Below are 144,179 nucleotides of genomic sequence, written 5' to 3'. Positions count from 1 at the left end.
TCCCTCACTCCCTGAAGAGTCTGGCATTCTCCCTGATGCTGAGCAAGTACAAGACGTGGTTGGCTTCGCCATCTGTGGCATGATGACACAGTTCAGAAATTGTGTCCTATGTCCATGTATTGATGCCTATGGAGGTGGCCATTTTCATGGAGACCAAGATTTAATCAAAGACTGACAGGTAAGACAACATGACTTCAGTAATGGAGACAGAAATGTAAAAGACACTTCAGTCTCTAGAGATTCATTAGCTGCCTTTCTTTAACGCATAGTTGCCTACTCTCCCGGAATGTCTGGAAGATTCCCGCATTTCTGGGAGACCGCCCAGGCTCCTGGTAGAGTAGGGTAACCTCCCGGTTCTCACCCCGCTATATATAAGGGGGGGGGGGATAGGGCTTACTTACGCAAATATTGTGACGTCTTAGCCCCGCCCCCTCCTAGTTAAGTTGACTAGCCGGCATTTTTGTAAATATTGTTTTATCCCACCAAAACAGTCACTGTGTACCCTTTAACAATATATAACTTGCACAATAAATTACTGGAACAATAATCCACAGCCCACATTACAACCACTAAAACTCAGAATATTTCCAGTAAAGCAGCATCTGTGTTTGGTCCACGAACCTCACTTCTGCCAACCCCGTCTGGGCGCCTCCCTGTTCTGCTCCATCGGTCTCCTCCTGACAAACGTGTCTGTGTGCAGCACACATCCTCCTGACACGTATTCTGCAGGGAGAGATTCAGCCCTTTATGGAACGTCTGCGCTAACAGAAAATTGATTCTTTTTGTCTTTATTAAATCTCGGTGCTTCTCACTCATGAGTTCACGGCTTGATGGGTTTTACATCTCCCGCTGTGGCCCCTGAAGTATATATAACATGTCTGTTTATTTAGCTGGAACGGCGGATTATTCTCCAGCGCTGAACCTAAAGCACACAACATAACTTAGCTTTATCTTCTATAAGTAGACTAATGACTCTTGTACCTGCCACCTACACACAATGATGGCGGCCATTTTATTTTCGGTAGGGACTGATAATATCACTGCGGTAGCTACAAAATGGCCGCTGCCGGTGTGTTGATATGAAATTACAAAAAAAAATAATTCAATAATCAGCAGCTAAAATGTCATCCAAATCCATCCAGTGGAAGGACCAGAAGAGGCTCCCCGGGTCAAAGTTGTGCCCAGCGTACACCAAGGGGACGTCCGACAGGAACCTCAGCCCACTGGTATGTCATCGGGGATCCAGTATTACCACCCTGTCCAAATCCATCCAGCGCGCTACTCAGACCAGGCTCCCCGGGTCAAAGTTCTGCCCAACGTAAGGCAACGGGAAGTCCGACCGGGACCGTAACCCCTCTAAAACCTGTCCAGGATCCAACTGGACCACCGCGTTGGTTTCATCCCAATCGGTGCAGGGGTGTCCAAATACTTAACCGGACAAACAAACAAACAGACCAATGATTTTGATATATATACCAGCAGGGTCACTCAGCGCTGCGCGGGTCTGATTTGTAATGTGTAGTAGTTTTTATATATTAGCAAACTATTTGGTAAATAAACCAAAAATGCTATTTCGGAAAAACGTTGCGTTGCCGTTATGTCGTGTTGTGGTGAGGTTTCCTTCCAGTAGTCAAATGATTGTTTACAACCCAAAAATGATGTTTTCAATATTTGATGCTCTGTGGCATTGTCACGTTATCTCTATGTGGCCTAAGAGCTTACTTGTTTGATACTAAAGAGCTATGTAAGATTTGGCAGCTCTACCTTGAGAGCTGTTGAAGATATTCGCCAACAAAGAAACAAACTTCTTTTATATGTATAGAGATAGACCGGCACATGATATATATATAGTTGTCCAATCATGTCAAGTTCTATATGTCAGTCATAGGTATATGTGTGGCGATATTAGGCCGTATGGGGGCATATCAAACTAGAAGCTGGCATGTGGAGGCATATTGGCTACATGAGGGTGTGTGATGTCATTTTGGTGGCATATGTAGATATATGATCGGACAGTTTAGTGTGAGGTACGTAGTGTTTATGATTTTTCCATACCACCCACATTAAAAATTTATTTTGACATCTTTTTTCCATACCCTATGGCACACCACTCCACACAGGATGTATATCATGTTCATATAATTGTGTGCTAATTCCAGATTTCCATCTAGGGCACCGCACTAATGTATACATTCATTTTACGTCACGCCTTGAGCGCCACCCTTGTTTGTTTATGGGAATGACACTGTGAAAAAAAAATATTAAAGTGGACATTTCTGACATAATGTTATAATAAATATATAACAATGGCTTAAAATAACTCGGCTTTTAGCCTTTAACAGTTAGACGCGACACTAAGATCACGAGTCTCACAGGCTCAGAAGCAGCACATGTACATAAATGTGATAAACCATCATCTAAGTGACTGAACAGCCTGATACTAGCACAGAATAGAAGATGTAATTTATCCGTCCATTGGTGAAGCGTGCGTTCGGCTGCTTCCCATCACCATCCTGCCCAGTGCACGGACCAGGAGCTCGCAGTGTCCCGTTGTTCATCCACATGTATGAGATGGTTTCTAGAGTCGCTCATACTCAGGGACAGAGCGGTGATGGATGAAGTGCTCACACCACATTCAGACACATGATGGCCGTGGTCACAGGCCGTTAGGGAGGCAGCGGCTCTTACACCAGTCAGATACGTACGCTCTGCAGGCCGTCAGCACCTAGCTGGATCTGGAAAGAATAATTGTTGTTAAAGTTACATTAGACTGAAAACACTATCTCATTTTTGGGAACCGTATGTCTGCTTAGAATTCAAGAATGTTCAGCTTCATTAGGCCACATGGAATCCTATTTAGGTGATTCATGGCAGGGATAGAGATCTTTATTCTAATTGATAACTATGGGCCTGATTCATTAAGGATCTTAACTTGAGAAACTTATTATTTCAGTCTCCTGGACAAAACCATGTTACAATGCAAGGGGTGCAAATTAGTATTTTGTTTTGCACATACGTTAAATACTGACTGTTTTTTCATGTAGCACACAAATATCAACTTTAAATTTCAGTGTATAAATAAGCTAATCACCTCACTAGGACAGGGCCTAGTGAGGTGATTAGACTCAAGGCAGGGGTTCCACTGTGCAGGGCGACCCATGCTAGCTAGTCGGCCGGTGACTAGGCAGAAGGACTGTGGCTAGACAGAGTTAGAGTTGTCTGGTGTCATCCTGACGTAAGTGTGCTGTCTTATTGGTGATGTTTACAATAAAAACACTGTTTATTTAGCAACGAGTTGTTTGTGTCTGTCATTGGCCAGGTGTCAGCATCACAGGACTTATACCACGCCCCGAGACGACGTTGGGACAAAGGTGGTATAATCATGAATAGCTGCTAATTGAGCACAAAAAAAAAAAAAAAAAAAAAAAAAATGTCATTACTCCCTCATCTGAGAACAAAAGTCAACTCAGACTGGAGCTTCATGTGAACACCGCCCACTCCCAATGTGGTAACCAGAGGTGAAAAATAAGATATCAGCTACACTCCAAGCCTATACAACAGAGGAAATATACAGGACACAATTTAAAGGCGAGAGATGCAGAAATAACCTTTAAAATTAAGTAGAATAATGGGATCCAGGAAATAAAATAAATAAAAGTTTATTTGGGGGGGGGGGGTGAATTGACTCATTCTAAAAATATGATGAGAGGCCATAAACTGAATGCACAATTATGTGTGTGTCATGTCATGCACTTACCCATTCAGTGTTAAGTCCCCTGCATACCCAGCCGATAAGATCCACCGGGAGGGTCCAAAGCTTCCCTATATATTGTTTTCCTGCCCCGAATACCTCCCTCCCACTCTGTTATAGAGGATGCACAGTAGGCAGGAGAGCATTGCAGTCAGCGACTAGTAAGCATATGGTGCCACCACTGATCGGCCACGGATCACTGCCCCTTTCGAAGCAACCTGACTCTTTTTGTCTTCCTGTCTTATTGTGTGGGGGACCCTTTGACCTGCTTTGTGTGAGCACGTCATTGTGGAGTCCAGAACAGGTGTAGTCAATCTGACGCCAGAGTTTACTACCGACCAATCGTAAAGGATTATATCCTGGATCCAGTGGCTTGTGCCGGATGGCCTTACACTGTTTGGTCTTGCAAATTGTTTCACTGCCTGCTCTGCTTTAGTTGCGTCTCTCTCTCTCTCTCTCTCTCTCTCTCTCTCTCTCTCTCTCTCTCTCTCTCTCTCTCAAATAAACTGTGACATTTTGCCAAATTTAATCTCATGACGTGTGGTTATTTTATGATATTAATACAGTAATATAGGTATGAACATTCGAAGGAGGTTGGGTGCACGAATAGTGGGACATCAACACTGTGCAGTTTATGCTTTTTCACATGTAGGATATTTCTTGCTAAATTGTATCTAATTAAGCAATTAATGTAATGAAATGTCATTTTGTGTGAAATTAGGGAATTAAAATAAATCAAAAACAAGTTATTTGCGGCTCCACACAAGCTAGGAAGAGGAGGGACACAGTACTCAAAAAGGGACATTGCTAAGGGGGGGTATGTGGGGAGGATGCACATAAAGGGGGGGGGGGGGGTTAGACTGTCAGTGAATGAAGCAATAGGTCCACTTTTGCAGAAATTGATAAACCTAGTTGTCTTCAGCAGTAATCATCCTCTCATATCGTGCTTGGAACTCTTGTTCTCAAATGTTTCTTAGAAATTCAAGGCTTTCATTCTTTTCCAACAGTACTTCTTGCTGCAATTAAGATGTGAGTCCCAGATCTCTACAATGACGCAGGATCACCTGTTTCTAGATGCAGTAAAGCAAACAAGGGCTGATACTATTGTCACTTCAGACATAAGATAGAATACCTTTTTTCCAAAGTCTTGTCATACTAAATAAGATACATAGACAGTGCTTTTTTTTGTAAGAATAAAGGTGCCGGAACTCACCTCTTTCTGCCCCCTCATTTTCTGTAGCCCCCTCTTTCTCCCCCCTCTTTTTTCTGTAGCCCCCTCTTTCTCCCCCCTCTTTTTTCTGTAGCCCTCTCTTTCTGCCCCCTCGTTTTTCTGTAGCCCTCTCTTTCTGCCCCCTAGTTTTTGTGTAGTCCTCTCTTTCTGCATCCCTCGTTTTTCTGTAGCCCTCTCTTTCTGTACCCCTCTCTTTCTGGCCCCCTTGTTTTTCTGTACCCCTCTCTTTCTGCATCCCTCGTTTTTCTGTAGCCCTCTCTTTCTGCCCCCTAGTTTTTCTGTAGCCCTCTCTTTCTGCCCCCTAGTTTTTGTGTAGTCCTCTCTTTCTGCATCCCTCGTTTTTCTGTAGCCCTCTCTTTCTGTACCCCTCTCTTTCTGGCCCCCTTGTTTTTCTGTACCCCTCTCTTTCTGGCCCCCTTGTTTTTCTGTACCCCTCTCTTTCTGCATCCCTCATTTTTCTGTAGCCCTCTCTTTCTGCCCCCTCGTTTTTCTGTAGCCCTCTCTTTCTGCCCCCTAGTTTTTCTGTAGCCCTCTCTTTCTGCCCCCTAGTTTTTGTGTAGTCCTCTCTTTCTGGCCCCCTTGTTTTTCTGTACCCCTCTTTCTGCATCCCTCGTTTTTCTGTAGCCCTCTCTTTCTGCCCCCTAGTTTTTGTGTAGTCCTCTCTTTCTGCCCCCCCCCCTCGTTTTTCTGTAGCCCTCTCTTTCTGCCCCCTCGTTTTTGTGTAGTCCTCTCTTTCTGCCCCCCTCGTTTTTCTGTAGCCCTCTCTTTCTGCCCCCTCATTTTTGTGTAGTCCTCTCTTTCTGCCCCCTCGTTTTTGTGTAGTCCTCGCTTTCTGCCCCCCCTCGTTTTTCTGTAGTCCTCTCTTTCTGCCCCCTAGTTTTTGTATAGTCCTCTCTTTCTGCCCCCCATGTTTTTCTGTAGTCCTCTCTTTCTGCCCCCTAGTTTTTGTATAGTCCTCTCTTTCTGCCCCCCTCGTTTTTCTGTAGTCCTCTCTTTCTGCCCCCTAGTTTTTGTGTAGCCCTCTCTTTCTGCCCCCTCGTTTTTCTGTAGCCCTCTCTTTCTGCCCCCTAGTTTTTGTGTAGCCCTCTCTTTCTGCCCCCTCGTTTTTCTGTAGCCCTCTCTTTCTGCTCCCTAGTTTTTGTGTAGTCCTCTCTTTCTGCCCCCCTCCTTTTTCTGTACCCCTCTCTTTCTTCGCCCCTCCCCCGCTTTCTGTAGTCTGTATTTACCTTCTATGCTTCATTTCTCGCTTCTCTGCTTGTTCGCGGCTCCTCTCACTGACAGCGTCGTGACGTCACGACACTGCCGGAGACGGAAGCAGGACACACAATAAGACGCGGTGCTGCACTGTAGCAGCACCGCAGAGATAACAAATGAAATGTTAAAAAGTTAATTAAACTTTGAAAACCCGTGGAAAATAGGTGCCGGATGGCGTTCTGTGCATTCTATGACAAAAAAGCCCTGTATATACATATAGATATTATGTCCCCAAATTCCCTCCGAGACCTAAATGCTGGTTCCAGCACAACAAAAGGTTTCCAGCTGCTTATGATGAGCTATAGATGTTCCTGGGCCAGTACACTGCTTTTTCCCATTGTTTACCATGATATGCCGTTTTATAGGGTAAAATCATTATGCTGCACATGACAACTTACTGAAATAACTCCTGATGCCTGAAATAGGATTTCGCCTGAAATCTCCTATTGATAACTCAGAAACATACTGTTGCAGTCACTGGACAGTTTTCACAGGTTATGGATAACTGACCTTCCTTAGCAACATCTGTAACTGTGTAAACAATCACTGCAGTCCACAGTCCTCGTCTAGAAATGCATTACTAACACCAGTGTTGCAACATGGGCCACAGGGTTGGTGACTGGGACTCGATTTCTATGGGCAACCCCCATATGCATTGAGTCTCATTGGTAGTAACGGATTAGCATTGTTTTACTTCCAAAAGACACAATGATCAGGAAAGGGAGACATAAAAGACCATGGGGAGCTAAGAATCAGGGCACAGAAGGGCCAACATGGGACAAATAATTAAGGCAAACAGGAGGCAATGTGGTTCCAAAAAGGGCGATCAACACAAGTTACAGGAAGGATGGGGGGGATTAAAAATTATTAGAGCCAAGCTGGACACACATGAGATAAGGCAGATATTACATGCACGAAAGAGCCCTGAACTCCTTGGAAAACTCAGTGGGAGGAAAACGCGTTAGTGTGATGCCATTATGTTTTATATGTGTATGTATTCTTGTGGTGTTAGACATTAGATAGGGGACTGGGAGTAACGTCCAGGGTGTTGACGTGGGCAACAATTTCAGATTCTGCATCAGGACTATATTAATGTCACTCATTACTACAAAGGTTTACAGAGAAACTATTGTTTACAACACTGTAACATAAAATTCTTTCAGGGCCCTCCTGTCAATCTTACTTATGTGAGATAACAACAGCCTGGAGCTTTGGCCTCTGGACAAAGAATTGTCTCCCATTATTGGCAGCATGGCGTGATGTCATTAGCAGTGTGACTGGTTCTGGAGGTCTGGTAACATGTTAAGCAGTCACAACTCTCTATATTCCCTCATGGCAATGTAGCTCATATACATAGGTATAGCATAAAGTGATGCCTTCCTCTGTATTAGGCATAATTATACAAAAAAACCTTTTTGAGGATAGCGTGGCTTTAATATATTAAGAGAAAGCCTCAGTTTTATCTGCAGTTTATCTCTTCCTATGGATAGCTGTCTCCAGGGACACAAACAGGCTTTTAGTCTTTGGACGCGAGCATGTTATCTTTGATCGGCTGCCTATACAAGTGTGGGAATGGGAAGTGACCTTGCTAGACATGTCTGTCTTCTGCTCTACAGAACGGCCAACATGTGTTCCCCAGAGGCTGCTGGGATGCAAATGAATTATGGGAAAGAATGCTCACTGTGCCTTTTAACCCTATGACTGTAGTAACCTAGAATTGCTCTGGCTGTTTTCAGTTAATCTCCTGTGCCAGCCACAGGATTTATATTAATAGGGGCACTAGACAACTTTTCTGTGCTGCCCCTTGTGGCGAGATCTGGGATCTGTAACTATAGGTAATAACTCACCTTTTCTCCCACTTGTAGGGGGAAAGTGGGGCATTGCATGTGTCATTTGACTTTGTTATTGTTATTTGGCATTTATTCTTAAATGTGGTCAGGTGGATTCTGGGAAATGCTGGAAGAGTCCCTGTCACATGTTACTCAGAGAGGCAGCAGTACCGTGTCCCACCAGGAGACAGGAAGTCCTGATCAGCTGGCAGACGGATTCTGGGGAATAGTAATGGAAGGGTGAAACTAGTTAACATAAATGGGGTGCCGTTGTTCCGGGCTGTTGCCAGCTAGACAGTGTGGAGACATACTTGCAGGAAGTCCTGTGGGTGTGAGGATTTGGGAAAGGACAGCCTGCTAAAAGCCTCATTATGACAGCTGCCAACCCCCATTGGATCCCCTACTTAAGCCCCCCTGTGAACGTCCTGTCATCACTGTTAGAGATCACTGAAACCCCATTAGTCCTGGTACTTAGTGCGTCTGCTGGAGCAGGAAGACCTTGGGCTTGATCTCTAGTATGCTGGTAAAGGGAAGCATATTGAGCCAAATGTTCGGGACTAAGGGATTGAGAACTAAGGTGACTGCAGTCCTTGGGCTATGGGGTAAGGAACAGTGAGTGTGGAAAACCTGCCTGGCAATGTTGTTGCCTGAGAGTGACTTATAACCCCTAAAAGGTACCGGGTACTATCACGTGGCACATAAGGTAACTCCAGGGGAGGTCATCCAACATTAAGTCGATGCAAATGGACCAAAACTAAACCCAGAATCCTCACATCCCTCCCCACCAATCTCCGCCATCCCAGTTACATGGTACAACCACCAAATAAATACGTGGAAATAATTCAGGATTCGTGTGGTCAAATAAAATTCCAAAGATCATTTTCATTCTCCTTATATAAAGTGAAGTGACTGCTCGTAAGTAATCACCTTCTATTACCATGATAGCTAAACTAACTACTTCATCAGTGCCTCACTCTGGAGCCAGCAGTTGCCCACCTATAGTGCTCCAATCCAATTAGCTAACGTGGCATCAAAACCAGAGCTTAATTACATACTGCAAGCTGGTTTCAGCCTCCAGAGCTGCACGAGTCTCATCCATTTCTTAACGCTACCCCTGACCAGTGACGGATGTGAGACAGCACCTTACATAGTCACCAAGCACACAATGCTGACACCACCCGGCTGTACGTGCAGCCAGGACGTAGCACTGATTGGCTGCAAGATGTAGGAAAATCAGAGGCAGAGGGAAAAGCTGGTGTGACAATGATGTTAATGTACATAGTTGTCCAAAGTCGCAAATGTGCATTAAACTTATAACAGCCAATCAGCAATTAGCCTTATCTAGATTTTGATTTCTCTTACTATAGAACTGTCAATGTGCCATTATTAGTTTTATATATAGATCAAGGTTAGTGAGTTATGGGGCTTACAGTAGAGATGCTCAGGCTCGGTTTTCTGAAAACTGTTCTGTTCAAAACCAATTCCTTAATTATAGCCATGGAGCCAGACACGTGATATAAACTTTTAAACTGTTTATTGCAGAGATAGTATAGTCCAGAGTAGGCAAAATAAACAGTAAACAGTTCAGGCTGAATGAAACAAAAGGACTTCCAGATCTTGGCAAACAACAGGTAAATAATAATGAAATGCAGCAAATAACTTAACTGAAACCAGTTTGCAGTAGTAGCCAGAAACATGCAGGTAATCCAGGAACAGAGACACATGAGCAGGCTAGGAACTTCAATGACCAGCAAAGGATTCTGGAAAAGGCAGGCATATATAGGCCAAGACAGGTGTGGATAATTAACTAGCAGTGCTAGTTAACCCCTGATAGTAGGAAAGGCCGAACAGCAGCACCTCTGGAGAATCACAGGTACTGCAGGGTAATATGCACACAGGGAAACAAGGCAAATAATAACACAGGGTAAAATGCACACAAAGATACAAGGCAGATCATAACACATTCATGTAAAACACGATACTGTATATGCTGTTTAGATTGTTTCAACGCGTTCCCCATTGAAGTTACATATACAAGGAGACGGGCTCCTTCTAGATCTTGCGATGTAGGTAAAAAGTTCTCCCTATCATCAAACATGGAGCGTGTGGAACTCATGAATAACACAGCGACTGCTCGGGGCCGGGCTACAAACTTAGTTTCACCACATGATTTTATAGAGATTTCAAATTCCCTTTGCAGCGTATAATCCCCTCTACTCATGTGTTATCATTAGATCACACGTTTACAGTAAATGCTAATGTGCATGTCAGATGTACCTACAAGCTTGGCCTTTGAATAATTTAAAAGGATGCAACCCACGAAACCAGCATGGATTAACTTATTCTTCTCCAAAACCACAGACTTGGTTCAACCGGTGCATGTGCAATTAGAGGAAAGCTTTGCCCTTCAAGAGTTAAAACTCAGACACATTAGATTGTTGATTATAACTCACTGCTACTTACAGCAATGGCGGCCACAATGCTCAATTTTCTCATCGGTTGTCAAATTGGATGAGATCTGGCAGTATAGTGCAAGATCGAAACATCCGGATATCGTCTGACAACACCAGGGGGTAAATGTATCAAGGTGCGATTTGGCAAATCCAGCGATTTTCTCGGGAGAGTTGAAACTCGCTGATGTATGACGCTGAGATTTCATGGAAAATCGCCCGAGTTGTGTTTCTGTCAAAATCGATAATTCCAAAATCGATAGAGATCAAACTCCCGACTGTTTGCCACTCTAGCTATACAAGTCTCAAATGTATGAGGCTGCGATTAAGCAAACTCTCCTGAGTTTGCTTTGAAAATCGCCAGATACAACACGCTGCATCCTAGCAGCGTGATTAGCAAACACATCACTGTTACACTGCCCTGTCTATACAGCCGGAGGTCCCGGCAGCTGTAAAAAGTTTAAAAATAGTTAAAGATTAAAAAAACAAAGCGTGGGGTCCCCCTGTTCGAGCACTATTAACCCTAGTACTGCCAGCCGACTGCTGGTTATGTGGAAATCGGGGGTAAGAATTGTGTAGGGTCCCCCTGATTTTCACATAACCAGCACTAGGCAAACCAGCCTGGGGTGGGTGGCACTATAGCAGGGGGACACGCGGCAGGGGTCCCCCTGCCATAATGACTAACCAACCCCAGGCTGTTCAGCGCTGGGCTGGATTCCCTAGGGAGTGGGGTCCGCCGAAAAAAACGAGCGGGCCCCCCTCTAGGGACACCCAGCCCAGTGCTGAAAGCACTAGGGCTCTTCCTACACCCCTGGGCGGTGGGTGTAGGGTAATAATGGCGAAAATTCAGTAAAAAAAAACAAACAGACGCCAATTTGTTTTGTGGAACTACAAGTACCAGTCAGCCCGGGCTGCCATAACCAATGTGGGCATGCTGATGCTTGTATAACTACAAGCACCAGCATACCCATGGCAGCCAGGGCATGCTGGCACTTGGAGAACCACAAGTGCCAACATGCCCTGACACCCAGGGCTGGCTGAGACCTGTAGTTCCACAAACAAAAAATTAAATAAACCACCACACCCTGTTTACAACCACACACTTTTGTTAAAAATAAAAAAAACCTCAATAAAAACAATACACACCCTCATCAATACCACATATATTTATTAAAAATAAGAAAACCCCAAAATACACACCAAAGAGATTTCTTCTTCTTTCGTCAGCAGCTTTGAATCAAAAAAATGCTTGAACCATGTCCAAATATTTTGTAATTCCAAAGTGCAGCTTGAAATGTCCCAAATAAATTGAAATTCCAAAGTCCCTGCTTGTAAATATCTTCTGTTCTTCTTGGCCAAAAAGGCCCCCTTGTTGCTTGCAGTTTTCTTTTCTTCAGCCCAGGAGGGGCCCCATATTTGTAATCCAAATCATGCTTGAAAAAATATATACCCAGTATACAGATGACGCAAACTTCTGCTTGTACAGTGTACAATCAGATCGACGTTACTGAATTTAATCCAGTCGCGAGGTCTATTTATAGTCTGTGGGGAATCCCCATGACAGTGTGGGAAATCCCCATAGATTTGCCGCGATTTTTAAAATGCTGAAAAACACTGAAAAAAATCGGACCTTGATACATTTACCTCCAAGACTATTCGTGTTGCCTATACCAATCAGATTCTAGCTGTCATTGTACTGATTGGCTGCCCTTATAGTGATCCTGAATCTGTACCTGAATCCTCATCCCTCTGCAGGTAACGGCATTAAGTAGTAAATGTTATCATGGAAAGGAGAGCAGCTGTACAATGTACCCCCAAAGATTGTGCATGTCTATGGAGGACTGATGACAATCTTCATCTGCAAATTTGCAGATTCAATATAAAAGAGCTAATTCTGTAGTTTGTAATAAAGTGTCTCAGTGTTATAACTCCCACATACCCGGACACCGCGTGTTCCTTGCCAAGTTGTAAAGAATTGCCATTTGCACGGACCATTTAACCGATGTGAGAAGTAGATAAAGCCAAGGATGGGGGCTGATTTACATCCTAATTTTTGTCTTTTTCCATTATTTCATCAGGTAAGGTTTTACAAAATTAAATGAAAGCTTCTACAAAGAATTTGTCAACGGAACTTTTTTTTTTTTTTTTTGTTAATGAGTTTTCCAAACTTGTCTGATGGAGTCCGTGAGGTGAGTCTGCAGGAAATGTAATTCCTATACTGATTCATTTATTTATTACTGTTTCTTCAATGTGGAGGTTGCACAGACTGTACCATGTTCCGATACTGAATGAGGGGGGCTTATATTAAGATCACTGAAAGATCTAACTCAGTTCCTCAGCATACACATTCATTGATCTTGTTATAAATTATAATTAGCAAACCAGTTATTCCATTTCACTCCTAGGAAACTGAAAGGGACATGACACCATTTTAGCACAGCTGAAGGGGTTAAAAACAGAGACAAGGATAGGTGATATTATGTGTACTATCTTCTCCTTAAAACTACTATTGTAGGGAACATCTTTCTTTTTAAACTACTAGAATGCCTGCTGTATCTGCCGCCTCTTTCTTGTCTACATGTGGAGGCCAATGACATCATGCAGAAAATAACAAATAGCAATTATGATAGATATTCCTCCCTTTAAATAACGTGGTCAGAACCTACCCCTCCCATTGCGCTACAGAGCACTGAGCGGCTGGCTGAATCGCATTGAACTACAAGTCCTTCTACTTCTGTTGCACAGAAAATCGCTGTCGCTTCGGTGTCAGTTATGGTCATACATAGCTGTGAAATAACAGTGTGGCCATTTGCTAGACGAGCCACTAGAGGGCTGTATGCTACATGTTTTTTAAATTGTTCGAAGTCCATCTTTATATTTAATGTGATTTTCTAGCTGGCATGCCTTGACAAGGGTTTATTTATACTTTGAATTTTGTAGTAGCACACAGACCATGAACGAAGCAAAAAAATGTACAATGCTTGCCACATCTTGTTCATAATATGGATGGGATGACGCTGTAAATAACACACAACCAAATGGGGCTTGTTTTTTCCTGATTTCGTGATTCTATATTTTGGGAGGTCTGCTTGCTTTTGAGGCAGTCTTGTTTCCTTTCTGACCTCTGCTGGCCTGTGTATATCACCCCTCTGCCGTTATGGTGCCCATGGCTGTGCCAGATCTCACAGGGGGCTAATTATTGAGCCATAGACAATGCGGAAACTGCTTTATCCTCATGGTTTAAGCATTTTTAAGTATCACCTGTATCTAACACAAGTCTCACGCAGGAGATATCATAGATAGCTCCCACATTAGGCTAAATCTCGCCTTAAATCGAAATCCCCGTAATTTTCAACGGGGACTACGGTCTGGGGCAATTTAACAAGCTCCAGAAAGCCTAGCTTCTCAGAGCCTGACCCCGATGTCTGACGTCTTCTGAAGATGGCGTTAGCTGTTCTACCCTATGGGGAGGGAATCGCAGGGGAGGAATCTTCGGATCTCCCCTCCGTAAAGTCACACATGTGCAGTAAAGACTCCGGGTCAGAACCCAGAGATGTTACGTTAGTAAAGTCATCGGTGTGACAGCCTCCTATCGGATGCACTGTTCCAGGATCATTTTGTAATAAATGGCCGCAAAGTATCATTGTGATGATATTTAATGGGGGGCCTATTCATACATAGGCCCCCCAGTCTGGTACGTCAGTGTCTACTGCAGGAACTGGAAGAGGAGGTTCACAAGCCCCTGACCAGTGGCAGAATCCGCCATAAACTAGAAGTTCTCCGATTGGGCCAAACATTTTGTCCTTTTAATCTACATTTTTCCTTAGAGATAAAATATTCTGTTTCCAAGGATATGAAACAGAGGAACTAAATGATCCCTGTAATCCCATATCACAGTGCACCTGTCTCCTACAGTGGGGGTGGCCATTTTGTGGGCTGAACCAATTTTCAGTCAAATACAGCCTCTTGCTAGTGAGCAGTCCCAGTCCCTTATGAATATTGGGCATGAGCTGCCTCAGTGATGTCACTGGTTCTGTCAATTGTAAGCTACACAATAAAAGCGAGTGTCTGATTGGTTGATGTGGTTTAGAGCATATGTGACACCAAACTGCAATGTTAGTAAGTGAGCCGTACTGTGTGTAGGTGACAGGTGCTCATTAATGAGCAATGAAAAGAAAATGTGTATTAAATCAGCATAATCCAATCCAATACATAGCGGGCATATATAAAGAAAATGGAAGGCTTTAGTCTGAAAGCAGATATCTGGTTTACATTTTAACAAGTGCCTAATAAGTTTGCTACGCTGACTGTCCACTTGCAATTACTAAATTACTAAATAAATGACAGCTAGAATCTGATTGGTTGCTATAGACAACATCTCCACTTTTTCAAACCCGCAGTTTAGTAACTATACCCCTATGTATGCAATCCTATTTGATCAGACTTTTGGAACAAATAACACTGGGATGATTATATAAGTTTTTTTCAGAGATATTCATAAACATTATACTTTGACCACTCCTCCTCATAGCTATATGAAAGCACTGCGATGGAGATCAGATATAAAACGTTAATATGGATTAATGCGGAAAGACTACACATCTTATTTTAGCCAAAAGTACACTTGCACCAAATGAAACAAATGATGTCACCTAATATATATATATATATATATATATATATATATATATATATATATATATATATATAATTATATAGGAGCCTTTATAAAAGAAATTCGCACTTCCATACACTGCTATTGGTGAAATTTACCATGCTGAAATGCTTTCAGCATGTGAAGCAATTCTGCTTATAGTCCATATGAAGTATTTTAATGTTCAGGTAAAAAGGACAGTAATCGTACACATGATTGTTTTAGAAATGAAAGGTAACAGGATTTGAAGATTTCAAGGTAGTCACAAATGTGTTCTAAAGCAACGGTGACATCTAGTGGTTAGAAACCATTGTTACATGGCAGAATGGACCGATTTAAATTGATTCGAGGGTACTATGCCTATATGTTTAATCAGTGTTACTAAAATATAATAAATGTAAATATATAAGTGTCCACCTCTATGTATTTAGATATCTGCTAACATTTAATAAAGCACAACTATATATTGTGTTATTTTTCATTAAGGGGTCTCAGATAAATGAAAGATTGATTAGGGACTAAAAATGGATATACACACTATACAGAGCTGGATTAAGGCTCTGAGGGGCCCGGTGCCCTTATGACAAGGGAGCCCCTATGGGGTAACATGGTTATCATTTTAGACAAATGTTATACAAATACACAGGCAATACTGTGAGCACTACTGTTAGGTGCACCCAGTTCTGCCTTCATGAACAGTACACTGTGAAGCGGGACATACCTCAAAACTGTCCTTGTAGTCGGACCAAATCCTGACTAAGTGAGACAGTCACCCAAATCCGGGACTGCCCCACCAGATTCAGGACAGTTGGCAGGCTGTCCTGCTCTCTCCTACCTGTTCTCGTCACTTTCACCACCTGTGGCTTCTGGTGTCTGTAGATCAGTTGCTGCTTGTGTGGATCCTGGAATGTTGGAGGGCCTATTTGGAAACCAAACTGGGTACATGAAAGTTAGAAAACTCCAACCATCCCCGGCCTTAAATCAATCACACCCACGTTTAATAAATAGGCCTCTCTCCAGCCCCGACATTAAAATAATAGTATTCACATTTGATAAATATATATTTTTTTCTTCCTCCAAACAGCCCCAGCGATAAATGAATAGCATTTACGTTTATTAAATATAACCGTTTCCCACAACCATTATTGGTATTAAATAATTATTTTTCACATTTAATAATGTGAAAATCAGCCCCATATTCAATTAATACCCCAAACCAACCCAGAATTAAATTAAAGGTCCCATCACCTCACCTTAAATTAATAGGCCCCACTATTAAATTAACCCCCGCCCCGTCAATAAATGATTAGCATTTACATTTAGTAAATATACTATTAAATTAAATAGCCCCACCAATAAATTAAATTGACTCCTGGGCCATTAATTTAAAATTTCCAGCACTTCTAAGCCCATCACTGTCCTAAGACCTTTAGATTGCACCCTTAAATTAAGTCTGGAGAGTAAGAGGACTTCAGGCCTTTCTTTGTTCCTTGTGTGACATTTAAACAGTTTAGTATTTTCTATACATTGGCTTTTGTACGCAGATATTCTTCCTATATAAGATTGGCTTAGATGGCACTAAAGATGCCCGATATAAAGACATACCTGGCACCTGATCACCACCAAATAAGAGTATCCGTAAAAATCAGTACATTTCGCATGTATGGAATATTAGGCATCATGCTGGCGACTGGACACAGAACCAGAACACTTGTTCCCTACGTTCACAGAAGTTATGGCGGCTGCTGGTTCTACCGAACAGGCCACAGAGATCGCCGAAGGAAGATCAGAGATGTCAAGAGAAGACAGTTGAACTCTCTGAGCCTCTACAGAGACGTTGTTCTGGTAGATCTCCAAAACAACCGTGTCTTCGGTGTGATGACACTCATCCCTACCACGTTGTACTCTCCAACGTCACTGTTTTACCTTCGTGAGAAGATGACTATGTCCGAGGTAGAGTCCAGCTCTGACCCAATGTACAGCCACCACTAACTGACGCCCGCATGCCACTGTATCACAGATGTTTTTTTTCAAATCATTCCAGCACAAGTCTGTCATTGGTTTCAGACAGGGACTTGTATACAGCATCACTTACTGTAACTCCCGGTGTCTGTACTCCATTGTTGTGGGTGCAAGCAGGATGTCTCACAGCAAACCAGGATTACAATCTAAGGTAAGGTTACACCTTTGAACGCGGTTATGATTGGGGTGATGGTTATGATAAGGATTTCATTAAAAAGTAGATTTAAGTTAAAGATTGGGAGGGGGGGGGGGGGTCAGCATATTTATTTATTTATTTTACTCAAAATAGCATTTAGAAATTTAATTTATACAAAATCTAATACTTAAGTCAAGTAGGGTCTTCGTCTTCCTATAAACCCCAGGAATTAAGTTATAGTAATTTTGAGACCACCGCAACGAGATTTAATTTTTGAGGATAACATTTGACAGAAACAAATATACATAATGTTTATTTTAAAAAAAAAAATGTATTTTCAACCAGAGAGCCAATTACAGGTCCCCCCTGTTGCCAACATTTTAGATTCAATGTAACCTGGATCTAAGAGCAGCTGAGATTTAGCCACTCGTTTAATGCAGGTTACACCGGATCTGTCTGTACTGACAGGCAAGGATGACCACGCTTTCCTACATTGAGGTAAATCCCAGATAATGGTACTGTTGAACTGTGAGGGGATTTCTTATCAGACCCCATCGTGAACCTTATTGATTTGATGGTTCAAACCAAATTAATGGATGGAAAAATAACTAGCCAATGGCTTCACTTGATTTGATAAATGATACTCAGGGAATTCAGACATCTCCTGAAGTGACAGTTATAGAATCTAGAGTTTGTTATACTCATTGTCATCACATTTGGGGGTAAATGTATCAAGGTGCGATTTTGCAAATCCAGCTATTTTCTCAGGAGAGCTGAAACTCGTTGATGTATGAAGCTGAGATTTCATGTGAAATCGCCAGAATTGTGTTTCTGTCAAAATCGCTATTTCCAAAATTTATAGAGATTAAACTCCCGACTGTTTGCCACTCTGGCTAAACAAGTCTCAAACGTATGAAGCTGCGATTAAGCAAACTCTCCTGAGTTTGCTTTAAAAATCGCTACGTACAACACGCTGCATCCTAGCAGCGTGATTAATAACACATTACTGTTACAATGCCCTATACAGCTGCCATATGTTTAAAAATAGATAAATGTTCAAAAAAAAAAAAGCGTGGGGTCCCCCGCCCAAGCACTATTAACCCTAGTGCTGCCAGCCTACTGCTGGTTGTGTGAAAATTAGGGGGAAAATCTGAGTGGGGTCCCCCCCGAATGTCACATAACCAGCGCTAGGCAAACCAGCTGGAGTGGGTGGCACTATTGCAGGGGGACACACAGCAGGGATCTCCCTGCCATAATGACAAACCAACCCTAGGGAGTGGGGTCCGCCGGAAAAAAACGAGCGGGCCCCCCCTCTAGGAATAACCAGCATCATGTACATATATGCTATATTACTTTAATGTATACATTAAGGTTTATCGAAAATGGATATGAAATTTTATACCACTGTGTAGCACAAAAATTACGGGGGTTGGGCGTATGTATATAGTCAATATACAGTAAGGGGGCGTGCCAAGCCCAAGCACACACACGCATCAACACCTGATACAAGCTTTGGCCATCTGAAAGGTACGAGTTTTTCTTTCATATCGCTTGGACCAGCTACAGATCTGGCGTAAGTACAGATTACTAGTGATGATCGGTCGCGTATGCATGCTATAACATGTGTTTGCAAACAGCAGCAGCTGTAAAAATGCATTCTATGTACAGACATTAATAACATCCTAATAAACGTAGTTTATTGGAAACAAAAACAGCAAAAAAAATATTTTTTGTTTTGTCAATAATAACTATATTAACAGGTGACGTTAATTGAATTTGTTTTTTCTTTATGTGCATAGTGCATTATGTACTATATATTCCACATTTGTATTGGCCATACCTGCAGTGCTTTGTCCGCCAGAGCAGAGCGGACCTACACCTGTATTCAACAAGAGACGTTTCTTAAGATCGGCTCCTTGTTAAATGTGGACGTGCGTATACCCATAATATAGACATGTAGGGTCTGATTCATTAAGGAAAGTAAGGTAAAGAAATGAGTAAGTGTTCTCTTGGACAAAACCATGTTACAATGCAAGGGGTGCAAATTAGTTTATTATTTTGCACATAAGTTAAATACTGGCTGTTATTTCACGCAGCACACAAATACTTGATAGCTTTATTTGTCCACTTAAATTTAAAGTTCATCTAGGACATGCCCTACCCCCAACTTTAAATCTGCCATCACCTTTTAAATGTACATCCCCCTCCAATGCAACATGGTGTTGCCAGGGTGAAAAGTTACTCATTTTATTTGCTTTACTTTCTTTAATGAATCAGGCCCTACATGTCTATATTCAATATTAAACACCACAGAAGAGTAAACATCTCTATTTAATCCTTTACAGCCATATAAATCCTACCTACACGTGGGTCTTCATTGTTAAGGAAATATCCTAGTCTGTGATTGGTTCATATGAGTAACATTAACACACGCTAAAGCAGGGACAAGCAGTTCCTTATTTTGCATAATATTATTGCATACAGCTCATTGGAGGCAGCATTCTAGGCAAAACTAATGTAAATAAATGTGAGTTCACAACAGTTTGACTTTACAGCTCTTTTGTGTAACGTAATCCTTATCCAGATATAGCTATGTTGTATTTTGCGAGGTCTTCTAAATGGATTTACTTGTGGACATTGATGGTACAGTCCAACACTACCTAATACCCCATTCATACTGCACCAAAATCCCGGGTTTTTGCCGGGGCGAGCTCAAACGACCCGGGTCTTGGTGCAGTATGAATGGTACAAGTCAAAAATCCCGGGTCTAAAAACCCGGGTCTTCAACCCGGGATTTATCAAGGGGTAATTCCCAGGTTGCCTGCACTATGAATGGTGCAACCCGGGTTTTTCAACCCGGGTTGCACAGAAAACAAGCTGATTGGCTGTCTGCCTGTCTCTGGAGGATGATGTCATCGGTGGGAGCCCGTGGAACCAGTCACCTTTCAATGGCATCACCATTTTTCAGCCAATGAAAACTGCTCTGGTGATGACTCCCACAAATTGCCAGGGCACAGACATGTGCAGTATGAATGGGGTCAACCCGGGAAATTCCCGGGTCCGAGGTGCAGTTTGAATGGTGTTTCTGAGCTGGGACGCTCCGAGCCCCGGCAAAAACCCGGCTTGAAAAACCCGGGATATTGCCGGGGCGGCAGTATGAAAGCGGTATAAGAGAAAACTTTCACTGAACTGTTGTTTTACTCATGTGTTTAACTTTTCCAAGGATCCGTCATGCGGACCACCAGGACCAAAGAACACGTCTACAGATGTCCCGGCAGGGTCCAAAGTCGCCCAAACACCTGAGGCCACCCTGACCTGCGACCAAGCTACAGAAGACCGCCGATTCTTCAAAAACACCTTAAGAAAACATGGTCGCAAAAAACAACTTCCCCAGTTTATTACAGAAGATCTTTTGTTTGAGGACATGCTGTCAGAAAAACCTGTCTTGAAGAGTATTTCACAACAGAGGTCCATGGAGTACTGGGAGAAAGCTGCGGCCATATTGCCCCCCTATATGGGTCCTCCCCCAGCAAAAGGCTGAGCATCACATGATCAAGAGTCTAATGTCTGTCAATCGGGCTCTAGTGAAGTAAACAGATTATATGTAGCATCACAGGTGGTCAACTTCATTGAGTTAGTTCAACATCATTTTGGAGTTCAAGCAATCCTACGTGACTTTGGGTAAAGATATAGGTAATTTCAGAACATAGAACAGCCTTTGGCATTCCGCTAGATAACTTATGAGAGTTGTAGAAACAACGAGAGAGTCTGAGGTTGCTCTTGCTCCATTCACTCGATCAGTCTAGTTCAAAATACAATATGTTATAGACAACACAATTAGTTGCTTAATGACAATACAAACGCTAATTGAGACTGAGAGAGGAACGCTACAATGGCTACAACTTCTAACAAGTAGGAGAAAGAGAACAGTAAGGTCTAATGCTCCTAATCATCGTTAATGATCTGCTATAATGGACTAAAAACTGCACCGACCCCAGTTCATATACAACGCAATTTAGCACACCAGGGGGTAAATGTATCAATCTGCGGGTTCTTCAACACCCGCGTGTTCAGCCTCTTCCGCAATTAAATTTCAAGCGGCGCTGCATTGTAAAGGGTTAACTTCCCTTTACAATGCAGCGCCGCTTGAAATTTAATCGCGGAAGAGGCTGAACACGCGGGTGTTGAAGAACCCGCAGATTGATACATTTACCCCCAGATCATAGCCGATCTTTACTGGAGCGCAATTGCACACATGTACATAACGAGCCGGCCTTTAGGCTGTCAGACCGCCAGTCGGCTCGCAGTCTGGGCACACATACCAGTATTGGCACCAGCTGGCACCAAGTATCGCCATGTTACGAAACCCAACACACAAAGGGGTGTTTCTAGCATTTTAAAAGAGTCATGGTAGCAGTAAAGATTGAAAAGGTTTTGGGGAGTCTAAACCACTACTACACTTTAAGTGGAGCTGTTGTTCATTTAATATGCCTCCTACAAACACGACTTTCTCACTTTGGGTGGAGGGCAGGAGTTCCCAGAAAGGGGGATTCGCCTATTTGCTCAAGCGGGCGGGGATATATTTGGATAACTACAATTCTGCTTACTAGCTTTTACAAGATAAAGAACAATCTGTGTGGATGAGCCCTAAGAAAACCCTAAATCAGTTATTGTCCAAATAATTGTGACTTATTTTGGATTTGCACAAAACATATGATTCCTAGATAATATGGATAGTATTATTGATGTGGGACAAGTGTAGGACTATAGAGATATGCTAATGTGATGGGTCTAAACTCAAGTTACTTTGACCCATTTTTCATGCTCTCTACGAATTGGTAAAACCTATCTTGCTAGGGCTTGGCCAAGTCTGATAGGACAATGACTATGAGAACTCATTTACAAAACAAAAAATGGTGCGACTCAGTGAATGATGGGTCATCGCTGCACCTGGTTTTACACACTGCGCAGTTTACATTTACCTATTATATAGCTCGTGGATAGTTCTACCTCTGGTGTGGCGTAAGCATTTTGGCATTTTGTGTCCTTAAACAGCTCTGTGCTGCTCTACAAAACTTACAAGTGTTCTCCAACGACCTACCACAGCCTTCTTGGTAGCTCATTTTAACATTATTTCCGCAAAACAAGGTCTTGTTGTTATGATTCTAACATAGAATCCTAGTCTGGTGAAATAATAAGCCTCTAGCTATAAAGAACATCCAAAGGGGCATATTCAATTGTTGGCGTTACAGCCAAATTTAACGCGCCCCACGCACTATTACCGTCATTACAGTAATAGTGCATGTAAATACCGGTATTACGGTACTTTTCTCGCTGGATTCAGCTTACTATTACCGTAATACCGGTAATAGTTTTTCGCTGCAGAAACCGCAGACAATTGAATATGCCCCAAAGTGTCCGCAATCCTAAAGAAAACCATCCCCTTTACGGTTCATAGTGAAGGTAACACACGCAACTTCATAAACTCATAGACAACAAGTGCAAAAGCATAAACATGACATCAACAATGGTGGCGGACCCTAATTAGCATGTTGTTTGCAGAGGTAGCCTGGAGACTTGTTTGGGCAATTAATAAACTGGTTTTCAGGACTTATTGTACATATCAGAGAACTATTTATTGCTGCCTATTGACAAATATTTGGAATATGAGGCTGGCTGTACTTTGAAACTATAAACTCAAAAGTTGTGCACACACACAGAGCTGGATTAAGGCTCTAGGGGGCCCAGGGGAATTTAGACAGAGGGGCCCCTATGATACAATATGGTTATCATTTTAGACAAGTACACAGGCAAATCTGTGTGCTCTACTGTTAGATGCACACAGCTCTGCCTTCACAAGCAATACAGTGTGAAGCAGGACACACCTCCCAACTGTCCTTGTAGTCGGACCAAACCCTGACTAACTGAGACAGTCACCCAAATCCGGGACAGTCCCACCAGATTCAGGACAGTTGGCAGATTGTCCTGCTTTCTCCTACCTGTTTTTGTCACTTTCTCCACCTGTGGCTGCTGGAGTCTGTAGATCAGTTGCTGCATGTCTGGATCCTGGAATGTTGGATGCCCTATTTTGAAAAAAAATGGGTACATGAGATGTAAAAAACTCCAACCAGACCCGGAATTAAATCAGTAGCACCTATGTTGAATAATGAGGCCTCTCTCCAGCCTCAACATTAAAATAATAGTATTCACAATTGAGAAATAGATCTATTTCCCTCCAACCAGCCCTTACATTAATAGCATACACATTTAATAAATATACCTATTTCCCTCCCTCCAATCAGCCCCAACATACGTATCCAATAATATTCACTTACTCATTTTGTACAGACACACTTTATTGTTGAATACTTAGCTAATACTCATATCTATATCTCTATCTCATATCTATCTATCTTTTACCATCTCACTTCCTCTAAAGGTGGTCACATGATCTACAAGCTGCCATATTGCTTGCAGAGCATGTGACCATAAAATTAACAGATTCTGCTCCCTTATCGTCTACAGTGTAGAAGACCGACGGCCATTTTCTTGTAGCACATCTGTTCATTGATCAGTGTGCTGGATGGTGTCAAAGATTTTCTATTTCCTGCTAGATAAATACATACTATTTACAGACAGATTAGTAGACTATGTGTATTATCTTTATAAGTATTTGTATCTGCTGCAGGAGGTTAGAGTTCTCTATACGGCACAGTAAACTGGCAATAGTGTCCCAGAAATGTGGCAACATACAAAAAATTTAAACAATGGTTAATGACTGGGTCATTCAAAAATGGAGTAGTGTTCTCAGTCTAAAGTAACTTTAACAACATGTCAGACAGGGACAGCAAGTGTTTTGTGGCTGCCCATGCAAGTAATTATTCTTTCCAGATCCAGCTAGGTGCTGATGGCCCGCAGAGCGTACGTATCTGACTGGTGTAAGAGCCGCTGCCTCCCTAACGGCCTGTGACCACGGCCATCATGTGTCTTAATGTGGTGTGAGCACTTCATCCATCACCGCTCTGTCCCTGAGTATGAGCGACTCTAGAAACCATCTCATACATGTGGAATAACAACGGGACACTGCGAGCTCCTGGTCCGTGCACCGGGCAGGATGGTGATGGGAAGCAGCCGAACGCACGCTTCACCAATGGACTGATAAAGCACATCTTCTATTCTGTGCTAGTATCAGGCTGTTCAGTCACTTAGATGATGTTTTATCACATTTATGTACATATGCTGCTTCTGAGCCTGTGAGACTCGTGATTTTAGTGTCCGCGTCAAACTGTTTTAAGGCTAAAAGCCGAGCTATTCTAAGCCATTGTTTCTCCCTCTGGCGTTGCTCATTTCCAGAACATTACCCCATGAAGATCCTACGGTGCTCAGACTAAGACGCAATAAAGGAAACAAGGTAAAAAGTTTACTTAAAGCCAAGAGACACAAATCCGTACACACACCTGAGCAGAAAACAGGGGTTTTACATGTGTATCGTTCACAAAACTAATGTCTGCCAACGTTCCATTTAACTTGTTTGCTTAGACTTATGCAAATGTGTTTTTGTTTCCATTTACTACTAAAAACCCATTACTCTGGCTTGAAATGTGTGTAATATTACTTCTATAACCCTCCCGCGGCCTCTTCCCCTACAGAATTTGGCAGTATTCCTTCCACCAGTAAGAGTTGTTTTTTTTTGTTGTTGACTATGATTATACTTTTATTTTTTTACAATCTATCATATGTATATTTGTGATGACTTAGCTGCTTACATTTTTCGGGCATGTTTTACCTAACATTTTGCTAATGATTTTTTGTATTCTTCTTTAATAATGTCATGTATATTTGTTGTTACTCTTTTGATTATTTATTTGTCCGACATAAAGGACCTTCTGGCAGACATGGCAAATTTGGGGAGCCACCCTACCTTATGTATCAAGTGTTCCCCACTCGCTGCTTTCGCCTGCCATGTTATGTCACCATAGACACCCTGCAGATTGTGCAGAGTGACTTAGTGCTAATGTTTGGTATGCACACAGCACTACCAGCCTTGACGAAATTGTTGACCATGTTACATATCTGCGCATCGGTGACTATCCAGACTACAGTAGATGTGCTGGAATGGGCAAATTTTTTTTGATTCATGTACTCAAATGGGTGCGATAGGCATTCTTGTTGCGCATCACCCATTAATCCTACATAGGAAATAGATGAGAGCAGAGTATCATCAACATTTATTTGTATAGCACCTGCATATTCCGTAGCGCTTTAAAATTGGGAGCAAACATAGTAATAAGACAATACTGGGTAATACATACAGACAGAGAGGTAAGAGGGCCCTGCTCGCAAGCTTACAATCTATGGGACAATGGGAGTTTGATACAAGAGGTTAAGTGCTACATATTGCATATCGGTCCAGCCAGATTACAAAGGTAAAAAGTGCTTAGTGAGCTATATGATCCAGTCACACAGCAATGTGGGTCTGGGGGTCAGAGATTTGCTGTCTTGTGTGAACTGTGTAACGGGAGGTAATAGCCTTGTGAGGTTAAAAGGATAGTTGAGGAATATTATAAGCTTGCCTAAAGAGGTGGGTTTTCAGAGAACGCTTGAAGGTTTGAAAACTAGAGGAACATTTTTGTGTATGAGTAAGGGCATTCCACAAAGTGGGTGCAGCCCGAAAACTGTCATGTAACCGGGAATGGGAGCAGGTAATGAATGTGGAAGAGAGATATCGAATTGGTAGATATTTTGAGACATGTGAGAAAATGTATGTAGGTGCAGTTTATGACCTTGTATGTTAGTAGAAGTATTTAGAGTCGGTAATAAACAAACAACCAATGTAGTGACTGACAGAGCGGCTCAGAACTGGAAGAACGATTTGCACAGAAATCAATCTAGCCGCTGCGTGCAAAATAGATTGTGGGGGTGAGAGTGATTCAGGCAAGACCTGTAAGGAGGGAATTGCAATAGTCAATGCGGGAGATGATGAGTGCATGAATTAAAGTTTTTGCAGTGTCTTGTGTGAGACGTGTGCACAACATGCGCCAACACAGAAGATGAAAGATCCGGAGAAGAAATATAAATTTGGGTATCATCCGGAAAGAGATGAAACTGAAATCCAAAGGAGCTTATTAGTTTACCAAAAGTAGTATATAGAAGAGCAGAGGACCTAGGTGGTACTCCAAAATAGTGCAGGGCACTTATTTATATAATTGCTAATATACTTATTTTTGATATTGTGTGTATTTTGGTAAAGGAGATATTTTTATTTCTGAGACTAGGGGAAGAAATTTGTTTGTTTTAACTTTGCTAGAGGAAATGCATTATTTCTGAGGTATATATCTGATACAATAAGCCTTTGTTGAGGAAGTCTTTTGTGTATCTTGGAGTAGGGAAATGACTTGTTTGGGGTTTTGTAACTTCCTTTGGAAATGGTGGAGTTATTCACAAAGTGCAGCATACATGCCTGTTTGTATGCTGAGGTGTGACCGTTTTGTCCCAGCTTACGTGTTTGCAAGCCTACACTATGCGTCACTTTGATAGATGTTACCTTCTAGGATGGTATTGGTGGCAGGGGCAGAACACAGGGGTTGAGGGGTTAATGGGACGTTCACCTACCCCTCTAGAATGGAGCGGAGCAGCACTTAGCAGCAGCCCGTTTCAAATGCCCCTGACTGAAGGGAGGCCTGGAACGAGAAAGATCACATTGTGAGCATCCTTTCTCCATCGCTATATCAGGATGGCGATAGCAGGATATACTTAATCAAAAAAAATTTTTTTTAAGTAATATTTTATATTTACCTACAGCATAAAAGAAAATAATACCATGCAACACCCTAGGAGCTAGATTTACTAAGCTGTAGGTTTGAAAAAGTGGGGATGTTGCCTATAGCAACCAATCAGATTCTAGCTGTCATTTTGTAGAATGTACTAAATAAATGAAAGCTAGAATCTGATTGGTTACTATAGGCAACATCCCCACTTTTTCAAACCCACAGCTTAGTAAATCTAGCCCTAGGAGTCATCTACCTGTTACAATGCCCGTGTGGTCTACAATACATAGGAAGAACATACTTGCCTACTCCCCTGGAATTTTTGGGAGGCTCCTGGACTGTGTTGTAGGTGGAGCTTAATGACGCAACGCAATTTTGCGTCATTACACTCCGCCCCTGCTAGGAAATGCCATCATTTTTGGTATTTCCTAACAGGGGGTGGGGCTATGGCATCTCCTCCAGGATCTTTCGGAGGAGAAATATGAAAAGTTGGTAAGTATGAGGAAGAACAATCAGGAGCCTGAAGACCAGAGTGGCGGAACAAATCTGGAATCCTTTGTCCTTTGTACAGAATCATATGACGACACAGAGCTCACTGTCACTGGAATAAAGAAAGTTGCTTAAAACCGCTGAAAATTGCAAAGGAAGAAGCAAAGTAGATTACCCTGGGCAAACCCTGGGCTTGTCATCAGACCGCCCCGAATGCCCCTTACATGCCCATCAGACCTCCCCACATGGTATAGTAGTTTTTAATATTGGGAGGACTTTTGATTCTTTGCTCAAAATGCTTCTGACAGTGTATGATGTCAGCAGGCACAGCGGGTATCCAGGAGGTCATCCTACCTTCTTCATCATCATCATCATCACCAGCTATTTATATAGCGCCATTAATTCCCGGGAAGTCTCCCAATACTCCGGGAAAGTGGGCAAATATGGGTAACAAATAAAACACAGACAAGATACGTAAACATGATAACGAATTTGGGACATGCATAATCACACATGTAACATACATTACACTTTAAAAAAAAAAAACTTTTTCAAACGAAACATAAAATAAACATTATTAACATTATTATGGAAAAACCACCTGTGTGCACATATTTTACTACACATCTCCATTCCCTGTGTGTCAGCTATAGACACAACAATTTGTAGTAACCTGCAAATAAAACCAGAGGTACATTCATGTGCTGTCCTCATCACACGCAGTTTAAACACTAGCTGACATCATGCATACTTTTAAAGAAAATACTACACTGGAATTCATTTTTGGCTTCGCGCTCGGGTCTCGCAGGAGGTTTGTCCAGCTCGCTCGCCGTAGCTCCTGGTTGCTATGGTCGGCGCGTCCCTTAGCAACAGGCAGCAGCGATCTGTGTGTCCGTCGCATCCTGATCCCGACCTGATCTTTACACCACGTGACCTCTGGTCTCCGGTACCGGGGTGTCCATGGCCTCCAATGCCAGCGTCTTCCTTCTCAACGTCAACGGGCAGATCGAGAGCGCCGAGGTGAGGCCTGGTTATTATGGCGGGGCCTGGTGGGAGGGATGGGGGTCGTACAGTAAGGGGGGCAGGGGAGAGACATGGGGGGTGGACAGTTTCCTATAGGTGCTTATGGTGATCATGTGGTGGATTCACAGATTAATATCCAGAGTGCATTAGGTATATGGTATTGAATATATATATATATATATCATACTTACCTACTTTCTTCAGCTCTCTTCCGGGAGCCAGCCAGTGGAGGGGGGCGTGAGGGGGCGGGGCGGCCAAAACCGCGTCATTTAGGCCCCGCCCCCTGTGACGTCATGACGCAAATTGCGTCATTTGACAGCGGGGGGCGGGGCTAAACGCCGCGATTCATCGGGAATCGCGGCGTTTGGGATCTAATTCTGCCCACTTCACTAGGAAGTGGGCACTTCCTAGTGAAGTGGGCAGAATTCGGGAGATTGCCACACTCGCCCGGGAGTCCGGGAGACTCTCGCAAAATGCGGGAGTCTCCCGGACATTCCGGGAGAGTTGGCAAGTATGATATATATATATATATATATATATATATATATATATACACACACAGGACTAATGCAACATCACAGATATTCCCCCTAAAGAAAGCCACATTTAAAGTCCATTTACACCACGTAAAAATGCAATTTGGGTTAAAGTTTGTTGCTTTGCGCAAGTGCACGATTTACGCCCAGGTTATGAGTTGAGCGTATCTTGGACTTGCTTGCGCTTGGCGAGTGAGGTCAGAGGCGACCACTGGTCAGCTCAGTACAGTAATGGCGCATTACATATTGTGTGTGTATTTTCTCATCTTCCTTCTGTCTCTTTTCCACAAGTTCCCAGAATTCGATGAGCTTTACTGCAAGTACTGCTTCGTCTACGGACACGACTGGGCACCGACCTCTGTAAGTTCTGCTCAGCGTTTGAATTAATTTTGTTTCTTTTATAAGGTATCTGTGTGGAGTTTGTATGTTCTCCCTGTGTTTGCATGGGTTTCCTCCCACACTCCCAAAAAAAACCCATACTGGTAAGTTATTTGGCTGCTAACAAAATTGACCCTAGTCTGTCTGTCTCTCTGTCTGTGTGTGTGTATGTTAGGGAATTTAGACTGTAAGCTCCAATGGGACAGGGACTGATGTGAGTGAGTTCTCTGTACAGCGCTGCGGAATCAGTGGCACAATATAAATAAATGGTGATGATGAAGGTCTCAGTGTAATTTGTGTTTACAGAAGTGATATGTAATGAAGATGCTTATTTATGAGTAATCATTAGCTTAGGGTGAACTAATCTTCATGTTCCCAGTCGCAAAGAGCGAGGAGCCCTATTGCCAGGGAAATCGATGGTAGGGCATGTATTCATCTTGCTCAATAAAAAGGGGTTTTCAGCGGCGGTAACACCAGTTGGCATGGGAGAGCCTTTTTATAAAGTATAATGGTGGTACATTGTGCGTTACCAGGATGACCCATACTGTGTACTGTGCACTGATGTTTCAGCGCCTCTCTACCTATTGTAGCTTGTATACTGGCCACACTGCAGAGTATAGTCTTTATTATACATATAGTATTCTTATACATTCATTATTGTTTGTATAGCACCTTACATATAATATTTAATCAAACACTCCCTGTTCCGTTTGTGTGTAAATTTTCACAACACAACATCTTGTCAGCAGCCAATGAATGTACCAGTTTGTTTTTGGACTGTGAGAGGAAACTGCAGCACCTGAAAGAAACCAACGTAAACACGAGAACATACAAACTCCACATAGATGGGGCCTTGGTTGGAATCGAACCTATAGCCTTAGCGCTGTGAGGCAGCAATGCTAACTTCAGTGCCACTGTGCTACACAATGTTATAAGTCAATGGATTCAGTAGTACAAATCTTTATACAAAAGTGTAATCGTTTTAAAAAAAAAAAATGCATACATAGAAATAGACTTTTATTGTCCAAGTCTTTGTCAGGCTTTTCGGACTCAAATTACCTTAGTTATGTGGTTATTGGAAAGAATGTTAATTGTGTTTTCTAAAGCCAGGGAATCTGAATATAAAATGTGTTTCTACCTACATGTACTCAAGTTAGTCTCTGGATTGTGCCATATTTCTTAGAATGTCAATACTACGTTTCAAGTCACTGACTCGGATGCATCAATATAGATTTTTTTCTATGCCGTTCACCTTGTTGTATTATGGATTTAAAAGAAACAAACTGTAAAGCCATGCTCTCATATACTGCGGTCAGTCAGTAAAGAGAGATCATAGAACTGATGTAAATGTTGTATTATCAGGCTGTCGCTTTCACTATGATATAAAGACGAAGGTTGTGAAGAGCTGAAATGTTGCAGCGTACAGGTCATGCCATAAAGCTGACGGCAGCCTTTGCACAGCTTAACATGGTTTGACTGAAAATCTTGTAGTATTATTATTATTATTATTATTATTAAAATTTATTTATAGGGCGCCACATGAGGTTGACAGTGCCATACAGACAGCAAACAACAAGACAGTACATGGTATAATAGTACAATACAGTAAACAAATAACACTACAACTCTCAGCACCGCTACTGGGGTACAAGGGGTATATTCAGTGCAGGCTGAAACCTGCGCCCATTAGCGGGGGCGCAACTAACAGGTTTAGAGCCACTGAATGAGCTGCAAAGACAATGGAGGAGAGGAGTCAATGGGCAGAGAGCCCAAGGAGGAGATGAGCAGTGCAGCTGGTGAGAGAAAGTTATAGGTAATGAGAACAGGAGGGAAGAGGGCCATGGTCACAAGAGCTTACAATCTAAAGGGAAAGGGGCAGACAGACGGCTGACACATGGGGGTGATCCAATGTAAGGGGATCTGAGGGCAGAAAGCAAGAGTGGAAGAGATGGTGTATGAAAGAGGGTGAAATGGTTATGTGGGGACTGGTAGGCTTTATAAACAGGTGTGTTCTCAATGACCGTTAGATGCTATACAGACGAGGGGAGAGTTTGATAGAACGAGGGCAGCACAAGAGAGATCTTAGATACGGGAGTGAGATAAGGTTGCCAGAGGGGAGCACAGTAGCTCAGTGGGTAGCACTTCTGCCTCACAGCGTCAATTCACGGCCATGGTCTTATCTGTGAGGAGTTTGTATGGACTCCCCGTGTGGGTTTCCTCCAGGTGCTCTGGTTTCCTCCCACACGCCAAAAACATACTAGTAGGTTAATTGGCTGCTAACAAATTGACCCTAGTCTGTCTGTGTGTATGTTAGGGACTTTAGATTGTAAGCTCCAATGGGGCAGGGACTGATGTGAGTGAGTTCTCTGTACAGCGCTGCGGAATTAGTGGCGCTATATAAATAAATGATAATAATAAAAATGCGCCGGTCGTTGGCTGAGGCATCGTATCTGAGGCATTAAATGAACACAATCATAGGTTACATACAGAGGAGTAATATACAGGTGATATGTTTTACTCCTCTGTGACAAACAACTATGACAAATACCAAAGATGACAATATATTTAACTATGCTGTCCATTTTAGGACATACCATATCCATACGAGAGAATAGCCAAGATTACTATATGTTTTACACTACCTCCTCTCTGCTTCATTCATTTGCCTCCGTTTTACTTACTTCAGTCAGAGATGACATTGCCCACCATGCACCCAGTAAGTATAATGGCAGACACTCCCTATACCAGGCCTGTCCAACCTGCGGCCCTCCAGATGTTGTGAAACTACAAGTCCCAGCATGCCCTTCCAGCTATCAGCAGGTTGTCTACTGGCAAAACATGCTGGGGCTTGTAGTTTCACAACACCTGGAGGGCCGCAGGTTGGACAGGCCTGCCCTATACCCTCCCTCATGCAATATCAGCTTGTCTCGGATAGAATCGTCCAGCAAAAAACACAACTGTGTAACAAAAAGAAAATACATCACTGAGCAAAAGTGATAAGATCACTAAAACATAACATTGAAATGGTAAAATGTTTGTTTGTCATAAAACGTCTACTCATGTATTATAAGGAATAACGCACCTCCTCCTTATACAAGTCGCAGTTCCCACCATCCACCTCTGTCAGTAAGAGCGATGTCTGGCCCCCCAGTGTACATGTGTAATTACTGCCCCAGAGTCTGTAGGGGGTACACTAAGGGATCGTGATAAATAATAGTGCAGAGAGGAAGCTGACAGCAGAAGTTTTATAACTGAGAGGGACATGGCTATTATTAGAGCGATATAGATAGATATACAGTACACTTCATATTTTGCTGCCTGTGGCCGCTGTTATTATGGCGGAGTCGGCAGTAGCATGGACCCAGGTGTGCTTCTTCATGCCTGTGCACCCCATAGCAGCCACATAAGCTGCTATGCTTAATTATATGCATTGTACATTACCTCTTAGTTGTACATAGCTGGTATGAGATGAATATGAATGAAGTATTCCAAAATGTACCACTAGATGTCACCCAACTCTCAGTTTTTTCAGTAGATGTGTAATCCCAAATCATCCATTCATTGGCTGTATCTTATAACAATGTATATTTGCTGTATTTTCAAATGTCATTTATGTGTCTTTTTAGGGGGTGGAAGAAGGAATCTCTCAAATCGCTTCTAGGAACAGAAGTACAAACAAGAGCCTGGTGTGGAACTTTCCTGTTGAGATAACGTTTAAAAGCACCAACCCGTATGGCTGTGAGTATGTATAAGTGTATACAGTGGCACCAGCTGCATAGAATAATATATATATCTGATTCCAGTATGGTGGCTCAGTGGTTAGCACTTCTGCTTCACAGCACTGGGGTCATGAGTTCAATTCCCAACCATGGCCTTATATCTGTGTGGAGTTTGTATGTTCTCCCCGTGTTTGCTTGGGTTTACTCTGGGTGCTCCGGTTTCCTCCCACACTCCAAAAACATACTAGTAGGTTAATTGGCTGCTATCAAATTGACCCTAGTCTCTGTGTGTGTGTGTGTGTCTGTCTGTCTGTCTGTCTGTCTGTGTGTTAGGGAATTTAGACTGTAAGCCCCAATGGGGCAGGGACTGATGTGAGTTCTCTGTACAGCGCTACGGAGTTAGTGGCGCTATATAAATAGCTGCTGATGATGATGATATGCGTGTACAATGATGTATGTATGTAATGTATGAGCACTTGCAAAGGTGCATTTACTAAGCGCAAAAGCGCTGGGCAAATGCTGTTTTATCATTTATTTTTCTGTCTACCTTTGTGTAACAAACCTGTTGTTACTGTTAATCTCATGGATTTGTAGGGGGAGGGGTTTGTACATTCTCATGGGAGGAGCTAAGCGACATTCCTACAGATTCGGTGCATTAATATACAAACGCGATTTCCCTTGGCAGGACAAGGTTATTTAAATAAGTTCAGTGGGTGTTTAATCACATACAGGGCGTTCCCTGATTTAAAGTAGCGCACACAGACTATCTCCGCAAAATTTTCTTACGTCTTCTGAGGATGCGTATATTAGGCTTCGCCCGTTTACTTTCAATGGAACGCTTTTTGTGCAGTTCACGCCCACTTTAACGGAACGCCCCAATTCTAGGTGCACTTCAACCTATGTAATAAAAACACACAAGATGGTCCCAATGTCTCTTCACACACATGTTTCATTTAGGCCATAAATGAGACTAAGCCATGCGGCGAAAGGGGTCTGAAGACCCTTGTTCTCTAAGGGACCTTTTGGTTCTGGCGTTCCGGGACTAGGGCCTTTTTGTTTTTTAAGAAAGGGTCGTGTTCTGCATCCTTTAGTGCACTTTTTTATGGTTTTGCACCTTTTTTTAGCACTTTTGGTACACGAAAGCACGTTCCCAGGCTTGCAATAATAATAAAAAAAATTGATACTGAGCCAAGCAGTATTTTTGCAGAAAAACAGAAAGGAAAAATCAACGACTACCTCCTGGGGGCATGTTTGTGTCGGGGGTAGGAATGTTGGTGGAAGGGAGGTATGTAATGGGTAGCGCTTTACAGCACTAGGCAGCCCTCTGGGACGTGGCCATGCCACCTTCGCTGCGTGGTCACGCCTCCTGTCCCGCGGGCAGGGACAGACACGTTGGGAAGCATGCCTAGTGTGATAGTAGACTGGACACACACGGGGGACATCAGGGAAGTTCACGGGCACCTTGAACTTTGGAATTGGATTTTATTATTGCTGCTCAAAATTTTCTCCAAAATATTTTGTTCTAAGAATCATTTCTATTTTCTTATATATGGGTAAGTGAAAGGAGGTATCTTTTCTTTTTATTTTTGTATCTTAATCTTCTTAGTGTTAAATATATCAGAAAGCCAATACTAGTCTTTATTACATCTCACCCTTGTTTTCATCTATGTGACATTAAATGAACTACGCTGAAAGCATGTTATTAGAGAGCCGACAGGTTAAAATAATGCGTCATTGATTTCACACTTCTGTTTTACAAGTGTCCCTTCAGCGCAAAGTATTATGGGTAAATGGATTTATAGACTATTGATTGCTGTCACAGAAACATGTCCTATAATTACTGAATTATGATACATACAGAGTCCGGTTGTTTGTTTTTATGGTTGAGCAGTATTTACCTTGCTGTCCAGCTATATTTATATTAATATATAAGGATGTGTATGCTGCCAGCCATTTACTGTATACTGTTGTTGTACAAAGACTTTTCATTCATTAGTAATGAAGGAACTGGGGGTCAGAGGTCAGTTAGACCTTATGTCGGAGAGTCAGGTCTCCAATCAGATTTTAGTAGTGGTTCCCACATCCAAACGCCAGCGGCCACATATAGGACCAGTTATAGGAGTATTGTTGTCTTTGTACAGGTGACGAAATACATAAAGGTCCTTTGACGCCTTCCTGGCGTGACTCTCATTTGTAAAGATAAAATATTCAGACCCCGCCCACTGGAGTCACATGACTTTTTTGAAAGGGTTAAATCATTGGGTGTAACAGTGAAAACAGATCACCCCTTTACTTCAGGATCACCTTGGTGCACGTTAATACTCGCACTTGATCCCCTCCGTGTTCAGCTTTATTGACACATTTGCACTGAACGGTGTTTATATTCAAATTTCTCCAGGGTGTCGGCTTAATGTACAAATATTTCACTTTTTGGATTAAGTTGTCAATTTCAGTAACAGACCAAAGATTAATATCCCACCGCTCATAAGTAACTTATTTAATGTTTCACTAGCGGGGTATTGTGCCGCACAGGAGGGGGATGTATCGGAAGGTCCTATGGTGGTGTCAGCGCCAGAGTGACTTGTTTCTATGCTGTAACTTATGTTCAGGATTCTCAGTCTCCTTATACATTTATATAGCACAATATAGTATATACATTTATATAGCACAGTATAGTATATACATTTATATAGCACAGTATAGTATATACATTTATATAGCACAGTATAGTATATACATTTATATAGCACAGTATAGTATATACATTTATATAGCACAGTATAGTATATACATTTATATAGCACAGTATAGTATATACTTTTATATAGCACAGTATAGTATATACTTTTATATAGCACAGTATAGTATATACTTTTATATAGCACAGTATAGTATATACATTTATATAGCACAGTATAGTATATACATTTATATAGCACAGTATAGTATATACATTTATATAGCACAGTATAGTATATACATTTATATAGCACAGTATAGTATATACATTTATATAGCACAGTGTAGTATATACATTTATATAGTCATATTATTCTCCTTATGGGTACCGCTGTAAAGCATCTACATTTCCACTTGTCTCATGTTATGCCAAGGGATCCATCTGTTCCAGCTAGATTACATTATTAACAGTTATATATATTTATATAGCACCTACATATTACGCAACACTCTGCAGGGATTATTTAACCAGTCCCTGCCCCAGCGGGTCCCCTAATCTGTGTTCACGGACACACACACTAGGGTTCATTCTGTCAGGAATCAGCCTGAAACGCACGCAAACACGGGGAGAACATACAAACTAATCCCGGGTTGAGATTGAACCCGTGACCCCAGCGCTGTGAGGCAGCAATGCTAACCACTGTGCCACTCGACTGCCCAAATAAAACTCTTCCGTTGCGTCGTTCGTGACTTTATGCAGAGCTGGGATCAGAGGTAAAACATTCTGCTGTTATGTACGGAAGCGGCAGTGTTTTCCCCACAGTGCTGGATCCGTCGTAGCCTGGAGACTGATGTGCAGTAGAACTTCTTCCTATGTATTATCACCTCCCGCTGAGGCTTCACCGCTGGTCTCACTGTCCACTAAATCATCAAAGACATTTTCATTAGAACATAGGTCCTAGTGGGCATCGATACTACATAACCTGGACACGTGTTGTTCCACCTACTATATATATATATATATATATATAACTCCTTGTTGGAATTAGGGGGACATCTCCTAGGCCTAAAAGACACTGGAGACTATTGATTAATCTAATGAGATTTGTTCAGTTAATTGCCTGAGAACCTCTGAAAGTCACAGGTCAAAGTAGCATTTTGTGCCCTTACTCTCCTAATGACTGATCGATCAGTCCTCTATCTCGTTATAGTCAGTGGTCGCAATCAGTCGCTTGAACTTCATGTGACGCAATCAAATTGCAGCATTGTGTAATCACCCCATAGGAAACAGCAATCGCTGGTAAGCAATTAACTGGCAGCGGTCGAGCGACTCTTAGTGACTTGATTGCTAATTGAAAGATTTGTCATGATGGATTAATCCCACAACGGCTAACACCATGCTGCATGAGTCTATGGTTTATTTTTCGTTTGTTTGGGGTCATGTGACCTCCGGCAGGACCCAGTTTCCTCTTTTTAATTTTTCTTCTCAACTCCCGATTCTTCTCGTGCCGTTTACAATACGGCAGATACGGAGATAACGGTGTCTGAGAAGAGACCTCGGAAGAGGAGATCGAAATAGGAAACAAGTATAAACAATAATATGTACATGACAAAGAGACAGAGCAAAAAATAATGTACATCTCCCCATTTTGTTATTTTCCATATCCCCATTTGAACCAGCACTTATGGCAGCGTCTACCGCTTAGATCCCGGCTGGGAGATGTTAGAATTACGTCCTTCCACGGAATTCTCGTGTTCCGCCTTCACTGCTATAACTGAGCTAATGCACACTGTACTGTGACCTATTGGGTCACCAAGGAGTTCATCGTCATCATCATCATCATCATCATCATCATCACCATTTATTTATACAGCGCCACTAATTCCGCAGCGCTGTACAGAGAACTCACTCACATCAGTTCCTGCCCCACTGGGGCTTACAGTCTAAATTCCCTAATATAGACACACAGACAGACAGACTAGGGTCAATTTTGATAGCAGCCAATTAACCTAATAGTATGTTTTTCGAGTGTGGGAGGAAACCGGAGCACCCGGAGGAAACCCACGCAAACACGGGGAGAACATACAAACTCCACACAGATAAGGCCATGGTCGGGAATCAAACTCATGATTCCCTCAGTGATCCTGTAAAAGAATAAGGCTGTCAGGCTGAGTTCTTTTATACAGATCAATGAACTCCAAGGAGCAGGTGCGTTATACTGTGCCGTACTATGATAATTCAATGTAACATGATATTCTATAGTGTTTAGTGCAAGGAGGGAACCATGACGTAATGCAGGAATTCCATCTAAGGTATAAGATCTAATAAAGTAATTATATAGTTTTAAAATAAGCATTGCCCAATCAATTGTATGTGTTTCCAAAGCACAAAGTTATTTATTTTTAGCAGATGTAAATAGTCAACAATTCAATACATTATTATATTATGATAAAGTACAGTACAGCACAGCCAATACCAAAAGATAAATACATACATACCGCTGCAATCGCTGCGCTTCCATGGGTCCCAATGGAACAGTGTATCTGTTAGATAACTGTGGTCAGAGTAGACTGAGAGCCAAAGGAAGCGCAGCTATATTATATACAGTACAGTGTTACACTTGAACAATAGAGATGACGTAGATTGTTTCTATAGGTCCAGGCACAGGGTGGCTTCAGGGTAAACAGTTCATAGGCTGATTCAGTCTAAGGAATCCAAAGGAGGGGGTTGTCTCTCCAGGGGGTCTGCTCCTTTCATAGCCAGCATCATACAAAGGATTATTCCCTAATATCAATAACTAAAGTATGCAATGTGCGATCTCTTCGCCGACTGCATCGGACAGCTGCTGATGATTAGGGGATCAATATGATATCAGGCATGACACCTTTTCTATAACCTAAACCTTTAATAACACTACAATGTACATATAATCTATATATATATATATATATATATATATATATATATATATAGACTAATAATAAACCAAATACTATCTGCTCCTGAATTACAGTGTAACAGAACCAATATGAAATTATATAAATAACTAAATGTTGTAGTGCGAGTGTGTGCGTGCGTATTTTACCGTGCGAACGCACAACGCCACGTAACACGTGGCATACGGATCGCGTTTGCATGGCTAAACAATATTAAACCAATATACTTTCGTTCATCCAATTATACGACTTCAACAGATCTTACAGCCAGGGCGCAGACTGATGAGCGGTAGGAGCAGACCATGGGGGTAAATGTATCAAGCTGAGAGTTTTCCGGCAGGTTTGAAAAACCAATCAGATTCTAGCTATCATTTATTTGCTACATTCTACAAAATGATAGCTAGAATCTGATTGGTTGCTACAGGCAACATCTCCACTTTTCAAACCCGCCGGAAAACTCTCAGCTTGATACATTTACCCCAGGACAGCCCTTTCAAGGGAAGTATTATTTTGTTGTAGGAAATAAATTTACTATAGGAAGAGGGGAGTAATAAAGAAAATAACAAAGGTGTGTACTCCTTTAATGCAACATAAAAAGTATTGGTGTAAGATTCTAAGGCTCCCACGTCCTGATCACCAATTGGCATATGTCCCCGATCGGTAGGAGCAGGTTCCCTAATGGAAACGTAGGAGCTGGTGCTAGTTCTTGAAAATGATGGTGAGGCGGAGGAATGGCAGAATACCATGTACCCGGCTGGGAAATGCCAGTTGTGTGGGTAGGTACTGGCGCACAGGGTTCTTGATGTATATAATAATGTAGTGCAGATTGTTTATATGTCTATTTAGGTGCTAGAGCGACAGTGCCTGTTGCATTAAATCTGGATTTGGCAATGTCCGATTTGTCCTGAATTTTGACCATACGGTCTCAATGCGCTGAGCAGGGCTCCATTTAATCCAGCGCACTCCTGCTCAGCACATAAAAGACATATAAAGATTTCATCCAAAGCACTTGACCGCGTCTCATCTGCTTTTCATGCATCCAGCAATATTTTATTCAGTTCAAAGGAGTCTTGTTGAGCACCTAAGAAGGGTTTGGACAGCCCATTGCATCTATTGATTGGGATTGATTCCTGTAAGTGCTGGCTTCCAGCAATCTTCCTTTCAACTTCATTGAATGTAGAGGCCGATGTGTATAAAGCCCACACGTCCCTCTAGTGTATTTGTTTTGTTTTGTTTTGTTTTACTAAACTGCTCTGACATCCGGGTTACTTTTTCACTCTTGCCTTTCAGGGCCTCAGATGGTGGTCAGTGTCTATGGACCTGACGTCTTTGGGAATGATGTAGTGAGGGGTTACGGAGCCGTTCACCTGCCCCTCACACCGGGAAGGTACGTTGTCTTATGCATCAGACTCCTGGCGTTGATCACAGTGATGTCGCTGGTTCTTAAAGATACATTCTTATGAATATTTGTTGAGCCCATAAAAATGGCTGCCTTCGTTGTGTTTAGTTGAAGGGTTACGCTTTAAATGGAATAATAAGGGAGCTATAAGTTGTAAACAATTGTATATAGAATGGTGGTATCAATAATTTGTTATAATAATTCTTGTGGCTGTTTTAGAAAGGCAACTGTTATTTGGAGCTTGGGTTGTACTATCCATCAGTAGAAGAAACATCAGCATCATTTATTTATAGAGAGTCACCAATTCCGCAGCGCTGTACAGAGAATATTTGGCACTCACATCAATCCCTGCCCCATTGGAGCTTACAGTCTAAACTCCATCCCCCTCTCTCTCCTCTCCCCCTCCCTCTCCCCCCTCTCCCCTCTCTCTCCCCTCTCCCTCTCCTCTCCCTCTCCTCTCCCTCTCCTCTCCCTCTCCTCTCCCTCTCCTCTCCCTCTCTCTCCCTCTCTCTCCCTCTCTCTCCCTCTCTCTCCCTCTCTCTCCCTCTCTCTCCCTCTCTCTCCCTCTCTCTCCCTCTCTCTCCCTCTCTCTCCCTCTCTCTCCCTCTCTCTCCCTCTCTCTCCCTCTCTCTCCCCTCCCCCCCCCTCTCTCTCCCCTCCCCCCCCCTCTCTCTCCCCTCCCCCCCCCTCTCTCTCCCTCTCTCTCCCTCTCTCTCCTCTCCCCCCCCTCTCTCTCCCTCTCTCTCTCTCTCTCCCCCTCTCTCTCCCTCTCTCTCCTCTCCCCCCCCTCTCTCTCCCTCTCTCTCTCTCTCTCCCCCTCTCTCTCTCCTCTCCCCTCTGTCTCCCACTCTCTCTCCTCTCCCCCTCTCTCTCCCCTCTCTCTCCCCCTCTCTCCTTCCCCCCCCCCCCTCATGTTTACAAACATGAACATAAATTCTTGGATTGCCCTACAAAACTCAGTACAATTTTGCGGCCCTTCTTTAGGGTTAAAACTCCTCTTTGAGGCTACGAGTAGGTGGAGAAGTGAGTCACTGTGTTCTTGAAAGTCTTTCAGATCCTGAACATTGATATATATCATTACTTCCCAGAGCTCCAATACACAGAGCTGTAATACAGCCTATGCATCATACTTCATACAGTTAGACAAACTAAATCCGGCTGCTTCACACCGGAGAGATACAGCGCTATTCCTGATCACTATCGGGAGATGAGAGCCGTATTATGACTGAAGAGCCAAACCTTAAGAGCGAATACAGATGAATAAATAAGTACACATGTCTACCAAGTTCCTGCATCAAAAACATAGTTGATTGCAGTTTTAGAAGTTGTTAGATGATGCCCTGCAGAATGGTCTTCTAGTCCTCAGTCCGACAGTATCGCACAGAGAAATGCCAGTCACCAGTGGTTGTTTTTATATCAGTGGCTGATACTGTTTCTGCCTTATAGCTGCCGCACACTTAACCCATCACCAGCTACAATTGCTATACAGCTACCTTATGTCTAAGTGTAGATTGTCAGCTCATTTGGCCAGGGCCATCTTCTGTTTCATGTTGTTGCATGTAATGTGTTTGTATCCTGGTGCCCACCATGTACAGCACTGTGTAATATGTCAGCACTTTATAGCTAAATGATAATGTTAATGAAAATAATAATTATAATAGTTGGATTTTTATGAAATGGTTAAAAATTCCCTAAGTAGAACGTTTCCTTCCGCACTGTATCGTCTCTTGCGCTGCTCTTCCCAAAACATTTTCCGTTTATGTGGGAGGCCGCCCGGTGTTCAGTTTCACACCCAGTCTCCCGGAATGTCCGGGAGCCTCCAACCATTCCGGGTAGGGCTCACAGACTCCCAGGCCATTCTCCCGCATCTGCCCACTTCCTGGTGAAGTTTCCTTTGTTTTGTTTCCTTTGTACTTGTCTAATTTAAATACTTAATGATGACTGTGTATAGAATATTCTTTTTATAGACTTTTTTTTTTTACCTAATCTCCCTCCATAATGATGGTACCAAGCCTGCTTGCAGAACCATTTAGTACAGTTCCATTATTTGATTTCTCTTACCCATAATCTCTTTATTTCCTCCCAGAGCTCCTCTGTCTATCTCATGTTATAATACTCTCACAATGCAGCAGTTTATGGGAGTTACCTAATGGTGAGAGATAGGTGTAACACCATTGGGGGCACTGGACCTGTTACATCCCAGATACATCTTTCCTGCAGCCCCCTCGGCTGCCTGTACTCGGGGAAATCTCCGATGACATCACTACTATCCGTATGGACACCCAGCGCTATGTCCATGTTCTGTACAGCGATAGGATGGAGGTCACTGCACTGGAACCCAAACTTATCACATTATTTAACGTCCTCTTGGCCCATCCAGCAGCAGTGTCCTCGTACAGACAGCTGGAACAGGTTACTCATTTTTTTATTGAAAGCCTTAAGTGTGCTTTCGTGTCCTAGTGCTCGAAAAAATAAGTGAGAAAACCCAAATAAAAAAACGTGCACAAGGTTGCGAGTTCAGACCCTCCTCAGAAGAGGATGGGTCCCTTGATCCCCGACCCCCGGATCCATAAGGACCCTTAAGGGGCCAAGGGTCTTCAGACCCCCTTCGCCGCAAGGCTAGCGGGGTCCCTTTTGCCAAGGGTTTTACCCCTTGGCACCAATTCTTCTGCCTCCCCCCGAAAGGGGAGACCTCAGAGGGGTTCAGGGAGATGGGAGCCACTGGGGCCACACCACCTCCCCTAGATCATCAGGGGATCGGACCCATAAGGGATGCCGCAAACCCATCCAATCCAAGTGAGCAAAAACATAAAAAAAGGCCAAGTGACAAAACGGTGTAGAAAATAAATAGTGCCGTGCATAACGGCCCCAGCCTTTCGGCTGAGATGTTAAAAATTGTTCCTGCCCAGCCAAAAGGCCGGGGCAAGAAAAGGTGGTGGTAGCTGGAAGTGAGATTGTGCTCTGTGCCTTCGTGTCAAGTGAGGATGATTTAAACCTCAAGTGATATCCGGCACCCCTGGGTCACCACTCCAGGGGCACTTTTTAAACTCAGGCTTCCAAGCTACCGGCCTTCTGACCAGACCAAGTTTTCCCATGGTCTTTTCAGGTTGGGCGAGGCCTTACTCAGACAGGTACTCACTTGATCTTAGCCAAAAGGTTACTCATTGCTATCCTAAATATGTCACTTTTTCCCAGTTCCTCAAGCTTAGGGTTGTGCAGAGCTGATTGAGGCTGTTACTAAGTCTTCATCTCAATTGCTGCTTAAATTATAATGTATTGTATGTCTGTAATTGTCCGCGATGCCCAGGACTGATCTTATACAATGTGTTTGGAAGCTGAGCGCCGTCTCCTTGTCATGTTCTGAGCGCACTGACGGCCGTCTGCCTGTTATTACTGAACTACTTGGTGCCTGTTCTTACTACTACTCTGCATAATGAGAACTGTCCATTAGGGCATCAGACATGATCAAATGCCGCCACAAGATTCAGAATAAATGAGTTTTAGAAAAGGTAATTGCATTATTATTTTCTCTCTATTTACTTAATTAAAGTCTACCGAATGGCCTGCCCGTAACAAACATATGAGTGCAGCTTCTCAACACACAAATCCATTAAAAAACACTTTTAGTCCATTTATTATTAATTATGTAAATATTGGACTAGTGTTTAGGATGTCAGGGTGAGTATTGTCAAATTAACTAGAATTAGAGTCCAGGCAGATTCTATTTAATGATATATTTCCTACCCAGTGATACATTCCAGGGAGCAGCTTACTTGCCTACATTTTTTTTTTAATCCCCTACGGGATTGTGGAGGGGAGCGGGGTGCCGCCAATTGCGTTATTTTGACAACATTATGCTTCACATCAAATTGCGTCATGGGCAGCACAGTGGCTCAGTGGTTAGCACTTCTGCCTCACAGCGCTGGGGTCATGAGTTCAATTCCCGACCATGGCCTTATCTGTGTGGAGTTTGTATGTTCTCCTCGTGTTTGTGTGGGTTTCCTCCGGGTGCTCCGGTTTCCTCCCACATCTCCACCACTTGCGGATTTGGGGAATGTCCTTCTGTCCCGGGAGTCTGGGAGACCTACCGAGAATTTGGGAGTTTCCAGGATTCCGGATACACTTCGGGGGATGTGGCACACCCCAGCGTGACTTAGCCACCACCCCATTGTATCGTGCCCATGACCCCTTTTCTTGGTGGAACACGCACAACATCCCTCTTTGAAAAGTTACAATGTTGTGATGTATTCCAGTTATAGTAGATTCTGTTTCCCATGATGCTCAGCTGTTTCTGGGCAGCGGATGGACTCAGGGGATGTAGTGCAGCACAAGACCAGCATGTTAAGAAAAAGTGTCACGTACAGTGGAGGCAGCCATTTTGTGGGTTGAATCATGAGAATGTTGCCTATCCGTTGGCATCACTGAGGCATGAATTACCTTGTTCCTCATTTCCCACGTGTCATTTATCTTGTAGTACGTACGTTTATATGGGAGAAATAAAAGTATTGTTAGTGCTTGTAAAAACCTGCACTTATAATGGTCTAATCACTACTGTGCATTAAACTCCAAATTTATTGTATTTATTATGCTAGCCAATTCATTCTGAGTCATTTTCATCATATATAACGCCTACAGCTTGTTGACGTTCAGTACCAGGATCATTAATAACCCATGCAGCTACAGAACTTCACAATTACAGAGAGGGAATAATATGTGTTTCATAAAATTATTGACATATTTTGTCTGTCTTTGTGTTGGGTAAACAAGGATATTTCCATGTGTAATAGCTTTATTAAATATGTATTCATTTGATAACGCCATGCAAGTGTTTGGCCATAACTGTGGCATCACAGTTGAACAGGGTTAGGGAGAGTTTTAAGCTACCCCCTTGGAGATGACATGCAAATTAGCAACTGCAGTGACTTCTGGGAAATGTCTTCGCAAAGCAGCCCTTTACCATGTAAATAGCATTCACCTGACGTGGGTATAGTAACAGCCTTTTTGTTGATGAAATTGTTCCACTCTCCATAACTTGTTTTAAATTTATCTTTTCTGTTTGTGTTACTTCTATCATGTGTTTTATATCATCTTTCTTCTTTTCCAGACATAAAAGAACCATTCCCATGTTTGTTCCAGAATCATCGTCTAGACTTCAGAAGTTCACAAGGTAAATGATGACTCTAATCCTCTTCCCTCCCTCCCCCCCCAGTCTTATTTACAGTGGGCCCGAGTCATTAAGGAGAGCAAAGCATAAAAAAGGAGTAACTTTGCAGCTGGGCAATACCATGTTGCATTGGAGGGGAGGGAGGGGGGGGTGGTAAATTTAAAATGTGGGGACAGATTTATAGTTGGGATAGGGGCATGTTCTGGATCAACTTTAAACTTCAGTGTAAAAGTAACGCTGTCAAGTATTTCTGTGCTACATAAAAAAACAGACAGTATTTAACTTATGTGCAAAACAGAATACTAATTTACACCCCTTGCATTGTAACATGGTTTTGTCCAGGAGACTGAAATAAGAAGTTTCTCAAGATAAGATCCTTAATGAATCAGGCCCTGTGTGTTTATCACCGGGAAGAGACACTCGCTAATGGATGTTCTATTAAATCTAGGAAAAGGTCTCTCTACCTCTGTCCGACATCCATTCACTCACCGGTAAACCATTTTAATGCTCTCCTGAGGAAGATCTCCTATTGCTGAATAATTCATCGTCTTTATACGCACATATAATTGCCTTATGCGATCGTTATATACTACGTTCAGTCTTATCTGATAACATCTACAAGTAATGTGCTGTGTCGTTGCTACAACATTTGTACAATTTAAAAGAAAGTTATATAGATATTATAATGATATATTCTGTTGTTGGTGGATCCATATTAGTGTTTAATCCATATCTGGGACTTGTAGTTTCACAACACCTGGGGGGAGTTCAATTCCCCCCAGAATAGCGCCGTGATAAATGTACTACCGGTAATACGTTTTCTGCTCGCAGCTCAGGGATCCGTGAGTAAACAGCTGGCATTGAAATTACTGTATTAACGGTAATTACGCTCACTATTACCATAATATCGGTGATAGTGCGCATGGCTGTGTTACTTTCGTCAGTAATGCGTCCAGTTGAATTCCCCCCCCCTGGATAGCCATAGGTCGACTAGACCTGACCTATAGCAGCTTGTTTTCATTATTCTGCCTTGCATTGAGTCACCAAAGCTATTTTCTGATTGGTTGCTATCAAAGCTAGTTGATGATTGGGTGCATGTATGGTGCTAGTTTGTACTTGGTACATATGAGTAAATAAGCACTGCTACATTTTTTTTATACAATACTTTTTTCCCTTGTTTGGGGTTATCAGTTGCCAGAAAGCGATCATAGATGTTGTTTTTGGGATGGGCACGATTTGGCGACAATAAAAACGTTGACATGGTCATTATGCCGCCATGGCTAAAATGCCGATGGTCACAATGTGGACATAATGCCTAATGCATTCGATATAAAGCTGCAGTGCCACGTTCCCTCTCCCTCCCAGACAGCTTAAGCCGCCAGTGGTACTAAACACGAATGCGAGATTTCCCCCGCTTGAGCTAACAAAATCGGGGGGCCAAAAAGTGTGGAGTCCTCTCGATGTTACTGAATGTCGACGTTTTCATTGTCACTATTTCAACTACATCCCATTAATTTTCACTCATTTTAACGATCTTGTAGTGTCAGGAGTCTGATTTATATTCTGAGCACTTGACAATCTTCTATCCTGGTTATGGTAAAAGCAGCTGTTCCCTTACACTTCTGCCTGCTGTATCAACTCCCTTATTGATTGTCATTTCATTCGTTATATTCCTAGTGTAATTCCAGACTAAGGGAACTCAGAACCTTGGAAGCTTGCAATTATTGTCGCTGTAGGTAACTAATAAGGGATTTTTTCAAGTATTTCACTGTCCTCTATATTCCAACTAATGCAGTATCGCCCTCTATTCCTGAGCTATTTTGTTAAATAATACAACCTAATATATGATTATAATAATCCCTTTAAATATGTTCGGTCTCAGTAAACCCAGTACATATGTCAGATGTGTAGTTTCTATGCTCTTACACTCACATCTTTATTCTGGTTTTAAGTTGCTCTGAACATCTCTTTCCACAATAACCGTCATTACCTGAATCCTGGTGTGAAAATAAAGCCATTTCTTTCTGGAAATACATTTACCGGAGAAGGTCTGTCAGCGCTGTTGATTGGGTCATTGGGAACATAACTGCGCCAAGAGGTCATTAAACTACTGAGACCTGTTTTTACCGAAGTCTTATAACTGGCGGGCTGTAAAAACCAGTGTGATGAACCAGTGGGATCTCGTACTGCACGTCGCCATTTACCGTCACCTGAGCTGTACCGCACAGCTTCACTACGCTGTTACAGGGAAACCGAATGGGCAAAACAACACCCCCCACTACGGTGCAGATTTATTTCCAACCTGCCAGTATAGAGGTTAGACGTGGCATACCCTGTAACTTCCACAGAACACCGCTGTGCGTACCAGTGATATCCCAGGGCCTCGTTAAAACCCGAAAGGGCGCAGTTTATTATTCATGAGCAGTTCTGCTTAAAGAGGCATTTTCTCATTGTAGATGGTAAGAATGTTCTATATTTCTTCTGACAGTTCTAGGTTACAACTATTAGTGAATATTTGATATTTCAACAGTTTCATAAGCAAGAAAAATTCACTCCTTCATTTGGGATGATGTTCCTGGTGAGGTTATAATGTCTCAGTGATGTCACGTTCCTGGTGAGTTTATAGTGTCTCAGTGATGTCACTGGTTCCTGGTGAGGTTATAGTGTCTCAGTGATGTCACGTTCCTGGTGAGTTTATAGTGTCTCAGTGATGTCACTGGTTCCTGGTGAGGTTATAATGTCTCAGTGATGTCACGTTCCTGGTGAGTTTATAGTGTCTCAGTGATGTCACTGGTTCCTGGTGAGGTTATAATGTCTCAGTGATGTCACGTTCCTGGTGAGTTTATAGTGTCTCAGTGATGTCACTGGTTCCTGGTGAGGTTATAGTGTCTCAGTGATGTCACTGGTTCCTGGTGAGGTTATAATGTCTCAGTGATGTCACTGGTTCCTGGTGAGTTTATAGTGTCTCAGTGATGTCACTGGTTCCTGGTGAGGTTATAATGTCTCAGTGATGTCACTGGTTCCTGGTGAGGTTATAGTGTCTCAATGATGTCACTGGTTCCTGGTGAGGTTATAGTGTCTCAGTGATGTCACTGGTTCCTGGTGAGTTTATAGTGTCTCAGTGATGTCACTGGTTCCTGGTGAGTTTATAGTGTCTCAGTGATGTCACTGGTTCCTGGTGAGGTTATAATGTCTCAGTGATGTCACTGGTTCCTGGTGAGTTTATAGTGTCTCAGTGATATCACTGGTTTCTGGTGAGTTTATAGTGTCTCAGTGATGTCACTGGTTCCTGGTGAGTTTATAGTGTCTCAGTGATGTCACTGGTTCCTGGTGAGGTTATAGTGTCTCAGTGATGTCACTGGTTCCTGGTGAGTTTATAATGTCTCAGTGATGTCACTGGTTCCTGGTGAGTTTATAGTGTCTCAGTGATGTCACTGGTTCCTGGTGAGGTTATAATGTCTCAGTGATGTCACTGGTTCCTGGTGAGTTTATAGTGTCTCAGTGATGTCACTGGTTCCTGGTGAGGTTATAATGTCTCAGTGATGTCACTGGTTCCTGGTGAGGTTATAGTGTCTCAGTGATGTCACTGGTTCCTGGTGAGGTTATAATGTCTCAGTGATGTCACTGGTTCCTGGTGAGTTTATAGTGTCTCAGTGATGTCACTGGTTCCTGGTGAGGTTATAGTGTCTCAGTGATGTCACTGGTTTCTGGTGAATTTATAGTGTCTCAGTGATGTCACTGGTTCCTGGTGAATTTATAGTGCCTCAGTGATGTCACTGGTTCCTGGTGAGGTTATAATGTCTCAGTGATGTCACTGGTTCCTGGTGAGGTTATAATGTCTCAGTGATGTCACTGGTTCCTGGTGAATTTATAGTGTCTCAGTGATGTCACTGGTTTCTGGTGAGTTTATAGTGCCTCAGTGATGTCACTGGTTCCTGGTGAGGTTATAATGTATCAGTGATGTCACTGGTTCCTGGTGAGTTTATAGTGTCTCAGTGATATCACTGGTTTCTGGTGAGTTTATAGTGTCTCAGTGATGTCACTGGTTCCTGGTGAGTTTATAGTGTCTCAGTGATGTCACTGGTTCCTGGTGAGGTTATAGTGTCTCAGTGATGTCACTGGTTCCTGGTGAGGTTATAGTGTCTCAGTGATGTCACTGGTTCCTGGTGAGTTTATAATGTCTCAGTGATGTCACTGGTTCCTGGTGAGTTTATAGTGTCTCAGTGATGTCGCTGGTTCCTGGTGAGGTTATAATGTCTCAGTGATGTCACTGGTTCCTGGTGAGTTTATAGTGTCTCAGTGATGTCACTGGTTCCTGGTGAGTTTATAGTTTCTTAGTGATGTCACTGGTTCCTGGTGAGTTTATAGTGTCTCAGTGATGTCACTGGTTCCTGGTGAGTTTATAGTGTCTCAGTGATATCACTGGTTCCTGGTGAGGTTATAGTGTCTCAGTGATGTCACTGGTTCCTGATTGATTGGATTTTTTTTTTTGAAAAACATTCCTCAGTGTACCTGATTTACTAGCACTGCTCTGAAGAGGTAAGTGTATACTCTTTTTATATTATTATTATTATAATTATTATTATTATTTTACTTTGCTGTTAGTTGAAAAATAGGGACATTTCAAGGGATAAAATTTTCCTGGGACAAATGTCTAAAACCTGGTTTTCCCCTTGATTGTAGGGACAATTGTCAACTATACAAATAGTACAGAGAACTAATCTCACCCTACAGTGTCCCCAATTCAGCGGCAGACTACCCCTAAATAAAAGACGGCTTTGAGAAATTAAATATCCAGGCACGGGGGTGTGTATACTGTGGCCTGCAAGTCTTATGTCTCTGTCATCTTCAAATAGTCCACCCATTACTATCACACAGAGAGAAAAGGCTGCAGCCGTATAGTGCATCAGCACTGACTGCCCAACAAAATGAATGTCTGTACTACAGAAAGTCACCTTAGAATACTGACATCAAGAAGAATGAACGGGAGACTTTATTCTATATTTTATGATGAATGATTATTGTGCATGCTGCTGCTGCTGGTGAATCAATCAGACATTGATATTCTCTTTCTTAAGAGTAATTACAGATCATGTGTAGCACCTTATATACAGTGCATTTGTCACAGACAAGCAAGCTGTTTAAAATTTCCACCTTCAGCCAATTTTATTCGCTTCTTGCAATCCTGCAACTTTTACGAATAACTTTGTTTTAATGCAGCAATCCCAGATAGAATATTTGTTTTTTCTTCATTAAAGAGATACCTTTTAAGCATGCATCTGATAGTATTTTTTTTTTCTTAGCTATCCTGCTACAAATCATAGTCTCTGCTACACAGACCCAGGCTGACATTTCAGTCATGTGATGGAAGAGTGTGTGGGGGGGGGGGAGGGGGGGTGTCACAGTGCAGACAGAGCTCGGACTGGTGTTCCAAAGCCTCTCTGCTCTCTACATCATCTGTTATGTGACTGTGGTTGCCATAGTAGTCAGAATCATTTATAGCAGCCTGAAAAAAAGTCAAAGTGAAATTGATATATACCAACAATATTTTCGCATTCCACCTGGATTTATGTTAAAAAAAAAAAATATAGATTTTTTTTTTCATGAGATTGTTGCTTTAACCTTCTGGCCACTATTTTCTTTCATCGTTGCGTTTTGTTCTGGGTAAATTAACTTATATTTCCAAGTGAATAATATCTGGCTGGCATCAGCCTCCATTGTATTCTTCCAGCGCAGTGAGAGTAAGTGAGTACTTCTTCCCTACACTTTTGGGATAACAGTGCCTGAAGCATTTCTCATTGTATTTGTATGAAGCTGTTCTGACCTAATCATTTCATGTTACAATCAGCTGACTCAGCAGCAGTGTCTAACTGAGTCTGTTACTGTGTAGTTCTGTTATTGTTGTTTAACGCTGCATCAGATACAACCCACAGGACATAAGTTATTTCAGAAATTCATTTTGTTTTCTTGCTTCTTCCCCCATTCTTAGCTGCCTTCTCTTTCCTTTCCTGGTAGCTCTGCATACTGTATGTGGCATTCTGTGCAGGGGACAGATTCAGAAAACTTCCTGATAGTCTAAAAAGAAAGAGATCCCAGTTCTTTCCTTAGCAGCTGCCACTCTGGGTATTGCATTTGTTGCTCTTAGGTTTTTATTTATTTATTTATTACAACGTTTGTCAATTTCACCCACAGATTTTATGGGTGTGGGTATGCTCTTATGGGCTCCGTCCCCGAAAGATCTAGGGGGGGGGGGGGGGGCTGTGTGGCCCTGAGATTCCGGCACCCTTCAATCCATCATCTGCTTTTGTTTCTGGGGGTTGGGCCAGTTGTCGAGCCCTGAGTGAAACTTTGGTGGATCCCAGGGGCTAAAGGGAGCTCCCTAGACTTGCGGCGTAAGAGGTCTGAAGACCCTTGCCCCCTACGGGATCTTTTGATTCTGAGGGTCGGGGACTAGGGCACTTCCTCTATAGAGATTCCTGGCCATGGACCCAAAATTTCGATGTTTTGATCTCTGAGCCACTTAGTTATCACTTTTGCCTTATGGCAAGGTGCTCCATCATGCTGGAAAAGGCATTGTTCATCACCAATCTGTTCTTGGGTTGAGAGAAGTTGCTCTTGGAGGATTTTTTGGTACCATTCTTTATTCATGGCGGTGTTCTTTGGCAAAATTGTGAAAACCCACAAATTCTGACAAACTCCAAGCATTGATTAGACAAGAATGGGCGGCCATCAGGCAGTATGTGGCCCAGAAGTTGATTGACATCATGCCAGGGTGAATTGCAGAGGTCTTCAAAAAGAAGGGTCAACACTGCAAATATTGACTCTTTGCATAAACTTAATGTAATTGTCAATAAAAGCCTTTGACACTTATGAAATACTTGTAATATTACTTCAGTATAACATAGCAACATCTGACAAACAGCTCTAAAAACACTGACGCAGCAAACTATGTGAAAACCAATACTTGTGTCATTCTCAAAACTTCTGGCCATGACTGTATAGCAGGGGTTGTCAACTCCACAAGTAACCTCAACTGGTCCTGTTTTCAGGATTTCCCTAATCATTCACAGGCTGATTTGATTTGAGTGCTTCAGTAATTATAGCACCGTGGAAATCCTCAAAACATGATGTTTAGTGCAGGCCTAGACAGCCTGTAGCTGTCCAGGTGTGGTGAAACTACAAGTCCCAGCATACCTTGCCAGCTATTGACTGTCTATTGGTTGGCAGAGCATGCTGGGACAACACCTGGAGAGCCACCGGTCGGCCAGGCCTGTTTTAGAGGTATTTGATGACTAAAGTTTAAAAAAAAACCTGCCGTGTACCACTGTAGCCTACAGTGTTCTGTAACACACACCAACTAGAGGTACTGAGAGCTACTAAAATAAATGGGGGTCATTTACATGTGTCTTCCACAATTCCTAGGTGCAGGACTTTTTTCTGTACATTCAGGATTTGTGTGCTTTGTAGCTTGCTGTGACACGTGTTCATCTTACTGCCTTCTATGTAGTGTTTACTTTATGTCAGAATTTACCCTAGAGAAGAGGTTTGTTTGTGTTGTTAGTTTTTTCTGCGTACCCTTCCATCTAGGGAACACTTGTGTTTAAAAATGTGAAATATCCTCTGGTGTTCGTCATATGTTATATATAAGAGCTCAACGCTGAATAGAGCTGGATTATACAAGTGGCTGCAGTATAGTCAGGTCTGTTCTCCTCACGCTTGTCATGTAAGTGTTTACTGCTTAATGTACAGAGGCTGCCGGCTTGGTGTGGTTCATAGGTTATTATCCCTTCAGTTATACCATTCATTTTAGAACTGTTTAATTTTAGGACATGTTTGTAAAACGGGGTCCTTGGATTAGCTGGAATAAGCCTACGGCCGCTTTTATCGTAATCAAGACTGTATATTTTTTGTGATTAAACATAATGGGGGGAATTCAATTTCCCCCGAATTTGCTCGGCGTTAAAACTATTACCGTTATTTCTGTAGTATTAACCCAGCTTTCTGCGAGCAAAAAGCCTGCATTAAAATTACCGTGATAATGGTAATAATGCGCAGGCCGCGTTACTTTTACACGTAATGCGGCCAATTGAATTTCCCCCAATGGTCCTGATTCATTAAGGAACGTAAATGCCGATATGTGCCGTATTTTGCGTGAAAATTGCTCTGCACATGCCCAGAAACTGACTATACACCAGTGAATGCAAGTGCTGCAATTCATCTTCAAACAGACATCCCACAGCCTACGTTTAGTAGGATGTATCGAGGTAGGGAAGGGCCGTATGCACGTAGGGGATGTACAGTAAGGGCAAGCCAAGGTCAAGCGCGTGCACATTCATCCGATACAAGCTCTGGGCACCTCCGCGGTACGTGATTTTTAGCCGTGTCACTTGCACCAGCTACAGGTCAGGTGTAAGTGCCGAGTGATAGTGATGACTTGTACACTTGGTAGATCATGTAGTCTCTGCACCAGTCTCACAATACATTCCAAAACGTCCTAGCACACAACACTTCATGTTGTTTATAAAAAAAAAAGTCCCAATCGTGTATTAAAAATGGTATTTTATTGTTTATTAAAATATACGTTAATATTGCCGTGTTGTGAGTCCACATATGGTTCATGGGTATCATCTGATAGATGGTAGGTCCCTCTGATACCTCCCACAGGGATCTCCCCTAAGTGCTCTTCTCCAACTAAAATCTGAAAATGACCATATTCAGTATATAACCGTGAAATTAATATTTGATATAAGATTTATACTGCCTGGGTATGTATATTTACCTAATCAATACTGAGAACTGGTTATCTGTAACTGCGGAAAAAATATTTAAGGTTTCCACCTTCTGGGTGCATTTGATCCAATTATTTTGTAGCTCGCTGTCTCTTGTCCTGTCAGCTCGCTTGTACAACCGGCAAATGGGTCAGCTCTCCAACGCTGCCGGATGTTTGTTAACAATTCAGCTGTGGCCACAGCTAATAAACTTTCCATTATAGCGAACTTTCAATTAAGGATAGCACCAAAAGATGTATCCCCACAGAACTATTGATCCAATCCTGTTAGCAGTTCAAATTTGTGTTATAAGGTAAAACAAAATTGCCCAACGCATTTCGTCTTACATTTAGTATGTTCTCAAGTAGGACGAAACGCGTTGGTGTATTTGTTTCACCTTATAACACAGATTTTAAGTACTATCAAATATAAGCGAGTGTAAACGTTTATTGAGATCTGGTTGCACTTGAATATAGGCGTACGTGCGTGCAGGTTGTTGTCTGAGGTTTAAAAGAAATAGAAATTGCGTTCACTTTGCGTTCCTTGATTAATCAGGCCCCATAACACTACTTGTGATTAAGTTTATATAATGAATGTCTTTTTAGAAAAGAATGGCATAATTATGCCTGTGTAAACCACTGCCCTTCACAATTAACACTGGTTGGCAGAGAAAACGTCCTTGCACTGGCGTATACGATATTTGAGTCTCCTTGCTCTCCCATAAGCAATTCACAGGCGATTGCTGTCCAGTGAAATTCATTGTTATTCTACTAGTCTGCCACTAGGGTGCGCCTGCAGACATTGTATGCATAAGCTGCTGATATCCGACTACAGCATAATGAAGTCTCTAGACACCTGTATTAGACTATATTATTTTATGGCCTGTATAAACATTGATTGAGGCACAGTTTTATTGAAAATATAATATATTAAAAGCACTTTTTTTGTTTTAGTTTTATTCTTGCAAAGTAAGTGGTCTCTAAGCTGTCTTTTTTAGATTAACATTCCTGTTGTATGTGACCTGCCTATAGTGTGTCCGAAACCATGTAGTGAAATAAAGCCTTGTGTCATTCATCTGCAGCTCACATTGATTTAAACCTGTTCCAACTCATATTGTCTTCACTGTGCATGATATAATAATAATAATTTTAATTACCTCTAACACACAAAAAACTTAGGGGATGATATTGTAGCTTCAGTCTAGGTTACGAATACCCCAAGGCGGTCCTCAGATAGACTCAACGGGTACTTCAGCCTGTTAAATATGATTGAAGATAATGTTTTAGTAAAATCAGGTTTTATATTTTTGGGGCAGCATGGTGGCTCAGTGGTTAGCACTTCTGCCTCGCAGCATTGGGGTCATGAGATCGCTTCCCGACCATGGCCTTATCAGTGTGGAGTTTGTATGTTCTCCCCGTGGGTTTCCTCCGGGTGCTCCGGTTTCCCCCCACACTCTAAAAATATACTGGTAGGTTAATTGGCTGCTATCAAATTGACCCTAGTCTGTCTGTGTGTGTGTCTGTATGTGTGTGTGTGTCTGTGTGTGTTAGGGAATTTAGACTGTAAGCACTACAGAATTAGTGGCACTATATAAATAGCTGCTGCTGATGGTGGCTGAATCTCCATATACTCACATTATTATTATTAGGGCACTTAGTACAAACTAACACGCTTTTGGGGAGTATTGGGGGGTACAGGGTTACACAGGGGTACATGTGAATGCCCCAGAGAGGCTGAGAAATCCTGTTCTACAATAAAGGTCATGGAATAGGTTAGAGGTTACAAGTTTGCACACTACCGCATTCCCAGCTGACGGAATTGCTGCATATAGTATTCTAATACTTGTAGAACCCCTATATAGTATTGCTGTAATTGCAGATAAAGTCAAAGTAAACTGCTATTCTGTGGTTATTATGAGTCCGGAGAGCTGGTATTTGGACTGTGTGGGAGGGCTCGGTAAAGGGCGGTCAGTAATCCCGCAGAGAAATCTCTTGTCCTCAGACCTGAGTGAGAGGGGTAGAGGAATGAGAATATCCACTGCATATGTCTGTAGTTGTGTATTAATCATGACCGCAATGCACAGCAAGCGTTGACCAACCTGCACCTAACGTGTGTTCGTGGTAACAATGTCCGGGAAGTTATTATTAAATAGAGACATTTCAGTTTGAAAATCTAAAATTAGTAATACTAGAGCAGAAGACTACTTTTCATGTCTTGTTATTGACACTTTTTACCATTCCTAAGAAACTCATGTGCCACTCCTTCCCCTTCTCTTCTGTTTTTGTGATAATGTCATGTATATAATGCAAATTAGTTGTTGTGGGGGCTGTTCTGCTGGCTGATATTCTCATGTGATCTTTCAGAGCTAATCAAGAGCCACTTCTGTAAACGGCAGGCTTCCTTGAAAGCCTGCTCCTTTCAGTACATGAAGCGTTCATACTCTCGTTAATTCCCATTAATGTGTTGAAATCTGTGTGTGAAATCGCCTATTCCCTTCAGGCTTGTAAATGTGTCTTTAGAAGAAACCATACAACTGTATCAATTGTTTAGCAATATTTATTATTATAATGAGCTTTTCACAAAGAAGAGAGCAGATGTTTCCTATGAATCATCTTGTGCTCGTCCCTATGTCAGCAGTTTTGAAGTGAACGGGGATAGAATTTTTTTTAGCCAATCAGAACATCAGAATTATCAGAGCAGCAGGAGATGAGGGAGTTGATCATGTGGGAGGCAGTGACCCCTCCGCTCCTGTGTCTACATGTGACAGGGGCAGTATCATGATAGGAGGCAGGACTTAAAGCAAGTAGGAAACCACAGACTGAGAGTTATATACTGGAATGAGCAGGATCCTCCAACAGCACAGAGTAGCTATGTGAGTCTTCTCTCATACAGAAGCAGGATGATTGTGGGGTCAGTCTTGCCTCCTTGGAATGAAGTTCATACACCAAAACTTATTTCAACTTTTTAGCTCCCACCTTACTGCCACTCAGTCAATACACAGAATTGTTCTTCCATTCCCTTTAATTATTCCACCAGCAGCCACACTGTTCCATTCAAGTCTGGATAATGTTTAATATATGCAGAATATTCTTTGCCATACTTGCCTGAAGCTAAAGACTGGTGGCAAGTAAAGGGGGGTGGGGGCGTGCTGTGGCGATTGGCATCACTTAACCCTGGCATTGCAAAGCCGCAATAGTGTGATCATGCGAGGGAGGACCGAAAAAACGAGATTTGAAGCATCATCGAGGCCCCCTACCTCACTAGGAAGTGGGCAGGATGCGGGAGAATTGCCTGCTCTCCCGGATGTCCAGGAGACCTACCTGGAATCCGGGAGTCTCCTGGACATTCGGGAGAATAGGCAAATAAGCTTTGTGCCCATTTGTTTTGCTCTAAAGATGGTAGTGAAAGTACATGAATATTTTTCATACCTTACAAGAAAATACAACTGCAGGAAAATCATTGTGGATGAAATCTGCAGCTTCTAAGTACTATTGTCATCTAATAGTGTATGATACGGGGTAATATTTATGTATTTATGGGATTATATGGGACTGATTAAAAAAAAAAGTTTACAAAAACACGTACAAATCCTGGCATTGAATGTACATGAAGTCAGCAGCAAGTGCTAACAGATAGATGGTAAAAGAGTGTATTACAAAGTGCGTCACGTTTATGGAAATGCATCTTTCTTCCCAGTTAAGACTTTCTGGGCTAGATTTACTAAACTGCGGGTTTGCAAAAGTGGAGATGTTACCTATAGCAACCAATCAGATTCTAGCTGTCATTTTGTAGAATGCACTAAATAAATGAAAGCTAGAATCTGATTGGTTGCTATAGGCAACATCTCCATGTGAATATTCTGTGCTTTTCGGTCATACATGTATATGATTGGTCACGGCTGCTTAGATCCATTACCCTGGGATCCGAAACATGCACCGATCACGCCAAAGCTGTCTCGCACGCAGAGGCAACGCAAATAAACACGTCTGACATAAGGAAAATACGCAGATGACAGCAGGCAAAACTTTCTTTAATACCCCTTCCCCCCTCCCTACTCATTTTCTGTGATTGTCTTCTTGCAAAATGTGCAGCATTGAAGCCAAAATTAACAGCTGAGGATTTGGGGTGATGCTACAATTGTCTCCCTTCTTAACAAGCAGCTGATCGAGGCTATTTTGACTGTGAAAGGAAATTGCTAAGCGTTTCGCACTTTGAAAAGCGTTTAGAAAACAAATCTGTGTCTGCAAAGTTATCATTAGTATCATTTTACTTGTCTTCTAGTCCACTAAGATTGAGCATTACTGGTAATAACCATCAGGTTTTCAGATACTTTCTTTACATTTTCAGCTTCCAGCAGTGATAAATCCGATTTCTATTTTTTTTTATCACCAACAGGTCAGTATAGCCATGTCTCCATTACATAGGACTAATGCTGATAATGTATTCTGGTATTATACAAATGCTGCTCAATACAGGGTCAGGGACAGTCATCCTGTTACTAGGGTTTCTCAAACCACTTCGGCACTGGAGCACAAACGTTTTTCGCTCATCAGTAGAACAGAGCACATCACTCACTGCTTTGTGCTGTTGGAGGACCCTGCTCATCCCACTTAACTCCCCACCTCACGGCCCTGTCACATGTACCCTGCTCTTTACCAAGGTCACTGCCTCACCCATCAGATCACTCAACTCTTGCTGCTGTCATCGTTCTGTTAATCTGATTGGTTACAAGTTCTATCCCCGCTAGCTTCAAAACCAATCACATCCCAGGCAAGCAGTAGCTGAAGATTAAACACAAAATAGTTGCACAGACCTCATGGTGCGTTTAACGAACGTCCTTGAAATGTTCAGTTTGCTATGTACTACCAATGCTATACTAAGGCTTTCTCCTCCTGAGCGTTTCTGTACAGTGTTTCTGAGGTCTCTTCTAGGGCAATAATCAATGTCTTTATAACATCTATGTCCTCTGGTGCAATAAAGTAAATAGAAAGCTAGTAAATGTGTGCATGCAATCTCCTTGAAGAAAAATGTAGCATTATGCGGGCAAGAGTATTGCGGTGTTTTCTGTTCACTTTGGCATAAAATAATAACAGAAAAGCACCCTCTAACTTGCATAAAGGCACCCTAACTGTTATGGCCACCAGTGCGTCATAAACTTGTAGACCTATAGCAGTCGCCTTTCCCGTAGAGACTGGTTTTGCTCACAGGTACTCGGATGCCCCCAGTTCTTACACTCAGTGTAGTACAAGTTTATGGTCACACAGCAGCACTCAGGAGTGGGAGGTAATACACGGAGTAGGGACAGGCCAGAGGTCTGCGGACTGGAACAGAGATGGTAATGTCTGACTGGCCTCACAGAGCACAGCCGGAGACGTCAGATACAAGCAGGGTCACAGGCAACAATGCAAATCTGGTAACAAGCCGAAGGTCAAGGCAACTAGCGATGGTTCAGAGTCCAGGTACAGGGAGAAGGTCAGGGCAACTAGCAATGGTTCAGAGTCCAGGTAACAGGCAGAAGGTCAGGGCAACTAGCGATGGTTCAGAGTCCAGGTACAGGCAGAAGGTCAGGGCAACTAGCGATGGTTCAGAGTCCCGTTAACAGGCAGAAGGTCAGGGCAACTAGCGATGGTTCAGAGTCTGTGGTGAACAGGGAGAAGGTCAGGGCAACAAGCGATGGTTCAGAGTCCAGGTACAGGCAGAAGGTCAGGGCAACTAGCGATGGTTCAGAGTCCGTGGTGAACAGGCAGAAGGTCAGGGCAACAAGCGATGGTTCAGAGTCCAGGTACAGGCAGAAGGTCAGGGCAACTAGCGATGGTTCAGAGTCCGTGGTGAACAGGCAGAAGGTCAGGGCAACAAGCGATGGTTCAGTGTCCAGGTACAGGCAGAAGGTCATACACAGAAAAGCAATCAAAGGTTAATCACCAAACACGGCACAGAAGCAGGTAAGCAAACTGGGTATCGGAACGCTATAACCGGCAGTGAGGCTCAGTCCTCACTGCCTTAAATAGTACTGGGGGCCAATGAATACCCAGGTTGCCAGCTGCCATAATCAGTCAGGTGGCTGTAATCTGAGACCCACTCAGCCATGGAAGGCTGAGCTTATACAGCCCTTCGCGCGCGCCCCCGGCTGTTTGACAGCTGGCCTGGCGCGGCGGCAGGGAGCACCAGGCGTCCCGGTTGTTGACTAGGGAACTGGGACGAGGAAGCCAGAAGTGACGCCCCAGTCGTCATGGTGACGGCCGGGACGCCTGCAGAAGAGAGAGGCGAGCCGCGGCGGCCAGTACTAGAGCCGCGGCGGCCAGTACTAGAGCCGCGGCTCGTGACACGAACACTAATTTTTATTGATTCTTTCTAATGGAAATATTTACAGATGACTGCATAAGAATATGTGTAACTAAGGTGTAGACTGTCATTACCTTTCTCTCTCTTTCTTATAATCCTATTATTTATTTGCCGTTGTATATGATATCATTGGATGGTGAGGCATGACTTAAAGGGTCATTGCACTCAAAAATGTAAAAAAGCAAACAAGATGATTTTGCTTAATTAAAATAATGGCGTTGGTAACATCCACCTTAACTTACTGGAATAGTTTTTGGAGATTTGAAATTGGTCTTGTGCCCTAAATCTGCTCTTGAAGACTCGGAATTGTAAATTGTAAATAAACTGACACTTTTCGGCAACATCTATAACCATAGGAACCAGTGGCGGATCCAGGGGGGGGGGCGATCGCCCCCCCTAGCAGACACTTGCTGCCGACGGCTGCACAGTATGTGCAGGTTCGTCCAGCCATGACAGGCAGGGACAGTGTGCTGCCCGGCTGCTCTGACTACAATCAGAGCAGCCGGGCAGCACACTGTCCCTGCCTGTCACGGCTGGACGGACCTGCACAAAGTGTGCAGCCGTCAGCAGCCTAAGATGTTAGAAAGGGGCGGGGCCTAAATCGCCCCCCCTATCTTGCCCCGGGTACAGCATTTTTCTAGATCCACCCCTGATAAGAACAGTCATTTCAGTACACAGTTTATGTTCTTAAAGGTTGTGGTACCCGGTTTATTAATTTTAATTAAGGAGTTAACCTTTAACTTAAAACCTGCTCCTAGAAGAACACTGTGAGTGTCTGTTTGTAAACAAAAAGATCTCGTCCCTTGTGTCATACAAACCTTACAACGTCAAAACCTCTAAACCTTTTTGCCCAGGAGTACGACTGGGATTTGGCTCTAGGTCCAATAGAGGAATGCTGAATCAATAATTGTTTCATGAATTATTTTACTATTATCTGCAAGGAAAGTATTGTTGTTATTAATACATCGCTGGTATGTAGTGAGTTACTTGCTTTAAATAGTATAATAACGATTATCATTTACTATAATAGTTTAAAGTACACAACTGTGTTCAAATAGAGGACTCGCCAGTGTTTTGTGTTCCAACCCATAGAGTAAGAACCCCTCGGTGGTTTTGCGTGGGCTTCTAGAGAGCGGTCTTTTGCCATCACCAATAGACAGATTGCCGAGATTACTGTTTAATGTTTTCATATCGAGATGGAGTTCATTGAACATCGTTGTTTATTGGTAAGAGTTTGTTCCTTATTGTATATTTGCCAGAGAGGATGCTACCACAACGCTCACATACACCTTCCATGAGATCTGTCAACACGTGTAAGGACTTGATCTCCACCAGGAGCTAAGGACTTGATCTCCACCAGAAGCTCCGAACCTTATCTGTACCACATGCTCACTTATGCTTGTCATTGCTAAAGTATAAGCCAACTTTTGTTGGTGATTGTGGCTTCCGTGGTCCTCCCGCAATGCCTCACTGACACGGTTTTCGACTGAGTCTGTGCGACATACCGTGGTGAACCGGCATAGAGCAGCTCCAGGAAAGAGCAATCCGGTGGTAATGCAGCTTTAAATAAATCGGTGTTGGTCACTTAAAAATACATCTGCTCATCAACAAAAATATGTCTCATTCTATAGCAGTCTACGACAAAGTCCAAAGGGGTTCCAGTTGGTTTGCTTGTAGATCAGGAGACAATGTAAAGACTAATTGCACCCAGCAAGTTAAATGTAAATGCAAAGTATTATTTACCCGGGTTTTGGCGACACATCCGATAATAAGGTGCGCTGTCTTTCCTGCCTGTATGATAGAAACCCACCTGGCAGGAGCTAGGAGAGCAGCCATCGGGGCACTATCCTCTCTCTGAGGCAGGTCTTTATCATACAGGCAGGGTGTAGTCCATCAAAAATACTACAGGCAGGAGGGTGTCCAATATACCGCGATGTTTGGGAACTCCAGGTAAGTAATATTTTGCTTTTATGTATAACTTATCGAGTTTTCATTTAAAGTTAAATATTACCATGATTGGGTAACTATGCGTTGGACCAGGGATGGGTAAAGGACACCCGTTTAAAGTCTCCTTCATCATTGACAGCATCATGCTCTTCCCAGTCCCCATGCTCGCTGTCTTGGTGTGGTCCTTGGCTCTGTCACCTTTACTCCAAACATTCAAGGCTAATTTTCCCTTCACGCCGCTCCATATCTGCTGCACCCCTCTGTAACTCCCAACACTGGTCCCTCCATACTCTCCACAATCCAATTCCAGCCCACATCTTTAAAGCATTCACCAACACCTCCTCTCTGATTACCACTTCTTACTCCAAGACCTCTCTTGTGCTGGAACCTCGTACTCTACCTGATCTCCTCAAACCTTCATTTTTTTAAGAGCTTTCTCAAAACCCAACTCTTCACTATAGCCTGTCCTACTCCCACCTGATACTAATCCCTCTGGGTACAACCATCAATGGTCCAATCTACACTCTGTGCCTCTACATTATAAACTCTCATGAGAGCCCTTTGTCTAACGTCTGTGCCTTCTTCTTCAACCTCACATACAGTGCAGTGTTCTATTTTTATGTATTATGTTGTGTTTATGTAACCCACTGTCCAGTACAGACAATGGTGATGAGGATAATTAGATATATATTGCCACAAAAACCAAAGTGTAATTACATCTCTCTAGAGCGGAGCCCTCTTTCCTAGTGTTTTCCTTACGTAAGTGTGTAATTTTGTGGGTTCTATTTATGTAAATTTGTTATTTGGATTTATATAATTTTCTGTACTTATGTAATTTTCTGATTTGTCTGCATGCTCTAACCCTTCTCTCTACGTCGCTGCGGAACCCTTGTGGCGACTTATAAATAAAAGAAGATAATAATAATGATTAAAACAGTTGTAATTGGAAAAAAAAGCAGGAAATCCCAGATGACTAAATAGTTACATTTTGCACTTCTCAGGCAGCCTTTTATCTCCCGTATAAGATGTGTTTTGTACGTGACAGAGGATGATTGCAGGGTGGCGTGGCACATTCTAGTAGGGCACCGTGTGTCAGGACTGTGCTGAAAGCATAAATCAGTCCCTCTAGCTCTCTGACCAACGCTGTTATTTTCTCCACTTTGTTTAGAATTCGCATTCAGAATTTGAAATCGGCCTTGATTTTCATTACCTGCCTTTGTTTGCTTTTGTAACTTTCGGACAACATGTTCCCCCATTGTCTTGGTGATAGCGACAGGTTAGCAGTACGCCCACACATTCACCTGGTTCACGCTGTCCAACCAATCAGAATGTCATTATCCTGCCAGCCTCTGTCTTCTACAACAAATGCAAAATAACCTTATTGACATGGTAGCTGGGGATGTTATCTCTTAGTTTGATAAATACAGGGACAAGTTGGTCCGATAGCAAAAGACAGTATCATATACACAAACAAGAAATTTATTTTAAAGTTAACCTACAAGTTCCATGCTGCTTTTTGTTCTTTTAATAAGAGATCCGCGTGATTTCTCTGTTTGACTATGTTTAAAAAGAGATGGATTTTTTCTTTTTTATCGCTCATCACAGAACTGCATTGTGGGTAAGGCTACTGACCCTTTTAAATCTAAGCCTGATGAATCCTTCGCTCATTTGCATACAATTAAGGCCAGGATCAGTCTGTTACAGGGATGGAGTGTGTGTGTAAGGGAGCACTTGTGTTTAGACATATCTCCCAACATGCAAGGGAATATAGGGAATGGGGCGTGGTAAAGTCACAGAGGGGGGCGTGGCCACATCCCCAGAATGCTGCTTAGCGCTGTAAAGAGCTCGGCTGCCCATTAGATATCTCCCACCCAACATTCCCACCCATTGGACAGGTGTGTCTCCAGGCGAGACAGCGGGACAGAGCCGTATATTCGGGACTGTTCCGCTGAAGTTGGGAGGTAAGATTTAGAACTTGGGTCGGTAACCCCCGGCACGTGTGCCTGACGTGGCACGCTGACCACTTCTGTCTGGCACGCCGGGCTCCTCAGCTGTCAATCTAAAGAAGCCAAAGATGCCCATTTTGGCCATCTTCAGCCAAAAAGGGCATGTTCGGTTGTAGTGAAGAAGACGTTCGTGGAAGCGCCGACTCCAAAGGTAAGTATGAGGCGCATTATGATTTGGGGGTACAACTGTGTGGCATATTTTGAATTGGGGGACAACTGTGGTACATTTTGAATTGGGGGTAACTGTGTGGCATACTTTGATTTGGAGGGCAACTGTGTGACATACTTTGAATTGGGGGCACAACTATTTGGCATAATATGGATTGGGGTGATTTATGTGTGGCATAAAATTAATTGGGAGTATTGCTGTGGCATAACATGAACGTTTATTTGTTGGTCCCATTACTATTAATATTATCATGATATTAGCGTGATAAAATAAGAAATAATTAAATATATATATTTATACACACACACAGTGGCCGAAGTGAGAATTTAGTAGTGGCGGTATGGAAAATGTAAGGGGATGAAATTTTATAGTCTTACAATCAAAGCAGTAGAAGAATTGGCGGTATGACTTACCACCGTATACAGAACACTTCGATATATATATATATATATATATATATATATATACATATACAGACAGACAGACAGACAGACACACCTGACACACCTGGGCTTGAAGACATTTTTGCTGGCGCACTGATAGAGAAAGGTTGTCAACCCTGGTTTAGAAGATACAGATGGTCAATGGAATTTTTCATGATAAAAAAAAGCACTGGGGTCATGAGTTCAATTCCCGACCATGGCCTTATCCGTGTGGAGTTTGTATGTTCTCCCCGTGTTTGCGTGGGTTTCCTCCGGGTGCTCCGGTTTTGTCCCACACTCCAAAAACATACTAGTAGGTTAATTGGCTGCTAACAAATTGACCCTGTGTCTGTCTGTAACTGGCTCTGTCTGTGTGTGTGTGTCTGTGTGTATATTAGGGAATTTAGACTGTAAGCTCCAATGGGACAGGGACTGATGTGAATGAGTTCTCTGTACAGCGCTGCGGAATCAGTGGCGCTATATAAATAAATGGTGATGCTGATAATACCACAACTAATTCTATCATAAGCGTCTCCTGCAATAAGCTGACACAGCCACGTCCCCTCCTGGACATCACCGCATTCTGCGCTCTTTATTGGTGTGGATCCCTGGGACACACACAGAGGAATAAGTAGTTGTCACTTATATTGTGACCAGTGGTAGAGCTGCAGCCTTTGCAGGGGGTGTGGCGGCTAGGAGAGCCCAGAGGTTAGGGGAGCGCGGTAATGCGGGCCCACCCTCCTAAGGCCGCCTCGCTGCATCCTGTGTTGGACCAGTGCACGAGCAGTGAAGCCGACCCCCGCACATACTCAGGAGGCATCTCACAAACCCTGATGTGCAGAATGGACCCAGGAGGCCAGGAACAGGTTTTGCCCATGTAGGTGGCCAAATTGGATGAGACCCAGATGCTTGGCGCTTTTCCAGCATCACTTAAAAACCTACAGCTCATTGTCTCATGAAAGCTGCAGCTTCTGCTGCAGTGATGGAAACATCTCATCTGATCATGTATCTGCTGTGATCACAGACACTTTGAAGCTCCTCAGGATGCCCTAACAAGCCCGTAAATAACTCTTAAATAATGCGTGTTTTATACAATTTGGGAATAAAAAATGACATTTATTTCAATTACTTTGAGTTCTATTTAAATGCAATTAAATACCTACAAAACTACTTTGTAATTAATTAAACATCATTCTTGCGGTTCCTACGTATTCATTTGAAAGTAATTAACTAGTTATAGTTACTGATTATATCCTTTTTAAAATCTCAGCATTTGCTTAGTGTTGTGATGACTTACCTCAAACTACACTGATGTGCATGCCGATAGGAAAGAGAGAATTGCTTTATTTTATTACGTGCTAATGTCACATCCAGCTCTGTCCTCACTAACACATCACTCATCTCCTGATATACTCTGTGCTGCTGGGGGACCCTGCCCCTTCCACTATATAACTCTGTCTGTGGCTTCCTGCTGCCTCCATTCCCCTCCTCACATCATGTCACTGCCCCTGTCACATGCAGCCCTGTCCTCAATGACACATCACTCATCTCCTGATATACTCTGTGCTGCTGAGGACCCTGCTCCTTCCACTATATAACTCTCAGCCTGTGGCTTCCTGCTGCCTCCATTCCCCTCCTCACATCCTGACACTGTCCCTGTCACAATCAGCCCTGTCCTTTCATAATTATTATTATTATTATTACCATTTATTTATAGGGCGCCACATGAGGTCCACAGCCAGGGGTGCATCTAGACTTTTCTTTTAGGGAGGGTGGTTTATAGATTAATCCTGACGCCTCCCCAATGGGGCAGGGACTGATGTGAGTGAGTTCTCTGTGCAGCGCTGTGGAATTAGTGGCGCTATATAAATAGATGATGATGATGATAGCTTTATTTTTACACAGAAATTTAATGTTGATCTAGGACATGCCCTACCCCAACTATAAATCTGTCCCCACATTTTAAATTTACCTTCCTCTCCAATGCAATATGGTTTTTCCTAGATGCAAAGTTACTCCTGTTTTATTTGGCTTTGCTCTCCTTACTGACTCAGAGAGGTCAAATTAATTTATTTTTCTAATGAAACAGCTTTTCTATTTAACAGTAAAATAGTACTAGACTAGACAACGATTGTTTTCAAAATGTTCCCTTCTTCTAAAACCTTTCCTTATAAAAAAAAATGTTTAATTAAATTGGATTTATCTTCGCCTCTGTCCTGAGTGGATGAGGAATAAGGTCATTTTCAAACTCTAATAAGGTTATTTTCTTCTATAAATACAGTGTAAAAGGTGGACCGTCCAGTAAAAAAAAAAAAACACTGTTTAAACTGTGTAAATGAATTTCCTTTTAAGATTAAGGGTTAAATGAGAAATAATTAAAGTGTTCTGATGCACCAGGAGCAGACAGTACATTGCCGATTATCACAGGTCGCTTTGGTAATAAGACAGGCAATTGATGTCCGTTTTAATCAAACAAACAGGGCAGTTGAGCAATGAACCTTTCACGTCCAATTTCCCCCTCTCCATTATACATTACAATCCATCCATCGATTTACTGCCTTATTGTCACATCCTCCTCTCAGCACAAGGTTAATTTCAAGTGCTATATTTTAGTCTACGTGGGCTGGTTTTTATTGAACAATTTCACAGGGAAATCCTTGACATTTCTTCCTGCCAACTTACAAATTCTAACAAATGAAACCACAGCATGAAAGGCTACGATGGCCGACGGGTTGTGTCTTTAAGAATATTTTATCTTTTTCCAAGTGGCTTTCCCGAAATGGGAATATTTTAGGCAAATCCGTGACTGAACTAAATCATTTTATGTGTGCTTCACCAAGATGGATAATAGTTTATAGTGTTAAACAGTACCGTGTTTTGAGTTTAATCCTGCAGAGCTTTTTATTCTACTGAAATGATTGTAGGAGTTCCCAAACGTAAGATTATCTGCGAGTTGACTTGGGAAGATTAGTAAGAACAGCGCAGCAAGGCTTTCATTGTTGTTTCTAAGCCGTTAAATTAGTCCATTAGCACTAGAGATGCTCTCTGATCCCCGTGAACTGGGTTTGGTTTTGGTTTTGGATCTGGATTTGCGTAGTGTTTTGGTTTTGGTAAAACCGCCCTTGTGGGTTTTGAGATATTGAATATGAACCAAGTGGCAAAATTTTCAGCATGACTGGGGCTGTTGTTCAGAAGATGACCACACCCAAGGGCCAATAGCAGCATCTTCCCTCCACATTACCCAGCGTAGCAGTATCTGGGCAATCGCAGTATAAGTAGCACAAAGCAGTTTCTGTTTCTCCCAGGAGCGTTGCTGTTATGTGTAGTGATGTCATCTCATCCTGCATAACTAATAAGAATGTTTACTCCATGAGCAATGTACAAGGTGTAAAAAGTAGCAAAATAGGCACATACATTAACATTGTGCATATAATTCAAACTTGTTGCAAATAGCACAAATGACATATCAAAAGGACCTTACTGTCATATTGTTTACTCCTCCAAGGTGACGGGCTGGTTATATCCTGACAGTTTGTGGGTTGGAGGTAAATACCTCCCAACATTTGGCAATCTGGCATCGGGAAAGGGGGTGTGACCACATCACACCCCCAGGGGTGTACCTAGTGCATTTGCAGTGCTAGACTGCCCCGCACTCTCCTCCCCTCCAAATACCATTATTGCTGTGCGCACTAGTGCGCGCTGCACCCGATCACCCCCGCTCTGCCATGCAGAGCAGCAGTGAACAGACAGTACCTCCCAAACTTTCTACCCGAGGGAAAAAGCTATCCTGATCGGGAGACGGCACAGAGCCCTCAAATCAGGACTGTGCCGCCTACATCAGGACGTTTGGAGGTATGAGCGTAGGACGGTCGGAGGTATGAGCGTAGGACGGTCGGAGGTATGAGCGTAGGACGGTCGGAGGTATGAGCGTAGGACGGTCGGAGGTATGAGCGTAGGACGGTCGGAGGTATGAGCGTAGGACGGTCGGAGGTATGAGCGTATGACGGTCGGAGGTATGAGCGTAGGGCGGTCGGAGGTATGAGCGTAGGACGGTCGGAGGTATGAGGGTAGACGGTCGGAGGTATGAGCGTAGGACGGTCGGAGGTATGAGCGTAGGACGGTCGGAGGTATGAGCGTAGGACGGTCGGAGGTATGAGCGTAGGGCGGTCGGGGGTATGAGCGTAGGACGGTCGGGGGTATGAGCGTAGGACGGTCGGGGGTATGAGCGTAGGACGGTCGGGGGTATGAGCGTAGGAAGGTCGGGGGTATGAGCGTAGGAAGGTCGGGGGTATGAGCGTAGGACGGTCGGGGGTATGAGCGTAGGACGGTCGGGGGTATGAGCGTAGGAAGGTCGGGGGTATGAGCGTAGGAAGGTCGGGGGTATGAGCGTATGACGGTCGGGGGTATGAGCGTATGACGGTCGGGGGTATGAGCGTAGGGCGGTCGGAGGTATGAGGGTAGACGGTCGGAGGTATGAGCGTAGGACGGTCGGAGGTATGAGCGTAGGACGGTCGGAGGTATGAGCGTAGGGCGGTCGGGGGTATGAGCGTAGGACGGTCGGGGGTATGAGCGTAGGACGGTCGGGGGTATGAGCGTAGGAAGGTCGGGGGTATGAGCGTAGGAAGGTCGGGGGTATGAGCGTAGGACGGTCGGGGGTATGAGCGTAGGACGGTCGGGGGTATGAGCGTAGGAAGGTCGGGGGTATGAGCGTAGGAAGGTCGGGGGTATGAGCGTAGGAAGGTCGGGGGTATGAGCGTAGGAAGGTCGGGGGTATGAGCGTAGGACGGTCGGGGGTATGAGCGTAGGAAGGTCGGGGGTATGAGCGTAGGACGGTCGGAGGTATGAGCGTAGATCATTTAGTGGTTTGAAGAAATCAATCCAAATTTTTTTTCTAAAGCTTTAATAACTGTGTGACAAATAGACAAAGGATTTCAGATTACTTCTAGGTTGCAGCACGTATGAGTAAGCATCAGGTGCATTTTTGCATGGACGTAACATTCACATTTTTAGGTTCAGCTCCATGTCGGAGGACTAGCCGTCTGTGGATCTGCTTTTAATATTGCAACCTCTTTGAATTGTCAATTTATTCACAATCCTTAATGGAAATCCTTACAACTCAGGCCATTCCTGACAGCCTCCTGCTGCCGTGTTATCATAGCTGCATGGTTTTCCTTTGTAAAGTGCTAAGGGTATACCCAGCCCTAGCACAAATCATCGATGGAAGTAATCGAGTCAGTTGCCGACCACCTTATGCATGAAGATGGTGTTTGTTACCAATGGCCAAAGTATTATTTTGCACAGAAGTTAAATACTGGCTGCTTTTTTTACGTAGCAGACAAATACTTGATAGTTGATCTAGGACATGCCCTGCCCCAAATATCAATCTGTCCCCACTTTCTAAATTTACCCCCCCCCCCCCCACCCCCCCACTGCCCCAATGCAACACGGTTTTGCAAGGAATTTCCTTTTCTTTTTGCTTTACTTTCCTTAATGAATCTGGCCCATTGTCTACGCTAACTACTTCCATATGCAAATCCTCAGCAGACATTGTTAAGCTTAATCTGTGACTTTCACATACAGTGATCTAGGATGGCTGTGACCTGCTTGTAGGCTAGAGATCAGGGTCTATTGTTCCAGAATATAATAATTCTGTGACTTTCTCTCCAATCCCTTCCACTAGTGGAGAGCTGCTTTCAGAGAACGCTCCTTATTGATGTGTTTGGATTGTACCCGCAGAACAAGATGATAACAATCCTGACAAATAATTACTTGCATGCTGCTGAATATACAATGCAGCCTGTTTGATCTCATTCCGCTCGGTAAACTATATACATTCTGGTGCACTGCAGCATGTTTATAATTTTCATATGAATATAATAATGGAACCACAGAACTGTTATGGAAATGCAAACTTAGAAAGTAAGCCATGCACTGTATAAGCTGTCATAAAACAGGTTCTTTCAGATCATGGCAGGGGTATAATTAGGGGCTGCTACAGCTTGGTTAACAGTACTCAAAATAATAATTAAAAAAGCAATCCACTGAAAAAGGATTTTCTCCCAGAAGCCTCTGCTCTTGGTAGAAGTCAGGTGGGGATTCCTGATATCTTCTGAGACCCATGGGCAGCAGAGAAGTGGATCCGCCGGGTAAAATTCAAACAGTTGGCAACAAGGTGTGTTCACTGAAAGCAACACTCGATTAGGCAGATGCCACAATGGTCCAATTAGGTGTCTGGTTTAGTGTACACACCAGGTTGACACCTGCCTGAAACTGACTCAGAGACTCCACATTCAGCAACCACAGGGCTCAGAAAGTGGCATTTTCTGTTCAAAAGGCAGTTGAAAGCTGAAAGACAGGGTGCAAGGTGAAACTGAACTACTACATTCAAAGACTTGTAAGTACAGTGATCTGCAAATATCTTTATTAACATTGCAGTGACACTCACTCTGCTGCCACTTTCTTGACAAGAACCCTATTGACTGACGTGGAGTAAGAACCTCTGTGGCTGAACCACACAGTTCTCGGGTATAGTAAGTGGTCTCCCTATGCAAATTGGACAGGAGAAGGAGAATCAGAGGCATTGTAATAGTATGAAAAAAAAAGATGGTAGCTGTGGACCTGTCGGTTCATCTCATATAATACCCATATTCATGTTTAGGAGGGAACTGAAATATCCTGTTTATTGCAACATTTTTGTTGAGGACATTTTGAGAGCAGAGTACTTGTCTATAAATCCACTGTGAGCACTCGCTAATGAGACCATTACAGCGGGGCCTGTATGTGATGCTTTACTCTAATTAAATCTCTAATACATCTGGAATGTCAGCAGCTTTGTAAATAGCAAATAAGCAAAAACATTTCATTTTATGAAAGCTGGATACGTTTGAAGTGGCTCATTAGTGTTAACCGCATTTGGATGTATGGCTGTTTTTTATTCACCCATTTAATGCCTAAATTTAGACATCTATATAAAGGGATGGGAGCTAATGTTTTGCATTTTGTGCTGAGTACAAACAGACATACCAGTAATTTGTCATAATTAAATTTTGATTCAGAGTGGAAACGCGAGCTTAGGCATAACTTGTGATTGACCGAGTCGCACGCAAGTGTATGCGCATTCACGATGTATTTAGAGTTGAAGATGCGTTCCCCACTTGCGTTAAAAAAAAAATATATATTTTGCTACAACACGACGGGTAAATGTATAGCTGAGCGACAACTAAACTCTTAATAAACTTCCGTGAATCATTCGCACTAATTACTAGCGGTTCGGGTGTTTGTCTACATCATCATCCGCTCCTTACACCTGTCCCTCACCAAATAAAACCGTGTTTATCAGCCGTATCTGCGATTAGGAGTCATAAGTGCCAAAAAGCAGCAGGTCTGAATAGCCGCAGTTGCGTAAGTTCACTTTCCCAGAATGCACAGTGCAAACCAACGGGCATACATCTCTCTTTGATTCAGGCCCTGTGTCTGCAGGCATATTACTATAGACTTGTGTATATAATACACACACATAACACACTAGAAGCCTTACCAATAATTGTCTTATAAGAAACATAAGTTCCTGCAACTTATCAAGGCGTGTTGTAACATTCACAAATATATGATAACATTCACTATGATTGTTAAAGGGGTCGTTCATTTTAGAGAAGCCCCCATTTTATCAAACATGGCCCCCATATATAGCAAATTGGGGCCGCTCTGTTACCTGAAGCCAAGTATTGGCTCTCGTCAAGGCTGTTGTAGTTAGAGCACTCGGCCCACCCAGAGCTCTTGAATCTTGAATAGGAATGCGGAATACAAAAATTAGCACAATTCAGCACAAACTAATTCTGTTTCAGGTAAGACCGTGGTCCCAGGGAACACCCTTAATTCCGGGCGGCCATTATTTAAGGAGGAGTTAACCCTGTATAGGGGTAGTCCACTTTTGAACAATAAACCTAAGTTGGTCCCATATGAAAATCCATTGTGTAACAGCATTTTACAGTAAACGTTTTGTTCCGTTACTTGGATTTATTACAGCTTCAGTTCAGTGCATTGCATTTTAAAGGATAATTCATTATAAACTCTCCTCCAACCAACCAGTAGAACTATTGGGGTCTGAGACCCGTACCCCCACATTATGAATGCCATAAAACGTTTGCTTTTCCAAATATAAAGACGTAAATGCACAGCCTGCATTGAACTTTAATGGACAAAGCACATCAGACGTCCAATCAGCTGTGGACAGAGGTGTCTTATTTAGACCTTTGATTGACATATGTTCTACTTGCCTGGAGTTCATTTGCTGACAATACAGAATCGTCAATGTTCTGTGTACAGTGTTTGTAGAATGTATGACAGGAATAGAGACATTGATTACTGTGTTCCAGTATATAGAGAACATGACACTAGTCAATACCGCAAGGGTGGGGAGGAAGTTGGGAAATAAAATCCCTTGTCACTACACAGGGAGAGATGACCGAAGGAAAATATTCTCTATAATATAACCTGCTATTGCATGTAGCAAGAGCCAGTCCTTGCATATGTCATACATGCTACATCAGTTACTCCTTGTAACAAGCCCACCTGGTATACTGCAAGTATCTATCTACTGCACACTACCATACTCATTCTCTGCTTACCTATAAACTACTTATATCGCATTATAATAGAGAGGCCTTGTACCAAGCTGCTGGTCAACATTTGTTGAAGTAGTGAGGAGTGTTAACACCCATGTATAGCAGTGATGTCTGATGATTATGCTATATATTTCAGAACATAATTATAACCTAAGCATTTAATAATTCTGAATTAGTTTCACTTTATTTTTCTATAAATGTCCTGTAAATCATGTCCATGTATCTTTCTGCTCAGACAACCTTACGTCTCTTCATATTTGTATGTATTATTATGAATGCAGCCTACTTGGCCGAGGTGAAATTAAATATTGTCCACAGACTACAATGGAACTGGATCCCTCCTAGATATATTGTTATGGGTGTTAAAAATATTTGTTGGGGGTTCATGTTCACTTATAAGACCACCAGACTACATGTAATGTCATGGGGAATCTTAACTTCTTTATATAAAATGATTGGTTGCTCCGTTGTCATGTGATGTCCCACACAATGTGAACTATTTAAATGTTACTTCTGTATTTGAATATGGTATGTATGCTATACTATATGTGCACTGTACTATATGCTCATAGAGAACCTCAAATATGTAAATACCTTTACTTTCCAGTTGGTTTACGGGCCGTCGTCCAGAATTCACAGACCCGAAGGTTGTGGCCCAAGGGGACGGGAGAGAAGGTAATACAATCTATTCTGTCTCTAAATCCAGAGGACACTGTACACCGAATAAACCTGTAACACAAGATATGTCATTTAACAAATTATTACTAAACTATTTTTTCCTATGCAACATGTCACGTGTCACTTTTTTCCTTCAGTAGATAACTGCAACAAAGAAGGGCCACATGGCTTGGCATTATTTGCGAGGTCCATAATAAGTATATATACTGTAACAGAAGTAGTCGCAGAGGTAGCAGCCTTTGGTCAGTGACAAAGTGTTTAGGTGCAATATATGAGTGAGCTTAAGTCAGCTTCAGCCATATGAAATAAATTAACTGCTTGCAAGAAAACACCAGTTCCTCCCATTCAGCCCCTCTCTTTCACATGGACAGCTAAACCACTTACCACTTTGTGATCTAATACAAAGTCCATAGACTGCTAACGTCCCTCTTCAGCCAGTCACTGTGATCATTTGATGTGGTTCCAGCTATCCAGGGACAGGAGTCCTTTCTGTCTCCAGCTGGCCACTGTAGAAGGCATTCTTCTCTGTAATGCCTGCCTATCCTGAGCTCTGCTCTGGTGCACTCCTGTTCTATCTGGGATCAGACCACCTATCTGTTTCCAACTTGTCCCAGGTCTGCAGCTTCTCTCCCCGGCCTCCTGCAAGACACAACACAGCTCCTCACTTGGCTGTGACCTCTCTGCTGAGCTCCTCATTGGGCTGTGACCTCTCTGCTGAGCTCCTCACTTGGCTGTGTCCTCTCCACTAAGTTCTTCATTATTCTGTGATCCTCATTGGGCTGTGCCCTCTCCGCTGAGCTCCTCACTTGGCTGTGACCTCTCCGCTAAGCTCCTCACTGAGCTGTGACCTCTCCGCTGAGCTCCTCACCGAGCTCCTCACTTGGCTGTGACCTCTCCGCTAAGCTCCTCACTGAGCTGTGACCTCTCCGCTGAGCTCCTCAATAGGCTGTGATCTCTCCACTGAGCTCCTCACTGTGCTTTGATTTTTCCGCTGAGCTCCTCACTGAGCTGTGACCTCTCCGCTGAGCTCCTCATTGGGCTGTGACCTCTCCGCTGAGCTCCTCATTGGGCTGTGACCTCTCTGCTGAGCTCTTCACTGGGCTGTGACCTCTCCACTGAGCTCCTCACTGGGCTGTGATCTCTCCACTGAGCTCCTCACTGGGCTGTGACCTCTCCGCTGAGCTCCTCACTGGGCTGTGACCTCTCCGCTGAGCTCCTCACTGGGCTGTGACCTCTCCGCTGAGCTCTTCACTGGGCTGTAACCTCTCCGCTGAGCTCTTTACTGGGCTGTGACCTCTCCGCTGAGCTACTCACTGAGCTCCTCACTTGGCTGTGACCTCTCCGCTAAGCTCCTTACTGAGCTGTGACCTCTCCGCTGAGCTCCTCAATAGGCTGTGATCTCTCCACTGAGCTCCTCACTGTGCTTTGATTTTTCCGCTGAGCTCCTCACTGAGCTGTGACCTCTCCGCTGAGCTCCTCACTGGGCTGTGACCTCTCCGCTGAGCTCTTCACTGGGCTGTGACCTCTCCACTGAGCTCCTCACTGGGCTGTGATCTTTCCGCTGAGCTCCTCATTGGGCTGTGACCTCTCCACTGAGCTCCTCACTGGGCTGTGATCTTTCCGCTGAGCTCCTCACTGGGCTGTGACCTCTCCGCTGAGCTCTTCACTGGGCTTTGACCTCTCCGCTGAGCTCCTCACTGGGCTGAGACCTCTCCAATGAGCTCCTCACTGAGCTGTGACCTCTCCACTGAGCTCCTCACTGGGCTGTGACCTCTCCACTGAGCTCCTCACTGGGCTGTGACCTCTACGCTGAACTCCACATTGGGCTGTGATGTGTATGTAATGGTGCCAATTCATTACATACACTTTATATATTGAAATGACCTGCACTTCGTGTGGCACTTTCTATTTATTTTTGATTTTTAGAAGTGACATTTGCAAACAAGTGTTATTAAGCGAGGAAGCTGCCTACTGCGTTCATGAATATAGGTATTGTTTAGGTTTCATCACACCTCACAGATTTTATTATCACCTAGCGCCATTGGCTTATTTTTTCTAGCTTGATATATATTATAAAGTTAAGAAGTTTTACGGAATCATGTTCAAATATGACCATTACCCTACAGGTAAGAATCAGTTGCTTAATTTTTTTTTAAGCTTGTGCCCATTACCTTCACTTAGTGGATGCAGCATATTGTGTGGTGAAGATTTTTAAAAAGCTCCTCAATTCACTATGAACCAGTGACATCTCTTAGGCAGCTCTTTTGCGAGTTGAACCCATCAACAATTATAAAGTGTGCAGCCTATTAATGCACGAGGAAACGGTGACATTATTGAGATTCCCTGTGTATCAAATGCTTTTAGTGGTTTCATCCTTAAACATGATTGTGATAGACCCAAGAAAGGGCAAAACAAGGACAGGAAGCCGCCTCCTGATCAACATTCCGTACAGTTGGTTGATCCATCCAGAGCTTGTTCTCATCCCCATGCCTTCCATGTGAAGCAGTTACATGTCTGTATTACCTAGAGAAATCCTGCGGTCCCCATTTGGAATCGATTTGCTGGCGGTGATCATTGATCATTATCATGGTGTATGCCGGCACTCGGTGATTGGCGTTCTCGGGTTTCACTTGCGGACTCCATCATCTAACCCATCATCATAGGCGCCATGGAATGAGCCAGAAGACAAACTGCCTATTGAAATATAAAAAGAGTCGCATGAAAAAACATAAAATCCATAATAAATACATTTTAATGAGATAAGTGGAAGACGTACAGGTAACTTGGTGGTTCTGAAGTCTAACAATGTCCTTTCTGTAGCTGCCACATAGTAGACGTGTGTATTCACCAGCTGTTATTCACTCCCTTTGAGAACACATTAAACACAAGTTAGATGGTAATTATCTTCTTGTCATATTAATGCGCCTGTAAGGTCACCTTCATAAAGTATGGAGTGTCCCGTGGACATTAGATAGCAGGACTGAAGAGCTTTGTCCAATCCATTAGTGCAGAAATTGGCTGATGCTAAAAGGCTCATTATTATGATCAAGAAGAGAACCGAACAAGTGTTTAATTACAAAACACAAAGCTATTGGGGCTTTATTTTCTCTCTTTTCTTCCCACGTTTAATTCCAGCAGCGGGCTGGTGAGTAATTCAGAGTAGCCTTGCGTCTTCACCACAGATGGTATTTTTCAGCAGATGGGGAGCAGGGCACAGCCTCCAATTGAACATCAATGTAGATTCGATGGCGTACTGGCAGAATCATTCATCTTAATACATGAGCAGCACGGAGCCAGAAGAGATGCACATCTATCATTTAGGTTTCTGTTAGAGGTCAGGGAGACTTTTACAATCTCACTTTTCTGTTCATTTTTTCGTGGCAGCGTCTCAAGAAACAACCTTTGTGGTTTCTGTTAGGCGGAACATCACTTGTAGCGGGAGAAGTACATAGACTGTGGGCAGCTTACACCCTGGGCAGATATCTGTTTGACATTTGCCAGCTTTACAAAAGGCTGTTATGTTACTAGCCTGTAGACCACCGGGTATCAGGTAATCACATGTTCTCTAAAAACACAAACAGACAGAAACGTTTGACCCCAATTACTCCCCTCTTACTCCTTTGCACACATCGGGCCTGATTCAAGTCGAGACGCAAATCGGGAGTAATTTCCGTGTTTAAAAAGAGGACTTAACTTTCGCCTAGTTTCACCCGTATTCAAATCCAAACCTTCCTTAAGATACATATCGATATGAATAGGGGTGGAAATACTCTCTGACACACGTACAGGCTGAAGTATTTTTTAGGAGCATTTGCAGTATGCTTGCTACATGTGTAATCACATGAGAACGGACATAATTTTTATATGGTCATAAATTTAAATAACAATATATTAACAAACCAACTAAAAAAAAAGAACAAATGTAAGTATCATTTTTCTTCAATATTGTCAATGTATTTGAGGATTTTAAAACATTTTTCTCTCCATTTTAATGATAATACCCACTGAAAAGGAGCAGAAGACGCTGAGCAAGAGGGGGGAATAGATGCGTGTGATTAGGGGTGGAAGCATGTGATTAGCGGTGGAAGCGTGTGATTAGCGGTGGAAGCGTGTGATTAGCGGTGGAAGCGTGTGATTAGCGGTGGAAGCGTGTGATTAGCGGTGGAAGCGTGTGATTAGCGGTGGAAGCGCGTGATTAGGTGTGGAAGCGCGTGATTAGGTGTGGAAGCGCGTGATTAGGTGTGGAAGCGCGTGATTAGCGGTGGAAGCGTGTGATTAGCGGTGGAAGCGTGTGATTAGCTGTGGAAGCGTGTGATTAGCTGTGGAAGCGTGTGATTAGGTGTGGAAGCGTGTGATTAGGTGTGGAAGCGTGTGATTAGCGGTGGAAGCGTGTGATTAGCGGTGGAAGCGTGTGATTAGCGGTGGAAGCGTGTGATTAGGTGTGGAAGCGTGTGATTAGGTGTGGAAGCGTGTGATTAGGTGTGGAAGCGTGTGATTAGGTGTGGAAGCATGTGATTAGCGGTGGAAGCGTGTGATTAGCGGTGGAAGCGTGTGATTAGCTGTGGAAGCGTGTGATTAGGTGTGGAAGCGTGTGATTAGCGGTGGAAGCGTGTGATTAGGTGTGGAAGCGTGTGATTAGCTGTGGAAGCGTGTAAATAGGTGTGGAAGCGTGTGATTAGCGGTGGAAGCGTGTGATTAGCGGTGGAAGCGTGTGATTAGCGGTGGAAGCGTGTGATTAGCGGTGGAAGCGTGTGATTAGGGGTGGAAGCGTGTAAATAGGTGTGGAAGCGTGTGATTAGCGGTGGAAGCGTGTGATTAGCGGTGGAAGCGTGTGATTAGCGGTGGAAGCGTGTGATTAGGTGTGGAAGCGTGTAAATAGGTGTGGAAGCGTGTGATTAGCGGTGGAAGCGTGTGATTAGCTGTGGAAGCGTGTGATTAGGTGTGGAAGCGTGTGATTAGGTGTGGAAGCGTGTGATTAGGTGTGGAAGCGTGTGATTAGGTGTGGAAGCGTGTGATTAGCGGTGGAAGCGTGTGATTAGCTGTGGAAGCGTGTGATTAGCGGTGGAAGCGTGTGATTAGCTGTGGAAGCGTGTGATTAGGTGTGGAAGCGTGTGATTAGCGGTGGAAGCGTGTGATTAGGTGTGGAAGCGTGTGATTAGCTGTGGAAGCGTGTAAATAGGTGTGGAAGCGTGTGATTAGCGGTGGAAGCGTGTGATTAGCGGTGGAAGCGTGTGATTAGCGGTGGAAGCGTGTGATTAGCGGTGGAAGCGTGTGATTAGGGGTGGAAGCGTGTAAATAGGTGTGGAAGCGTGTGATTAGCGGTGGAAGCGTGTGATTAGCGGTGGAAGCGTGTGATTAGCGGTGGAAGCGTGTGATTAGGTGTGGAAGCGTGTAAATAGGTGTGGAAGCGTGTGATTAGCGGTGGAAGCGTGTGATTAGCTGTGGAAGCGTGTGATTAGGTGTGGAAGCGTGTGATTAGGTGTGGAAGCGTGTGATTAGGTGTGGAAGCGTGTGATTAGGTGTGGAAGCGTGTGATTAGCGGTGGAAGCGTGTGATTAGCTGTGGAAGCGTGTGATTAGCGGTGGAAGCGTGTGATTAGCGGTGGAAGCGTGTGATTAGGTGTGGAAGCGTGTGATTAGCTGTGGAAGCGTGTAAATAGGTGTGGAAGCGTGTGATTAGCGGTGGAAGCGTGTGATTAGCGGTGGAAGCGTGTGATTAGCGGTGGAAGCGTGTGATTAGGTGTGGAAGCGTGTAAATAGGTGTGGAAGCGTGTGATTAGCGGTGGAAGCGTGTGATTAGCGGTGGAAGCGTGTGATTAGGTGTGGAAGCGTGTAAATAGGTGTGGAAGCATGTGATTAGCGGTGGAAGCGTGTGATTAGCGGTGGAAGCGTGTGATTAGCTGTGGAAGCGTGTGATTAGCGGTGGAAGCGTGTGATTAGGGGTGGAAGCGTGTGATTAGCGGTGGAAGCGTGTGATTAGCTGTGGAAGCGTGTGACTAACGAACGGTAGATATCACAACAGATGTTACAGGCTCCGGCACGGAGACTTGATAGCTCAGGAGAGTGCGGAGTGCGGGCCGCTGCAGCAGTACAGAATGCAGTTATAGAATCACTGATATTACCAGGTTCTCATAATTTCACCTGTTACATACTGACTCGTGCCGTTTCTTATTGTACGGCTTCTTAATCCTATCTGCTGTTGCACATATATCTTCACTTATAAATGTAAGCTTTGGAGAACCGTTACTCTATTGTTTTATAGTTCTGATATGAAACAGGAAATCTCTGAGTGGCTGTATCCATCCCAATCCTCAGGGGCCAGTCCCTTATTGGGCTACCTTGGGTCAGGTCACTGGGCTACGTGCAATCTTGTTTTCCCTTTAATATGTTCCTAATAGGCAGCTGAGCTGAGTCTCGCCCTCCCTCCCACCCCCAGGTTAACATTTGCCAGCCAGCCCCTGCCAATCCTGCATATAAAACATTACAAGGGAACTCCTTTTATGAGTCTGCATTACATAGTTTTTTTATGTTGCTGTTTAGTGGAAATAAAGTTAAAGTTGTTTTGAATAAGTCTGCTGCAGAAACGTACTGACCTATATGATGTGTATAGAGAGAGAGTCACATACCCTACCCTGTCAATTAGAAAATAGGAAGTATTAATAAATATTTCTGGGAACTTATTTCATCATTCATTGTTTTTGGGACTAAAAGGTCTCCCTCCGGCTTTTTATTTGAAACACGGTGATGCTTAATACATCAGATTTCTAATGCTTTCCACTTGTAACTGTTCTCCATCCATGTATCCAAGATACTTCCCCATTTCTCCAAACCCACCACTAAATTCCATATATAATTCCGTTCCATTATAACTTCCCAACCATCACAATTTGAAAGCATGTCCCCTGTCCTGCCATTGTTATCGAGACAGCTTTGTCCCACCATGTCCCGGAAGTTGGGGGAGATTTTGCTGCTCTGTTTCAGCTGTGAACGGGTGCCCTGCGCGTGGAAATGAAGGGGTTTAGAGGGGTGGGGAGGAGAGAACAGGGCCGGATAGCCCTCAGGGGCGTGACCATGTCTCCAGCGTGCCGTAGCCACGCCCCGTCCCGCTGCCGGAGAGAATAGCTTTGAGAGGTATGTTATAAGGGTCCAGCGTACAGTTGGAAGTAATATATTTTATGTCCCACATATTTTATAACGTAAATATACAATAATCTATAATTTGAAGATGTTTGGTCGACGAGTTGATGTCAGAGGGAAATAAAGCCACATTTTCTGTCAAACATGAGGCCCCGTTAGGCTCAGAGCCCGCCAGTGTATCTTGTGGTAACTTTAATGGTCAGTCTAAGCTTGTGACTAATATAGTTATAATACTTAGTATATTGTGCATTCATTTACTATTCAAGCATTGAAATGTGTGACTGGGTCTTGTGAAATGAATAGAATAGGGTGGGCATTTCGGAGGCTCCTTTTGAGGTGACTTTTCATGTTCCTGTGTGTTCTTACATCAGAACTGACATCACGGCGCTCAGCTGCTGACTGTGGGTTTGGCAAATGTCACCCTTTCTAATTAGACAGACCAGATGCCCAACGCTCTTTAAGGCATTGTGACATGAGATACAGAAATAACACACAAGGGGATGCACATGGTGTGTGAATGGGAACAATATCAGAAAAACAAAGAATTGCAGTTTCGTTATATAATTGTAAGATTTCCCGCTGCAGTTTGCTAAATTGATAGTTTATGATATAGCCCTATTAGTTTAAGTGATGTGTCCTGAACCGCAGTCTCATGAAGTTTGGCAGAAACTATTTATTTATCATTTGTGTTTTTATCAGTCACACTGTTTTGTAGTATAAAGGTTAAGCAGTAGATCCTGTTTGTGTGGTCGCATATACCAGTGATATGCAGTCATTTTCAAGGAATTAACAAAATAATCCAATACCCATCACACTTATACTGGTAGCCTGTAATCCCATCACACTTATACTGGAAGCCTGTGCCCCCATCACACTTATACTGGAAGCCTGTGCCCCCGTCACACTTATACTGGTAGCCTGTGCCCCCGTCACACTTATACTGGTAGCCTGTGCCCCCGTCACACTTATACTGGTAGCCTGTGCCCCCGTCACACTTATACTGGTAGCCTGTGCTCCCGTCACACTTATACTGGCAGCCTGTGCTCCCGTCACACTTATACTGGTAGCCTGTGCCCTCATCACACTTATACTGGAAGTCTGTGCCCCCGTCACACTTATACTGGTAGCCTGTGCCCTCATCACACTTATACTGGAAGCCTGTGCCCCCGTCACACTTATACTGGTAGCCTGTGCCCTCATCACACTTATACTGGTAGCCTGTGCCCCCATCACACTTATACTGGTAGCCTGTGCCCTCATCACACTTATACTGGTAGCCTGTGCCCCCGTCACACTTATACTGGTAGCCTGTGCTCCCGTCACACTTATACTGGTAGCCTGTGCTCCCGTCACACTTATACTGGTAGCCTGTGCCCTCATCACACTTATACTGGAAGCCTGTGCCCCCGTCACACTTATACTGGTATCCTGTGCCCTCATCACACTTATACTGGTAGCCTGTGCCCCCATCACACTTATACTGGTAGCCTGTGCCCCGTCACACTTATACTGGTAGCCTGTGCTCCCATCACACTTATACTGGTAGCCTGTGCTCCCGTCACACTTATACTGTCTCTATATCTACAGAAATCACCCCTAAATGCAATAATCATTGATGCTCTGTGACCACTTGTGTATTAGGATTTGTCCCGATCTAATGCAGGGGTAGGAAATCTGTGGTTCTCCAGTTGTGGAAGTACAAGTCTCAGCATATGTTGCTAGCAAGACCTAACGTAGACTTCTGCCACCGCTAGAGAACCACACCTTGCCTAAACGTGGACATAAACATCATTGACTAAAACGATTCACTTACATTTAATCTCTGTGCAATCGCTCATCTCTGTCACCTCTCTGACACTCATTGTACCGCTGTGTGTAAATGAATGTGCTTACACGCCTCTCCTCTCTGTTGTCACAGTCACCAGAGTTCGGTCACAAGGATTCCTGACCCTATCCTTCAACGTGGTGACCAAGGATATGAAGAAACTTGGCTACACCAGCAGCTCCAGCGACCTTCCAAACACCGCCGTAGCCTCCAATCCATAAGGAATAGGAAGAGCCCAGTCTGCACCTCCCAACCTCATCTGTGTGGAAGTCTATTTAATATTCCATGCAGCGCACAGACCATCCATCTGAAGAGGGAAAGGGTTTACGATTCAGATCAGAAGAGGAAATCTCACTGTTTGGAGTTTACGTTGAAGAGGTTTTAAACTTAAAAAATAATTCAAACTCCCAGTATGTTGTAACATTTTCACTTTTACAAATTTTGAGTGGTATCTTTAATAAGATGTGATTTAGGGCTTGTTAACGCAGACGTCAGCTTGCCACCCAAACCCTGCATTCCTATATGTGTGGCTACATCAAGTTGTGTGCAGGCTGTGTATGAACGCAGGTCCTCTCTGTGTATGAACGCAGGTCCTCTCTGTGTATGAACGCAGGTCCTCTCTGTGTATGAACGCAGGTCCTCCCTGTGTATGAACGCAGGTCCTCTCTGTGTATGAACGCAGGTCCTCCCTGTGTATGAACGCAGGTCCTCCCTGTGTATGAACGCAGGTCCTCCCTGTGTATGAACGCAGGTCCTCCCTGTGTATGAACGCAGGTCCTCCCTGTGTATGAACGCAGGTCCTCCCTGTGTATGAACGCAGGTCCCCTCTGTGTATGAACGCAGGTCCCCCCTGTGTATGAACGCAGGTCCTCCCTGTGTATGAACGCAGGTCCTCCCTGTGTATGAACGCAGGTCCTCCCTGTGTATGAACGCAGGTCCTCCCTGTGTATGAACGCAGGTCCTCCCTGTGTATGAACGCAGGTCCTCTCTATGTTGGGCCTTTAGTTGATCACACAGGGTATCTAGGAGTAGACCCCTGTGGGAGTTGCAAACATGCACTTTGGTTAAGCCTTGTTGGTCTGCAGGGGGGTGGGGGTACATTTTTAATGTTCTGACAGATTTAGAGTTTGGAGGGTATGTTCTTACTCAACTCTAAAATCATAGTGATGACTGTCCAGTACTTGTGTGCTGCATGCAAAAGCTATAATGCTTTTCCTACTTGCAAAAACAAACAACAATTGCACCCCTGACATCACAAAATGGTTTGTTCTGGTGCCAATCTGAACCGTTTAGATGGATGTCTGCAGTTGCGGAAAAGCCTGAGAGTATATCTGGTGGTTATGGTATTTCTAAGTAGAACATGACAGACGATTCGGCAACAGATCTGGCTGTATCTCTGTGTCCTGGGGTGCCAGGATCTTGTGTTTTAATTGGCCTTTGCGGCCCCATGCTGCCTTGTGTTCACTAGTCACTGTATACCCTCAGGTCGTGAATTAATAGGCAACTAATTAGTCATTACAGGAGTTGGGGAAGAGAGAACTGCAACATGTTCTTACAACTTTCAATCCAGAATATGAATACCAAATATTAAACACTTTAACTCCCAGGGGGAGATTCAATTAGCCGCGATGCTCCTGAGAACATCGCGGCTGCGCATTTTCACCGTTAGTACGGTATAAATATCCGCAGCTCTATGGGGCGCGAGCAACAGTGAGCAGATTTTTCACTCAAAAATTACGTGTGAGGTGTCTCCACGGCCGTTTCGGAGACACATCACGTATATTTTTCTTTAATTGAGTCTCCCCCCAGAATGCTTTGCTGTAAACAGTGCGTTATTCCAAATCATACGAAAAGGCCATTTCAGGCCCTGGTCACAATTCTTTACAAGCACCTCTTGCCTGCACACAGTGGAGGCAGCCATTTTGTAAGCTGAACCAATATCCAGGATATAAGTCAGGTGATCAGTTCTCTAGGAACCAATAACATCACTGAGGATTCTCATAAATATTGGTTGACAAAATGGCTGCCACCACCCACATTATAGTAGTCTTTTGTAAATATTTTTACGCACTAATACAATACAGTGTATTTATATATTGATTAGATCTTTGATAAAACAATGCAGCTACATGTATGTGTCAAAGTGCTGTATAATTTTTATCTTACCGCTGTCCACCATATATATGGGTTTTTAATCAATGCCTTTTCTGTTACATATTTTATATATCATTTCTACTGTTTTACACATGAAAATTGGTTTCCTAAATGTAAATGAGTTGATTTTTAATTAAATGAAAAAAATTCAAAACAGTCTTCACTCCATTTGAAATAGACGGTCTACATTTATTTTAATGAAAACAGAACCGGCAACCAGGGTGGTGTTGTCCATAGCAACCCGACGGTTTCTGCCATTGGTCTGCTGCTTTTTCTGCAAAATGAAAGCAATCTTCTGATTGGTTGATCCTTTGCCCATAGATGTCTACTCTTATGTAATAACTGGTCAGCTGTAAGGCTGGGTAACACTACAGGCTTGTCACCTGATGATCGGGTCAATCGTACAATAAACGGCCATTCGGCCCAATATCGCATTAGTGTGTACGCTCCAACGATGAACGATTATCATTCCAAAGCTCATCATATTGTTTCATTTGATTTTAAACTGGACTAAAAATCTCGTTCAGCGATTCAACAAAGTTGAAGATTCTGCAGAGTGTCTGCACTCAGCATCGGCAGTGTCCATAGATCTCTATGGAGTGTGCAGTCACGATCCTTTTAGCCGATGGTTATGACAGATGAAGAGCACAGATCTGACAGTAAGTCGTATAACACATCAATAGTGTGTACACAGGAATTCTCATGCTGATCAGGACTTTCAGTCATTGATAAAATAGTTAACGATATCCTATCGGGAGAAACTTAGTGTAGTGTGTATCCAGCCTAAGGCTCATTGATGAACCAACAGAAGTGTGGGTTTTCACTGGTGTTTTTTCAGTTGGGCAGTGTACACGCCAATTCTTTATGTTTGGAAACACCCCCTATAAAATGAATAAGCGCTTCTGTATGCGGATGCTCTGGACAATGCACATGGGGAATAGTAAACTTGCACTTTAGAACCAGCCCCTTCATTAATTTAAATGAATTAATATTGCTGGTTGTAAACTCATTTATTTCACTCAATCATGATGATGGCACATCGGGACCAATTTCGTGGGTGGTTCAAAATGTAGACCCTGAAGTGGGCGTACACCTGGAAATGAGTTTATCTCTGGGCTCAGGTGAATTAAGTGCTGGTGTTGAACTACAAATGCAGAAGTGAATCTGAAAGAGGAGGTAGCGGGACGGGCTGCCTACAACCACATGCGATTGGGAAATTTGGTTTCTAATCAAATTCCCCTCCATTGGTAAAGGTGGGAGCTCCAATGGGAGCTATCATTTGTCCAGATCATTAAAATACAATGGAAAATCTGGTTGCTGTATATTACATGAGCGGCAGCAGTATGTAACAGTCAGTATTTAACTTATGTGCTAAACAGAAAACTAATTTGCACCCCTTGTATTGTAACATGGTTTTGTCCAGGAGACTGAAATAAGAAGTTTCTTAAGTTAAGATCCTTAATGAATCAGGCCCACGGTTCTCATTTACAGTACATTCTCCATGAAGCGTCTGCAGTAAGATGACCATATGTGTATCTCATCTCTCTGTTTCAACACTAACATCTAAGCCAGAGGTGACAGTATAATGTAGAATTCAAAAGCCTGTCCAACAAAGCCAGTCCTAGGAGTCAGGAGAATCTTTTAAATAGCTTGGATTGATTTTTCTGAACGCTGTGATTTTAAAATGACATGTGAAGCTTCAAACTACTTTTTGAGGACAATTCCGCTCTAAAAAATTATGCTGGAAAAACTTGAAATAGAACTTCTGCCTGAAATTGCCTATTAAAGGCTCAAAAACTCACTGTGATAGACTCTGAATAACTGACTCTCCTTAGCAAACTCTGTAACCATGGCAACACTCAGCGCTGTCCACAGTGAACTTCAGTTACTCATAGGCTATCTGTCAAATGACAGCAACACTATAATTCTGACTCTTCAACCGGAAATTCTAGGTAGATTTGTTGTTTGAAAATAGTAGGAACTTTTTTTCAGTGCATTTCTCCCCAATTAAATTGTTAGCTCTCCAGAGAACAGTATCCTAATGTTTGTTTTTTTCTTAAATATAATAAATTGTAAAATAAATGTATATTTTGTAAGGGACTGTTGACATTGAATAATGACTCATAAAGAAACGTATACCTAAAATTCTCGTACAAGTCTCACAATATGCCACTTATCTTTTTAAACTAGAAATACCATTTCTGTCTAATCTGATTTAATTGAACCTCCCACTGCTAATCCAGAGAATGAACAGGACATTAGTGCCAAGGGATGAATTGAAAATGCCTTAACAATCTCCTGTTTAACACGTGGGGGATATTCAACATCAAATTAAAATATTTCAATCTATGATTCTTATTCACGTCAAATTACATAGTTCTCCATTGTCACTGAATAAATAATCTAATTTTCATGTTAAAGCAAGAAAGAATAGACTATGATTTATCAGTCATGCAAAATCAAAGTAAAACAGAATTCTAAGGTCTGTTCTGGGAATTTAAAATTTCATGACAGTGGTAAAAACATATCTATTATTCTTCAGTACAAAATGTTTCAGGGCAGACCACTCCTCTTCAATGTCATTACAGATCCTTTCAATGTCTTTGTACTTTCCGTGGCATCCGTCAAACAGCAGAAGTCCTGAATAGATTTTATTGTTTTTTTCTCAGATCTTTTAATGTCCTTTGGAAGATGCCTTACAAGATGAAAGAGATGTTTCTCTATTCGCAGGCCTCTCGGAAGTTGCTAATTATCACCGTAACTAGTAGCAGACTGCAGAAAGACAGTTTTCAGCTGCTATTAAATTAACGAAATCGGGATTACAGAAAAATAACATTATGTTGTTTTTTTTTATTTTAACCTAAGGGCAGCATTTTGGCGGGTATGTGAAAACCATTTTTATTCTGTGTATATCAAAAGATTATTTGCAGCCTAGTTTCTTAACGGAAAAGCTCTGCAGCGTTGAGGAAAAACGACTTCATTGTGATTCGAAAACAACCCTACGGGGCTGATCTATGTGTATATTGATTGTTTACATATGTGGAGAATCGTGTGGCTTCCGGCTTCCGTGTTAGAAACACGCATAACATTTATACATCACCTGCTTTTGTACAGATTAAAATAAATCTTTATGTGTGAGGGGGATAGAACATCAATATTCGGCCATGTGAGGGAAAACACACACCAGGGATGCTCAGCGATAAGCAAGTATATTATTTATTACGGAGAGACACCTACGGACAGACTAACCATTTGTTACTATCTCGAGGAGTTGTGTATACCATAGACATAATTCCTTTTTCTGCTGCTAGGTTTCCCACAGAGAGATAACATGGGGAAAACGAATTCTTCCCTCAGGCAACCCCGACGTTTTCTCATTACAGACAGGTCATTTGCGTATTAGTAGTAGTGACCTCCGCTGAAAGCGTTTATCAACCGTTACTTATATAATGCCTGCATAGTACTCAGCGCTATTGCAGAGAATATTGAATCAGTTCCTGCACTTGTGGAGATTACAATCTATTCCTTGCCACACAAATGCAAGAAGCCAATTCAATTTTCAGTATGTTTTTGGACCATCCAGTGGAAACCCAGGAAAACTCCACACAGGCCTAGGTTGGCATCGAACCAACGGACCCCATTGCCCCAAATCCAAGAGTTGGAAGAAGCTTCTCTACTGGGTGACGATATAGATCTGTTTAGGAATCACAATGATGACTGTACCGATGAACTCCATTAATCAATGTATCACGTCCAACTTATCATGTCCATAGATTTAGATACAAAACAACACTTTGGGAACTTAGGACATTCCTGATTCCTGGGGGTAAATGTATCAAGCTGAGAGTTTTCTGGCGAGTTTGAAAAGTGGAGATGTTGCCTATAGCAACCAATCAGATTCTAGCTGTCATTTTGTAGAATGTACTAAATAAATGATAACTAGAATCTGATTGGTTTTTCAAACCTGCCGGAAAACTCTCGGCTTGATACATTTACCCCCTTGGTATGTTTTAGGGCTAGAATGAATTTTAGTAGAGATATACCCCACATTTTCTTGCAGCCTTCTTTCGCTGTATCCATCATACACAATGGGATCATGTTATTGTTGGCTTTTATAAGTCAAGGTACAGTGCAGATAGCGCTAGTTATAGAATTTCCCGTTTTTATCCATCTTACTGAAATGTAACATATACCTTTGGAAATGGTCTTAGAGCTATCGGGGGATTGGAAAAGAAATCATTTCGATATAACTATTGCTTTTTATTATCTATTGTTTTGCTCTACTAGATGCAAATTTATGCCGATTTTTATTAATCAATTATAGGCCAAAGTCTCTTGGCTATAACCTTAGCCTATATTTTTATATCTCCGTTCATTAAGCTGATGGGTTTATAATTCTCAATTTCTCTCACGTTGGTATTCTGCTGCCGTGATGCATGACGAGTAGGAACCAAGAGCGTATTCGACAGACTAACATAATAGACCACACTCTGAGAAAATCTATCCATTTTCTATAATATAGATTAGAGAATACTTGCTCTGGGCTCTTTCCATATTTAAGGCTTTTAATTACATTTACTACTTCCTCATCTTCGATTGGCTGATTTAGACTTTCTTTTGCCTACTCATTAAAATCTGACACATTTAATTAATTTGAACAGGAGTTTACTGCGTTAACCCTAGAATGTGACATTCCGCATAAAGGGAATTATAAGAGTAATCCTCAAACCCCGACACGCGACTTCAGTTCTTTTGTACTCTTTGCAGCTGGAGGGGACGTTACTGGGCTCACCCTGCCTATATCATTATTGTTCTAGATAGATTTAACCTTCAAAACCCCCGATTGGGAATGAGCACACTTTTGTAATGACCCTAATAACATTGGGTTTTCCTAATAAGTGATTAAAAATGAAGTCCACATAAAAAAAATCATAGTGCCCAAATTGTTGCCATTCATCTTATTTTGCTGATTCTGTCGGAAATCAAACATATAGTAAAGTTATTTTAACATATCTGCTTGTTGAGAATTCATCCAACCTGTGGCAAATTAAATCCACTTCCCTGTTTACAAACTAAGGGCCTGATTCATTAAGGATCTTAACTTCTTATTTCAGTCTTCTGGACAAAACCATGTCACAGTGCAAAACAGAAAACTAATTTGCACCCCTTGCATTGTGACATGGTTTTGTCCAGGAGACTTAAATAAGAAGTTTCTTAAGTTAAGATCCTTAATGAATCAGGCCCTAAGACGGCAGCCGACTAATGTTAGTTGTTTTCTTTCACTTGTTGCGCACTACGGAAGACAACTCTCCCTTGGCGCTGCAGAACGGGCTAATATGTTTAAATGTTCCAAACTAGACAGCAGAAACAAATGACCAACTAGGTGAATCATCTTATTAACAATCCTGGGATAAGAATTTGGACAATCGCTTAAAAGTGAAGTCATGCTTCGTGGACAAGGGACTGCAAGGTGCTCTCAGGCATTAAGAATACGGCTGTCCCTAAACATCTGCTGTCCATGGTGCTGAAAGGAACTTTCTGTTCTGCTGTGTTTATTATTTATTAACACGGCGCTTTACAGATATTATTTAATCGTTCACGTCAGTCCCTGCCCTTAGAAGCTTACAATCTATATTCCCTTCCAAACACACACTAGGGGGTAAATGTATCAAGCTGAGAGTTTTCCGGCGGGTTTGAAAAACCAATCAGATTCTAGTTATCATTTGTTTAGCACATTCTACAAAATGATAGAATCTGATTGGTTGCTGATAGGCAACATCTCCACTTTTCAGACCCCGGAAGGCTCTCCGCTTGATACATTTTCCCCTAGGGAACATTTTAACAGAAGCCAATGAACCTACCAACGTCTTTGGAGTGTGAGAGGAAACTAGAGCCCCCATGCTAAACCCACACAAATACAAACACAGGTAGGACGCTGGTTGAAATTGAACTCATGACCCCAGTGTTGCTAACCACTGTGCCACACTGCTACATGATCAGCACGGTAGCTTAGTGGCTAGCACTTCTGCCTCACAGCGCTGGGGTCATGAGTTCGAATTATTTATTTTTATTTTTCTCCTACAGTCAACATTTTACTTGAATTTCCCTTCAGTTCAAAAAAAGAAGATCTGTCTTGGAGTTCCTTTTGGTATATAAATTAAGGATATTTCCCTTTAAATTAAAAAGAATGCAAGAATTCCCATTGGATCACAGCAGGGCAAACAATAAATATGTATTTTTTACAATACCGTGTTTAACAAGGATTATAGGGGATGTTTTATTTAATTAAACTCTATTTTTAAAAAGTTGTGTTACTTTTCTTATACTATATTTGTATAATACCCCCTTAACATTATACTGGGACCACGGAGGATGTCACTCCATGGGTCCCCGTATTACTCATTAGCCTGGTACCCACAACCCAGGATGCCAGTGCGGGAAAAGACCTGTGTAGGGCTGGTAGTATCTGGGGGGGGGGGGGGGGGCATTTTGTTTTATTGCGTCCCAAATAGGCTCTAGCCCAGTCTAGTTCGGCAGGGGGACCAAACACTGTAGGTTTCCCTTTATTGTTAGGAACCCCACAGGCTGGTTTCTATTCCAGCAGGGTACCACACTCTCCCTCCCCCTCCCCCCCCCCCCCCCCCCGCATTACTGGTAACTGCCCCAGGCTATACGCTCTTGCGCTGGTTACTAATTTAAGGGGGGGGGGGCATTTTTAAAGGATATACTCTTTAACTAGTAAAACAGGTGCAGATGGTCAGCACCACTTATCATTACAATTCGGCCTGGAAAGCTAATAGGATATGTGACCTACATGTGCGCTCCCTTATGGTAAACAATTTGCACTTGATCCGCCTCTCCAGACTTATTGGAGTAGGAAGGCAGAAGTCCAACGAACACAACCACAGATAATGTCATTTCTAGCGCCTGTGACGATTGATATCACATATTAATTTAGCTGCTGATTTGGAATTAATTATGTTCCCTAAAAAAATAAAAGTCTTAATGGCCACAAAGAGGAACCAGGGAAAGTATTCTGAGCAGTGTAAAATGTTTTGTGTGTGTCCTAAAGATTGACCGAAAATTACACGATAGAAAAAAAAGTAATAAAAGATTGACATTTGTAAAACATTTTTGCAAATAAACTGTATGGAGAATATTTACTAATAAAGGGCCTGTTCTCATACCTCCCCAAAAATTTGACCATGTCAGGTCAATCTGATCTGCTCCAGCCAGTCCTCATTGTGATTACATCATACCTGTCCTGAAAGGCCACACCCATTGGAGGGATAGTGTCCAAAAATGTGGACTGTCATCTCAAAATGTCATGATGCCCCTGGGTTCTCTGTCCAATATACTGCATAAACCTATTGTGTCCTCTATTGTTATTATATTATTATTTGTTTATAAAGTGACTTATTACACCATGTGATGATACAAATATATTACATACAATGGGCCTGATTCATTAAGAATCTTAAATTGAGAAACTTCTTATTTCAGTCTCCTGGACAAAACCATGTTACAATGCAAGGGGTGCAAATTAGTATTCTGTTTTGCACATAAGTTAAATACTGACTGTTTTTTCATGTAGCACACAAATACTTGATAACTTATTTGTACACTGAAATTTAAAGTTGATATTTGTGTGCTACATGAAAAAACAGTCAGTATTTAACTTATGTGCAAAACAGATTACTAATTTGCACCCCTTGCATTGTAACATGGTTTTGTCCAGGAGACTGAAATAAGAAGTTTCTCAAGTTAAGATCCTTAATGAATCAGGCCCAATGACAAAAATCAGAATATAAAGATGGCCCTGCCCAAGTAAGCTTACAATCTAATGGGTGCGGGGTACACTTGCCACACAGGGCAGCTACCGAGGGTTTGGTGTGGTTTGAATGAGGAGAGACTGGAAGGTGGAGACACGAAAGATGAAACAATCATTGTAGAAATAATACTCGACTGCCGGCAAGCAGACTGTCTATTAACCAATCCTACTTTGCTGGAGAAGGCATTTGACTTTGTGGTGCACGGGCCCCGAGATAATGGCATCAAAGCCAAAAGCCTTCTCTGCACCAGTATCCATCTGGAATTTAGGTCAAATGGTGAGTGATTGGCTGCATGCCATCCGTGTGTCCCTGAGCATCATGGGCTTGTCGATACATCCTTATACCCTCACCTCGTGGTTATCCACCAGCTCAGTATAGCGATCGGACTGATGTTTTCATTTGGCATTTGCATCATGTTTGCTGCTGGGCACAGTGCCAGGACACGTTTTCTCTGTCTTGCAAGATAAGTAATCCTTAAAACTCTACGATGACGGCTCGACACCTTCTAATCTCCCACTGCCCTCACAAGTGTTTTCCTGTTGTATATTAGTGAAATGAAAATGATGGGGGAGGTCGGCACGGAGCTGATTTAAAATGCAGCCATCTCTAGGTGAGATTTATAAAACCTTTTATCTACCACACTTATAATTGTATGTCCGAACATGTCTGCATTAGTTCCATGGAAGGTCACACGTAAACACATGGAAGGTCATGTAGATACACGCACACATTACATTTCACTTTACGCTGTTTACAGACTTTGGTGGACTATGGCTTTGAACATTATCAGTGTATCTGACGTGTTATTCATTACTGCCTAGAGGATGTTTTGTGTTTTTTTGTGTATATATAAGTCTAAGGGAACATTTGTACTTCTCTTTTATTTTTATTATTTTTTCACAGCAGAGTTGTGAATTCAGACTTTGTTTTCACTCACTCTCAATGTGTAGATCAGTGATGGGCAATCTGATCAATTTCCGGGGCCACATGGTACGGCCCCATAACCGTCAGAAGGGCCACACATTCCCCTCACAGCAATATGGTAAAATATAGTTAATAAAAGTTAATATAAGGAGACACCTATATGTAATAACACACCAGCAGGCAAACACAAATGATACACACTTCAAACACATCTGACAAAAAATCAGGAAGGAGCTGAGGGCCGTATGAGGCCCTAGGGCCGCCTGTTGTCCATCACTGGAATAGATAGATCTGAGACAGATTCATAAGATAGATAGATACATAGATATAGATTAGATAGATAGAGATAAATACATAGATGTGAGATAAATCATCATCATCATCATTTATTTATATAGTGCCAGCAAACTCCGTAGCGCTTTACAATTGGGAACAAACATTAATAAAACAATACTGGGTAATACATACAGACAGAGAGATAAGCGGGACCTGCTCGCAAGCTTACAATCTATAGGACAATGGGAGTTTGAAAACAAGGGCACGTGCTACATCATATTGCACACTGGACCAGCTAGAACGCAAAGGTAAAAGTACTGAGGGGGATGTGTGTGTACCAATGTTGGTCAGAGGGTTGTTGTCTTGTGTTAGCTGTGTAGAGGGTGGTAATAGGGTAACCTAGGGAGATTAAGAGGGCGGTTGAGGAATATTATAAGCTTGTCTGAAGAGGTGGGTTTTCAGAGAACGCTTGAAGGTTTGAAGACTAGAGGAAAGTCTCACTGTGCGAGGGAGGGAATTCCACAAAGTGGGTGCAGCCCGGAAAAAATCCTGTAACCAAGAATGGGAGGATGTGATGAGAGTGGAAGAGAGACATAGATAAATAGATAGATAGATAGATACATAGATACAGATTAGATAGATAGAGATAAATACATAGATGTAGATTAGATAGATAGAGATAAATACATAGATATAGATTAGATAGATAGATGGATACATAGATATAGATTAGATAGAGATAAATACATATAGATAGATAGATAGATAGATAGATATGAGACAGATATATGGATAGATAGATATTAGATAGATAGATATGAAATAGATAAATAGATTTTAGATAGATAGATATGAGAGAGAGAGAGATAGATAGATATGAGATAGATATATAGATAGATATGAGATAGATAGATAGATATGAGATAGATAGATAGATAGATAGATATGAGATAGATATGAGATAGATAGATAGATATGAGATATATAGATAGATATGAGAGAGATAGATAGATAGATATGAGATAGATATATAGATAAATATGAGATAGATAGATAGATATGAGATAGATAGATATGAGAGAGATAGATAGATAGATATGAGATAGATATATAGATAAATATGAGATAGATAGATAGATATGAGAGAGAGAGATAGATAGATAGATAGATATGAGATAGATATATAGATAAATATGAGATAGATAGAGATAGATAGATAGATAAATATAAGATAGATAGATAGATAGATATGAGATAGATAGATAGATGATAGATAGATAGATATGAGATAGATAGATAGATATGAAATAGATATATAGATAAATATGAGATAGATAGATAGATATGAGAGAGATAGATAGATATGAGATAGATATATAGATAAATATGAGATAGATATAGATAGATAGATAAATATGAGATAGATAGATAGATAGATATGAGAGAGATAGATAGATAGATATGAGATAGATATATAGATAAATATGAGATAGAGATAGATAGATAGATAGATAGATAGATAGATAGATAGATAGATAAATATGAGATAGATAGATAGATATGAGATAGATAGATAGATAGATAGATAGATATGAGATAGATAGATAGATATATAGATAGATATGAGATATATAGATAGATAGGAGATAGATGATAGATAGATAGATATGAGATAGATAGATATGAGATAGATAGATATATAGATAGATATGAGATATATAAATAGATAGATAGATAGATATGAGATAGATAGATATGAGATATATAAATAGATAGATAGATAGATAGATATGAGATAGATAGATATGAGATAGATAGATTTATAGATAGATATGAGATATATAGATAGATAGATAGATTTATAATGCACTACAAATATATTAAAACTATTAATTGTTTCACATTGTACTAATGGTCTTCTGTTTATTTAAATTGATGCTTTCCATCTGTTTGTCACCAAGAGTAGGTGTGCAGGTTATTCATCTAATAGACTAAGGGGTCTATTTAAGAATTTTGCCCTTTTTTAGTATCATCTGTCACCGCAGCGATGACAGAACGCTTTTTTGGGGCAAATTGCTATAAAAGTCATGTCAGGATAATACCTCCGACATGGGAAGCTCCTTAATAATCCCCAGCCATGACAATATTGAGGATAAGAAGTTGCGTGTGTTTATACTGTACATATTTAGCGTCTGTTCAGCAGAGGAATGAGCCACGTTCCTGGAGCAGTGGTTCTTACTAAACCTGTCAGCCCGTTTCATGCTGCTTTGCTAAGTACACCCTAGTAAATATAACAAGTCCTGGCCAGCTGACGTTCTTACCACGTCCATAGCCATGGTTTACCGGACACAGCTGATGAGGGAGAAACAATGGATAAGCAATAGCTTTATACACCAGGCTCTGGGGGTTTGACATTCTAGAAGGGAATCTGGAACTAATAAACTTCATCTAGGAGCAAACAAAGGCCTAATACTTATAAATCTACCTCCAGTGACCAACTAGACCACAGAGGGACGGAAACCTCCGAGGACTGATGAGTATGAATGAAATTACTGTTGCATTATATCTGTTTTACTGAAGTTTCTTACCATTGATTACTTACGGAGAAGTTTTAAATGCTGAACATTTTAATGTGACTTTACATTTTCTTAGTACTAATTAGATAAACTGCAGAGAGATCTCTTAACTGTCCTTTTGTCAGAAATGGGAACAGAGTCTGTAATAGCGGCAGACTCGGGTGTTTCAATGCATCTCAAGCTGGTTAAATGGTTTATATTGGTTGTCATGACATCCCTCTGACTTCAGTGAATCTCAGGCGCTGAGAAGTACATTAGTACTGAGAGGGCTGATGGATCCACTGCTAGGATCGGTCTCTTGGTTTATAAGGCTGCCTGTACCATTGACTCATTGCCTGTTGTAGCGATTGCTCACTTAGGCATTGTCCTCTGTATCAGTTTGAAGTCAACTTGTTCTTTGACCTTGATTGTTCCGATTATTATGTGTCTGCCACCCGCCCTGACCACGGTTTGTGACCCTGACTTTTCTGTCAGCCGTCTGCCCCAACATAGAGATAGATAGATAGATATATTTGATATAGATAGATATATAGATTTGGGATAGATAGATAGATAGATAGATAGATAGATAGATAGATAGATAGATAGATAGATAGATAGATTTGATATAGATAGATAGATAGATTTGAGATAGCAAATATTCATATAGCAGATTTATAGATAGATAGATTTGATATATATAGATAGATAGATTGATAGATAAATAGATTTGAGATAGATAGATAGATCGATAAATAGATTTGGGATAGATAAGAGATAGACAGATTTCAATGTGATATAACAGATAATAAAGTCACCTTAAATTGTTAACTGAATACATCTAATACATAAAGTGATAATCCTGTACTTATTGCAGCTATTTTGTTTCATACAGAAAACATTTCCCTTTCAGTTGTTGTAATTTATATTGAAAATCATGACATTTAGAGGCATGCATTGTGCGCAAGAACAAAGACTGTAAATAATCTGTGACTTCAAGCTGATGGATGGAATATTAAGTGGGTTTTTTTTGTAAGATTTCAGGTTTTTGCTTTGCAAACTAGTTTTCTAAAATATTGTATGAAGCCTGCCCCGTATAATGAGGAAAATGGGCTGTCTCAAAAATAAGAAAAATAAGAAGATAAGAAGAAAAATCAGATAAGAAAATAAGGAGAAGATAGGAAGAAAAATAAGATAAGAAAATAAGGAGAAGATAAGAAAAAAAATAAGATAAGAAAAGATAATAATAAAAAGAAGATAAGAAGAAAAATAAGATAAGATGAAGATAAGAAGAAAAATCAAATAAGAAAATAAGGAGACGATAATAAGAAAAATAAGATAAGAAAAGATAATAAGAAAAAGAAGATAAGAAGAAAACTAAGATAAGAAGAAAACTAAGATAAGAAGAGAAGATAAGAAAAATAAGATACGACGATAAGGAGATGAGAAGATAAGAAGATAAAATGATAAAAAGATACAATGCAAGGGGTGCAAATTAGTATTCTGTTTTGCACATAAGTTAAATACTGACTGTTGTTTCATGTAGCACACAAATACTTGATAGCTTATTTGTACACTAAAATTTAAAGTTGATATTTGTGTGCTACATGAAAAAACAGTCAGTATTTAACTTATGTGCAAAACAGTATACTAATTTGCACCCTTTGCATTGTAACATAGTTTTGTCCAGGAGACTTAAATAAGAAACTTCTTAATTTAAGTTCCTTAATGAATCAGGCCCAAGAAGAAGATAAGAAGATCAGAAGCAAAATAAAATAAGAATATAAGAATATAACAAAAAGATAAGCAGAAGATAACATAAGAAGAAGAAAAGAATATAACAAGAAGATAAGATAAGAAGAAGATAAGAAGATAATAAAAAAATAAGATAAGAAGAAAAATAAGATAAGAAGAAGATAAGGGGCCTGATTTATTAAGGATCTTACATTAAGAAGTTTCTCATTTAAGTCTCCTGGACAAAACCATGCTTCAATGCAAGGGGTGCAAATTAGTTTTTTTCGTTTTGCACATACCGTATATACTCGTGTATAAGCCGAGTTTTTCAGCACATTTTTTGTGCTGAAAAAAGCCCCCCTCGGCTTATACTCGAGTCCCACTTACCTGGTCTCCGTTTTCCAGTCTCCCCCGCTCATCTGCAGGCATCTCCAGCCTCTGTGGATCACTGTCAGCCACCATTTTATTGTAGCCCGTTTTTGTGTGTTCATTGCACATGGAACAATAAAGTTAAATGAAAAGGAGCCTGTCAGTCAAAGCTAAAGACCGGGACATTTCCATCTAGCCCCGCTGGTCAGAGACACATGTGAGTACCCTGACTTGTCCACTGCAATTATTTGCAGCAGTTTTATAAAGTCCAATATTTTCATTTTGTGTCACCTATTAATAAGTGTCTGAAGATTCTTTTGCATAACTGTGAAATCATTGAAAAGTCTAAAAACATCCCAAACTTCAAGTATAATAAGGGTTAAATCACACAAAGCAAATTGTATTGTTCTGTTAAAATGTTTCTTCCAGCAAACAAAATCAATCTTATCTTTATCTGAGCTATTATATCAAATTCTATTTAGTGTATGTGCAGCATCTTTTGCATTACTAAAGCCTAAATTACTGTACTGTTCTGAACACTTAGGAGTAACTGCTCATCACCTTCTAAAGGCGAATAAACTTAACTGGCACATGTATTTAGTATCCACAGACTGTCTCATTGATTTATATATTAATGATCTGAGTTGTCTTTAGTGAATGTTATTTATATCTGTGTTCACCTATTAGGCTTGATACCAAGTGCAGAGGATTTAGTTTAACCATTTGTGTACAATTTATTAGGATATGGGTATATATTATGTACTTATAAAATTTTATTGATGTTTAATAACAATAAATTTTGATATATTCATTTACAACCTCACGTTTGTATTATTGGGAGCCCAGTGTTAACGATATCCAGCACTGTTTTTATTTTTGAAACTTACCAGTAGCTGCTGCATTTCCCACCCTAGGCTTATACTCGAGTCAATAAGTTTTCCCAGTTTTTTGTGGTAAAATTAAGTGCCTCGGCTTATATTCGGGTCGACTTATACTCGAGTATATACGGTAAGTTAAATACTGAGGGCCTGATCCATAATTACTGATTGTTTTTTCATGTAGCACACAAATACTTAATAGTTTATTTGTACACTGAAATTTAAAGTTGATATTTGTGTGCTACATGAAAAAACAATCAGTATTTAACTTATGTGCAAAAACGAAAACTAGTTTTCACCCCTTGCATTGTAACATGGTTTTGTCCAGGAGACTTAAATAAGAAATTTCTTAATTTAAGATCCTTAATGAATCAGGCCCAAGAAGATAAGAAGAAGATAAGATAAGAAGAGGCTAAGGCGATAAGAAGATAAGATAAGAAGGGGCCTGATTCATTAAGGATCTTAACTTAAGAAACTTCTTATTTCAGTCTCCTGGACAAAACCATGTTACAATGCAAGGGGTGCAAATTAGTATTATGTTTTGCACATAAGTTAAATACTGACTGTTTTTCATGTAGCACACAAATATCAACTTTAAATTTCAGTGTACAAATAAGCTATCAAGTATTTGTGTGCTACATGAAAAAAAGTCAATATTTAACTTATGTGCAAATCAGAAATCTAATTTGCACCCCTTGCATTGTAACATGGTTTTGTCCAGGAGACTGAAATAAGAAGTTTCTCAAGTTAAGATCCTTAATGAATCAGGCCCCTTATCTTGTGCAAAAGTTAAGATGCTTATTTTAAGAAGAAACAGGGAGATAAGACTGAAGTTAAGATGGAATTTCATCTTAACTTCTTCACTTACGCAGTGGATTTTGCTTCTTATCTCCCTTTTCTGGGCATGAACAGAGTGGATTTGCTTAAGATAAGCAAAAAATGACAGATAAGATCACTAATGAATCAGGCCCTATATTATTAACAGTTGACGTTAATTGGATCTTTTTTTTCTGCGCGTTGTTTTGTGACTTTATTTTCCACATAGTTATTGGATGTGTCTTATCTGTTAGAGCAGAGCGCACCTAGATCCGTATTCATCAACAGACGTTTCTTCACATTTGCTCATTATTAAATACGGATATGCGTATGCCTGATATATGTGTGTTTAAAAAAATGCACAATATGTTCATCTTACGTTCCATGATGTATCAGGACCTTTATGTTCATCTCTAAATCAGCTCTTTAACCTCCCTCCTTTATCACATCCATTTCCAGCCATTGGAGCTGTACTGAATGTTCGAAGACTTGAACAATTGATCATAGAGTTCACCAAAGTCTGCTTTTATATATATATCATAATATGCATCTGTCATCCAACCCATTATTTTTTTCTTGTGGAAAAACAAATATATATGAAAGAGCTGTATAATTATAGAGAAGTCTACGCACAGCTCTGTGTTACCACAAAGTAATATAATGCCTCTGCCTCAAAGAACATAGTTTTAGTTTTCCAATCAAACCTTTCTACAGCTATAATTGTGTTTGTCATTAAACAGAAAAGGGTGAACTTACGCTCTGTGCCACAGACATAAACAATGTTTGTGCTTCCTAACGAGTGTGAATCATCTCACAGACTTGTCACTAAGGCCTTACACATCATTAGAACAGAATGTAATCTTTAGATATGTTAGATAAAATACAGCAGTTGTGTATTGTTATACTGTGATCAAAAAAATGTATTGTTGTTGCATTCATTAATGGTCATCCATTTATACAGTTACATGGGTTAGGTCATCCATATCGTGGCCTCAGCAGGGAAACAAAATTATTACAGGTACAGGATCTTTGAAGGGAACACAATTTTGGTCCTTTTTGATGGGTAGATATTAGTATACAGCAGCACCGGGAGGAAGTGCGCTGTGCAGGGAGGTCACATGGTATACCTGGAGGAGGAGGGAGTGCGCTGTGCAGGGAGGTCACATGGTATACCTGGAGGAGGAGGGAGTGCGCTGTGCAGGGAGGTCACATGGTATACCTGGAGGAGGAGGGAGTGCGCTGTGCAGGGAGGTCACATGGTATACCTGGAGGAGGAGGAGGGAGTGCACAGTGCAGGGAGGTCACATGGTATACCCGGAGGAGGAGGAGGGAGTGCACAGTGCAGGGAGGTCACATGGTATACCTGGAGGAGGAGAAGTGCACAGTGCAGGGAGGTCACATGGTATACCCAGAGGAGGAGGGAGTGCGCTGTGCAGGGAGGTCACATGGTATACCTGGAGGAGGAGGGAGTGCGCTGTGCAGGGAGGTCACATGGTATACCCGGAGGAGGAGGAGGGAGTGCACAGTGCAGGGAGGTCACATGGTATACCCGGAGGAGGGAGTGCACAGTGCAGGGAGATCACATGGTATACCTGGAGGAGGGAGTGCGCTGTGCAGGGAGGTCACATGGTATACCTGGAGGAGGAGGGAGTGCACAGTGCAGGGAGGTCACATGGTATACCTGGAGGAGGAGGGAGTGCACAGTGCAGGGAGGTCACATGGTATACCCGGAGGAGGAGGGAGTGCGCTGTGCAGGGAGGTCACATGGTATACCTGATGGAGGAGGGAGTGCGCTGTGCAGGGAGGTCACATGGTATACCCGGAGGAGGAGGAGGGAGTGCACAGTGCAGGGAGGTCACATGGTATACCCGGAGGAGGAGGAGGGAGTGCACAGTGCAGGGAGATCACATGGTATACCTGGAGGAGGAGGTAGTGCACAGTGCAGGGAGGTCACATGGTATACCTGGAGGAGGAGAGAGTGCGCTGTGCAGGGAGGTCACATGGTATACCCGGAGGAGGAGGAGGGAGTGCACAGTGCAGGGAGGTCACATGGTATACCCGGAGGAGGAGGAGGGAGTGCGCTGTGCAGGGAGGTCACATGGTATACCTGGAGGAGGAGGGAGTGCACTGTGCAGGGAGGTCACATGGTATACCCGGAGGAGGAGGAGGGAGTGCACAGTGCAGAGAGGTCACATGGTATACCCGGAGGAGGAGGAGGGAGTGCGCTGTGCAGGGAGGTCACATGGTATACCTGGAGGAGGTAGTGCACAGTGCAGGGAGGTCACATGGTATACCCGGAGGAGGAGGAGGGAGTGCGCTGTGCAGGGAGGTCACATGGTATACCCGGAGGAGGAGGAGGGAGTGCACAGTGCAGGGAGGTCACATGGTATACCTGGAGAAGGTAGTGCACAGTGCAGGGAGGTCACATGGTATACCCGGAGGAGGAGGAGGGAGTGCACAGTGCAGGGAGGTCACATGGTATACCTGAAGGAGGAGGGAGTGCACAGTGCAGGGAGGTCACATGGTATACCTGGAGGAGGTAGTGCACAGTGCAGGGAGGTCACATGGTATACCCGGAGGAGGAGGAGGGAGTGCACAGTGCAGGGAGGTCACATGGTATACCTGAAGGAGGAGGGAGTGCACAGTGCAGGGAGGTCACATGGTATACCTGGAGGAGGAGAAGTGCACAGTGCAGGGAGGTCACATGGTATACCCAGAGGAGGAGGGAGTGCGCTGTGCAGGGAGGTCACATGGTATACCTGGAGGAGGAGGGAGTGCGCTGTGCAGGGAGGTCACATGGTATACCCGGAGGAGGAGGAGGGAGTGCACAGTGCAGGGAGGTCACATGGTATACCCGGAGGAGGGAGTGCACAGTGCAGGGAGATCACATGGTATACCTGGAGGAGGGAGTGCGCTGTGCAGGGAGGTCACATGGTATACCTGGAGGAGGAGGGAGTGCACAGTGCAGGGAGGTCACATGGTATACCTGGAGGAGGAGGGAGTGCACAGTGCAGGGAGGTCACATGGTATACCCGGAGGAGGAGGGAGTGCGCTGTGCAGGGAGGTCACATGGTATACCTGATGGAGGAGGGAGTGCGCTGTGCAGGGAGGTCACATGGTATACCCGGAGGAGGAGGAGGGAGTGCACAGTGCAGGGAGGTCACATGGTATACCCGGAGGAGGAGGAGGGAGTGCACAGTGCAGGGAGATCACATGGTATACCTGGAGGAGGAGGTAGTGCACAGTGCAGGGAGGTCACATGGTATACCTGGAGGAGGAGAGAGTGCGCTGTGCAGGGAGGTCACATGGTATACCCGGAGGAGGAGGAGGGAGTGCACAGTGCAGGGAGGTCACATGGTATACCCGGAGGAGGAGGAGGGAGTGCGCTGTGCAGGGAGGTCACATGGTATACCTGGAGGAGGAGGGAGTGCACTGTGCAGGGAGGTCACATGGTATACCCGGAGGAGGAGGAGGGAGTGCACAGTGCAGAGAGGTCACATGGTATACCCGGAGGAGGAGGAGGGAGTGCGCTGTGCAGGGAGGTCACATGGTATACCTGGAGGAGGTAGTGCACAGTGCAGGGAGGTCACATGGTATACCCGGAGGAGGAGGAGGGAGTGCGCTGTGCAGGGAGGTCACATGGTATACCCGGAGGAGGAGGAGGGAGTGCACAGTGCAGGGAGGTCACATGGTATACCTGGAGAAGGTAGTGCACAGTGCAGGGAGGTCACATGGTATACCCGGAGGAGGAGGAGGGAGTGCACAGTGCAGGGAGGTCACATGGTATACCTGAAGGAGGAGGGAGTGCACAGTGCAGGGAGGTCACATGGTATACCTGGAGGAGGTAGTGCACAGTGCAGGGAGGTCACATGGTATACCCGGAGGAGGAGGAGGGAGTGCACAGTGCAGGGAGGTCACATGGTATACCTGAAGGAGGAGGGAGTGCACAGTGCAGGGAGATCACATGGTATACCTGGAGGAGGTAGTGCACAGTGCAGGAAGGTCACATGGTATACCTGGAGGAGGGAGTGCACAGTGCAGGGAGGTCACATGGTATACCTGGAGGAGGAGGGAGTGCACAGTGCAGGGAGGTCACATGGTATACCTGGAGGAGGAGGAGGGAGTGCACAGTGCAGGGAGATCACATGGTATACCTGGAGGAGGAGGTAGTGCACAGTGCAGGGAGGTCACATGGTATACCTGGAGGAGGAGAGAGTGCGCTGTGCAGGGAGGTCACATGGTATACCTGGAGGAGGAGGAGGGAGTGCACAGTGCAGGGAGGTCACATGGTATACCTGAAGGAGGAGGGAGTGCACAGTGCAGGGAGATCACATGGTATACCTGGAGGAGGTAGTGCACAGTGCAGGGATTTAAGCCAGCATACCCGGCAGGGCAAGGAGTACTCTGTGCTCTCCCTCCTTCCTCTGTGCGGCCCCTTTGAAGGCTGGAGGCACAGCCTACGCACTAACAAATAATCTAATAACACAAAGCTTATGTCACAACCAAACTCATCATATAAACATATCAACTCACTGTTCAAAATAATAGAGGGGGTCTAGCTCATACTTGCCAACTCTCCCGGAATGTCCGGGAGACTCCCGAAATTCGTACTCCCGGGAGAGCTGGCAAATCTCCCGCATCCCGATGCAGCCACCACTAAATTACGCGATTAGCCCCCTCCCCCCCCCCCCCCCCGCGACCAACCGTCATTTTTCCCGTGGGGGGGCGGGGACAAAATTACACAATTTGCCCCACCACCTGCCGCCGTCCAGTCACGCCCATCTCCCGAAAACAGATTAGAGAAAGCAGGTAAGTATGGTCTAGCTGCTACTACCCAATCAGAGCGGCCATCTCACACTCTGACCAATAAAAGTGAGGCTGCTCTGTATTGCTTAGTTCAGACAGGGATCAGTTCCATCTCCCTGCCTGTAATTTTTTTAAAATATCTTTTATGTCTGACACTGGATCACCTCCCTGCATAAACAGAGTTGTGTCTACATCATCCCTCCTCCTTATTGTTCACGAAATTAACTAAAGGAGACATTAAAGTATCAACTTCTGATATAAGTTTTACGTCTTTAGCCGACACCTCACAGAAACCGTCTGTCCGATTGAATGGGAAGTAGATCTACACTTCTCTACGGACCAATGGGAATCGTTCTGAATTCTTACCGCATGTCCAAGAGCCTCAATCACATAGAAATGTTAATAAGATGAATCATTAGGTTGTAAGACTCCACAAAACGTGGCTAGATTGTAATTCAGTGGTAGACGTTGTTCATATTTTGCTCGGTTCTTCAGCCTGTTTGGACGCAGATCTTTGACCTCGCCAGCAAAGTTACTAGTCAAATACTTCCTCTCTCGCCTGAATCATTACTCCTGCACTGCTACCCCTCTCAAGTCCCGATTAGCGATCAATATGTCATCAGACACATTTTAATCACCACTAGGGCTACCTTAGTATAATCTTGGAAATCCTCACACCACCTCCTCTTCATAAAATTATGTCCAAGGTTCAATTTGGTTTTGAGATGGAAATAATTGGTGCAAAATTAAATGGTTTAACTGGCATGTGACAGAGAGGAATCCCCTCAAGTCCAACTAACCCCCACCAAACACCAGCCATCTGCAAATCTCACTACTCATGCTTGGAGCTTTAAATTTTACAATGACACCTCTGTTACGATTGTTGTTTTCTGATCTGTTTGCAAATAAGTCTATAATATTGTGTTCTTACCTCACTATGTACCCCCTCCCTCATTCCTCTTCTTATGCACCCCCCCTCTCCTTTTTGCTTGCTATAGCCCACAAATTTGTTACAATTCAATAAAAATGAATAAATGTCAAGCGCCATGCAGGGTCCAACAACTACAAAAAATTATATTTGTATTGCTGGAAAAGGAATAGTCATAGACTAAGGGCTAGATTTACTAAAAGTGGAGATGTTGCCTATAGCAACCAATCAGATTCTAGCTGTCATTAATTTAGTACATTCTGCAAAATGACAGCTAGAATCTGATTGGTCGCTATAGACAACATCTCCACTTTTTCAATCCCGCAGTTTATTAAATATACCCCTAAATGTGTAGTAACAGCGACAACAGCTGATTATAAAAAAGCGACCAAAATATTACAATGGCCATGCATCGTAGCAAACACACAAATTTATTGTTCTTAATGAGATAAATAGTAAAGTCCAGTTATATATTTAATTTTACATTGTCATACAATAAAAAAATAAGTCATGACATTAATAATAATCATTCCGATGTGTTAGCTTGGCAGATCAATACTAGCAAAAAAGGGATTCAGTTATTACCTAGTGGTAATTTAAGTGTTTCATCCGAGTTGCTTCCATACCTTTTACAGAACCAAAATATTACACTGATGAGCTCTAATGAGGTTGAAACAGCTGCATGCAACTTGGGACGAAGAAGACGAGCCTCCGTTCTGTTTCTGTGCATTAAAGAATGTGGCATCTGAATGGTGTGCAAACAATATCACTGTTTAAGGAATGAATATGGAGGACTACAGCGTGTAGGTTAGTTTAATGTATTGAAACATTAATGGGGATTTAATGCCATAATAGTTACATTGTTGTATTATGTGTCTTAGTGTAACATATATGGCCATTGTGTTACTGTGTTTAGAACCGCTGGCTTTATTACAGGCTGTAGGGAGTGTAAAGTGTGTGTTTTTTTCAAACTGCATGTTACAAGAATTTAATTGTGCGTTTAATACAATGAGTATGGAATGTAGTATGTGTGTTTTAGTTTAGTTCATAGGGAAATGGGTTTAATAGGTAACCTTAGCTTAAAATCATCAAGTTCAGTCTCCAAAAACATACTGATAGGTTAATTGGCAGCTATAAAATTGACCCTAGTCTATGTGTGTATGTGTCTATATTAGGGAATTTAGACTGTAAGCTCCAATGGGGCAGGGACTGATGTGAGTGAGTTCTCTGTACAGTGCTGCGGAATTAGTGGCGCTATATAAATAAATGATGATGATGATGGTGGCCTTGTCACTTATGTTCAGTATGGATAATTTGTTCCCTTCCCTCATTGTCTGGATGGAATTTTATTAAAGCTTTGAATAATACAATGATTCTATTCCTCTCTTGAGCATCTCTCTATGTGTCTGTCATGGGTCTGTTTGCATGTTAAGGCTGATGAAATATTTCTAGGAAATGACACATTTGTCTTTTAATAACAGATGTCTGTAGAATCCTGCAAGTTCAGTACCACATCTGCTGGACAGCTCCTGGGCTAGGACACCAGAGACCTCACCTTATCTATAGTAAGTCTCTCTATCCATCTCCCAGCAACTAAAATACATTTCTCATACTGCGCAATTCATTATCTGAATTCTTTATTTCTATACAAAATAAGCAGTAAATTTCACAGATTAAATAACAATAATAATAATAATAGTAAGCATTTTCTAAAGAACAAATCTGGATTTTGATAGGACAGCCTGCTGGCTTCATTCCACTTTGTATAATTACCTTCTTTCATAGCGTGTGGCAGTATGACAAATTAAAGGACACAGACAGGCCGATCACAATATGACTATATGACACCTGTGGTGACAATATACAAATGTCACAGTTTATAAAGAAAATGTTCCAAGGTATAAACTGCAATATAATTGCAAAACACAGGATTCATATTGACACAATATATAGCTGGTTTATCAAGTGTACATTCATTTTTCGTTGTTTCAATGCCGATATGATTGTACTATTATATTTGTACTTCTAAAAGTCTGTTCAAGTGCTGTTCTGTCATGCAGATAATTAAATATATCTCCGTAGTAGTTATTTGCAATGCTCGGTGTTAATCCAAGTTTTAATTCTGAGAAATCTCTTCTATCCGCAGACTGGCTTTTTACATCATGTATGTAGCAGGAAAAAAATAATATATTTGGTAGGAAAAAAAAGATAACTTGAAAATGGAGATTGCAGTTTTACAGGTTCATGCCGCAAACTCAGTCTGTAGTCCATAGTCCTGTTTCACTGAGATAGTAGTCACCATCTGGCCACGCCCATTGCGGCATTTTGTAGTCACCACCTGGCCATGCCCATTGCGGCATGGGGTAGTCACCATCTGGCCACGCCCATTGCGCCATTGGGTAGTCACCATCTGGCCACGCCCATTGCTGCATGGGGCCAATAACATGGGCCTGCAGGTGCATTGTGATTTCTATAGTCATATACTGTGCTTGATTCTTTTGTATCCACAGTGAACATTTCCCGGGGTCATTTCTGAATGTTGCAGCACTAAAGCCATTACTTTCTGCCTTGTGACATCCTGGGCCTGTTTTCCAGTCTGATGTAAATCCATTTTTGTGGTGCAAGTATATGCTTTTATGTTGTTTTCTGTACATCAAAATGAGTCCACATTTAAAACTGAGCATATCTTAGACTTGCTTTAGGCTGGGTACACACTACAGTTTTTTCAGCCAACAACTGGTTGGATCGACATTTCATTAGTGTGTATACTTACACGATGAACGACAGTCGTACCAAAGTACCGATCGTTGTTTCATTTGATTGCTTGTTCTGTTTAAAGATCTCATTCCAACCCCTTAAATGTATAGAGCGCTGTAGGTGGATTAATTTGTCTATTCGTTCTGAGACTGAATGTTTTGTTTCAGAGTCACAGAACGAAATTTATAATGACATTGTGTAAAATGTGAAAGTTTTTTTTGAGTGTTTTAATCAGCGTGATGTGAATGCACAGATCAGAAGGTAAATCATGTATAGTGTGTACACATGAATCGGCAGACTGATTGGAAATTCAGCCGAAGGTAAAATCATTGTAGATTCGGAAGTGTGTACCCAACCTTATTCCTGGAGAGTCGAACAAGGACAGGCAAGTGTAAGTTGAGTACAGTAAGTGTAGCCTTCCTGTCTCCTTCCTCTACCAAGCCCTCCACTGTCTTCCCACCTCCTCAACTCTGTCTCCGTTTCACCCTTGTGTCTCGTCTGTCTACCCCTCCATTTAGATTGTAATTTCCTTTGAGCAGGGCTTTCTCTCCTCCTGTTTCCACCACTTTTAACTCTGCTCTCCAGCTACTCAGCCCACCTCCTCTTGGACCTTCTGCCCTCCGACTCCTCTCGCTTTTCTCTGTTCCTCTCAGTGGCTCTTAACCTGTCATCCGCGCCCACCCTTTTGGGCTCAGGTTACCAGCCTGTACTGATTATCCCGCACCTTCACCCTCTCTCTCTAGCTGTGCTTTAAGCTCCCAGAGTTATAGTGCTTACCCTTACTTATACTGTGCTGTTTCACCTTGTACTGTGCTATTGTTTGTCCTTGTACGGCGCTACGGACACTTTGTGGCGCCCTATAAATAAAAATTAATAATAATAATAATAATAATATTATGTCAAGTTGCTGTTTTCTATGCGGATTTACTACTTATCATTTCCATTTGGACTACTGCAGGAAAGAAGCTTCTCAATGGATTTCTAAAGCTGCAAATGACAAATGTTGGTGGTGTTGATATTTGATTACATTTTATATGGAAAATGTGTCTTTCGTATTTATAGGTAACACCGTCCAGACACTATTCTCTCTTGAGTATATAACACCTCAATACATTATATTGTGTATGAATAGGGTAATGCCATTTTGCTTGTATAACTAACAGCTGCATCGCTAGGCTATCGGTGGGCGTTAGTCTACTCGTACTGCTGTTTTAGGTTTGGCATATCTTGAGATAACTGTGACTCAAAATACACATGTGCGACAACACCATTTGCAGCACAATTTTTTACGTGTACCTTTACAGAGCTCTGGGGAGTTTTGTACAGAATGTAGCACATATGTAATAATGCGGACATGTATGAAAGTAGTTTGCAAAAGAAATAAATAGCAATGGGGGAGCTCAGCAGAGCGCCTTACCTATAATGCAGAGGATGAAGGATACTTGTGTCTGGCAGAGCCGGACTAACACACTGGTCTTTTTGGGCTGTAGCCCCGGGGCCTCGGGGGAGCCGGGGGGCCCGTACAAAGATTTGTACTTAATGCCGACAATCGGGTCCCATTCATTCAAGTTAAGCAGGTGAAGCTAACAGCAAATCTGATGCTGTCAGCTGCCCTGCTGTCAGAGCGGGCACGATGAGCAGCGTGCTGTTTAGTGAAGAGGTCTCATAAGACTATGACATAGATCACGAGACCTCCTCATTGACCAGCACGCTGCGCACCGCGTCCGCACTGACAGCAGGGCAAGAAGAAAGAAGAGGTGTTGCCCAGAGGACCAGGTAAGTTTCTATGTATGGGGGGAGTGGAGATCATACCCTGGGGCTGAGGGGAAGAGGGCGGGGCCTTTACAAATTACCGGGGGCCTCTTAGCCCAGAAGCCTATATTGGCTTATTCCGGCACTGGCGCCTGGTGGCCAAGCTTAGAAAAAGTGTGGAACCTATTTGTGGGACATCTAGAGAGGTAAGTATAGCTTGCAACAACAAAAAATGGTTGTAATAAGGCACTTGTCATATACCGGGCCAAGCCCTGTGTAACGTAGACGTAAGATGCTATTTAAGAACATTTAAAAAAAACTGTCAGTGCAGTTTATATAAATGTTGGGCATTGTTGCCATTTATTTTAATTGTTTTTGCACAGTATATCTGTGCAACCATTTTTATAGATATCCTTCATTGTGCCTAATTCTGCAGAAAGACTTAATTTTACTGAATATACTAGAAGCTGGAAGAGGTAAAGACGGTGCATATCTGGAGGTGCTCCTGATTTAGTTGTAGTCTTTTTACTACCGCAACGATACCACCAGCATGGAGGTGACAGTAAGTGGAACTTGGTCATCACTTTTAATGGGATTGTTTACTCCATCAAGTGCTTTAACATCTGCAGGCATGAGCTGTCCAAAAATATGCAAAATGTGACTGTAACATGAAATTGCAGAAAGTAAACTAGGTGACGTTGTGCATGAGCGAATTGCGCTGTACATCTACATTTTTCCTTTTTATAAATTTCTCATTATCCGACTCCTGGGACAGAACAGTAAAGATTAGGCTGAACATCCACCACTGACGCGTTTTGGGAAGTTTCAAAATAATTCCACTTGTGAAATGCGTCGCTTAAATCTTCAACATTGTGACTGCTGACCGTTAAGTCATGAGATGTGTGCTATATCATCCAGTTTCCTTATGGTGACTTATTCATGGCACAGAAACCGATAGAGAAATGTAATTGTCTATGTTGTGGGAATACATCATGCTTAAAGAGGTCTCTTGAGTTGGCACTGAGCATATTCTGACAGACGGGCTGACCTCGCTGGTGGCATGCCTCTCGCCTCTTCTCTGCTGCTGCACTGGGCAGACAGCCTTAATCAGATGCCTCTTGAAGGTGTCGCTTAGGACAATGTAAATAAATGGGTTTATGCAGCTATTTGCGTAGCCCAGGCTTATGGCCACGTTGTAAGCGTACAGAAATATCACGGTAGGATCTTCTACTTTGAGGTGCACCAGCTGTAGTATGTAATACGGTGCCCAGCAAACAAAGAAGGCAGAGCAAATTGTTACCGATGTCCTGGTGATCTTCTTGGAGCGGACTCGGAAATTCCTCTGGGGTAGAGGGACCACCATACACGAAATATGCTTCTGGATCTTGATGTAGACAACGCAGATGATGAGAAGAGGAATGACGAAGGCCAAGAAGAACTGATAGAGCGTGTACCAATAAATGTCAATCGACAAGTTGGGCAAGATGATGCCACAGCCGGCATTACCATCTGGAAGCTCGATAAGTTGGGTGTACATGAAAACCGGGATGATGGTGACAAGGGAACAGAGACACAACATCAAGATTACCATAGCTGCCGCACAGGTGGTCCTCACGTAGGAAGAGCGAATGGGGTGTACTGTCGCTAGGTAGCGATCAATGGACATCGCAGTGAGAATATAGGTGCTGGCAAACTGGCTGTTGGCATCCAAAGCAGTGATGAGTGTGCACATGGTGGCACCAAAATGCCAGACTCCATTGCCCAGTAACTGGTGAATTAAAAAGGGCATCCCAAGTAAGAAGAGAAGATCAGTTACTGATAGGCTCACAATGAAGATATCGGCAATGTTGTGGTTTCCTTTTGGCTTTTTGTTAATGGTGTAGATGACAATGCAGTTTCCAATAGTGCCCACCAAACATATGATGCCAAAGATAACCGGAAGGATGATGCTGTCATGATCTTGTCTTCTACTGAACACTGCAGAGACAAACAAACATTTTCATTAACACAGGGGCTATGATCAATACACTAATAATCAGAATACATGATAGGTGCACATGTAAAAACATGCAAAAAGCACAGTAACCAATCAGATTGTACATATCATTTCTCTAGTACATTTAAGAAAATTAAACTGAAATGTCTCCTTGTTTGTTATGGGTTACAGAACTTTCTGCAAAGTAGCCTACACACCAGCTATCATAAACATCCTCAATCTATTCATCCTTAATATAGTAAAAACTTGAGGACATGGTCAAACATTGTTAGGGGTACTGAATAAATCTGATTACAAAACATTCTACCAAAATAAAACACTTCCACAGTACAAACTCATATTCCGCAGTGTTAAGATTCACCTTTATCTGGAGAGCAAAAAAACTTTTTTATTGTATAACACGGCAGATTTGACAATGAGTTCAGTACCAGCAACATATAGATTATATTTTTAGACTATGTGCTGTTTTACTGGTGTTACCGATGGGTATTTGAGTTGCACACATAAAAAATGACGTGTGGCCCCTCCCATTATGTTTATCCAAACAACGGATTGGCCAGAGAAAGATGGACACTGCTAGCCAAACAACATGACAGAAACTAGAAGTATCTCTTGATATAACATTTAATAGTGTTTGGTAACATTCCATCTGTGAAAATACAATCAAATTCACTGCTGGAAAATTAGTGGAGTAACATTTATTGAACACGTGCTAAGCATTTGGCTGCAGTTTAGTCGGCATGCAGTACCTTCTCTCAGCCACTAGGTCTAGGAGTGCTCTATAAACTAGGGAAAAGCGTTTTGTTACAGGAAAAACGTTTTTACACGCTCCAAGAGGCAGCATACAGTACCACGTGTAAACTAGGCCTAATGCAATGAAGAGGAGGATATATGAAAAACAATATAACACAGGTAAGAAAAGTATGGATAACTAAGTATAGTCAACATTTATATTTTTTTAGATAAACTACAGATTATTTGAATGCATATTACAGATCATACTCAAGCTGAGTTTCAAGATACTGTTTCATTTTGGGATTTCATTCCATTTTAATGATGTTTGGATTACAATTCCTTGTTAAATCAATGTCTGTCTATCAACAATATTTCCAGGGTTGGATAAAAATATTTTTATGAAAGACAATCTCAAATTATACATTGTGCTACAGTTTTAACGTAGACTCCAAATACACGGGTATTTTTACAGGATCCCTTGACATGCATGACACACGTTAGCTCTCGTTTGAATTAATTAAAATATACACCAGATTTTCTAAAGCTTATCTCTGGCGATCTAGAGCACGTGTTGACTTTTTCACAGACAGAAAACAAACAGAAACCTCACATCAATGTCTTAGTTCAGTTTAATGCATGACACTTGCAGTGACAAGCCACGGGGAGCATGTGACAAACAGGATAATGTCACACATGCTTATTAGGTACATAGATGGATGCCAAATATAAGGATATGTCTTTGTTATTTTAGACTAAACTGAAATGCCAGAGAGGAAATATCACACATTGCATTATAAAAATGCCTATATGTAGTATGTCTCTCCTGACCGTGCTTAATAAATGCCGTGTGATGATCCAGAGACAAAAATTAACTGTGAAGCGATGAACTGCGGACAGCGAAAGCTCTGAGATCCACACCGGTGGAACGGGACCGAAGCTGCAGCTGATGAACGAACGGCCTAACTCGCGGAGACAGGATCAAAGGTAAGTATGAGCACGGACAGGAGTCAGAGGAGATGCTTCCTATCAGGTAGGGAGACCTGATGATCTAACACCCGTAGAAAGGAGGAGGACCCTTATAAAAGGAACTGGCTGGTGATCATCCAATCACCGTGAAGCAGAGGTTTTAAAAGGTCCCCGGGGTTGCGCATGTGCAGAATGCTTGGCAAGATGGCGTCCGAGGACAGAGCAACGCCAGGCTGTACAGCAGATAGCAGTAACCAAGGGAAACCCATGTATACAGGGCTCAAAATGGAACTAAACCGGTGAGATGCGTGATAAAGATCTCATGTGGAACTTGGAAATATACTGGTTAAGGGCCCTCTGACCCTCGGATCCATTCCTGACAAAAATCCCTTTTCTATACAAAATGCCACCCCTGGTCCATTACACAGGATGATGGATAGATAGATAGATTAGATAGATAGATAGATATAATTAGTCCAAACCGCAACAGTATTATATAATAGAGATGCCACATTGCATTAATAGCCCCTACAATATATTGATAGCCCAACCAATCGAACATTACATTAATATCGATCACATTTAATAAAGAACCACACCATAACATTGACATCCCCACATTTAAATAAATACCACCACCAGATCCCATACAACATTAATGTCCTCACCAGCCTCACATTACATTAATACCCAAGCCACATAATATTAATTACCACTCTAAATATATAACGAAACAGCAGCGATATGCTATTTAAGTTTTTACTAGAAAATATAATTTCCTAAGAATATGGGTTTTTGCTCATTGATTTGTACATTACCATTACTATGGGACCAGCTCACATAACGACTGCCAACTTGTGTACCCAATAGGATCGCTTTAAATTCTGCAAGCTCAGCCAGCTGTGTTAGCAGTACTCTCCTCTGTTGCCTAATTAAAGCCTTTTTGATGCGTATCGTACTACACCGTGGCTGATGTACACAAGCCAAGCTTCTTGTACCGACGCTGAGCAGAGACCTTTTCTCATTACATTTTATTAAAGGTCACGCATCTCCAGAGGACTTCTCAGATGTTAACATTTGTCCCGCCATCACAGCTATTTGCTTTTATAGCTTACCAGAGGGCATAGTGTAACATTTCCTGATATAAAGGAACAGCAATACAAAAGTACAGTATTCGGTTATGTAAAGGTTAAAAAAAACAACTTTGATATGAGCCAAACTCGTCTAATAACAGATTGCAGCAAGAAGCCCTCCTTTGTGTGATTGCTCCCACGGCTGGTGACCAGGGGCAGGGGGGCATCTCCCCCGCAGGGGCAGGGGGGCACATGTCCCCCGGGCCGGGCCGGGCCAAAAAAGATAAATTCGGGCCGGGTGTCTGTAATAGTGACTGGCCCCTCCCCTGGGCCAGCCACATTCTCCAATTGTTCGCGGCGCAGATCTCCGTCCCTTCAACTTTGACCTCCTCCTAGTGGCCCATGGGACGCGCACCACGTCATAGGTGCTGTCCCATGTGCGAACAGATGAAGAACTGCACAGCGCACCGATGAACCAGGTGAGGGTATGTTTGTGTCAGAATAATAAATTAATGTGTGTATGTTAGGGGGGCAGTATATGAATGTATGTATGTATGTGTGAGAAGGGGCCAGTGTATGAATGTGTGTGTGTGTGTGTATGAGGGGGCCACTATATGAATGTATTGTGTGTGTGTGTGAGGGGGGCCACTGTATGAATGTATTGTGTGTGTGTGAGAGGGGTTAGTATATGAACGTATTGTGTGTGAGAGGGGCCACTATATAAACGTATTGTGTGTGAGAGGTAGGCTGTTAATTTAATCGAGGAGTGCAGGTGGGGGCTCATTATTGGGTGATATTTTATTTGTGGGGTGACGGTGGGGCAATTTAATTTAATAGTGAGTCCTATGAATTTAAGATGGAGTAATTGGACCTTTAATTTAATGCTGGGGTGGTGAGCTATTAATTGTGGGGTTGTTTGGGGAGAATGAGGTCTCTTTATTAAATGTGATTATGAATTATTTAATGCCTGTGATTGTTGTGGGAAATGGTAATATTTGTTAAATGTAAATGCTATTAAAATTATTGCTGGGGCTGTTTGGAGGGAGGGAAATAGGTTTATATATTAAATGTGGGTGCTATCAAATGTCAGGGTTGGTTGGAGGGAAAGAGATCTATTTAGCAAATGTGAATATTATTATTTTAATGTTGTGGCTGAAGGGAGGCCTAATTATAAAATGTGGGTGCTATTGATTTAAACTGGGACTGGATGGAGATTTCTTAATTTTATATACCCATTTTTTCTCCAAATAGGGCCTCCAATATTCCAGGATCCAGACAACCAGCAAATGAGCTAAAGTAACCAGCAGACACAAGTGGTGACAGTGACAAGAACAGGTAGGAGAGAGCAGGACAGTCTGCCAACTGTCCTGAATCTGGTGGGACAGTCCCGAATTTGGGTGACTGTTTCACTTAGGACAGTTGGGAGGTATGTCCCGCTTCACCGTGTACTGCTCGTGTACAGAACTGTGTGCACCTAACAGTAGTGCACACAGTATTGCCTGTGTATGTGTCTAAATAGATAACCATGTTACATCATAGGGGGTTACCCTGTCTAAAGTGTCCAGGCCCCCCAGAGCCTTAATCCAGCTCTAGGCCTGGGCATAAAAATATATATATGGATTAAGCAACACAAAATAGCCTCTTTTTATATATATATATATAAATATATATATATATATATATATATATATATATTGTACCAAAAAACACCCTTTAAGGATGGGCCGTTACTTATGGGCCAGTGCTGTGTGCTTGCCCCCCAGGCTATAGTCTGCCAGCCCTCCCCTGCCCATAGGGCTACCTTGGGCTGGCTCATTGGGCCACCTGCATTTGCTTTCCCTTTAAAATGTTCCTACTAGGCTGCTGAGTCGAGTCTTGCTCCCCAGGCTAAAATTTACCAGCCCTCCTCTGCTGATGACCACAGGGGCGTTCGACAAAAGTACAAACGTCGACCTCAAACGGGAGGAGGAGATAGAACGCCCCTGGTTAGATACACAGTAAACTAATATAACCCTTTGTTGGTTATCAGAGCAGCTATGTTAACACAGGAGGTCATGCATTAAATATCCTTGCTCAACGGAACAGAATATCTCTCTAGAAAGGTCCATCCCACCAGATTTGTACTTAGTATATTAAATGCCCTGGTGGCACCTTCAGTGTATGCTACAACAGACTTGCTCTATAGCTACGCCTTTATAACTCCCGCTATTATTAACAAGTCAAACAGCAAAGCAATGGCACCATTGTGGAAATGTTGGTACATGAACAAAACAACACCGTGACAGCTCTAAAGTTAGCAAAGACTAATATTGTAGAACTGAGAGGAATCAAGCAACCTGCCCACACACAGCTAGATTTTGGTTATTGAATTTGACCAAACTGACCAGCCATGTACAGTGATTGGCACCGCCCTGGCCTGTCTATAAGAATTTGATCCAGCAAGATGACAAATCTGGTTGGTTAAGGATCCACACAGCCCTTTGGGGCTGTTTAAAAATGTTCAGGTTTTAGCCGCGTTACTTATCACAATGATAACAGATAGCGTTTCAGGAAATTTTAATAAACAAGTCATGTTGGGACAGCGCATCCAATAGGAGGGTGTCCCAGTAATGACTTTTTTCTACTGAAGACTCCGGGTTCTGATGCGGTATCTTTACTGCGCATGCGTGACTTAGGATTTAGCCACAAAATGGCTACCACTGCTATCTGTGCCTCACTGGTTTCTAGTAAATGGATAGGCTACATTATTATTTAAAATATTGGGTCAGGCCACAAAATGGCTGCCAGCACTATGTACAGGCGACAGATACATTTTAAATGACTCGCTCATTTGAAAACCATTTTCAATAATGACGACTCGCCTTTACAGCAATGGAAATGAGGTAATTCGGCCTCCCCAGTATAGCTGACATTTTCCAGGGCCTGAAAGCTTCTCCTCTCTTTTTTTTTTTTTTTTGTAGAAAAGATTTTATTATTGTCTTATCCACAGATGAATATTCCAAACAAAACAAAGAGTCGATTCACACAGATTGCAAATGACTGACAGCTGACAATTAACTGTAATTGTGAAAATTGCTGAGACAACTTTGTACAAAAGGGACTGCAAATTATCTGTACAATACGGCACATCTCATATGTGCAGCACTTAGAAAATGATTTAGACCAGACTGCGCTGTCTCTTGTAGGCAAAAATTAACACTTGTGTAGCCCACCTTGTGGCCAGCTATGCTCTCATGTTTGCAGGCAAAACCTTTGGACCTAAATAAGAAAACCTGTAAGCCACCACATCATTTTAGAGTCTGGTTTCAGCCTTAAGTATTTTAAAGTTTGGGCAGCACGGTGGCTAAGTGGTTAGCACTTCTGCCTCACAGCACTGGGGTCATGAGTTCAGTTCCCGACCATGGCCTTATCTGTGTGGAGTTTGTATGTTCTCCCCGTGTTTGAGTGGGTTTCCTCCGGGTGCTCCAGTTTCCTCCCACACTCCAAAAAAACATACTAGTAAGTTAATCAGCTGCTATCAAAAATTGACCCTAGTCTGTGTGTGTGTGTCTGTGTGTGTATGTTAGGGAATTTAGACTGTAAGCTCCAATGGGGCAGGGACTGATGTGAACGAGTTCTCTGTACAGCGCTGTGGAATCAGTGGCGCTATATAAATAAATGGTGATGCCGCTTTACTAAATACGTTTCTCCCTAACCCCTCGCCACACGTTGTGCAAGGCTTCAGTGAGGATCCCTGTTAATACATTTTTACCACATATCTATAATTTGCCCATCCTTGGTAAGCGGCCAAGATTGGAAAACCCAATTCTTCTTTGAGTTCCTATACCAGAAGGGGGAAGGCGAAGATCCCAATCATTACATTGCAGAAGAACATTATCCTCCGAGGGTACAGCAGGGCTTCTTACTGAATCCCTGCATAATGGCGGATAAGAGGGAAGGTGCAGGCCACCTTCTTCCATTGGTACATGGTCCAGTTGTGGCGCTCCTGTGCCTATTGTAGGAACTTTCGGCGATGGACAGGGGTCAGCATGGACACTCTGACTCATCTGTGGCTACTCAGCCCCATACGCAGCAAGCTGAGATGCACTGTGTGTTCTGACACATTTCTATCATAGCCAGCATTAACTTTTTCAGCAATTTGTGTTACAGTAGCTCTTCTGTGGGATTGGATAAGAAGGACTAGCCCTCGCTCCCCACACGCATCAATGGGCCTTGAGCACCCATGAACCTGCCGCCAGTTCACCGGTTGACCTTCCTTGGACCACTTTTGGTAGGTACTAACCACCGCATACCGGGAACGTTTTGGAGATGCTCTGACCCAGTCACACATCAACTTCAAGAATTGTCTGTTCACTCGCTGCCTAATATATCCTCTCCCCTGATAGGTGCCATTGTCACAAGATAATCAATGACATTCACTTCACTTGTCAGTGGTTTTAATGCTGTGGTTGATCGTTCTATATCATAATGTCCCAAGTGGGCAGTCCTCAAGTTAAAAGCTCGGTTTTCTCCTGAGATAGATGAATATATGTTTCTCTGATTTGCAAGATTCTTTTGAAGTCCCAAATAACCACTGTGAAGCCAATTTACTTAATGACGGACTGCGGATGGGAAATGAAACGCTCTCAAAAAAAGTTTTTTAAAAAAAGTACTAAAAGTAATTTTAGGTAATTAAAAAGTTAAGAAAGGTTACCATACAATTATATCGTAACTAAAAGACTACTGCCCTCCTATTAATGATATCATTCCCAAAGAGGATGGATTTTGTTTTCAAAGACTAAGTTAATAAAACAAACATAAATTATTATTTCTTTATAGTTATAAAATAAATGGTGATCATGATGTATTCTAAAATTCTAAAAATGATTCACAGTTTTAAAACACCTTGCTGGTTTTGATGTGGCGTGAAGTAATGTTTTCTGTGTGAAGACCTTAATTTCCATTTCCATTCTGGACTGTGCGACACTGGAAGCGGCACTTGTTATGGCTCCGCTGCTGTCCACGCCAGCAGACTCTCTACATGCTCAGGGCCGGGTGCATTAGTCGTCATGGCAACTGAGTTACTGAGTTAGTATAGAAATGCTAAAGTTGTCTCTGCCACACAAATGTATTATGCAATAAAAATTAGGGTCTGCAGCTATGTGGCTATGAGCGGGGAAATAAATGGCTTTAATTTTAGTGTAAAATAAGAATGAAAATGGGACAGGCTATACAATTTATTTCCCATTTTCAGTTTTAATGCTCGAAAGATCATCGTTTAAGGGATTAACTGTTAAAGGGACGGGTGATAGCGAAACAACTATTGAACTGTGTTTTCTACTAGCGACTATATACCAGAGGAATCTGTTGCACGCCAGTGATTATTGAACTACAGGTCCAAACATGCTTTGTTAGTCAAAGAAAATCTATCTGTGTCTCTGGGACTACATCTCCCAGTATGCAGCTCTAGCCTCAGACTGCAGGATCAGGCAGTCACACCAAATACCTGCAAACTACACTAATGCTATTTGTAATTGTTACTCTGCAGCAGGCATAATCATTAATTATAAGGCATCCATGCAGCCTCTGTGTTTTGTAAGTGTCCCATTTTAAATGCTAACAGTTTTGACAACGTTTGAAACAGAAGTGCTCCTGCACCTCCTCTCGATTTCCCAGGTTTGTCTAGCAGAAGTGCTACACACAAGTGATATGTTTTGCCCTCCCCCGTCCTCTCTCAGTGCCACGATCTTGTCATCATGATGCGGGGGCAAGGCCAAAATGTCAAGGACCCCTATTAAGTGGGCAGGATGAGGCTTGCTCTTCCAGGGACCTTGGACTGCCCAAAATGTAGAAATCTGGACATTCCGGGAGAGAACGTAAGAATGACAGATGCGGTATCTCCTATCGTCTTTAGCCCATCCTCCAGCCTTAACTCGTGTGTACTGTTGTTATTTGCAGTGCCGGCTCGCCATTTGGTGAACTTAGCTCAGGTAGGGTCACTGCCAGTCCTGTATTTTACCGGCCTGGTCTATAGAAATGAGAACCAGCACCAATGTTATTTTTGAGGGAAGAAGGCTGGTATTTATTCCAGAAAAGGCGGCAACGGTTTGGAATCAGAATCGGGTATGTGTCAGGTGCCGTCTCCGTGCTCTCCACAGGCGCCGGAGATGGACACCTTCTCTCCGCATTCCTCGTCCTGTTGCCTAGCAGCAGAACTCTATCTCTACTCACCTGTCTGCAGCCAGCATGTCTAAACCGCCTAAATCTCCCTAACCCAATCAGGAGGCACCTTAGAGTACTTAAAGCAGCCTCTGACACATGTCTAGTGCCAGAGTATTGGTTCTAACCAGCTCCAGCATTTAGTTTATATTCCCGTTCCTGACCTCCTGTGTATTCGACTCCTTGGCTTGTTTGACCTCTCTTCCGGATATCCCTTGTACTTCGCTGCCCGCACTGGTATTGACCTTTGGACCGTTCCTGACTACTCTTGCCTACTCTCCGTGGTACCTCGCTTCCTTGGTTTCGACTCAGCCTGTCTGACTACCCTCTAATCGCTGCACTGGTGACTTCCTGGGAGAACCGCGACCTGCACATCGCACGCAGCAAAGCCCAAACCTCCTTGCGGGGGTCCCTGGTGAACACCGGTGGTGCGTTAGACTCCGCGCCTCTCAGGTTAGTAGCGCTAATACCAGTCAGTGATATTCCTTGTGTAAAAGTGTGACAGTATGTCTATATTGACATAACATTTTGCCAAAAGAGGAATGGCTGGAAGTGGCCTAGTTCCATCACTGAACTAGTGACGTCATTGAGTAAGAGTTACGGTAAGTGAGCCAGCAACTCACCACGAAACACTGACATCAGGGTGCTTTGCGATGGAAATTGGTTCAGCATACAAGATGGCCGAGGTGTCCATCTTGTATGCTGAACCAACCATGCTGAACCATGGTGCATAGGCGAGAGCTTTAACGGAGAACCAGACGGAAACGTTGATTTAATTTAACCTATGTCTGAAAATGTCTAAATAATTTGCTATTGTAAAACTCCCACAATTGTTCCATCTAATTAACCGAAATTTCAGTCCATTAGGGATTTTCAGAAAAGGATCTCACACTTGTATTATTCTTAACAATTAACAACAAAAATACACTGTAATCTTTTTATAACCCATGAGAAAAATATTAAAAACTGAGACCGTCGAATGTACGATCCCAATAGGCAGCCAACATAATATACTGCAAACAGCAATATATAATATGATTATGGGATGTATGTAGAATTTAGCTATGATGTATATAATCTATGTTCCGGGCCTTAATCTCTGCCCCTGAGGAATATGCTAAAAATCAAAGCAAATCCTTGTCTTTGTTCTTCTAAACCCATTCTCAGCTTTAAACATGTCGGAGTGAAGCGTCCGCTGGCAGCGAATGGGTTCATTGGGATTTTCTGACACAGATTCCCCTTGTATTCTATTTAATAATTCACCATTGAGGGATTTAAGATTAAGAGGCCCTGTTACGAGATGAAAGGGTGTTCACTGCATATATTTATAGCTAAAGCTTTCCTGAGTTATGAGCAGCAGATGGAAGTTGTCCGTGGCCGTTAGAAGTGGGATCCAATGATCCAATGGGAATATTTACATACGGAAAACTTTTTCCTGCAGAGGAGAGCGGCTTCACGGGGCAGAGGCGGAGATAGCGAGCTGTAGGCCCCCGGTGCAGGGAGGAGGGAACAGGGCCCAAATCCGGGGGTGGAAGAATAATAAAGTTTGAAGGAAAAAATATTTTTGAAAACAAAAATGATTTTATTTATTTATTTACCAATAAAGCTTTTTTTTCCTTAGTTGACGCCCGGCTATTGGCATCCTCTTACGATAGAAGCAGCGGTACTTGTACCACCGTGGCTCACGGTAAATAGAATTCCCCATGCTTTTCCGGAGGTAACCTTGGTCAGGTCGCTGCTTCTAAGAACCATTGAGTCAGGAACCAAACTTTGTGATTCCTTAACCCATCACTGGACCCCCTGGCTGTCAATGACCTCTCATCTCAGGAGAATTTCTTCTTTAGCTTGGAGCTAAGAGCTTAACTGTATTTATGTAACCGATTCAGTAAAAAAAAAATCTAAAAAAAGCCTAAATGGAGATTTAAGTAGCTTATTTCTTCTTATGAGTGCGAAATGTATGATCCTGTCTTGTGCTGTAATTAGGACATCACATACACTTGCTAAAGTACTGACACTTTGGCATTTTCACTTTTCATTGTCTTACATCATAGACTCAGGACGGATTTATTCTGGAATTCTCACCTCTGATCAACACAGCACACTCTATAACGTCAAAAAAAAACAAAAACTTTTTTTTCACAATAAGTACAAATAAAAAACAAAAACAGATGAGAATTGATTTTATGCTTTCCCACTTTTGCTAATATACACCTGAATTAACCATGCGGTTATTTTCAGAGGTCAGATAATTAACTGATTGGAGTATACTTGTGTTGAATTATAGTGTTTAATTCATTTCACAATGAATACACCTGTTTTCAAATAAGAGCTTCACCATGAAGATCAAAGCACAATTAAAACAAAGCAAAGAAATTGGACCCAGTTTAATGAACTTGACCCTTTGGCCGCACTCGAAAATATTGAAAATATGTTTTGGCTCAAGTACCATGATGGTGCGTATTTTATAACTGTTAAGCTTACGGGAATTAAAATAAGCCATAAAATGACTTTTCTGGCTATTCAAGTTTAACGGTTTTATTTACAAAATGGTTATAGCCCTTAAAACGTGTGTAAACTCCATTTTTTCGCTATAAATTTAGCATGGGACCGTATTATTCATGTTAGGCGTTTGCTGCACTTTTGTTCACAACCGCCATCGCAATAGAGAACTTCCCAATCCCCCCGCCCCCCAACAGGCAGCACGCCCCCCCCTTCCTTGGAGTTGGCATGGCGTGAGTGGAAGTGGACGAATTGATTGACGTCTTAGGCCGCATGGTGAAGGGTGATTACAGCTCTGGCTGGAAGGGAAATAACTTATCTGAATGAGACTAAAATTTCTTTAACAGTGGCCATCGATCATCTGTGCACGTGTGCGGACTACAGAACATATACATTTTGCCACAGTGTTCTCGGCTAAAAAAAAAATATACGTAGCTCCATTACTAGAATGAGAAGAGCGTCGAAATGAACCAATAGATAACATAAGAAATATAAGTAAATTCATACCGGGAAGCATAATGGCAGGAGCATAACGCTATAGGATGCTTATGTGATTCAGGGGCTGGACAGAGCGAGATAGACACAAAACTTGCGGAAAACATGCTGCAGTCTGTAAAATACCTAACAGGACAATGATCCAATCCCTAAAACTTTGTGCACAGTGGTTAGCATTGCTGCCTCGCAGTGCTGGGGTCCTGAGTTCGATTCCCGCCAAGGCCTTATCTGTGTGAAGTTTGTATGTTCTCCCCGTGTATTTTACTTCGGTTTCCTCTCAAACTCCACAAACAGGTTGGGTACGAAATTGAAGACAATGAACATGTTCAGAATGTTGACAGTCAGAATGTCGACATATTTAAAAGGTTAACATTCAGAATGTCGACATGTTCGCTGTCGACATTTCGACTACATCCCCCACAGACATACTGGTAGGTTAATTGGCTTCTGACAAAATGAACTCTAGTGTGTATGTGTTATGGAATACAGATTGTAAACTGATGACTACATATTCTCAGGGCTGCATAATATGATTGGTGCTATGTAAATAAACAGTAATACAGTAATAATAATAATGCCCAGAGACCCAGTCAAACCCAGATTGATAATCCCATTGAGAATTTGTTGAATCATTTTAAAATTAACGTTCACCAACATTATCCATCCACCCTGATGGAATCCGAGCAATAGATCAAAGAATATTGGGTGATAATGTTATGTCCAGATGTGTAAAGCTGGTAAAGACGTCCCTAAATAGACTCACTGCTGAAATAGCAGCTTAAAGGGCTTATACCAAGTATTAAAACAGGGGTACTGACATTACGGTGTTTCGTGTTGACCGGTGGTAATAATTCCTGAATTAACCCATTTTGATTCCATGATGTAAGGAAATACAATTTGAAAAATGCCAACGGGGTGAATATTTTACAGTCATTGTAGCTCCACAACTGGATTTATTTTTCTTTCATATTGTATTGACTTGGGAAGCTGTGCATTGTTCAACAGCAGTACTTATAATGAGAGGACAATTGATTATAGGAGAGATGGAGAGAGAGAGAGAGAGAGAGAGAGAATGAGCCTGCCCCTCACATGCTATTGGCTACTCTCACTGTCACTCATTTGTCTGTTATGGATAGTGCACCAGCCCAATACTGCCCCCTCTGGTGAGCTTCTTGCCCAGCTAGTTGATTGACTGAGTAATATTAGGAAACCAGGGAACAAGCACAATTAGTGATACAGTGGCTATAAAAAGTATTCACCCCCTTTGGAATTTTCAACATGTTATTTTTATTATTTCATGGACCCAAAATTAAATCAGGAATTCTGAAACTCTGATCAACAGCAAATACTCTGTAATGTCATTTTTTAATAAAACAAAAATACAGCTCTTAAGCTCATGCAGAAACATGAAAACTGGGAAAAGTTACTCTAGTTCCTCCTAGAATCATAAACCATCAACTAAATAAGTCTGTATTGTGTAATATATAGTACAGCTATGTGAATGCTTGGGGCTTAAGGTTCTCCTGAGGGATTTCCCATACATTGGAGTACCATGCATAAAATATGCAAAATTACATTTAAAAGTGACTCTGGCTTTCCCTATACTGCCCCCAGGATTCCCCTCCTTTAGGAACTGTTTAGCAGAGCTCGTCACAGTGACTCCAGGAGAAAACCTCTGACCATGACGGGTGACATTATCAGCCAGAACCAGCAAGCCTTTACTTTTTGGGGGGGAAATTCGATTCGACACGAGGTGTCTCCGGGAACATCCACAGAGATTCATCGCACCGATGTTGCGGCAGGAATCTCCGCTATTTTTTCCATCGCACCCCAGAGAGGTGCGCAGAAAAATGAGCGGAGCTTCCTATCGTAAGGGACGGCTGTGTACAGCGGGCATCGCGGTTAGGTCCGCGTGCCACATCGTCGCCAATTCAATCTCCCCCTTAGTTGTTGTTTTTTTATTTTTATTTTTTTAAATGACTGGAATGACTGCAGCCAAATCAGACATATCTGGACATTTTCTCTACAGTTTTTAGTCCCTATGCATGTGGGCATGTTCACTCCCTTTGCTCCTTATTCCTGAATTGTTGTCATACAGCCTTGTGTCTCTTCTACAGAACAATCCCTGAATCCCCCTCCCTACTTCCCTCTACCTTCTCGACCCAGTAGGACACTGCTTGTTTGTATGGGCTTTGCAGTTGCTGACCAGCGATGTGCTCGGTGGTGTACCTGGCCCTGACGCTGCGGGAGGTGCGCTGTCTCCTCCTTTCAAGGTCTGATCTTTTGAAGCTATCTCCCTCCGGCCAGTCTTTGAACTGTGCTTTATGTTTTTCATCAATAGGAAGCCTAGGAGAGGGTTTGGACGGAGCAGAGATTAATTTTTATTGTTGCTGCTTCATGTTTGGTAGAAGGTTTAAACGGCGGCTCTTATAATATGTAAGCTCTGGTTAAATGAATCTGACTTTCCAGCCCGACATTGTTTCTATGTGCATGAAAAGGTCAGAGAAATATACATTATCTGCTATATTTGCACTGAGCCAGACTGCAATGCTGGTTAATCAGCAGAGAGCGGACCTAATGGAAATCAAGTGCAGTCTGCATTGTGTCCATGAGCGATGTATCCAGCTGCCAATATAGAGGGAGGGAACAGAGAGCTTAGATCATTCCATATGGAGATTTTGGCATCTGGTGCTACGGCATACCGTTGGTGATGGTTAATCCGATGCTTTTAATAACGACACTGAGTATAAAGACATATATAATCCGATTGCCATAAAAGCGACATTCAGCTTTGTGAATTTAAAGCGCCAAGCTTAACCCTAACCCTTAAAATAAACCGTCAAGGTGTGGGGTCCTGCCTTTGCTGCTTTAAATTCACAAAGCTGAATGTCTCTCTGTTTTGTGTTGTAAAACGGAAGTGCCGGCAGTGCAGGGAGTACGGAATTGATAGCAGTCTGCAAGTTAATGTTTTCGGATATGTTCTGTGTCTGTATTCATGTAAGTCAGCATTTCAATCAGGTCGCTTTTATGGCAATCAGATTATATATGTCTATATACTCAGTGTCGTTATTAAAAGCATCGCAGCAACGTATCCACCGCCGCATATTTGCCAGCTCTCCGGGAGAGTCCTGAAACACGTGTAGGTCTCCAGGAATAGCAGGTAATTCTCCCGCATTCATGAAGTGGGCAGAATGGGAGCCTTAATGACCACACGTCACAGTGACGTTTTTTCGTTGCGGGGGACGGGGTCAAAATGACACGATTGATATCGTCCCGGCCCCCTCCAACCTCCCACCACGCCCCCTGATCGCCATAATAATTAAAAGCTGGCAACTATGTGCTACAAGCAACCTTACTCGATATGTTCCTGAGCAGAAATCCCCATGATTACACTACAGGAAATAGCGCTCTGAAGGGCAGATTCAGTGCCTCAATGTTCAGGGGCCTGATTCATTAAGGATCTTATTAAGTTAAGATCCTTAATGAAACTTCTTATTTCAGTCTCCTGGACATAACCATGTTACAATGCAAGGGGTGTAAATTAGTTTTCTGTTTTGCACATAAGTTAAATACTGACTGTTTTTTCATGTAACACACAAATATCAACTTTAAATTTCAGTCTACAAATAAGCTATCAAGTATTTGTGTGCTACATAAAAAAACAGTCAGTATTTAACTTATGTGCAAAACAGAATACTAATTTGCACCCCTTGCATTGTAACATGGTTTTGTCCAGGAGACTGAAATAAGAAGTTTCTTAAGTTAAGATCCTTAATGAATCAGGCCCCAGATGCGCATGTTGTCGGCTATTACGGTAAGAAATATCAGCTCAATTTTCTGCTCACTACGGATGGACACAAGGGTAATGAGCGGAGATTTGTGTAAAAACTCCAACGCAATGTGTTTACACGGACTGTTCCGGGGGACACATCTCCGCACCTGGCGCCAAACTGAGCTTGCCCCTATGAGGTGTGAGCAAAAATGAGATGCGTTTCCTAAATGAAGCATCCCGCAGAGACGCATCTTGCGAGGTTCCGTAAGAACACGTCGCAACTTTATTGAAATCACATTAAAGAACAAGTCATTCAAAATGGAAATATATTAAAAGAATGTAGCGTTGTGAGTTTATTAAAATCCTCAACAGAGCGGCTGATATTGATCTATACATGAGATTTCATTTAAGCGCAGGCTGCTCTAGTGCTTAATATCCTCTAGAGGCAGTATTATATTATATAGACATTTATAAAGTCTTCATAATGTACAGAGGACATAATCATTATTACAACTGTTCTCCTTTTAAATAGATATAATGGATCTGATATCACAATTCAATTTACGAACTTGAGAGTAAACAGCATCTTGGGAATCACCGTGTATATTTCTCTTATGTGCAACTTGTGGCTTATACTGTACTATAAATTTCTCCCTATAGAATGTGCTGTAGTACACGGTCTAACACACATCACACATCACACTGACCACTGACTCAGTGGTCGATCTTTCAAACCACCTAAATGGCGAATTTGAATTGGACTATCATGAATATGTACAAGATCCTGAGTATAATACAGGGGATTGTGGCTTAACGAACTAGTCTTGGTACCTTAATTATCTGTGATTTTAAAGTCCGCTTTCTTGTGGTCTCAGAGGCTCGTATTCAGTTGAACGCAAATTGCGTCCGTGGCGTATAATACGCTTCTTTACTTCTGCGCAGGCGCACAAACCATTAATCCCAAAACCAGAGGTTTGTGCGCCTGCTTAGATGTCAAAAAGCAGTAATTTTTTGCCTAGAGCGCAATTTAGCGTTTAGCTGAACGTGAGCCCCCCAAGGAGAGTAATGAGTAATCTTCCAAAATGCAGAATGTACTGGCCAAAGCAATGTTTATTGATACAACCTTCTCCTTCAGAATAAACAGTATTATAGAAGGTAAGCATTCATTAATGGTAACTGCCTTAATGACACACCGCCTGACTTCAGACAAGCACATAGGCAAACCGAGGGGGTCCAAGTACCTGGAAACCCCCTCCTTCCGGGGGCACTGTATGCTTGAGGTGGCTGGACCCTGCCCCAGGACTAGCCACTTTGCAGCTTGTGTGCAGATCGTTTCTGTCTGCAGCCATCTCTCCCTAACAAGTATTGAAAGCAGCAAGAACAGGTAGGAGAGAGCAGGACAGTCTGTCAACTGTTCTGACACACTCAGGACTTTGTCCTAATTGTAGGGACAGTTGGGAGGTATGTCCCGCTTCACACGGCTCTGCCCGAAAAGGGAGAGCTGTGTGCCCCTAACAGTAGTGCACGCTGCATTGCCCGTGTATATGATGGAGATAGGAAGAGTTGGAGAGCAGCCAATCACTGTCTAAAATTATAGCCCTGCCCCCATGCATGCTGGCCACGCCCACTGGCGGCGTGGCGTGGAAACCCCTCTCTACAAATCCTGCGTTTGCCCCTGAAGCACACCTTAACTATGCGTCTACAATATACTGTGACACTACGTGCTTTTCTCACAGGAAGTGATTACATGAGCCGCGTATTATACAAAACCTTCTTTCAGTCATGTACCATACAAACCCTCACAGCGCTTAATTTATAGAGACTCCTTTTTATTATCTTAATGCTAAGAATTTGCAGATGAATAGGTCATTCAAGTCTCTAGATGTCCACAAAATAATGCACAGTTCTACCTCCCCCACCCTGATAGACACATAGGGGTAGATTTACTCTAGTTTCTGTAAAGGGATAGTGGAAGTGTTGCCCATAGCAACCAATCAGATTGCAGCTATCATTTATCTAGTACATTCTAGAACATGATAGCTAGGATCTGATTGGTCGCTATGGGCAACATCTCCTTTATCCTTTTTAGAAACCTTAGTAAATCTACCCCAAAGGAATATATTCCACACAGCATGTTAATAGTCTTAAAACTGGATATATTTTCACCTTCTTACACATTTTCTTCCAATGAGCATGTTGGTATTAGAACGGTAAATGTACATATCCCCAAACCTCCAATTTTATGTCGGTATAAATCTTGGTCACACTTCCTACATACGACTGACAATATAAAGGTTTGTCAATCATCCTGCAAACCTTGCTGACAATTCCTGCAAATCTCCCCGACAAATCTGTCCCCTCTCTTAAAAAGCCCAGTAGACCCCCAGCTAACATTTCACTGTGCACAGACAATCATGCACCTCCTCTGTGTGGAATAAGTAGAAGGGGATTCTGAATTATGGGAAAATTGTGAGTTAGATTAACGAGATTAACAATGTCAATAGGGGACAGTGGTGGGCTGTATATGACAGCAGTCCTCAAATCGGTTTCAAAGTTTGAAAATTTGTGACTAACTCTCGAAATTTAGATGGACTGAACAATTGGAGCTGAATTTAAGCAACTTGTCTGTCTGAGTTCTACCAGGTCCACGCTCAACTGGTTAGTATAATGTAGTATTTATAATGTTAGGGTAGTACGGTGGCTCAGTGGGTAGCACTTCTGCCTCACAGCACTGGGGTCATGAGTTTGATTCCTGACCATGGTCTTATCTGTGTGGAGTTTGTATGTTCAACCCGTGTTTGCGTGGGTTTCCTCCGGGTGCTCCTGTTTCCTCCCACACTCCAAACACATACTAGTAGGTTAATTGGCTGCTATTAAATTGACCCTAGTGTCTCTCTCTGTGTATATTAGGGAATTTAGACTGTAAGTTCCAATGGGGCAGGGACTGATGTGAGTTCTCTGTACAGCGCTGGTACTGCACTATTATAAATTGTCAGTAGTGAGAATTCAGTTCTCAAGGTCAGTGGAAGCAGGAATGGATGTGTATCTCCTTCTTTAATTGGCACACAATTAGCATTTGCAGCTAATTACACAAGATGTTAGGAGGAAGGCTTTTTTTATCAAGCAAGAACTGAGGAACATTGGATCCCAGCGCCAGTTAGTTATAATCCTGATAACGTCTGTTTTATCTCCCATACCGACTGAAAAATGTAGAGTACATAAACACTGAGGGGGGTCTGAGCTTACAAGAGCCTGGAGACACTTCTACCGTGAAATAACTAGTTCTCTAATACAGCAATTATCTGCCATTATGTATAAGATCAGAATTCTTAATAAGCACAGGCTCCGAAATTAAACAGCATTTTTTTTGTGTGTGAAGGGCAATTATATTGCGTTACCAGCAGATGGAGTCCCCGTACCAGTCAAATTGGAGTCATTGCAGTCACATGGGCCCAGTTGGACCCCATTCTCCAGCTCCGCCATGTTTATGGAGCCCTAAAACAAATAAATAAATACATATTTGGCAGTGGTGTTTTCCCAATTCATAACAAACATAATTTAAAAACTGTTTAAATGCAACATTTTAAATTATATCAACAGGCTCTATGCTGACATTATAAAGAGGACTTGTTACCTACACACGGTGGAGGCATCCATTAGGTGGGCTGAGCCAGCATGCGGCCTATCGACTTGCCTGTAACATCACTGAGGTACAGCCGGATCAATATTCACTTGACATATTAAGGAGGTCTTAGTTCCTAGTGCAGTGTTGGCTAACCTGTGACACTCCAGGTGTTTGTGAAACTACAAGTCCCAGCATGCTTTGCCAATATATAGCAGCCTATTGCTGGAAGGGTATGCTGGGACTTGTAGTTTCACAACACCTGGAGTGTCACAGGTTAGCCAACACTGTCCTAGTGAATTGATAGGGACACCTACTGGTTATAAGACGGTACTACACTTTGTGTAATTAGATGCTTACTGATGAGTGCACGACAATGGAACTGCTTATGACACAACATAAATGTATTTCAAAATAGGAAGCAATAGTTGACATTTAGCATTTTTTCATACTGAAAATCTGAACTCAAGTCAAATAGGTTGTAGTATATTTGTAAACATCCATAATCTCACACAGAGATGGACAAAGCTGTGGTGAAATATCAAATTTCATGGCGGGAGAGGCCGCTTGGCAGAGGGGCAAAGCTTCGGTCATGCCGCACTGTATTTGTAAATTCCACATTGAAATTTATAGTCTATGAATAAGGCTGGAATGACAATGGCCTTAATACATTGTGCTCTGTGGTGCAGTTGGGGTAAAATACACCAGAATTCTGGGAAAGAACAAGAATGGTAGGCAAAATCTCACCATACAAACGTGCATAATTCCACACCCAAATATTCCGTAGAACAGATTTAAACATTTTGTTCTGACCTTTGATCCCAGCCTTTGCTTCGAGATGAAACAATATTCTATGATAAACTATTTGACCTCTGTGTTTACCGAGTAAAACGTGCAATGTGTGTAGGAGGAAGAAAATAATATCTTGCAGCAAAACAAGGCTGCTATCAGGGCAGTTTATTTATTGATCAAAGTTAGTTTCTTGGGATATGTAATGGACATTCAGAAAAATATAACAGCGTTCAATGAGCAACTTGTAAATGGTTTTCTGAGTGAACACAGTTGTTCTGACGTTCAGGGGCTGGATGTATATGTCTGTGCCTGGACTGGCCACCCCAGGACATTGATTTTATTTCTATTTAAGCCACTACTATGTGTTTTTTTCTGTATTATTTGGGTCATTGTCCCGTTTCTCCCAAGTTCTCCTGTAGGTCTCTTCCGGACCTCAGGTTTTTCTGCAAAATGTGTTTTGCTCTATTCATTTTGCCCCCTATGTTGACAGTTTTCAATCTCCAAAGGCAGAATTGTATGTTCAAGATTTCTACAAAATAACCCCCCCCCCACACACACCAACCACCCCTCCCTGCCCATAAAGAGTAAATTTGGGAAGTGCCCGGGATACATCTTCTCCCATCCCTAGCATAGAAGACTGTACCACTGCCAGTTTCTATAGGCCCTCCTCGTGGCACACATAACAAGTGTCCCTATCACACGGATGCTCTTTAAATGTTCTCTGATCTTCACGATGAAGCATCTGTTGGGAACTGTGGGACCTATCACCGGCCGATAGATTGACTTGGAAATCATTCGAACCACTTTCACTGTATATAGGTGACCTGCAATCAATTAATTATGTCACCTGAAAGATGACTGATTGCATTAGAATGATGGCGTGTATTAGCAAAAGAAGTGACTACTTCTATAATCAATTCTCTCTGATTTTTATATGTAATTAAGAAAAGGCTTTAGAGATTTTCTTCCTTTGACATGACAGATTGCTTTGTGTGGAACAGCCAAGATATATCCATTGTGATACCATAAGGTAAGGAAATAACATGAAAAATGTGAGAATACTTTTTATAGCCAGATATTCAGACATGTGAAAGGGATAAATGAATATTTTCTATTAATTTACATTTAGTTGGCAATCTCCTGAGAGCTGTAATGAGGAGTGGGTGGTATTATTCACAATACATACTGAAGACGACTAAATTAAAGAAGATTTGTGAAGTGTAGATAGGGGTGTACAGACATGAGAGGGATTTCTTGTTAGCTGAAGATTGGGTCAGCTCCATGTTGCTGGCGGGGCTCTGGTGTTGCAGTTAATCTACCCCTGGCTCTTCCCTTTTCCACTTGTTACTCCTTGACGTCCCTGTGGCCCATATGCCGGCACACAGCAGTGTGCAGTAAGCAACTTTAGACTCTTGCTTTTATTAGCCAAAATTGTTTTGACATGAAAGACAAAACAATTCTTCCATAACGTATCTTGGGGGCTCAGTTCCAATTTAAGGCATACACCAAATTCTTCAAGGTACTACATCCAGACTCAGTGAAGACGCAGAGTATACACTCTAGACGTGTGGACAAAGATAAGTATTGGTAAGACAAGTACACCGGTCTGGTGATGTACTTTATAAAGGCAGTTTCCTAATTCCTAATAAAATAACGTGCTGGGACTATTAATACCTATGTCGTTTTATTGTGTGCAAAGAAATTACTAGAAAAGTTCTTCTTTATTCATTCCACTGAATTTAATTTGTGCTGTGTCTGTGACTCTCTTAATCCTTGTAACATTCTCTGCAGGAAAAGGGTACAAATCCTTTGCTAAACTCTCTAAATGATGCATTCTGCGTTGGGCGTTTAGATCTCAGCAGTTGTATAACGACCAATTTACCTGTAGATATCACTTGGAAAATGCTCTCTAAAAAAAATGCCTCACAGTCACAGATAATCTGACTAGTCCTTTTCATCCGGTCTCTCAAAAAATGTGCATATATATTAGGATTAGCAGGGGATGCACTCAGTCTATTTATAAAGCCCCTATGTGATGGTGATTAACCCTTTGACTGCTGTATGGGCTAAAACCCATCAGCATCACATAGGTGACAATTTGATCTGCAATGCATCAGCACCTCTAGTGAAAGCTAAAATAAAAACAAAACAAACCACACAACAACAAAAAAGCTGGATATGGTTTCTCCGAGAGACTTCAGCATTGGTGGGAGAAGAATATTTCTTAAGCCCAATAATTCATATTGCAAGCATTGACTCCCTTCCCCCCTCTCCCCATACCATACTGGAGAAACCCCACAGCAAAGTCAGACTGTAAATACCTTGTGAGGATGCTGCCGTCTGGTCCTCTGCTCTTCTCTGTGAATGAAGACAAGCAATTCCCTCCGATCACAGCATTACTGAGCCTATAGTCAGGTTTTTTTTGTGTGATCTTGGGCAGAGTGAGATGCAGGCAGCCAATGGGGGCACACAATCCTGCAGCCACCAACATACGAAAAAGCAAGAGGTCATGACATGCATATTCCATGCCTGGGTGCCAGGTGACGACTGAGGATGAAGTTTGTAGCGGCTGCAGGGATTTATCACCCAACAGATCGGAGTGGCATCACTATTTAAAGTCATTTTGCATTACTGGTGATTGTTAGCAGTGGTGCAAGTGTATTTATACAACTGCTCCTACTACTTAATCATACACATAAAAAATGGAGCAAATTTGCACCTTCACAAAACCATGTTGCATTGAAGGGGGAGATACATTTATAATGTAGGGACAGATTTACAGTTGAGGTAGGGCATGTACTAGATCAATTTTCCATTTCGGTGTAAAAATACAGCTAATAAGTATATGTGTGCTACATGCAAAAGCAGCCAGTATGTACCCTGCATGGAAAACAGAAAAATATAAATTTGCACCCCTTGCATTGTAACATGGTTTGGTCAGGAGCAAATTTACCCCTATAATTTTGCTTTGCTCTCCTTAATGAATAAGTCTCATCATACACAAGACAAGAGTGTAACTAGGACTTCTGGGTGGAGATACCCTTCCTCTAATCCCCTCCCCTTGCTAACCTTACCGAGCCTCCGGCCGGCTCCTCTACCTAAACTACTCTCCGCTCTGCACTTCACCTCCTGCTCAAAGAATAATGTACATCAAAGTTCTCAGATGTGGGCTTCCAGTTTCTACCAAAAAATACATATTAAAGTTTAAAATTAAAAAAAATTAAAAATGAAAGAAAAAAACAGAATTTTTTTTTTATTTGTTTTAATAATTAAACATTTTTTCCATGTTGGCACTCCCTGCTATCCTGAGATGACGTTAACAATCAGAGTGGTACATGGTACTAGGTGTCTGCAGCACACACACACACGCTAGTTTTCACTCTAGCCAAGTGCAATAGTGTAACACATATAGGGGGGTATTCAATTAGGTTCAGGATTCGCGGCACCATGCCAGTACGGGCAGTGGAGACAATCCGCAGGACCCGCAATAAGGTGAATTTTCGTTCGCAACCCTATGGGGAAATCGATGTTGCGAAAATGCGATGTTGCAGTACTGTATTAACATGCCTACCTGAGCAGGCGCGCTGTATCACAAATCCTAGACCTAATTGAATACCTACCCCCTATAGCGTTAGATTGTTAGGCTACGCCCCCCAAGTTCCTGGAGGAGTAAAGAAGAGGGTAGGGGCGGCAAGTGCCGTGGGGTCACAAATAGGGAGTCCGGAACCCCCATTAGTGAATGCCACAGTAGAAAGGAGGGGATACTTGGCGGATGTTCTACGGATGCTGTCACGTTAAGGACCCCAGGGCCAAATTAACATGAAGCACCAGGAGGGTGTTCCCCATAGTATGGTGGTGGCCCCGGCATGTAAACTGGCAGTAATAAGGGCCAGTGTGATGGGAGAAGAGGGGGAGGGAGAACCCCGTCAGTGAAAGGCAAGAACAGACAAGCAAGTGGGACCCCCCACCCAGGGTTGGATTGGGAACATAAAGTGGCCCTGGAAAAAAAATCTGTAAGTGGCCTCATGTGGGCGGGACCAAATCAACTGTAGGCGGGGAAAACACAAAAATAGGCGGGATTAGTACAAAGTTGACTATTACACCAGAGGGCTGTAAAGTGCTAGACTGCCCATTACATATCACCCCTCCCCCCAACATTCCCTCTTATGGGACAGAGCCCTAAATCAGGACTGTCTCGCTGAAATTGGGACATATATCATTATTGGTTCACCCACATAATGGCTGCCTCCACTGTGTACGAGTGATGGGTACATTACGTCAGGAAGCCTCAGATCACCGGCCTCACAGGAAATTTCCCGGTAAGGCCCATGACCAATCCGCGCCTGCCCCCACCTCCAGGGGTACCCCAGAAACACTACCACAGCAGACACAGGTTGGCACTACATGAGCAAAGGCAGTGAGAGCCTAAGAGCCCCTTCCTACAGGTACCCCATGGAGTAGCCCCTTTGGAAAGACCCCCATACCGTGAGGAGGGTCCCTGCATGGTGCGGCGTGTTTAATTGGGAGTGCGGCTGTATGGCAGAGGAGTCCCTGGATATTGGGATGGAGGTCCTGAGGATCAGTGAGGTGTCCGTCTGCATTCCTGCCATGAGGTGAGCTTTATCATTTGATAAGCCTGCATGATGCGTCTGTGGTCTGTACCGGTGGAACTACTGCTCCCAGGTATGTAACCCTCTATCAGTCCATAAGTACTGTGCAGGACTGTGCTGAGAGGAGATTGCAATCACAGCTGCAGAAGAAAATGTGAATTCTGGGTAGGAGGAGTCCGTTGGTATTGTTTGCCAGAATCCACCAGCTAGCCAGGGCAACAAGGACATACTGCTTCACCAGGTGAGTCTTTGTAGATACGCCCAAGCCGGCTAGTCAGATCACGCATCAGGTTTAACCATACTTGCCGACTTCTTGAAGTCCAAGAGCTGCTCACGGGAGGTGGATGTGTGGGGCGTGGCTCAGCAAATTGCATCATTTTGGCCGCTCCCCTGCAACATAATGACGCAGGTGCGTCAGTTTACAGCGGGAGGGCAGGGTCCAATGCCGCCATTCCCTGAAAATCGCTGCATTTTGAATTTAATTCTGCCCACTTCACTAGGAAGTGGGCAGATGCGGGAGGCTGCCATACTCTCCCGGGAGTCTCCCGGACATTCCGGGAGAGTTGGCAAGTATGGGTTTAACCCTTTAGTTACGCTAAAAAAAATATTGAAAACCCTTAAAACTTTGGCGAAAATGTCACATTCCAAGAATAAAGTAGTTTTTTCAATGATTTCCATGTGTTTCCTGTCACAATCCTGAGATAACAGAACAGGTATTACGGAGGTACTATCGCCCCACAAATCTTACTGCAAACCTTATTCGGCAAAGGGTCACCATCATCAATGACACAAAATTCATACCCTGCTGACTGCAGAGACCATAGAGCGTAGCAGAGCCCTGGGTTAGCTCCTACCCACTAGTTATGCCCTTGGCACAAGGAACTGAAAGGTCCGCTCTAAGGAAGTTCTATTTCTGTAAATAATTACTTACAAGGATTCTGCTCCTAACACACAAGGTATTTGAACTTCCGCACAGAATAACAAGCAAATATTACTGTTAATAAAGTGAGATTGCTCTGATATCTATGTATCTAGGAATATCCTCCATATCAAATTTTCAGAGCTGGGGTGCAACCCCTCCAGAAACACGATATAATACAACACATTCAGAAAAAAGGGAAAAAGAATTCTCAAAGCAGGGGCTACACTTAGACTCAATTATTGTTCTTATAAAACCAAAATGTATTAATTTCTATTGAAACCATGTTATATTACCATCCATTCAAGGATTCTGTGCCGAAACCTCTATTTTATTTATGCCATCAGTTATAAAAAAAAATTAACCACTTTATAATGTGCTTGTACAATATGCTTCAACCAGCAACACACATACTAACAAATAAATATATAGGGCCTAAGTCATTAAGGAAAATAAGGCAAAAAAAATGAGTAAATGTTCTCCGGGACAAACCATGTTACAATGCCAGGGGTGCAAATTAGTTTACTTTTTTGCACATAAGATAAATACTGGCTGTTTTTTCATCAAGCACACAAATACTTGATAGCTTTATTTTTACACTAAAATTTAAGGTTGATCTAGAACATGCCCTACCCCAATTATAAATCTGTCCACACATTTTAAAGTTACCTCCCCTTCAACGCAACATGGTTTTGCCCAGGTGCAAACTTACTCCTTTTTTATGCTTTGCTCACCTTAATGACTTAGGCCCATAATGTTTAACTAGTAAACCGACAGGGTAATTTTGTGACTTTAATGGTTTTACCGGTGTTTCTTGCTGAACTGTGACAGATGAGGAGAGAATGAGCTATTTTATATTCCATTTTTCTCAGCTGACCTATAAAGTGGACCCCTCGCCTATACCTCCCGACCGCACTGATTTAGGTGGGGCAGTTGGACAGGGGACGAGACGAGAGAAGATACATCCCCATCAAGCCGTGACCACGCCCCTATTGAGACATGACCACACCCCATTAAGCCGTAGCCATGCCCCCTGTCCCACGGCCGCCTACCCAAATGTCTGGAGGTATGTATCACCTGCAAACAAAATCACGTTGGTGTCTTTAAGGTTCATCTACCCTCAGGGGGGTAAAATAATTTACATTTGTTCACTTACAATTCTTTTTTTTGCAGATTATACTAAATTGTCCTTTACTGAAAACTTCACCCCTCCTGAATCATTTATAGACACCCCCTTCGTGCCACCATACAGATCCTTATTGAATCTATGGAGCCGATTTATTAAAGGACGAAAAGGCAGCTCTTTCCTGCTTTGCCCTATACATCATCGGACCACATAGTAAAATCCTCCCATTCTCCTCTCTGCTCTGGTCATAAACACAACTATTTAAAGTGACGAGGCTGTAAAGGATCCTTCCTAATACTGAGAGTTTTGTCTCAGAGGCTGCACTGAAATTCTTTATCCTGCAGAGGTAGCAGACGGGATTTTAAGACTGACGTTTACAGCACAGCAGTGACTCAAACGCAGCGTGAAAAAGGCTTCTCGCATTATCCATATTTCACATTGAAGGAACGATACAAAGTCATTGAGCTGCAAGGACTCTTGTCACGCAGCCATTAACCTCCGTAGCTTTTTTTGGAGCAAAGAGTAACGATTGTTGGAGAGACAGGAGGGATTTAGGGATTTCTGTGTGCGTTCACAATCTCCTCTACCAAACAAATTACAATAAACGTCTAGAGAAACGTCTACTGCGGTATAATGTAAGACAGGCTCTCGCCCCTGTGTAATGACAATGTACGTCATCAGACGCCTCAGTATGGTATATTGCTAAATGATGCATGACGCTTACATTCAAAAAGGACAGTCTGGAAATTAGAACTGAGGGATGGATTAAGCCCAAGGGAGATTAAAAGCCGAGTTTTGTGTACATAACTATTTGTCCCACTAAGGGTTAACTAACCAAGGAAGTGGTGATCACTGTGTACATAGTGAGGGCAGGATCATGGTGACAGACTATATAAGGACATTAGGAGTCCACTTCAAAGAGTTGGCTTTGGGGGCTGGCTTGCGGTGCGCTGCGATTAGCCCAGAAGAGTTCGGGTTCCAGAATGCCTGGGGACTATTGTCCCAGTTTAAGGATACACTACAACGGTGCTTAGGTAAAACGGCAGATAATACGGATGTCCCGAGGATGGATGACGTGTGATCGGACATCCTGATCAGTATTGATCAGTACCCAAGGCTGAGTACAGTGTTCTCGCTCCACCATATCAGTGAAAGGTGAATTTAATAAATAGAGTTAATTGTTAACAATCCGTGTGGTGTCTCTTATTACATAAGTGCAAAGGTTACTTTAAAGGTATATGGGTCATGGGCAGCATGGTGGCTAATTGGTTAGCACTTCTGCCTCACAGCACTGGGGCCATGATTTAAATTCCCGACCATGGCCTTATCTGTGTGGAGTTTGTATGTTCTCCCCGTGTTTGCGTGCGTTTCCTCCAGGTGCTCCGGTTTCCTCCAACACTCCATAAACATACTGGTGGGTTAATTGGCTGCTATCAAAACTTAGACTGTAAGCTACAATGGGGCAGGGACTGATGTGAATGAGTTCTCTGTACAACGCTGCGGGATCAGTGGCGCTATATAAATAAATGGTGGTGGTGGTAATCAACCGCTAAGCACTTTATAGACCTGTGATCCGCAATCTACAATGATATTATTTATTAACATAAGTGCAAATTGCAGCCACCCCGAGCAAACAGCTGTAAATAAGCAGCCATCAGTCGAGTGCAAGTTAGACAATTAAACAGGGTTTCTGATTGGCTGCTAACAGCTGGTAATGATTGCAGTTTTGCCCCTATAGAGCTAAGTAACCTCCCCTGAAAGTAATATAATCGTCTATCATTTAATGTGAATCGCCCCAAGTTGATGTAAAACAATCTAAAGCAGGATAAAGTTGACTTAAAATAATGTTCAACACTCAAAAGCAATATGAAGCTGCCAAAATAAATTTGGGAATTTAATTTAAATTGTAAAATATTCTACTGCCCAGATTAATAATAATTAGCAGAAGCCCATTAATCAAAATAATAATTCATTAATACTGCACGTCACACTAACAGCCGGCAAGATTCAGGGACAGTGGGGAACTCCCACGTTTAATATTAATTGATATAAATTTACATTAAGGGTCAGAAAGTTAAATGAAACATCTGGAAATAAATATCAACACCTCCCAAGCTACAGTCTCGAGTGGCTATTGTAGAATGCAAACCCCTCTCCTTGTGGCTAGAGCACAATACTGTCCACCCTTCCAGGTAGCTAGTGAACAATACAGACCCCTGTTTCTGGTGACTAGCGTGTATAATAGAACTTGCATTTCTGGTGGCTAGAGTACAATACAGACCCCCCTGCCTGTTGGCTATTGCACAATACAAACCACATTCTCTCATGACTAGTGTACACCCCATAACGTGACTCTAGAACCCTTCTAAACCATATTCTCTGGTGGCTTTTATACAATACAAAGCCCCTTACAGATGGATAGAGGACAAACCAGACCCCTCCGAGGTAGCTAGTACATAATACAGACCCCTGTTTCTGGTACCTAATGTGCAATAATTATCTTGCCGTCCTGGTGACTAAAGTATAATACAGACCTTCCAGCTTAGTGGCTAGTGGACAATATAGACTCCATTCTCTGGTGTCTGGTTTCTATTGACTAGTGTACAATACAGACTGTTTCTGGCAGCTACCCTATTAAGTGAATTCGAACACCTATTCCCAAACCACATTCTCTGGTGTCTATTTATGCAAGTACAATACAAGCCCCTGTCTTTACAGCTTGAGTACAATACAAACCACTGTGTTTGGCAGGTAGTGTACCATAGAGATCTTGTTTTCCTGCCAACTAGAGGACAATACAGAACCCATGCTTTGGTGCCTAGTGATATGAAGTGTGTTTTTTGCTATTTATATGTTTGTATTCTATGTATGCTATGTATTTAAAATTAACAGTTTTAATTGTGAATCCCCCATGAAGATCCTGTTCTTGCAACTGTAGTATTGTAGGTAATAATGATCTGCAGATGAATGCTAATCTTATACAACACTGTTTAAAGAAATGAGACTGCAAATAATCATTCATAATATTGAGAGTTTCATCCCGAAGCTTCACTGAATTTCTTTATCCTCCGTGGGTAGCAGACGGGATTTTATGACTGACGTTCACAGCTCAGCAGTGACTCAAACACAGCGGGGAAAAAAAAATTCTCACATTATCCAGATTTCACATTGAAGAGAAGACAAAAAGTCAGTGTGCTGGGAGTGCTCTTGTCTTGCAGCCATTAGCTCCGTAGATTTCTCTAGCGGAGAGTAATTATTGCTTGAGAGATGGGGGGTTCTGCGTTCCTGAACATTCTCTTTACCAAACAAAATTAGAAAAATATTATTCATTGACCTTAAAGTAATGTTCGACATTCAAAATAATGAAAGCCTGCAAAAGACATTTGGGCATTTAATACTGAAATTTAAAATATTGTATGGACCAAAATAATATTAATCAGAAGTAAATCTGAAGCCCATTAATCATAATAGTTCAAAATGAACACTGCTCATCACATTGATGGAGGCAAGAATCAATGTTCTTATTCACTAGTGGCTACTGGATAATACAGAAACATGTGCTTTTCTGGCTAGTGACCAATACATACTCAGTTCTCTGGTGGCTAGTGGATAATAGAGGTCCTATTCACTAGTAACTACTGGATAATACAAAAACAATGCATTTCTGGCTAGTGACCATTACAAACCAAATTCTCTGGTGGCTAGTGGCTAATAGAGGTCCTATTCACTAGTAACTACTGGATAATTGTCACTACCAAATTACTCAACAAAATGGCCACCATGATTGTTCTTACTTTCGGCTCTAGTGTAATGCAATAAAAGTAAGTTACTTGTGATATTCTGAAGTTTGTTGACTGCTGAGAGTGACATGAAACACTAGGTGAGTAACTAACAAGGTATTACATTATATTAATTTGTTAAGATGGTCAAGATTGATTTATTTAAAGGAGGTAAATATACATGTGGGGTTTTTAATGTACATCTGTGTCTGGCAGCTAGTGTACAATATACACCCTGTGTCTGGCAGCTAGTGTACAGTACAGACCACTGTGTCTGACAGCTAGTGTACAATACAGTCCACTGTGTCTGGCAGCTAGTGTACAATACAGACCACTGTGTCTGGCAGCTAGTGTACAATACAGACCACTGTGTCTGGCAGCTAGTGTACAGAACAGACCACTGTGTCTGGCAGGTAGTGTAGAGTACAGACTACTGTGTCTGGCAGATAGTGTACAATACAGACTACTGTGTCTGGCAGCT

At 42.4% G+C, this 144,179-nt stretch overlaps 2 protein-coding genes and 1 long non-coding RNA gene across 3 annotated transcripts; 2 read left to right on the top strand and 1 right to left on the bottom strand.

The window, feature by feature from the left end:
• Window positions 1-17,226: 17,226 nt before the first annotated feature.
• On the top strand, window positions 17,227-20,940 carry LOC142098634 (uncharacterized). The gene is made up of 2 exons (XR_012678367.1): window positions 17,227-17,342; window positions 20,551-20,940. It is a non-coding gene; the product is annotated as an uncharacterized LOC142098634 (long non-coding RNA).
• Window positions 20,941-28,427: 7,487 nt separating this feature from the next.
• B9D1 (B9 domain containing 1) lies at window positions 28,428-86,806 on the top strand. The gene is made up of 7 exons (XM_075179257.1): window positions 28,428-28,603; window positions 29,434-29,502; window positions 33,147-33,258; window positions 40,146-40,242; window positions 45,359-45,421; window positions 74,304-74,371; window positions 83,429-86,806. The coding sequence occupies exons 1-7, from the start codon at window positions 28,544-28,546 to the stop codon at window positions 83,554-83,556; spliced, it is 597 nt and encodes a 198-aa protein (XP_075035358.1). The 5' UTR covers window positions 28,428-28,543; the 3' UTR covers window positions 83,557-86,806.
• Window positions 86,807-109,818: 23,012 nt separating this feature from the next.
• LOC142097427 (melanin-concentrating hormone receptor 1-like) lies at window positions 109,819-135,734 on the bottom strand. The gene is made up of 3 exons (XM_075179256.1): window positions 135,586-135,734; window positions 132,249-132,345; window positions 109,819-113,093 (listed from the first exon to the last, which is right to left on the bottom strand). Exons 2-3 carry the CDS (start codon window positions 132,331-132,333, stop codon window positions 112,054-112,056), a joined length of 1,125 nt encoding a protein of 374 aa, XP_075035357.1. The 5' UTR covers window positions 132,334-132,345; window positions 135,586-135,734; the 3' UTR covers window positions 109,819-112,053.
• Between the last annotated feature and the right edge of the window lie 8,445 nt (window positions 135,735-144,179).

Source organism: Mixophyes fleayi, chromosome 7 (genome assembly GCF_038048845.1).
Source record: "Mixophyes fleayi isolate aMixFle1 chromosome 7, aMixFle1.hap1, whole genome shotgun sequence".
Classification (NCBI taxonomy): Eukaryota; Metazoa; Chordata; class Amphibia; order Anura; family Limnodynastidae; genus Mixophyes; species Mixophyes fleayi.
This window is presented reverse-complemented; position numbering and strand designations above follow the sequence as displayed.

Bases quoted from the DNA above. Each gene is read 5' to 3' on its own strand.
- B9D1 (XM_075179257.1), top strand. From the start codon at position 28,544: ATGGCCTCCAATGCCAGCGTCTTCCTTCTCAACGTCAACGGGCAGATC. The intron at 40,243-45,358 runs GTACGTTGTCTT...CTTCTTTTCCAG, and splicing joins CTGCCCCTCACACCGGGAAG to ACATAAAAGAACCATTCCCA. The intron at 45,422-74,303 runs GTAAATGATGAC...TTTACTTTCCAG, and splicing joins AGACTTCAGAAGTTCACAAG to TTGGTTTACGGGCCGTCGTC.
- LOC142097427 (XM_075179256.1), bottom strand. From the start codon at position 132,333: ATGGCGGAGCTGGAGAATGGGGTCCAACTGGGCCCATGTGACTGCAAT. The intron at 113,094-132,248 runs GTAACGCAATAT...TTGTCTCTGCAG, and splicing joins TACGGGGACTCCATCTGCTG to TGTTCAGTAGAAGACAAGAT.